The sequence below is a fragment of the Numida meleagris genome, chromosome 2, assembly GCF_002078875.1.
Source record: "Numida meleagris isolate 19003 breed g44 Domestic line chromosome 2, NumMel1.0, whole genome shotgun sequence".
Lineage (NCBI taxonomy): Eukaryota > Metazoa > Chordata > Aves > Galliformes > Numididae > Numida > Numida meleagris.
Window position 1 is genome coordinate 108,413,550 of NC_034410.1, and position 144,179 is coordinate 108,557,728.

The following is a 144,179-nucleotide window of genomic DNA, read 5'->3' on the forward strand; positions in this document are numbered from 1 at the left end:
CAGCTCATAGTTTAACCTTTTACTCCCTACATGAAATGATTTAGGTGTGAAGGTCAAAAAGTGATACAGAATCAAAGAACTTCAAATAGGACCTCCATAAGTAGTTTTTAAGAAGAAACAGATATAATCAGATGTCCTCACTGGTACTTGATATCTCTACATAAAACAAAAAGAAAAGTGGCCTCCATTCAAAGCAAGGAGGTGGCCTCTTAGCAGGAGGTACATATAAAACAGCTTTCTTGGCTGGGAATACAGGTTGTTGTAGTGGAGAAAAGAGAGCTACCAAAAGAATGCCAAAATAATAGCGTGACTTCCTTTGTTTATTAGTCTGCATATAAAACAATACTCTGTAAACACCATGTTTGGTCAAGATGTCAGGGAATGTTTAGTAGATACTAGAAGGATGGATGAGGAGGAAGGGGAAACAGAACTGATCTCATGTCCATCGTCTTTAAGCAAGTCTGTAATTATTTATAGGTGAAACAATCAGCTTGTATCTGTTGTTACCATCCTCCAGGAAAATAAGAGCTCTTGGATCAATTCTGCCTGCTTTTAGAGGAACCTGAAATTCTAACTTTCAAGAAGGAATAAATCTTAGTCCTAATAAGAAGCATTTAAGTACAGGCAGGTATGTACAAGTCACAGTACAGCAACTTAGCATATGTCTTAGCTAAAAATATAAAGAGGAATGCTTTGGAATCTTAAGGAACAGACAAATGGCAATCTTTTGTATTTAAAAAACGATTTATAAAATTACTGCTCTTATTTTCTTCTGAAAATAAACATTAAATGAGCAAGTGATTACAGAATATTTGCAACATATATAAACAGTGGAGCAACCACTTCTTTGTAGTCTTGTTATTCTGACCATAAATGATTTGATTACATCAAGTTTGACTTAAAAATATTACTTTGGTGTGGGCGCAAACTTTTGCTTACACAATCCACTTAGATGCTAAATACACATTTTTAAAAATCAATTCCCATGTAAGCAAGTGCTCAGGAGAACTAATTATTACCATGGTACAGAAAACCCCATGTATAATAATAATAAAAAAAAAGCAGATAGTCTGTTATATTTCTCTCTTCAGAGATACCTTCAACATTAGGCACTCAGCTGAACTGGCCAAAACCTGAAGCAAAACACAGAACGTGCAGCTAAGTGTTCCTGTTTGGTAGTTGGTACCAATAAAACACCCCACTCAACATTATTCAATATCACTCAAAAGGAGAAAAGGATGGAAAAGAAAGGGTAGACAGTGAAAGAGAAGAGAAAAAGAAAACAAGCTGAAATGTCTCTGCCCTCCTGATTTATTATCAATCAGCCAGAAAGCTTTTAAAAATTAGTGTACACATATTGCCCTTTTCACGTATAAATCTGTGTTCAACTTGTCATTAGGTTTGTTTTCAGCTTTGAGTCTGAAGAATCATCCTAGACTCCAGAAGAATAGATCATATGTTTTGGCATGTATTTAACTAGATTTTATTACAGTGTAAAATTTTAACTTGGCTGTGGCCCACACTTCCACAGCTGACTCAGTGCATGACATTCATAAATAATGTGATTTATGACATTATGACACAGAATTTAATACCGCTAAGATGGGAAAGCAGGAAGTTTTCCCAGATCAGAACATCTTTCTTCATGTGAGCCTTGATAGGTGTTAACAATTTCTCTTTGACCTTTTTAGAAAGAAGCTCAGACTTACCACTCCTGAACTGCAGCTACAGAATGCCTTGAGGATTATTTGAGTCTCCAGTAAGTGCCAGAAGAGAGCTTAGTTTAACAAACTTACTGCTGTTTATTTGTGAGTTTTGTTGGTTTCTCATTCACTTCTAAATAAATCCAGTCGTTACTGCTTACCTGAAGTCTGCATGAGTTTTACATTTCAGACACGTGAGTTTCCCACCTGTTACAGAAGCTCTGAAACATTTAAGCTCCTCGTGTAATTGGCCTGAGAGGAATTTTTGTGGTTGCAGTGACTTCTAGGTCACACTGCCAGATTCACTGCTGTCTTTAAACACAAGTATGAGAGGAATAGATGTCATTAAGAGGTTAAAAGTGCACTTGTTAATTCTGAATTCCTAGAAAAACAAGAAAACAGTATTAGATGTTTCATTCCAGACTAAGATCTATAACAAGCACATTCAGTAATGTAAGGGATACATTTGAATCAGTCAGTGCATAATAAATGATAGCAAACAAAGATTATTTGTTATGCTCAGGTGTCAAAAAATACTTTTCTTGATTCAATAAGAGAACCACAGAGAGAGCACAAGATCAGTTCAATAATAACATAATAGACATTTGGATTAGAATTAGTCTCCTAATTTTGTGAGGACCCATGCATAATATACAGACCTTTAGAAGAGCAAATGAGCACTGAATAGTCACTGTTAGAAACGTGCTTCAACCAGTGCTCACCAGCCGGGATCTTTTCCAAGTCCCTCAGAGAAGCTGCAGTAGCTGCTGGCTTTGATAACTGCACGTGGCTTTGCTCCTCTGATAAGATTAAAATACTTTCTCTCTGGTCACTGACACAACTGAAGAAAGGTAGCTGAAGACTTTAGGGCTAGCTATAAAACTACTCATTTCGAAGGTAAGAAGGCTATGTTAAAGTCAAAAATCATATTCCACATGCTATAAAACAGCAAATAGTGTTTAACTTTTCCACCCATAATTTGCAGTTTTTGCACAGGCTCTGTTTTGGAGTAGTTAGTTTAGTGGTAACATAAATGTGTTTAATCGTGACAGAAACATAATACTATCTGGGATTCTGGCTAACTTGCTATGATGCTGGTTAGAAAAATCTCATTTGCAAAACCTAAACATTTCATACTAGCACACAAGTACTAAAATACAACCTGATCTCTCAATAAGTCTGCTGTTGAGCTAATAAACCAGCACTACAAACTCAACTATTTTCTAATCAAACATTGTTCACAGTTCTAACCTACAAAATTTAGAAGAGATATATGCAATAAAATGCAAAAAAAAAAAAAAACAACAACAAACAAGGCAAGATTCTCAGCTGACAAAAATAATTTATTGCCAACTCTAAATAAATTTTGAAATGACTATAGCTAGACTTAACGAAGGCATTAAAATTATGAGTTGCTGCAAAGAGATAAAAGGTGGCCAAAATAGTAATGTTACTTACATAGACCTTAGAGATATACAACTTGATGGTAAAAAAGAAATGTTTACATCGCTCACATACCAGCATTCACTTGGGAATCCAAATGCCCTAAATAGGATGTTGGGAGAAAAAGTAGTTCCCTAGTAGGCAATATGTGTATTCCCTTCGAGACACAACATCTCTGATTCACTTCCTTTTGACGTCTGTCTCGATCAGATCAAGAGGACCATCAAGTCAGATGATCTTTCTTTCAGGGAGGAGATGCTGGGAAAATAATATTCACAACTCTCTCATTCCCTCCGAGTCACTTCTCGTGCCACATTCTTTTCTTTCAGATGGATCTGCAGCAGGTCTTTTCAGCGGCTATTTTATTATATTCTTTGAAGACAAAAATTCAAGAGCAGGAAATGTTTTCCACTCATTTAACTAACATTTGCAATGACTATGAGGCACAGATGTAGCAAAAACAGCTGATAATAATGAAACAAAGGTTTGATCCTTTGTAACGCCCAAGGGAAAAATGGAATTTGTGCCAATCAAACCTTTAATTTCAGGTTGGATTCACAGAGTGAACTTTTTGGTAAACCCCTTATTTTCAATGTCAATACAACTGTAGCTTAAAGGTGACATTAATCCTAATTTACACATCTTTTACTGGATGAAGTCCACAGTTGAAATAAATTACTCTTTCCTTGTATGGAAGAAGGCATTGAAGGACCAATGTATGATACAAGGAGGAATCTGGTTGCAACACACAAAATTAAATTCTCAGTAGAGCATTACTCCACTGTACTTATTAAAGTAAATCACCAATTTTCTTTTATTATATTTTGGTTCCACTACAAGTTTAAATGTGCCTTGAAAGAATCCTATGAGATCAGTATTTTATTTAGTAATGCGATTCATTTTGGACTGTGTAACCCCAATAACAGGACAGCCAACAGGATCCTTGATATGACGTAAGCGGCAAACACATTTCTATAGGGTTGAAAAATGGGCTTGCACAGATCTGCAAGTGAAATGCTAAAAAAGATGTCCAGTTGGTCAAAAGGAGAGGGAAGTTATTTAAACAGCTAGGGAGTCTTCAAAATTCTTCTTTAATCTCTTTAGCTCTGAAGACAAAGCTTCAATTTATCTTTGAAAAGAATACAGGCATCTGTTATGTTTCACTCATTAAGGGAATCAAAATCAGAACAGAATTCATGGACACTTTTTAACCTGCTGTTATGAACAGCAATAGTCTGAATTGACCAACTTATTTTTCTCTTCATATTAAAATCTTTATAACTCCTATGGGTTTGATTACTTCACACCACTGCTGAACTCAGCCCCATGGAGATACTAATTTGTTAAATTGTTCATCCCTTGCTAAGTACAGATCTCAAGTATATATTATATATACATATGTAAATATATACACACTCATATATCTGCCTGCCTTCATCCTCCTTTTCTAGACCAGTCACCTTGGTCAGAGACAAGAAATGCAACTGGTGTGTTGAACAAAAAACACTTGCCATGGACAAATGTAAGCAGAGGAAAACACAGCAATACTGACCAAGGAGGAGTACAAAGATGTCATCAGTCAGTCAGAGGGACTGGAAAGCATCTGTATATGTAGTGTGTGGTAGATTATAGAAAGAAAGAAAATTCAGTCTCATAACTCAGTAGACATTTTCCACTCTCTATGACTGAATGCAGTGTCAGAAACTGCTTGTTTACTACTAACTTGGGATTGCAACCAGAAGTAGTTACTGCTATAATTATCCTTGAAAGAATGTGTCAAGTTTTGCTTAGCTACTTTTGCTCTACCAAAAACTTTTGCTCTCCTGCGAATATGGTGCCTGTCCATTCAACATTAAGGATGACTTCATGCTTCGTTTAGCCAAGAACTACTGAGCAAACTCCTCAAACTGCTCTATCTAAGGTTGACAGGGAGCTCTGAGTACCTGACTGGTTTTGTGTGATCTTGAACTGCCACTCAGCTGCTCTGTGACCCATTTTGTTCATCTGTAAAATAGAGTAGAATCCTGAGATCCTCAGCTGAGAGACATTACATAAGTGCAATTCTTGTATGCTCCAGGAAAGCAGAAACTGCTGAAAGGCCAGAAATAACTGAGCTCTTAGAGTCTGGAGCCTGTAGGAATCACACTGTGTAAGAGGAAATTATGCCAGTGCCTGCTCTGGAGTTAACATACAGCTAGTAAATGCTTCCTTTTCCATTAGCAAAGATGAAAGCAGAGTGAGCACATGCCTTGCAGGAACAGCAGAGAAATGGCTCTGCTTTTGTCATCATCCTTCCATTATTGGTCATAGTGCTGTTCCCCTGCTTGCGTTATGTGGCTTGATTGTCCAGCATTGACACCATGGGATGCACAGTCTACAGTGTCTATTTTTAGAAGAGATCAATATTACTCTTTCTCCATGAAGCTCGTAAGTTCTCTCCTCTCACAGGGATGAAGAGCTGGAAGTGATGATCACAAAACATCTAGTCTCTCACCCTTCTTCAGAACACACCACTGTTATTTCTGATCGATGCTTGTCCTATACTGAAGAGCTTACAGTGGTGGGAGACTCTACCACCTCAGTATGGAGACTACTTCAATGCTGTAAGAAAGTTTTCTTCCAATATACTTCTTTGTCACTTAAATCCATTATTCCTAGTTCTACTTAAAATCGGACAAGTGTATTTATTCTTTCACGTCTATTTTTCATGTAATTGAAGACTATCCTGAAGTAACACAGGTCTCTGGGGAAGTGACTACACTGGTCATTAGTTTTCTGGGGGTCAATAGCAGAAGCAACCTTGAAGAAGCTTTTTGCCTTCTTGCTGTTTCTTCCTGCAAAAGAATTTTTCTAACCATTGCACCAGTCTTCATTCTGGGAATGGCTGGTACAATAACACAGCCTGCAACTCAAATATATTGTTATTTTAAATTTTAAAGGCAAAATTTATTGTCTGAAAATATTAAATCAAATCACTAAGAATTACCTAACCTTTGAACTAGGTTTTAAACTGTGATTCACTGAAGACATCAATCAAAAATAGAAATAAGCATTTTTCCAGGAAGGCAGAAAACTCCTTAATAGAAGACTAAGGCCAGTAAAAAAAAACATCTGCCTCTTAAATCATAGTCCAACTTACAGAAAAGCCAAGAATCTATAACATTGCTGCATTACTGAAATTGCCTGTTAGAGTCCTCAAGACCTTTGAAACATTCAAACTGAGAAAGTAATAGTTCAAAAACCACTCTTGATTTTCATCCTCTGTTATTTAACTTGAAAGTAAAGATAAAGCAAGGCAGTGAGTTCAGCTAGAGGCATTATTTTTGGAGAATGTATTTGCTTGAAATATTCCAACAACAACATTTAGAAGTGGGGGAGGGCACAAAGGAATTATACTACAAAAGTATCAGCATTTTCACAGACCTAAGGCTCTTGGTGTTGTTTTGCCTTACTTCAGCACATCTGACTCTAGTTTCAAGAAGCTAAAATGGTCGATCTGAAAACTAGGTTTCACAAAATCAAGTTCTTTTTCCTTCTTTTCTCAGATTGTATTAGATGTCACTCCCAAGTATGACGCATTCAAGTAAATGCCCATCTACAAACAATACACTTGAGTAGCAAACGAAAAAAAAAAAAGAGAGAGAGAAAGAGTCATTGAGTTAATGGCCAAAAATGCATTATTCTACACGTTGAAAAAAACAGACCAAAACCAAAGGGCTCTCTCTAGAGAGCACAATATAAGACAATTTATCACTGTAAGAGGAAAGGAATTGACATTTTTCAATGGAATTGGCATCTCCCAGTCCACACAAGCCAAAGTTGAAATGAAGGATTACCAACACTGTGTAGATGATGTACTACCCACAGAAGATGGACTTTCTTGCTTTTACTTACTAAATACTCAGAAGTCCACAGAGAAAGGTGATAATAAATTTTACAGTTCTTTTACTCTGATTTGCTGCCTGGGAATTATAACTCACTGTTAAAATAAGCACATAACACAGATGGAAAGGCAGTTCCCCATTGGTACCTCTGTGCAAACTGACAGATTATGAAATAGACTCAAGGAACAAATTTGTGTAATCTGTCTGCGAATGGCAGATTGTTGCATGGTATAAATTTATACCAGATTACCTGTACGGAAGGATAAAACCTCTTCATTCCTCAGCGAAATTCTTAAGCCTACTCAAGGAAAAGAACTGGGCAGGCAGGAAAGAGGTGCAACTTTCCTCCTCCATCACTTGCACTGCTTCTGAAACAGCTTAAACTCTTTAAAAAGAACATATCAATCCACCAATTGTCTTCATCTTTCTTTCTGATACCAAGTGCTGAAGTAGTTGGGTGCCATCGTCTTTCTAAGCCCTGCTGTGAAGCAGAACCAGGCTTTTGCATGCCTTACTTTTTGAGGTGAAACAGTCAGCATAGCAGCATGCTCAGCACACATACCCCTACTGCCTGTAGATACCTGCTACAACAGGCACCTTCAGCTTCAGTATGTTACTCAGTTGCCCTGCCAGCCAAAAGTAGCGCAGAAATGAAAGAGAAAAAATATAAAATGAAAAGATGGAATAAAGTATAACAATATGCCGATTCATTATGGCATTTGTAATTAGATGAATAAATTTACTCTGAAATATTATTTGTGAATTTGTATTGAATCTTAATTTATTAATGAATTATGGATCTATTAATACTGATACTTTGTGAAAAACATTCTGAAACTCCTCTTAATCAGCTAAGAACTGGAAATGTGCTTTCTTACAAGGCTATTTATATCACCATGTACTGTCTGGAAAAAGTCGTAAAGTAGCAACTAGAATCATACAAAAGGATGGTCAAAAACAAGCCAAATTCTCCCTTCTAGTCTAACCTGCCTAAAGCCTGATATTAATATCTAGGGTCAAAGTTTTCACAGGTGGTTTTTGTAAAGGTGGCCAGCAAAATTTACTGTGAGGCACCTGAAATCAAGCCAGATCTGGAAAAGGAAAAAGAACTGAAGTCAGTATTTCAAGTTTTGATAATTATACCTTAAAGTCAATAAAAATATGAATGCACTTACCAAATTTCACCTCAAAATAGTATTTTCAATCACTGATAGTTCTAAAACATTTTCTGATCTTTGGTATGTCATAAATAATATCCAATACATAATGAAAAATGGAGACTAGTTCTGTTTTTTTTCTTTGAATCATTAAGTTAGCAACTCCAACAGAGAGAAATAAGCATAGCAGACATTATGCAGATACTCACAGTATGTAATCCCCCTCCTTAAATAGTTCACATGCTTTATTTACACAGTGAAATATCACTTCTTTCCAAAAAACCAAGCCATTTTCATTCCTGTAAATGAAAAATTGACCAGCGCAAGAAGCAAGATGAAAATAAACTCAAATCTGAAATGCAGGATATATCCTCATAATACCTACTGCTTTTGAAGGCTAAACCTGATATTATCTTCTCAATCATGTGCTTATGAAAACTTTTCTGAAAGGAAACTTCTTTTTAAGTAGCAATGTTCCCCTTCTGTTTCTATTTCCAGATTCTATTTTCTGTGACTAACAAGTTAATTCAATTACAAAGACTCATTCATAAGTACAAAATATTACAACTCAGATCACAGTATGAGCCATGAAAAAAGCACTTAAACGTGACAGCCAGAAGTTTTAAACCCATCATGAAAAAGTCCATCGTGTAACACAGGGACAAGAATTGGTTGCAGGTGTAACACTCTCTCATTGGATGACTCATTTCATTGACTCATTTTAATTATTTTAATGACTCATTGTGATGATTCTAGCAGCATCAATTCAGTTTGTTTTGTCAACAGCACACAGATATCAACTAAATGCTCCAGAGAGGATGAAATAGAATAAACAGTTAAAATTTAATAAAAACCTTATTTTTTCAGGGTGTAAGCATTGATTTCATATGCATAAAAACATCTTTCTTTACAATATTCCTCATTCCCTTGTGGCATTACTCCCAAAAGTGTGGCTGTTGACTTACTGAATGATGTTTCACAGACTATTCTTTTGCATTTCTGTTGGCCCTGATTTATGAAGGCAAAGCTCTGAAAGCTCTAGGCCACCGCTATTTAGCTTCTGCAACTATCAGTATGTAATTTCAAAGCATTTGTTACTGCTGATCTGTTCATGGCAGTACACTTGTACCCTAACTGAATCCTCTAATCATCCTCTCTCTTTGGGAGATACGTAGTAGGACAAAGTGGAAGAAGTAACTGCTACCCATCTCCTCTCTTCTGCAAGCTCTCCATGGAAGCTGCCAGATACACACTCATTTTTCATGAACTGTCTGGATCTGCAGCGTCAAGCCTCCTTAAGATATTGGTAAACCCCTAGACCCAGTTGTATTGCTTCATGGTGGAGCCAAGAACATAAAAGACAAGAAATATTCAGTCACATACCAGTTCACTGCATGTTATTAAGTGGCTCAGCAGGAATATACAAGCCTCGTTCCCTTAGTTGCTGGGGCATGCAAAGGTCCCCCATAACAGAGGTTCCCTAACTGCGAGAGGACAGATGGTTTCCATACTTAAGACACAGAAAAATATGTCCTAAATCGCATAAGAGCTACCAGGCAACTTTGATATCTACACGTCGCTTCAGCCATAGATACCAATAAGCTAAAAATTTACAAAGAAAATTATTAATCATATTAAATCATGAATCATTTAGCTCAGTGAGAAAAAAAACGGCCAAAAGAATAGAATCATAAAATGGTTTGGGTTGGAAGGGACCTTTAAGGTCATGTAGTTCCAAACCCCCTCACAGTAAAGAATTTCTTCCTAATATCTAGTCTAAATCTACCCTCTTCCAGTTTAAAGCCATTTCCCCTCATCCTGTTGATGCATGCCCTTATGAAAATCCCTCCCCAGACTAAACTATAGACCTGTCCTCATTCAAATTTTCAGAACCCAAATTCTCAGTGAAGATCAGTTTCAAATTTGCCCTACAAGTGTAGCCAGTGTATCCTTTGACATGTGCCATGCCAGAGATTAACTGCTATCCACTTTTCTGGAACTTCCTTTCCCTACTTTAATTGTTGTGTATCTGAGACAGCCATCAGATGAGTATCAGTTAACTGCTGTGAGTTCACTAAGAACACTGTTCAGATAAATTTTCCTTCTTTAAATGGTCACAGTCACAGAGCAACTGGAAAGTTACATAGAATTTAGGATGAGTCTACATCTTCCAGGAACCAAATGAATCAGTGTAAAGCATTTAATGACTGACCTTAAACCTCATTACTGCCAGCTACTCTTGGCGAACAATTTTGTGATGCACTCATGGCTCTGGCTTTGTGATTAATTTTCCTCTATAAAATGCAACTATGCATTTTCTGTGCTTGTCTGCCCATTAAAATATAACAGATGACCAAAAGTATTTAAATATAAATTTGTTGATATCATACACTGTAGAATTTTCATAGACTTTTCACAGATAAAAAAAATCAAATATTTGTCATATGCAAGTCAAACTGTCTTACTGTGTTTCAGTTTATATTCTGTTGCCACATCAGGTTAATGACATTACTTGTTTTATCTCACTAAAAAAACAAATAGGCTCATCCCCATTAAAAAAAAAAAAACATCCTGGTGGCTCCTCCTAGCTCCATGAAGAGGGACAAAACAAAGATATACTCCCAGGAGAGCCCTGAAAGCAAGGCACAGTTAATCACCTCAACATCATAGGTCCAAACAGTTTCTTCAGGACTGCTAACCAGTCCTTTTCACATCGTCAGTACAAGGCTCCACATCAGCAGAGGAGTCCCTAAGGGCAGCACAGGGGATAATAGTCTTCTCTAATCCAGTTTTTGCAGCAACAAGGTAAAATAAACCAGGACTTTCTGATACAGTACAATGATGGATCTTACAGACCAAGAGTTCCTAATACCTTTGTTTTGGTTTTTGTTTTATGAATAGTCAAATACAGTCAGGAAGATAATTTTTATGAAGGATTTGTCATTGTCAGAACCTTTTGCTAGCTTTGTATACATCTAACACAGCATGAGATCAGAGCAGAGTTTGTGTGGAGTAACAACATACAAACAATAGCTAAGCTCCAAAAATAAAGCTTTAACTTACCATGAATAAGCTATCTGCATTATAAACCACATTGTCTCTCACCAATTTTAAGTATCATATCCTCTGAAATAAAATAATTGATTCTATTTTTTGTTGTCTTTTGCGGAGGCCAGCACTTTTGTCTGCCACTGCAGCAGGCTGAATAGTGCGCAATGAGAATGCAGATGATTTTCTTTTCATTTCTGGCATTACTCATTGATACTTGCTGCTGGGGACTGTGCTATAGTCCAGAGGAAGGTTTTGTCTGAGTGAGACCAGTCCAGCTGTGTTTGACTTCAGAAGGGAGATAAGTGCTGGCTCACAAAAAAATGAAGCAGGAGCAGCTCAGACCTGCTCTGCAAATTTACAACCATCCATTCGGAGGTAGGAATTGATTCTGGTGAAAAGAAATCAACACAACTGCAATTAAAGAAAATAAAAGAAATATTACAAATGCTGAACTTCTACTACCTCATCAGTCAAATTAAATTCAAACAAATTTATGTGCATTAGTGATGGTAAAATACTGGGGATTTCAAAGCACGAGATGTACTGAAAAGTTGCAGTCCTACTGCCTGCACTGTATGTACTGGTGACCTCTAGCAATCAACAAATTCTTCAGTTGAATGGAAAAAGGCAAGAGTTTAGATTTTAAAATTTCTTTGAGATAAAATTTAATGTAAAAACGCAGTTTTTTGGTATATTTCTGATCTCTTATTCCTTATTCTAGTAATTAGGATAAGGAGGGTCTTCAAAGAAACACAGCTTTAAGGATTTCTTAATGATAAATAATAAAAATCCTCCATATGGAAGGAAACATTTTTTAGATGTCAATTTAATCAGTTCAGCCATTAATCTGAAGCATGTAATTGCTTCAGTTAACAGCCAGAGAACTCAGAAGCTTCTACCAACCAAAGCTTCGGCAGGAAATGACGTGGTTTATTATGACTTATGGGGGAGTTAAAGGAATTGAAATACTAAAGGGTGGCCTGGGAAAGGCTCTCTTTGCAAGCAAGTGAAGGTACACAGAGCTCAGCTGGAGTCAATCCTACTAAACTTCCTTTCATCATCCACACTTTTTCAATTTTTTTCTCAGAATCGTAAGCTCCTGTTTTTTTTTTGTTGATTTGGTTTTTTGGACTTGCACATAAAAACCAGCCACTATTTCTGAAGATTCACTCATGCCCCCAGTGTAGCCATAACAATTCTGGATTGCAGTATCATTAAATATTCCAATTTCCCTAAAAGAACAGCTGAAGGTGGTTGGGAGGGGAGGAGTATGTTTCCAACAGCAACCAACAATCCAATAAAACTGGCAAAGAGATTTTTATTTAATTAGGTATACATAGCTGAATTTTAACCTGATCTATTTGCTACTACTAGAGCTGAAAAACATTTCAGTTAGAATTAATCAGGATTTAATACCGGCCTTTGTATAGAAATAAGGAGTTGTAAATCACTGTCTATTCAAAGGTGAGCGACAAACCCACAAGCTTCTGCTAAACCACAGAAGGTAATAATTAAGTTTGTCTCCTTGCTTTTCTGTTAGTCCATTTGTAAATCATAAGGCTTAAGCATCAGATCTGTACCACATGTACAGGAGAGCCTGAACAGTCCCAAAGAAAATGCTGTGCTTACAGCAAGTAAACGGGCAACCAGCTAAGAAAGGATATTAAACAGCAGTGTAGGCTATACCTTGGGTCTCAAACAATTACACAATTACTTTCATTTGTGCTGCTTTTTCTAAAATGTTGGGCTTAGAATAGTTTGTTCTGTGTTGAAGTATGATGTCAGCTTAAAATAATTTTTTTTATTTCTTTGTTTTCTTTTTTTTTTTTTTTCCAAGCAACCTCATAGCTTTTAGGTCTCTAATATTGGGAATGCAGTATAATAATTTCAGCATTTAATGGATACCTCTAAGCTCTTTAGCCTTTAATAGTCTCTAGTCCATATGGATTTCCCAACTTATTTTATTTGTACAAACTTGCCCAAAATCTAGACAGAATTACACCTATATGGAAAAAAAAAATAGAAGAAAAACATTCAAATGTTTTCCCTTGTGGTCCAAACTACATTTTAGTAGAATCCACAGAGAATCCAGAATACCACTAAAACATACCCACGTCTTACCAGTGCTGGCAGCATCTCAGTAGTAGCTTGTGTCAACAAGAGAAGTCACCTGTAAGTTAGCCAGGAGGAAAGAATACTCAATTGTGCAGAAGTCCAATCCTACACAACAACATTTGGAATTGCATGTTATCTGAACGAACCAGGACCATCTCTCCACAGCAGTTACAGATCAGTTTCTTCCTGCTTGCGCCAGCATGTTTCTTCAGTTCTGTGTAGGTCCAACTTAAAAACAAGGCATGAAGACTTTAACTAAGACAAAGGTAAATTCTGTTCAAATGTAATGAATTTGTCACACTGAATGAAGTAAACAGTGTCACTTGCAAACATCAAAAGATATTTCTCTGTGGTCTGAGTCCTGTATTAGTAGCAGGTCCCATTTGTAAGCGCCACTCGTCAGATTACATCCATCCCAGATGAAAGCTTGCAGGAATGGGGAAATGGATGCATAAAACTTCATGGGATTTGTCATGATGCTGCTCTTCAAAAAGCTCCCCTGAATGTCCTTTCCTGTGAGTAAGTGCTGATGCTTGCCCATTCAACTCTGTTACCTTTACCTGTAATTGAGACTAACCACAAAGCTACCCCTGAGTCCTCACTCACAGCTCATCCCCGGCTTGACTCCCACCACCCCATCAGCCTGAACTGGGCCGCTGGGTGCAAACCAGTGCCTGGTCCCAGTGTTTCAGTGCTCCTTGACCTTTCTTGACTGATGATCTGAGAACCTTTGCCTTACACCACTTTGCGGGGTAGAAGTACACTCAGCCCATCTCACTACTGCCTGGAGCCTTACAGAACCAAACCTGCGTTTGTCTGAAAGAACTGAATGTAACGCTGATGTATTATTGCTCTAGCTGGCCCAAGATTGACTCTGAAGTAAAAACAAGACATTTGATGAACATATGAATGCAGTGATTTTCACTCAGAGTCACTTGAAAATGCCATAAGAACAATAAATCAGAGAAAAAAAAGAAAAAATAACTTTTATTTTAATTTAGCGTTTTAAGCAATTTCTTTCCCCCCACATCTTATTATTATTTTTTTAGAATGCATTGAAAAGAGGAAATAATTTCCTCTGTAAAATGCTTGGTACTGAATAGTTTCCAAAGAGCATGTGGTATATGATTAGATATCTGAGAAAAATTATTTCCACCTCTGTCATTCACAAATGTTTTCACACTTTGAAAATGTTGTTAGACCTGGCACTCTCAGATGAACAGTTTGGTTTTGCGCCCATTTTTTTTTAATACAGGACCACAGGTGCACGGCTGATGGAACACTTGTGGAAATTTGGAATGACCAAGAGTTGCTTAGTTGTTCCAAATTGTTGGTTATTCCAACCCCTTCATGACATATAATTAAACTCCTGCAAACCTCAAGCTAAGAAAGTGCAAACAGCCCCATGGTCCAGATAGAGAACATCATCTCAATGCTCTGCCACACGCGTCCAACCCACTAGCTTTTTGTTGCACTATTTCTATTTTTATTTTTATTTATTCATAAAAATATAAAGAAATAAAAGGATGTAAAAAAGAAGTTTGTTACTTACATACATTAAATATATTATGCATTTTATATGCAGCCCAAGACGATTCTTCTTCGCTCAATATGTCCCAGGCAAGCCAGACGGCTGGACATCCTCTGCTCTGACTAGTCCTTGCAGTGGCCAGAAACAAAAGCAAAGGGAAGGAGTTTAAGCATGAACAGTATCTTTGCCCAGTCTCCCGCACGCCAAAGTTTAATGATTTCCTGATCCAGTTATATATGTAACTTTATGTAAAGGGAGGTCTTATTACAGTAAACTGCAATTTTACTATGGCTTTTTGCAAAGAAAAAAAAATAGTACTCTTTTTTTTTTTAATATTACTTGCCACCTAATAATTCCACTTGGTTGCTCTTTTTATATCAATCAAGAGAAACACCGAATAATTATTCCCTACATATTACTCTATCACATCCTTTGAAATAGGTTGTTCCCAGTGTGCCCAGAGTTGAGCACACTGCAGATTGCAAAGCCAGGCACTGGGGAGTCCTGTACCTGGCTGGTAAGAATGGATTACAAGACAACCAGGTTGCAAAGCAATTACCCTCATTTGATATGCATGATTTAGGCAGAATATGGATGGCTGAGAATAGATTTCTCTTACTGTAAAAAAAAAAAAAAAAAAAAAAAAAAGACTTAAAACAACCTGACATGTTCTAAAGACCCATCCATATCATATTGGCCTGCCAGGTGTCACATCAGACTCAAGCAGCTCTTGCTTCTGCTGTACCTGAGCCCCTGGTCTTACACTGCAGCCTCACTTGAGAAAAGGTTTCATCCACTTCTCCAGCTTTTTCATTCCTTTGTTTCCCAGGTCTGCTTTATTTTTCTTGAGTTCAAAGCTGTGCTTGGCACCATGAATTTTGTCCCTGAACCTCTCTCCCCCAGACCATGTCCTCCCATGGACCTGGCCACCGTGGCAAGTGGTGGAAATTAAGGAACAATTTCCTAGTTAACTCACTGGAACAAAATGATAGCAAAATCATGAATTAATATGCGGCTGCAGTAAGGCTGCAGGGTAGACCAGGAATCTGTAATCACTGTGGATTTTACTTTGGAAAATATGTTTTTTTTTATACTCTCAAATGAAAAAAAATTATATTGTAACCAACTAGCAGCACGGCAAGCCTGTGGCTGTGCAGTGACACAGAAATGGAACTGTCTGCATTGGAGTGAGGCAGAGATGAGTAGTTTACAGACTACCAAGCAACATCTAGTTCTTCAGTGACCAGTGAAGAAAGAGGGAGAAGGAATTGCCAACTGGCATGAGAGGTCTCTCTAATCCCAAACTCCAGGACACATTAAATTGGGCTCCCATATAAAAATAGGCAGATTTGACACAACTAAGATGGATCCCTGGCAATTTATGGCTCTATCTTGCATGGACAGGCTATCAGGGCTTCAGAGCAAATACATCTTTGTATGCCTATACCATCAGCTGAAACAGCACAGAAGCACTGCCAAACCGACAGTGCAAGCACACTGTAGGATACCCAGAACCAAGGATATGATTTCCTACTTCCAAGGCCTGTATCTCCAGCCAGCAGTTCGTAATCTCACAGCAGCTGTAGCAGCCCAAGGCTTCGCCAGCTCACAAGCAACAAAAGGTGGCTCCATTCGGTCTCCCAGGATGTCATGATCTTTTCATAGTTTTATTCAACTGCTGCTTATGTGTTAAAGTAGAAAATAAAAGCTTTTTGATAGAACTTGGTCAACACAGATAAGCTCTGATGCCAAACAATACACAAACTCACCATTGTTTTTCATAAAGAAGTCAGCATTTACCATTTCCTAAGTTGGAGGCCTCAAAATCAACAAAAGGTCATTGCAATGCAACTTCTCAATACCACATTTAAGAACTGTGGAAGGAAAGCTCATGCAACAGTTTTATAACAGGTTTTCCTGTAACTGATGATCTACAGTCATCTAACACTAGGTTGAAAATACATAGCGTCACACTGTAAATAGTGTTTATGGTAAAATGGGGGTAAATCTTCCCTACAAAGTTGAAAACAGGAGGACGAAAGTAAAAATTATGGAATTTTTTTCCTGCATCACTTTTTTTTTTTTTTTTTAAACAACAGTTTCATCTAGAATGGCGCCTGCAAACCTTCTTGCTTGTTCTGTCCCACCTAGTGCCTGGCGTGTCCTTTCTCTGAGATCTTCTTGCTGCTTTTGTCAATGATGAAATAAAAATTTCCTCACAGTCTCCACTCTAATCAATACTTCATTTGCTGCTCATAGTCCCAGTCAAAGACAATGCCCTTACTCTGCTCTGGAATTTTTTCCAAATTTACAGCACATTTCTTAACACATTCCTCCTGCCATAGGCAGTCCTGAATGTCAGTGCCAAAGAGACGTGGCCTTGGAGAAACACTGAGAATAATCAAACTTGAAAATAAAACTTTGTCATATTAAGTGAGATTACAAAAAGGAGTTAAAGAATTAATACTGCAATGAAAGCATACAAAACATTACGGAAATAACCAGTGCTCCAGTGAACACAGACAAGAAATTTCTGTGCTTCTTCCCTCTTAACACAGGAAACAAGGTAGACTCCCAGAGCAGTTTTCAGTCCATGCGCAATTAAAGCATGAAGAACAAATCTATTGCCGCAAAAAGCACTGAGGGCCAGAAAATCTGAAGTTCATGGAAAAAGTGGTCATTTCCGTGGATGACAAGAATATCCACGGGATTGTAATTCATTACAATTGATTCAGTGAATGAGACACGAAGTCACAGTCCTCAGGATCTAAGCCATTTTCAAATGATTGCAACTCAGAATAAGCCTGCAAATATCTGTGGAGGAGCAAAGGCCACGTAATCCCATTTTCTTCTGAAGTAATAGTTACTGATGATGTGATATGGGATTAGGTGTGTTTGGAGCCTAATCCAGGATAGTATTTTCTATATGCCTGCTCAGTGCTACTTTTAGCTTTTCCATTAACTCCCTTAAGATGCCCAGAAGAAAAGCAACTTTTGTACACTGCCTGCATCTGTCTGAGCTTGCAGTCTTAGAGCAAAGTTCTCACAAAGACCCCCATAGATGCAGTACATCATATATGGGTGAGGAAATAAATCCTTCTCTCTGAGAAAGAGCATTCTATTAAAAGGCCTCTCAGTTTCCATAACTTTGAGCAATGCAAAGGGACAAGCTGACGTTCAGGGAAAACACAGAACTGATGTGTCTGCTATGCTGGATAAACTATATTTCCTCTCTGTTTCTCAGCTCCACCTTCATCATGCTGGATTTGGAGGGAGAGGGTGAAGATCTAAACTTTTCAAAAGTTGGCTAGAGAAGCTCAGTCTAAAATACATCAGGATTTAAGAAACCTAGGGAGATCCACAACTGGGTGTTCCAAGCATTACAGTACCATGTGTCAGACCCCAAAGCATCACAAGACAGGCTTAGAAAGATTTTTTTTTTTAAATAATTAACTTTCAAGCAATTCCTCTTCTGAAATTAAAACATTTACTTGAGCTGTTTTCCAAGTTCACACATACTTAAAGCTTTGAATTCCACGGTTCAAAGCTTAAAAAAAAAAAACCACAAAACCAACATAAGATTAAAAAGACTGAGCATTCTCATTTCTAATGCCACTACAAAACAGCCAGCATACCAGTTGTATTTTCCTTTTTTCCCCTCGACTCTGATCAAGCTGTGAAAAAAAATGAAAATACAGGGCAAAGCCTTGATATCAAATAAAAAACTCCTATTTGATCTCCTGGAGCCAGACTTTCATCTCACGAATTGCTGTAACATGGCCAAGAATTATACCCAGCTATAGTCCAACTAATTCAACATCCCCTTGATAGCAAACCCGTGAGACCCAGTGTAAATCAGCATACAGAGCTATGAAAGGATTCCTAGGAAACCCCTAAGTCATCAGCTCTGTTATAAATAAAGAATGTGATTAAAGAGAACAAAAGCATGAATACAATATTGTATTTTTCTTCCCAGAGCTTTTCTTTATTGTTCTAAATTAAACAATTCATGTGATACCGTTTTTTTTTCCCTGTTTTGCACTCCGTTTGCAAGCACCAATTGCATCTGTTGTCTCTTCCAATTTCCTTACTGCCTCTGGAACTGCTGAAGACTCATCTTGGTGTCTTTGATATTTCTTGACTGCTAGTATACTTCACGCTTGATTTTCTGCAGTAACATATATCGTTGCTCCAGGAAGACAACAGTCTGCCTGTTTAGGCTAAGAAATGCAGAAATAGCAGCTAGAGACCTTTTCTGCTTTTTCTCAGTAGATGCTTCAACAACAGTGATTCCCTAAATAAAATATATTTTATTTTGCATGTGTTCAGGGTTCACAAAGGGCATGGAACTGCAGTGAACCTAAGTTGATTTTACTACTCAACAAGGCAAAAGGCAGCATCTTTCTCATATTAAAAAATAAATAAATGAAGGTGATAGTCCTTAAGTTATCAATTAATTTCACTATAATTATTTGATTTTGAACAAAATATTAATATATAATGCATCAATGCATACTAATTGAATTAATGCAATTTTGCTGTGTTCTTTTCTGCTGCAGTTTGAGGTCTTGCTGCTCACTAGCCCACTGCATTATTAGCAACAAAATAACAGAGAAAGGTTTCAACAGACTTAGAGCAATCCCGCCAGAAGCACCATTCTGCTCATAGTTACTATTTCCCTTCATAACTATTAAGTTCTCATATATTAGATGGATGTTTCCTTTCTTGAGATTTTAATATTATAGTAACGTAATTCACATCTTTTTCATCAGCAAAACCACAAGTTTGTCCTACATGTATTGCCAAGTCCTTCTAAAGTGACATGACCATGCTGGAAGCTGGAATAGGCATTTTGGTTCGGTCAGTGAGAGAGGGCCAGTAATCTCCCTCCAACATTTACAAACAAGTACCTGATGCATAACATGTCTACAGACACGTCTGACCTTCTTCAACCAGAGGACTCGAACAAGGGTTTACTGCTACAGCCTCAGAAGTGCCAAGTAAACCAAAACAGGGCTTACTTTACCAGTGATGAGTGGTCACTGCTGACTCAAATTTAGTTTGGTTTCTGCTGTAGCATCTATTCCTTTCGAGCAGAGCTGATCTTCCGTACTTTCTTCTTGTTGTTTCTCCCTTAAAAATCCTAACATCTTTTCCTCCCGCAGCCTTGATCATTCTCACAACATTATGTGGAAGTGGCCTCTAATTCCATGGAAAAGTAGAATAAACTTCTCTTTTTGAAAATAGTTCCTAACTGGTACCTTATATAAAAATTGACGGCAAAATACTGGGAAATTTATTGCTTGGAGAGAGATGCTATTTCTAGTAGCGACCATCAAGTAGCATTTCCTGATATTCAGGCACCATGGATCAGGTCTGCCCATGCAGCAGCACTCCACAGTGCAGTGGTACCAAACCTGGTGCAAAGGATTCACTCTGTGATGTAGCGAAGTGTCTGCCTTCACGAGGGCCCTAAGCACAGAGCACTGAGACGGCACCAAATCCTTGCTCTTCCCAGGTTACTTTCAGCTGTTGGAAGACATTGTTCACTCTCCTGCTCCAAATATGCCATGGCTGTTTCTTGGACTGCTCTACACATTAAAATGAAAATTTTATTACATGACCCACAGACAAAGGCCAGCTGTCTCTTAAGTAGAGATGTTAAAATAATATAAACAATAGAAATGTAGTAAAATGCTTTTTAAGACTTCCTTAGAAGTAAAGGTCTGTAATCCCTGGGCTTAATTATCTTATTTTCTTAGAACTAGTTTGCTACTAGAACTCATGTGCACTTGGAAAAATCTGTTTGACCACTTGGGTTTATTCCACAGCTATAAGAAGAACTTCCTGAATGTCTGTTCTCCTTATGTGGAAAAGGTGTCACAGCACTCAACTGAAAATTATATACATTTTCAGATAGTCGTGGATTTTTTTTTCCCTTTATAGAGACTCACAGATTTTCTAATCTATCACATTTTGCAGGCTCCCCCCACCCATGACTCCTCTAACTCATTCTACTAGCTATGCATTTTTAAGACTATTGTTCCAACTTTACCCTAACCTTGTCCTTCATTTACCATTAAGCTTACTTTCCTCTGTACGTTAATTCCTACAGTTCTGCTGCATCATCAGTCTTTTTTTGTTTGATTGTTGTTGTTGTTTTCCCGTGTTTTGTGTTTTGTTTTGTTTTTTAATTATTACCCACATTTTGGTAATATTTCTTCCAATGTCATTTGCCTATCCCCTCCAACTTCAAAAAGGGATTAAAAGTTTGGGAAAGGTACAAGAGAATGACTAAATTGATGCATAATTCTTCTCTGCAGGAAGTACGTTAGCTCCAAATAAGCAATGCTGCTATTTCAAATCTGTTTAGTTCATAAACTATTTACACAATGTCTCAAAGTCATATTATATCTATTTTATATTCACTTATGAGTACTATCATTATTCTGGGAAATAATTTGTTTTATACAAGGCCAAGGCCAATCATTTTCCATTTGCCATTGTCTGAAAACGCATTCTCACGCCTGCAGCAGTGGAAAAGCTGCATCTTTCTCCTTAAAATGGTAACACAACAGAAACACAATACCGCCCTCCATCTCCAAACTCTCATTGCTCTCAGAGGAACTCAGGTTTGCACTCAGTTACAGTACAGCACAGATTTCTAATGCAAAAAAAGTGTTACATTAGTCATATTTTTGTGAATATAGGTCACGTCTGTGCTATGATGCACTTCACAGTTGTGATGTACTTGCCTCTAATGTGATAAAATTATCAAAGCTGAAAGTTTCTTGCATACAGTTTACATTTTGTGATGACATCCTCTGGAATCTCAAATGCAGCAGTCTTTCTTGTTTGTGGGCTCAGAGCCCTCCTCTGGGAATGGAAACATTAGCTACTGATGAAAATATTCATGAATTCTTTGTCATGCTATTTTTACGGAAGGAAATTCCATCTATATCATGATCATGAACTGGCAAGTAAACTAATCTTTGCTGTTATGTATTAGTCATATTTTCCCTCATGTTCTTTGTAGAACAAGTGGCACATTACTATTTATACAGAATTAAGTTAAATACGCAAGAGGGCCTTTATCGTATCACCTTGATAGCTCCTTTGGGCTAGTTGCTATTTAGTCTTGTAGCTTGAAAAATACATTTTTTTCAATTAACACAGTAGCATGTGAAGCTAGTCAGCACTCACCCTTGCAGAAGTAGATGCTGATTTAAGAATTACTAATCCTAAATTTACATGACTTGTTAAGTAACCAGAATCTCCATATTATTGTTCACTTTCAGTTATAGTATTGATTTCTCTACAGATTCTTGCATTCAAAAATTAGTCAAATTTTAAGACTTTCAAGCTTTGAAGTCTTCATACACAAATATATTGAGTTCTCCAGTTAGCATGGCTGTTAGTTTTCTGTGCACCATTAAACAGTTGATCGGGGGAGACTGTAGACCATGAGCGTCCAACCTTTTGGTTTGTCTGGGCTGTACTGAGTGGAGAGAGCTTGACTTTTATCAATGTGTTGGTCGTTGCTAAGCCATGGGAGCACACCTGGGCTGGGCAACCCAGTGGCAGAGCCACCACCAGGATGGTTCAGGGCAAGGCCAGGACAGGTGTCTGAATGAGGCCAGGGTCGTTCCATACCACGTGGCACTGCATAGAGGGGTATAAAGCTGCAAGGAGTTGGCCGGGTGTCAGTCAGAGGGTGGTGAGACATTGCATTCCTCAGCAGAGCATAGATTGGCAGGCAGTTCCATTGTTAGCTGGGCATCAGGTTGCAAGCAAATGCATTGTGGATATGTATATATTTATCATTGCATTTTGTTTTCATTTTCCTTTTCTGTCTTAGTAAATAGTTTTTATCTTAACCCATGAGTTCTATTTCTTCTCCAATTCTCTCCTTCACACAGTGGGGAGGAGTAACTGAGTGGCTGTGGGGTGCTGGGCTGCCCGACAACTTAAACCACAACAGTGCACTGCTGACACATTTTGTAATATTCAACACCTCAAAAAGCTCACAAAAAGTATAATTTGTAATATGTTTTTAACTAGTTTTACAATATGTATTTGATTAGTGTTTCTGCTATTCTGAACACACGGGGGCAATTTGAGAATAGATATAAAGATTTCTGAATAAGTCATCAATTTGTTTGTATACTTGCAACTCCATTTTCAGTCAGCATAAATACATTACCTGTGAATTTTCAAATGGAATGTATAGAGCTGCAATCAGATATTCAACTCAAAGAAAAATGTGATCATGTCTCTACCAGACTTTTGTAAGACCTATCATACCAGAGAAAGATATCTGTCATTTCACAATCACACTTTATTCATGTCATCGCTTTTTGGCTGTACTTAAACTTTTGAAAAACTCTTTTCAAGGATGAAGCACAGGAAGAGTAAAATTAAATGAAAAAATCTCTGACAAACACCTCAAGATCTCACTAAGTATTGCAACCACTGCCATCAAACCAGACTGATGCATTAGTTTCACAAACATGAGGTCAAATATCCCACTATTTTTATGGTTTTGTTGCCCACTATATTTAATGCTTAAAAAATATATATATATATAAAAGGAAAATAAGCTATATACATAGGTTATACAATATATTTTATATGCATCCCAAGACATTTCCTCTTCACTCAGTGAGGCCCAGGCAAACCAAAAGGTTGGACACTCACGCTTTAAAGCAAACACCTTGCTGCATGTATCCGCAAAGCCTTCTGTGGAAGAGGGGAAGATTCTACCTAGCTTGTCTCTTCTTTACAGGATATCCCAGCTAGTGCTATGGCCCCTCAAAGTGCAGGAGGCTACCAGGGGTGGGACGGGAAGGAGTCGTGACCATGCAGCTGCATTAATTGCATGTGTGATGGGGCACAGAGAAGCGGCCTAGGACCTGTGTATGTGAAGCTGAAATCCCTGACTCTGTTCCTGCTTACCACTGCCAATATTACATCATTCCAGAAGGGCAGCCAACCCAGTTTTCAGACCGCCATTAAACTGGAAGACAACTGGGTTTATCTTTCCCACCTGTAGTTTTTATATTCAAAGTTTTTTAGGAAAAAGTATATAACACACCAGTCTATTTCTGATCATAGCATATGTTGAAAAGCAGCCTACGATCGTGTACAGATAGATGTACAGGGGGTTGTAGGAAGGGAAAAAACTCTTGCATAAGCTTACACTGCAATACGAATTGAATTTGCCCTATGAGCCAGTGCTGGGGGGTTCGGAGTCATCAAAAGTGAGTTCAGCCACAGAATGCACCTGGGCAGCCGATTTTCATGACTCTGCTCCCCGATGCCTTTCTTACGTGAGAAGATGCTCTAGCTGTTTAACTTCATCTCACTGGAATGTGTTTTGCAAATGTTTTAATAAGTTATGACCCTACTTGTCTATGTAATGCAGTTCCTCAGATACGTCAGCTGCACTCCTCTCAGCTGTTTAAGCTGCAAATTCCTTAATGCCTGGAATGTTTTGGAAAAAGGGAAGCTTATACCTTGCTAAATAGGGCTGTTGCTACCTCAATGATAAATTCTCTGACTGGATTAATATCTAAGAAAACGATTAAAAAAATAAAATAAAGTCTGTATGTTTATTATCTCTCATGACTCCTTCAGGCTGTGCTGGACATTTCCCATCTCCCACAGCGAGAGCGTCTCAGGAGAGGAACCTGTCAGCAAATCTCTCTATACATACTGAAGAGTACCTCCCACTCAGCTGCTCCTTCTTGGACTTTGTGTCCTGCTTAGACACAAATCCTCAGGCACAGGAAGCGTTGCTCTTTGCTTGCTATCAAGGTGCCTCGTTCTTCTGCAGTAGCTGTCAGAAAGATGCAATTTGTGAGTGAACTCTGACACTGCCAAACCATCCAGGTGCTTAGGTAATCATTTTGTTTTAACAAGTGCATAGTACAGAGAGATCATACAATTGGCTTCAGACCAAGTTGGGGAAAAACAAAACAACAAAAAAATCAAACATACAAAACAGCAACAAAAAAAAAACACCCTCTACTGAGAACATCTCATTTCAAGAAGGCCAGCCTGAAGACTATTAAATACTGATTTGAAGGAGCCTGGAAATCAAATCAGGTTTTGGTCTGCTGAACCAACAAGTGCTTTTGAAGGCCTACTGTGTCTACTAGAACAGTGCAAGTTAAGAAGAGATACTTTTCATTGATTGTTACTGCCTTGTTTATCCTCCCTAAGGCCATGAGAACCTGCGTGATCTGCTTTCTATATGATTTTTTAAATTAGATTGCCCTCTCTTTCAACAGGAGCAAGCCAGAACTTTATTCTCCTAAAGAAAGCCTACCTTTGTTCCTTCCAGCTTTTGAATAGCAGCAGTCAGTCCATCCCGTTAGTAGAGACCTGATCTTCACAGCATGGGCCATAGAAGAAAGATTTGTCAGAGCTAGATTCTCAGAATGATTTCACTGCACACTAAACATCTGGTAACCTAAAAGGAGATATGGATAAGTTAAAATAAATTCACAGAGGCCAGCCAACTCATGGAGTTGAGTTCCAAACACACCCAGAAGTGGAGGAAAAGCATGAAGAGTCTTGGGGAGCAGGGTTTTCTTTAGGCAACACTACCAGCTGGGCAAACCTGGGAACCCTCCTAAGGACGCACATCAACCAAATAGACCTGTCTCTATGGGGCTCAGGATATCTAAAACAAACAACTGCTCACAAAACAACTGTGAGAGGAAGCTCTACCTTTCCTCCTTGTGTACAGAGGTTTAAATCACAGGCCTAGGCAACAGGAGGCACAAAGTCAACTCCTTTGTGGGCCTGAGGAGACCTGAGCAATACTTTTGATGATAAACTATTTATTTACTGAAAATAACCTAGCATTCTTTTGAGAAGGAAGGTCTTCACAGGCCAGCAGCTGACAGAACATCAAATACTCAAATCTTTGGCCATGAACAAGCCCAGAGAAGAATCACGTTGACCAGTTTTGGCTAGGGGAAATAAAAATTGATATAAAAAAAACTACATCAAAGCCCTGTCTCATAACAATTAAGTCATTAAGCTCCAAAACAAAAAGGATTGTTGCTCCTGCTTGAGGGCACTTGAATCTACCTCTACCACCATTGTTTAGAACGTGTTTTGCTGTCATGTCTAACAGGATGCCAAGGGAATTATTTCCTGGAAGATTTGTTGCGTCTCTATGTGTACTGATGCCTACAGCACTTCACTTGGATGTAAAATATTACCTTTCTCATGGAAAGTGCTGCTGCATTAGGTGACAGATCTTGATGAAATCTTGTCTCTGGTACTAGGTCCATGGGTTTTTTAAAAAAGACAAAGCCTCCTTATTGCCTTTTATAAAGTACAGGTTTTTACACAGAAGAGGAAACAGATGAAATATCTGTTCATGTTGAAACTTGCAGTCCTCAAGGGGATATTTGTTCCACAGAGAAGTAACGAGGCTCAAATCTTGTTAGTTTGCAATTAGCCGTTCGCAGCTGTTTTCATAGCAGCATTTACAGTAACAAAAAGCACTCAGCAGAGATCAGAAGTGCCTGATACAGACATCAGGATTGATTTTTTTTTCCTTGTGTAAGAGATCACAAATGTTGTTTCAGACCAAACAGTCACCACTAAGTAATTTCCTGTACAACTCACACTACCTTGTATTATCAAAGCTGGGAAAAGATTATCTGAATAGGACAGGTATCATCACAGTCATCAGAGCCGTCCTTCAGTCTTCTGAAATCCATCCCCAAGCATTAATCTCAAATAATTATCTTCTTTTTTCCAATCAGAGCAGTAACTCTGAGACAGACACTATCACAGAGGGTGAGAATACCACCCATCACTCATCTAAAACGTCTTAGAAACATCCCTAGCTGCAGTTAACAGCTAATTTTTATTTGTATTTAACGTGCACAACAATCCAGTTTTGGTTGGTGCTTTTATGCGTATTAAGGGCTAATTTTCCAGCACTGTCTCCCCTTGTACTCTGCCAATGCAAAGACATCCTACAGACGATTTAACAATTTGACCTGAGGTTGACAATCTGCTCTATGATTTCTAGTCACAGAGCTGGAGGCTGGACGAACACCAAGCAGCACACGTACAGATACACAGAGCAGATGAAGAAACAGGACCACATGCTCTCTTGTTAACACTGTGGGGTCTTTGCCCTTGGAGGTGAACACGATTAGGGCAGTCAGCGTGGATGTGGGTGGCAGGCATTCATGAAGGTACCTCTGATCCTCCTGCTGCTCTCCCAATAGAAGAAGGACCTCTCTTGATTGATCAAGGGATCAATCTATGAAGTCAATCAAAAAGAAGAATAAGATGCAAGTATCTTCAGGAAAGGAGCATGCTTTCCTGCTTCCCCCATAGCCCGGTAGACACAGAGTTGCTAAAGAATTTGTACAAGCTACAACTCCCACTGGATCCTGTCTAACATGCCCAGGGTCACAGACTACTAGAATGAGACCAGGAGCCATATGCATTAGATTTAGAAGTCAAGCCCATTTTTATTGTTTTTATATTTAGAAAGCAATTTTAATCGCTGTAACAAATTGCTAGGTGCTGCTGAGAGTCTTGACACCAAGATCCAGTATCATTGTGGAAAACAGGCTCATGCCTGTTATTTTTATTTAGGCAGGTTAGTGTGTTCAATTCAGTTCTAATGGAGAAAAATATGACGATCCTTAGAATGCCAAACTGAGGTCAAATTAAGTGACCTAATCAGTTTTCTGACTTAAAGTCTACACAATTATAAAAAATAATAAAAAATATTTAAAAATATATTTAAAATAGTAAAATATGAAAACACTCAACAGAACAACAGCACAACCATCACCAGCATTCCTGACAGACGGAAGAAATGATTATACTGGCTGAATGTACAGTCATTTTAAAGCATATAAAAATAGATCAGTCTAAACAAAAAATTACTTTTTTTAAAAAAATCATCTATTTAATTATATAAAATAAATCCATATTTACCCATAAATGAGATACTTTATCTCCATGCAAATTACTCATAATGGAACTTCAAGCTAATTAGTTTGGAATGGAAGACCACTCTAAAGGAGTAACTCCGAGAATACTTACCCAGATGATGAAGCTTGTTACTAACAAACATTTGCTTAGTCTCATGATGAAATGCAAAGAGATTTTTAATCTGGCCATTTTATCATTGCAAAGATAATAAAAGCTACTTCTAATTTTTTCCTCCTTTCTTCAAAAATAGCTACATCTTCTGTAATCATTAGAGGTGCAGAGTAAACATTTGACATAAACCTGTGAAAATCTGTTTTAGATGAAATTCTTTTTTAATTGGAAAAAAATTGTTGGAAATAACTCCCAAAGACTAAATTAGAACAGATATTGAGAGCTCTAACTCATACATAGTTAAAAAAAAATATACCTTTAAGCTGATTTACCTCTAATAAAATACCAGAAGGCAGCCTTTCACCTGAAATGTTATTTTATTTTAGCACGTTCTTCCTTGCACATGGTTGTTGGCTCCTCTTATTATTTTAAAGAAATATGCTGGTGAGAGGCTACAACAATATTTTTCTGCCACTGGATGGTCATGCAACATCTCCCATGGTGTGTTTAATATCTAGAGCTGATTGAATTCTTACAGAAGACTCCGTATCAGTTAACAGAATACCCTGTCCACGGCATTGCATGTGTTAAGAGGAGTCAAAGGCTCATCTCAGCAAGAAACTAATAAAAAACATTCCTACTAAAGATAAGACTTCTAATGAATAGTGAAAAAAAAATAAATCAAAGGATATTTCATCAGTTGCCTTTTGGTTCATATTGGTCACAGATGACTTTTTATTAATCGAGGAAAAAATATTCAAAGCAACAGTAGGTTTTTGATTAGTTTGATAACTTCATAGGAATTTACCACCCTTATGGCTGTGATATTCAAGGATTTGCAGTACTGGAAAAGATCTGCTTTCTTCGCTGATATTCACCCAGTTACCACTGCTTCCACTAGCAGAAAAAAACACCTCTACTTGCTTCTCCCGCCAACGAAGAAAATCAGCTACTAACTCCATCACAGCCTTCTACTACGGGAGAGAAAGAAAAAAAACCTTGCCTCCCAAAAACTGACAAAACCAGTTCCAAATTCCAAATCATTAAAGCCAGACAACTAAATTAAGTTTATAGGTGATGCGTTGTTGCCTGGACTTGCGGGGATCTTCCCATAAATAGCAGAGCTCTGGTACTGGGAGACATCACATTCCCTTCATCTGGCAACACAAGGCTTCAGAAAGGGAAGTTGTTTTCTTCCACCAGGACATAAGATCTGGCATTTTTAATTCACTGCTCTGAGTGTCTTGAAGTCACACAGTCCTCTACTTGTCTATCTTCAAAGATAACTTCATTTTCTTAAAAGATTATCTTGCTTGTAAACAACTTCTCAGAAACTACCACCTTTCCCTCTGCTCATACAGCATCATGCTTCTGACGCTGTGTCAGCTGCTGGCACCTGAAATAACCATGGATTTTTTTAACCAGTCTGTTTTGATACTTCTACCTGTCTGCAGTTCCTTTAACGTTGCTCTCTAATGTGACTTTTCTGGGTTTTCTGTTAAATGCGTCAGAAAATGGCACAGTTACTTGAGAGAACAGATCCTGGTTTCACTTTTAGTGACCGCTTATTGACTTTGGACATCATATTTCCCCCAGTGCTTTGGAGAGAGGGAAGTGAGCACTTGGAATTGTGTCCCTAAGCCCAAACTTCTCTGCAGGCACTGCATTTCTCACTGAAATTGTGGCTCATTACAAACATCAGACTATCAGATATTTTCAGCTGAAGCCACTGAGCTGTTTCTCTGTAGCATGTTACAGTAAAGCCTCAGCAAGGAGAACATCACAAGAACTTAAGGGTAAAGGTGTAAGGCAAGTGCTTATTTTTCCCCAGTGCAACACAAACCAGCCAGGCTAACTTTGGTCTGTCCTTAGCTACCACCTTTGCTTGTCTTTGTTTTCAGCATACACTGCAAATCCCTGAAAATTTCTTGACTAGAGTTCATCTATTCAAGGCAGCATTGAAAAGGCCTTCTCAAATGTCTGAACTGGTCAAAGACCCATGCTAGAAAACTAGAGATGAAGCATACAGCAGCCTTCAGAATATCCACTAATTTCAGCAGAGGTCAAGAAGCACAATGGAACATGAAACAGAAGGCTGCCTCTGAATGGCAGGCAGCACTTCTGTGCTGTGCAGGTGATGGAGCACTGGCACAGGCTGCCCAGAGGCTGTGTGTGGGGTCTGCTCCTTGGAGATAGTCAGCAGCTGCCTGGACGTGGGCCTGGGCCCCCTGCTCTTGTGTCCCTGTTGCAGCGGAGGTTTGGCCTGGTGGACTCAGAGAGGCCTTTCTACCTTTAATAGTTATCCAATGAACTTATGCTGAGCCACAATATGGCTGTGTATGTGGCTGACAGTACCGACACAATTCTTGCACGAGTCTCAAAGGCACATTAGCAGATACCCCTCTGATGATGTCACCCCAGCAAGACTTGTTCCCCAGGAACTCACTGGCTTTCCTGTGTCACATTCACTACTCCACTGGCAGGCTTGTTCCTTCAGTGGTTTGCAGCCAGCAGTCCTCCAGCTGCTCATCCTGTTGGCAATAGCTAGAATTTTCCTTCCCTCCTTCAGAGCTGACAGCTATTTCTATTATGAGACTGCGAACTTTCAGTATTATTCTAGAAAGTATGTCACATCGCTATTTTCCACCTCAGAACTGAACTACATAATTTCCACTCAGATATTACTTACACGCACTGAAGCTTTTTCTAGTAGCTAATAAAAAGTAATCAGTTTTCATTCTTACTCTCAGGACAGCAAAATTTTTCTTGCCTCTTCATAGTTTTAATATCTTCCTGAAATGGAAGCAGCCATTTCCTCCTTAAAATTGCCCTCAAAGAGGCACTCAGGAGGTGTGAAGTCTGCAGGTTAGATGCAAACTATTGAAAGCTCAATTGAGAGCTCCCTTCTGGTCTTCCATAGTTCAGTACTTTGAGAAGCAGATGATAAAATTTTCTCAAGGAAAAAAAAAAACAAAACTATATATTCTCCCACAGTAATCTCCCGATTTCTCATTTTCACTATCAACAAGGAAAGTAAAGAGGGCTAAACACACAAAGGGAAGCGGAAAACTCACAAATGGGAGGAAAGAAACAAGATGCAGAACAGCCACAGGCTGTAAGGCTTAGCCCATGTGAAACACAGACCTAGAGAAACATCTTGGCCAAGATCCTTCTTCCCATCAATCAAGATGTTATACAGAGAAGCAAGTAGAATTACAGGTAACCACTAATGCTAAAAATTTGTTACTACACCATAGTGAAGTGTGTTACTTATTCTTCAGAAAGTACCCCGAGTTATTTTCTAGCCCAATAGCCCCAACAGGGAGTTATTTAATCCATTAGCTGTAGTTCTTCTTTCCTTTATTAGTTGTTCTAGAACTACATTTTTTTTTTCTAAAACTTTTTCTCTTCTTCTAAAGCATACACATGGTCTGCATCGTCCCGTACTTCCCTTATCCATATATAAAACAGGAGATATATTCATTCACAAGTCAAAAGTAGAACTTAATGGAAAGATAGGAAATACAGACTTAAGTACTGCCTTGCACAAAATTAGGTAGGTTTTTTTTGATGTCTTACTTCAAAACATGCAACTTCTAAGAAGCAGTACTAGAGGATGTCCACCTAATGAAAAGTCTAATCTCAAATCTGACAGAAACAGGCAGCAGGAATTACCAGCTTAACATCACAGCCATCCAGAAACATCACACACGGAGCTACCCACACAGCAACACCACATTGCTGTTTTCATGCCATGTAACCTCTATAGAAACACAGGTTAGTAGCAGGGCATGAACACAACTTGGGCTTACTGCCTCACACGCAGTCATTTTCTAAAGGTTGAAACACAGCAGGAAGAAAGCAATTAATTTCAATCAATCAAATAAACATACACAAAAAGGGTCTAAGAGACAGAAAAGGAATTGTTAACTATCCTGCATACATAATAGTACGCAGTTTAATAAGAGATAACCTTATTTTTTCTTTTTAACTCTGGTTTAAAAATAACAAAGCATTAATTCTTTCTTTAAAAATAGATTCAAACTTTACTTATGTCAGAAAATTATACGAGACTAATACCATGCTTTGTCTCTTTCCATTGAAATAACCCACGGATTTTATGTTATAAAAAGACTCCTGGATTGCCAGGACACACTTGAAATAGTAACTTATTGAGAGCCACTTTATGCTTTGAAAAACTTAATAATAGTCCTCCTTTGCACTTGAATTTCAGCACATTATTATTATTTTCCATTTTCAATCCATTCTGGATATGAACATACCTACCTAACCAACTACTTTGGCTTTCATATTATAATCATATGCTTGTGTCAAAAAGAACAACTCTGCACACAGAAGTAAGTGCTACTATTACTCTTTCATTTACCTCAGAACTGTGTTCTTAACAAAAATACTCCCTCAGAAAGAACCCAAAGAAGGTAATGCAACAGAGACAGACATTGTCATGTGGGAACTATTAATTCATTGTAAGAAGGTAAAAGTGTGAATGCTAATTTCTGGAGGTGTACTGAAGATAGACGAATGCCACAAATGCAAGTGGTTGGCAGCTGGAAGAATAACAACATGTTTTTTCCTCCAGGTTCATGTATTGTTACTCTCTTGCCACATCATGCTTTGTAAGAAAGGACATAAGCTTCAAACACCGACCTGAACTTTTTTTTTTTTTTTTTGAGAACAGCATGAGCAAGAACATCTTCACCACCTATCCTACAGACTACCACCCTGAACCACCTGGTGCACTCTCAGTTAAAGGATTAAACTTGAAGAAAAGTTTAAGAAATTACTTTTCATTATTGGCCAATGAGCTAAAACATTTAGTACAACGGGCTGAAGCAAAATGGCATCATCGCAAAGGCCCCACCTGTTGATCCTGCATCACAAGCATGGTCAGGGGCAACAACAGAACTCTGCTCCCAGGACAGCCTGCTGTTTGCAGCTGGCACTCAAATACTGCTCCCTGTGTTCCTTTAAATTGCCCCAGTCATTTCAAAGAGCTTACGATGACAGCGTTGGGGTTGGCAGCACAGAAACCAAATTCCAGAAGAAACGAAGCAAGATTTTGTAAGCTTCTCAGAGGTTTGAAGAAAGATGTAAAATGGAACATTTTGACAGAGACAAATATTTAATTCAACACAGTACTACTGGAAGCAACAGGATAATTTCAGAATGAAGCAGGCAGCTTCAGCATCAGACTAATAACCTGCTCTGAAGACCTATCAAACAAATTACTTGTACATTTCCTTCTTATCCCTCAGTTTGATCAGCAGGTCCTTGTTCAGTCATGCTTCTTTCCTGCTACCTCTGCTTGATTTCATGCACTGGGGGGATGGAGAGCTCTTGTGTTTTAAGGCATCCTTAAAGAGCTCCCAGCTCTGCTCTGTTCCTTAGTCCTTAAGGACAGTTTTCCAGGGGATCTCATCTAATAATTCCTAAGCCAGAAGTTCACTCTTCTGAAGTTCCACACCCTGACTCTGCTCTTTGCTAGACTGCTTCCAAACTTTTCCAAACTTAGCCTCTTTAATGATCTCCTCTACATCAGTGAGCACTGGGTACAGTAGCGCTTCACCTCTTGTTGGTTTGTCTAATACCTGGACTAGGAAGTTACAACACACTCCAGGTGTCTCTTGGAGAACAGTTTCTGCTTAAATGTCCAGGATCTCTATATCATCTTTGTTCTTCCTTGATATTTTTTTTCTCTGGTGATTATTGAATGGATAAGCTCCTAAGAGCTAAACTCCAATAGAACATAAATTCTCTGGTAATGGAAACACATAGGTTCTACCTCTGTACCCAATCATAGTACAAAAATCTTGTACTTGTTTTTTGCAATTTTCCTGACTTTTAATACTTCCCACACAGGTAAACGGGACCAAAATATTGCAGCTTTGCCAAGCATTTGTGAAACATGTGTTTAGGTTAGACAGATCACAAGCAGAACTGAGGGGGCAGGAACAGAATTTCTTACTCTATGTGAATGCCTTGACAAAGCTTCTCCACTAACAGCCCTTGGTGAACTTCACAAGTCCAACACAAGAATTTCAGTACAAGAGACAATTAAAATGGTCCACTGAGAAAAGTCTCAAAATAAATATGTAAAAGACAAAATTAAATCCAATAGGAAAAAAGTTGAGGAAAGAAAAGCAAGGCTACCACCTGTGATCAATTTCACAGAATTAAGATAAAACCATGGAATAACTATTCAGCAGTGCAGCAAAAAGCCATGAATTCAAGCTTGAAGTGTTCTATTACAACTGTGAAAATGAATTAATATATAAAACAAAAATATAGTGTATTTGCTGGGGGCAGTCATAGAAATAACAGTAATTTAGTTGTAATCTCCAATCCTTTTTCACTAAAGTCCTTGCAGTTCTGCCTGAGCAGGCACCTGGACAAGCTGACCTTGAGAGATCGCTTCCAACTACAACTGTTCTGCGATCCTGAGACCACTTGAGCATGTTAACACTGAACTGAATTCTTCACCGGTAGCTACTTGGAACACAGGACCAGAATTTCCAGTAATCCTCAGTATTATATATGGATGTTGTTAATACAAGTGATTTAATTACTGTGAGTGCTAAAGGAAGTAACTGTTTAACATTTATAATTTATCATCATTGGTTCAGGACTGCAGAATGGCTTGTAAAGTGATATTAAGACATCGTGACCTTAAAATGCAGCACTGAGGCAGCTTACTGAAGTCTAATAGTCAAATGTAGCTTGAAAAGGCAACAATCGCTGAGCGACGAATGCTCAATTTCTAGCATTAATCATTTTAGTCCGAGGAAAAATAATTTTATCAACTACAACTTATTGATGAAAAATTGACAGGAATGAGTAAGAACTATGAACTACTTTTCAGTTTTTACTGTTTACAGCCAGTGGGATTTCCAGCTAAAACCCCACAAAATGAGAAAGGGTGGAATACTGCGTCACGGAGAAAATCTCATACTGCAAAACAGCACCAAATAGTTTTGCAGAGCAGAGGACTGACTTCCCAGTCTTGCTATGCAACATATGTAATGGTAGCTGTATTTAGGGAAACACAAACACATACACTTCAGCATATACTTAACCAGCCTTACTTGTAGACCATAACAAGATTCAAAAGAACCACAACTGAATTCTTAACAGCACAAGCACCAGACTGAGACCTGCTGCAGCAGAGCTGTACAAAAGGCCACATACTTCTCAGGGTACTTTCAAGAACAGTAAAAAGAGCCCTTTTAAATCATCGCACCCTTTCATCCTTTTTGTTTAGGTCCAAAGGATAAGGTTTGCTTTCAATCAGCTCTCTCCACCACTCATGTTATTCTGCACTTCAAAATATCATTGCTGCTGCTGAAACACACACACACAAAAAAAGTCACTCATTTTCTTTTTAAACCAATACATTTCCAACAAAAAAGAATTAGAGAAATCTCTGATGATCTAACTTATTCTCAGCATTCCCCCAACCTTGTGAATACGCTGTTCCTCCAAGTTATATAGCTATATACAAAGTTTTATTACGGAGCAAGACGAAACACATAGGTGGTGCATAACAAGCATACTTTCAAGAACCAGTAAGACTGTGACATACAAAAAATATGTAAACTAAATTTTTTTCAATGACTGTTCAGAATCATTACTGAATATGTTAGGAGTTTGTTTGACAGAATTTCCATTTTGAATATACATAAAGATTATAAGATGAAACACATGACAAATATTCCTTAAAACCAAAGCCATTGCTTTGGTTTTTTGGTTATTTATAATTTACAAGTATGATGTCATGAAAGAATAACAGATATATCCTGGTATTCTCTTAAGTGGCGCATATCAGCAGGGAAGGACTTTTTCTTCCGTCATGGTTTGCATTAGAGCACTTTATTTTAATCAAGGTATTTAGCTGCCTCACAAGTTCACGTTCATAAACTGCTTGTGTGTTTCTGTTATATAAACGTCAGTCATGTTTTTGTCTATGTTAAGACAGAAATCAGAAGGGGAACAAGCCAAGTTTCAAAGCATCATATATCACTACTGCTACTGTCCATATAAAAGTTTAAGTATGTACATATATTTTAATCCAGGCAACAAACAACTTTTTATTTCATATGAAAGCTCAGTCCTCTCACTTTTTTTTGTTTTCAAATTCTCAACATGGAGTTCTGCACTCACCTCACTTCTACACTCACAATGATCCCAGAACCCACAATGACCTTGCTCATGACACAGAATAGCAAGGCACAAACGCTTTTTGAGACAAGAGTACCAGAAACACGATTTAACTTTTGTATGCCCTAAAAGGAGTTCTCTGCTCGTAGGTGCATAGTTCTGTAGGGCCGTAATCAAACTAGCAGTTTTTCCCAACCTAGAACTTCACCAACACATCCTCTTCTCCATGAAGAAAGAACTTAGGGAGTTAACTTTGAAGTATCATATTCAATGATTGCAGCGTGGGGTTTTAGGTTGTAGTGCAGGACTGCATACAGCTGTGCAGATCCACTGCTGTTACTCAAGGAGCAACTGCTCTCCCAGAAATGGATGGACCTGTGGTCTTGGTGGCTTCAGGGTCCTTGGAAAACAAGTAATACTCAAAGCAGTAGGGGGATTGCCTCAGGTGGAAGAAGCTTTGTCAGTGGAGTAAAAGATATTCATGCAAATGAACATGCAGCATATGAGAAAAAATGAATAGATCTACGTGTGACTTTCTTACACTCAGTAGCTAAAGGAATGAGGCTGCAATGAAATTCCAGACAGAACTGAATTCCTATGAATTTGAAGGTAAAACATTCAGTGAAAATAATGCATCGTGCTTTTTTTTTTTTTGCATCGTTTCATAGATAGATGATATTTACACAGCTGACACTGGATAATATTCAACAATAGCAATATTGTTCCTGAAATACAAAACACTTCCTGCTAAGCAACTTTGAAAAGTCAATACAGCAACTGGCAAATTTAAGAATCAGATAAGAATGCGACTTGACAAAATGACATCCTATTTTCCAGAGATCAACTGTCTTAGTTTTATTTTAATCAGAGATGAGATACAATTCCAAGTCTACGCATTTCACAACTTAAAACATCTGAAATTATAACTTTTTTTTTTTTAAGTAAAGTATATACATGAATTTCTGGGTATTCAAGTTACTGGTTAGTCTAGAGGAACATTATTTGCAACGTATGGGCAAAAGCATCAACACTTATTTTGATAATTTCTTTACCTTTATCTTCCTCCTCTCTACATCTCCTGAAAATAAATCATAGTTACATGATTTTATCCATTAAGTCCTAGACATAAGCTTATTACTTAATCTAGAATTTCACTTTCAGCTAGTTACACATTCATGGTATAACTTTTCGTAGTGTTATTAAAAAATAAAATGGAATAAATAAATAACCACATTTTTAAAAATGTCACCTATCAGCTGAGAAAATTAATTTCTACTTAAGTTCTTTTTATTATTACAAGGTAATTCTTGTAATTACTGGATGTTACTGAACATGAACTCTCCCTGGAGAAAACAGTTATTTCTATATAATGAAACTTTGCTCAAGTAAACAGAGAAAAGCTACAACAGATTAATATAAAATAAACATTATAGAAAGTTAATATTTAAAAGGCACACAAATGCTTCAACCATACAGTTTCAAATCTTTATTGTTTTAAAATTCTACATGTCTTTTACAATTACAATAATTTGTTACTTAAATGACTCTTGTATGGTTAATGTACAATGAGTTTTTTCCTGAAACTCAACCATGAAATACAATTTCATCAATATGATTTTTCTAAATAGATTAATACAAGATTTCTGGTTTGTCAGGAAGAACAAGTGCTTCACTTTGAACAAAGAGCACAGCTGTCTTCCCTTCAGAATCTGTGTGATCAATCCATTGAAAGTGCTTTTGAAGATTGCAGATCTAACTGTGACTGATTTCCAAAATCAGTCCAACAAATTACAAGGGTTTTTGTTTTTTTTTTCTTTTTTTTTTTAATAACATTAAAGAGCATTTTCATGTAATGAAACAAGTTGCAGTAGTTATTTTTATTCATCTACTGAGGCAAACTCATGTTGAAGAAAAATTATATGATTATCTGCATGCAATGAACACTCCTCTTTAAATAGTTGATGAATTTTACACATACAAAGAATCTGTTAAAGAGTGCAAGTACTTTGATAATGATTTCACAAAAGGACATATGCTGGTAATAATGGTAACTAACACTTAACACCTAAATACAAGCTAATGTATATTTAACAGGCAATTAACATGGCTGACAAACCATGTTGCATGTGGATGCCCTTTGAGAAAATGAACGCATTTGGTCCACACTCCTAAAGTTATCAGGGTAAAAAACTGGAACGGTTAGGGCCAGAGATTTTGATGCAACTCTTGTTTCTAAAATGTGACCTGTTAAAAAGTAAAAGCAGTACATCAGTGAAGTATCTTGTCACATGAACTCAGTATAAAAACATGGCCTGGTATTCGGAGCGATGAATGAGCACTGAAGGACAAGTCAAAAAAGAATGGAGACAGAATGGACTGAAATTCTGTTGTGTTATACTTTCTTGTTCCATGGTACTGCTTTCACTCTATAGAATTTTGTACCCAAAGGAACTTTAAATCTGTTTTGTGCCTATAAAAACAAAAAAAAAGAAAAACAAAACAAATCACATTAGAAATGTAATCGGAAGACTATTCCTCTGATTAATACATTTTTAAGCAAAAATAGACTCCCATCCCTCCTCTTTCGAGTCTGGCAAAGTTCCTCCATACTTCCTCATACTGAATTATTTCTATATCTGGGCCTTCAGTGATGCCGCATTATTTCCCCTGATGCTTAAAGGTACCACAATTTTTCTAGGAATCAAAGGGAACTTTATAATTGCAGCCTACAAGTCACTGAAATGTGATTGCACAGGATTATCAGAAATGTTCAGAAGGATCCAGAGAAAGCAAAGTTTTCTCACACAGGCAGGTTTTCCAGAGGCAATTCCACCCAAGTCACTTGCTCACTTTCTCTTTTTTCTAGTTCCCCTTCTTGTGCTATTCAATGACTTGAAGAGTAGAGCAGGAATGGCAGAACCTTGTACAATTTTCTTCCTGAAGTACTCTCATTCATTACTCTAAAATTTTTACAAAGACAATCTGATTTTCTTCTCTATTAATTTAATCAGATTATGTTTCTTCTCCCATTTCCTTACCTTTTTTGCCTGGCAATATTCCTTCTCCATCACTTTTCCCAGCACCCAAGGTCTCCTAGATGCACCTGAAGCTAAAGAGACAATATATTTATTATTATGGGTATATCAACTGCAGGTAACAGAAAAGATGTAAGAACAAGGTCACTGGAAATTTCAAATCTAAAAAATTGCTTTTTCAGTTTAGATTTAATTTGTAAAATTAAAATTAGAGAAAACAAAAGCAAATCAAAACTCTCACTTCACTTAAGGGCTGAAAATTAGTTAACCCAGCCTGATCTTTGGGTTGGACTGAAGATAATAATTTCTTGAAGTATTTCAAAAGATTGAAAGTCTTTGTACAAAACTTCCAGCTTGTATAAAGTAAGGAAACGTTTATTTCTCTTCTATTCTACAAAACAGTATCTATTTTACTTGCTTTCCTCTTCTCAAAGCATCAATGATCACGGCATGAAAAAAGCATCAAAAACAGACTGAAGGAACAGCTCAAATACGCTGTGCATTAGCAGCGCTCTTCTAAGCCTGACTATGAAAAAACTATCTAGTGATAAGAACATGAATCACTCGAATCAGTGTCTGAAATTTTATTCTTACTGTCAAAAATTAATTTGCTTATTAATAATTGTCTCAGTTTCAGCAGGGACAGAACTGTTTTCTTCAGAATGCCCGTTATGATGCTATGTTTTGGTTCTAGGAGAAAAACAATGCTGATAACACATCAATGTTTATAGTTACTGCTAAGCAGTGTTGTACAGAGCCAAGGCTGTTTCAGTTTCTCAGCTCATGCTAAGGGCTGGGAGGAGACAGAATCAGCACAGCTCACTTAAACTGGCCAAAGGGATATCCCATACCATGTGACATCATGCCGTAGGAGAGACCTGAAGGCGGTGTGAGTTCATCACGCTCTTCAGCTACTTCGAGGGCTAGCTGGGCACTGGGTGGGGGCTGGTGAGCAATTGCTTGTGCATCACTTGTCATACACACACACTTATAATTATTATCCTTTTCTCTATGTTAGTAAATAGTTTTTATCTCAACCCATGAGTTCTACTTTTTTTTTCTGCTTAATTGGAAGCAGTGGGGAAAGTGAGTGAACAACTGTGTGGTGCTTAGCCACCTGCCAGGTTAAACCACAATAATGAAGCAGATTCCATTCTGCTTCAAACTTCTACAGACCTGTATGAAGCATGTGAAGCATTCATACCCGACCCAAATCCACTTAAACTAACATTTAAATCAGAAAATACAGTTTTTCTGAATTTGCTTATTTCACAAAAATGAGAAAGATGCCATTTATCCCTGAAATTTGCAAATGAAAGCTTCTATATCCAGATGATGTGTAACATCACAGAAAACATGCAGTCTACGGTCAATTTCAGTGTCATTCAAAGCAGAGAAAATCTATGACAACTTAAACCTCTAACATTTAATACTATAGTTAGATCTGTATAGAATTATTAACATGATATATCCATGTTGGTACAACAGGTCAGATTCAGATTTTTTCTGGCAGTCCTTAAAATAATAATCTGCAGTGCCTAGGCCTACACCAATTATAACTTATCACAAGTTATAGTGAAGTAATAACCTTTTTTTCATTTTTCCCACTTTACTGGTGTGAGGATAGAACCAAGACACTGCTTCCTAAAGTACCAAACTCAAAATAAATGTGTTCCAAAAGCAAATTTTAAATCTTCATCGTTGTTCTACTCACAGTTTTCTCAAATTTGAACACTACCTCTAGTTAACAAGTGGTGAAGAATGGAAGAAACTAAGTCGATTAGAAGAGTTCAGTGAATCACAACTTCAGAATAATATACAAACTGACACAGAGGTTACCTTATGTATGAAAAACAATAAAATCAATCATATTTCATAGATATATGCAATACCAATGCCATTGTTAGATTATATCTGTCTGTAAGTATTGTAGGAATGCTTCCCCTATGTGTCACAGAAAACACAGCATAGATTCATCAGCAGCCTTGAAATCAGTTAGAGCTTGGTGGCTTTATCTTTCACTGTGATTGAAATCTACAATAAGGTCAGCTGATTGAGAGGAAGTTGACAGCGTCTCACAACACCATATAGAAATTTTCACTGAAAAGTCAGAATTAGTATGAAAGTTCCTTTTGATGTATGCTCTTACACATTTTTGCAATGAAAATATGGAGCATGGTGGGCTGGGAAGGTTTGCAATGCGTACATTAGGTATGTTAGTTTAAAAACATTTATATGAATCTATTTCTTTTAGTGTGTAGTTTAGTGCAATACACTAAACATTCTGCTACTTTTCCTAATTTCAACGAGATTAATGCTTCAACTTCGCAAAGTTTACATAGCTGCCAAAAATAGCTGACATATAATGTAAATATTAAAGGGTGGGGGTAAGCAAATGCACCACCAACTTCGGTGGCAACATAAGCAAAACATACAGAAACTATTCTCTGAGGAATAATGAGTCCTGATAAACATAACTAGATATGATGGAAAAACTTTATCAGCAAAAATATTGTTTGCAAATCTCCCTACACTGGAGTTAAATATATGTCTGAAATTAAATTCTAAGCTCCTAAATTCCATATAGAGAACAAATTTTATCCAAAGACAATCTTCAAAGAATATCATAAAGACAGGTATTAAAAATAAGAACTAAGCATGCGTAGTTTGGAAAGAAACGTTACAATGAGTTTTGAGTTTGGTTTTTGTCATCAAAGAAGTCATTAAAAATATAAATCTACATAAAAATAGGCCTGTACATTATTACTGCTGATTCTGAAAAGTTAAACGCCTATTCAGAATAGGAAGGTTTTCCCTAGATAACCAAAAAGTTGGAGAACCTGCTCTATGAAAAAAGGCTAAAGCAGTCAGGTCTTTTCATCCTGGAGAACAGAAGGCTTGGAAGGATCTCATCACAGTATTCCAGTGCTAAAGGGACAGTTGCGAAGAGGATGGAGGATCTCTTCACAAGCAACTACATAGGGAAGACAATGTACAACAGGTACAAACTGCACTTAGAGAGGCTTTGAAGCTTTTGGAATTTTTTATTTTATTTTATTATTTTTTTTTTTTTACAGTGCGAAGGGTCAGTTACTCAGGGATGTGGTATAATTCCCCATCATTGGAGGTTTTCAAGATGCAACTGGCCAGGATGCAAGATAACCTTACCCAGGCTCTCTTTTCCTGAGAAAGGTTAGATCTGATCATCATCTGTGCTGTTCTACAATTTTACATTTACATATACTGGCTATGTATAAGATTGACACTTATTACAACTTACTTTGAAGACGTAGATATTTTCTCCTATTTTTCACAGCTAGCTCTAAAATGTTCTGCACTGAATATCATTTAATATCAAATAGCAAAAGCTGGAAAGATAATAGCTACCTATATTACATGCTTTTTATACTTACCACAGATGTTTTTATAATACCATTTACTATCAGAATATCATTTAAAAGTGTTACTTGGAAGAAGACATAATAATTGAAAGTAATTTGACACTTACCACACTCACCTGGTTTGAGGTCCAGTGCAGCAAGAGATTCTGAGTGCAAGAAATACAAGGTTGGACTAACAGTAAATAATACGTAGTTGTCATGTCTTTCATCCAAAATTATGAGAACCAAATCGCCAACCTGAAAACTAAAGAAATTAAGGAATTTAGCAAAAACAGCATGAAAGTTTAAGACAACATAAATTACGCAAAATGTATTTCCACATATTGCCCAGGATGAGACTTCTGTACAGCAGCACAGAATTTTCTATTTGTCATTCACATTTCGTATTTTGTGGAATCAACAAAAAAAAAATGTAACTAAGTATGTTTTTAAAATGTTTTTCTATATCCATACTCTATTTTTTTTCCCCAGAAGAACTGACAACTTTCCAACCAACAAGCTTCAAAATATGAACAGGAATATCTAACAGAATACTAAAGTCTCTTTATACTGATTTTTATTCACCAATACTAATGATGATCACTGCACCACAGTATTATAACTGTAGATCTACCACTGTAGCTGATTTGATCACAAAAATACAACAAAGTATTTATGTAGATATCTAATCTTAAAATTTTAAGCGCAAGGGAGGGATGGAATATTCATCAGACTTTGATCAAAGAGTTAAAAATGAAAGAAACAGTCTGGTGACAGACTTTTTATGTAAAGTTTTTAAAATCTGTTTCTTCTAACACCAGGATAACACAGGAAGCTACAAAATTCTTATGCCAAGTTTCAGTAACATAATTCAGATAACTTCTTCTGCCTCCAATTTCTGTTTCACAGTGCAAATGTGCTGGAAGCAATTTAATTATCCATGAATGAAATGAAGTCTAAAATAGCTATAAATTAAGCATTAAACCACAAGAGCAATCCAGTAAGAAATACTAATACTATTCTTGGAGTGGGGGAGGAATTAGCAAAGAAAGGGGAAATCTCTTCTTCATAAACAGAGAGTGGAGGTATCTACTCAGGGATAAATAGGTAAATCCAGAGCAAAATCCAGCTCATATTCCAGAATGTGCACTTTCAGATTAAATAAGCAATACTACAAGCTTTTCTCCTGTACTATGACAGACTATAAAGATTCAGACAAAGACATCTCTCTTGCACAGGTGTATTCTTTGGTATTATTTTCCTCCCCAGCTACTAACAAGAGAGCTGCTAAAATGCCGACATGCTCAAAGGAAAGGCTGATTCTGCACATACTACCATTATTATAAAAATACAATTTTGTGCAAATCAGAAAACATTAAAGGAATCATCATTATAGCATGTTATAGCTATATAGCATCATAATAAGCATTTTTATAGCATCATTAAACATTTGTGATGTTACTCAGACCGAAAAATTACTAAACAGCTGTCTATGGCTTTCATATTTTGCAACAATTAACACTTCTCCCCTCACTCCCCAGTATCAACTCTTAAATCTACGTTATTAGTTCAATCATATCTAATGAAATAATTGTGATCATTTCATTATCTCAGGCCAAATTTTTTTTAAGATTTTGGCAAAGTAGGATGTCAGCAAACACAAGGTAACACTACACATCCAGGGTAAACGTACTACCACTTTTTCTTCATGAAATAATAGCTGAAAAAAACAAAAAAGGAACCTAAGAGAAAACATTGCATGCATTCTAGGAGTCCCATGAGGTATATGAATAACATAAGGAAAGGCGGGGGGAAGAATAAAAAAAACAAGAAAGTCAAGTTCACCAAACTGAAAAGGCTCTTTTTTTTAAAACAGGAAAAATAAATGTTTAAAATTTTATTTATACTGAACTAAGATTGTTCAATAACTGACGTGTAAACTATTGAGATGATCTATGAATCTTTTCATCACAAAGAAAGAACTGAAGAACTGAATTCTTTAATTACATAGTTATTACTGAAAGCACAGTAATCTGTTTATAGGGAAATAAACAAGTACTTACTCTCTAATTGCTATTTTTTCAGAATGTCTTGAGGATACTGATGACATGCTCTGGGACATCTATATAAAAAAAAACAAAAAAGAAAAGCTATAAAGAATTGGCAAGCTATGATGAAGTGTAAATTTAAGGTAACTATACAGTTAACAGAAATTATTCTTTATAGATTTTAAACCCTGTCCTTGCAGATCAGTTCACTCAAGAAAACTACATACAATTCTGTCATTTTGTTCTGCAGCAGGCTTTTTTTTTTAGTAATTACCTTTGATTATGAACACCTGATATCTCCATTATTCAACAGTGAGAAGTGCTTTCCAGATCAGCGTTACTGAAGATTTGTTCTGAGTACACAGAAGAGTAGCTATGCATTCTAACACAGATGCCTTTGGCATTCTAAGGAATCGGATGGTGATATACTGGAAGTTACACAACTTTACCGCAGATAAACTCTAGATGTTGAACTCAATATGGGGTCTTTTTTTTTTGTGGACTGTCACATAATCTGAAGCTTACTGTGCTACATACCATTGAGACTCCCTGGACAAAAATTTTAGTCAACTGTACTAAGACAAAGCAAAAGCTTAATTCTGCAACTTTCTGCACATAATTCTCAAGCCTGTCTTGATACCATCTTGAAGCCTACTCACAGATCATTTTCTTCACTACAAAATACACCTTTTAACTGTAAGAAAATTAGTTCAGACTGAAGACAGCCCAGCACAAAAAGCTCTTGACTTTTGATGACCCTTTCAGAAGTTTCCTTTACGCAGTCCAACTTCAGATTCTTTTTTCTTCTTTTAGACACAACATTTTACTCATTCATATTGGACTTTTTTTTTTAGTAAGAAATGTTGCAGCTAACATGGAAGTCGTCAACTCCATGTAACTTGCTCAGATATTTCTCTAAAGTGCTTTAGACTTCATAGAATGGCTCAAGCAGAAAGGGTCCTTATAGTCCATCCAGTCCCAAGCCCTTGCTGTGGCCTCACCAGCTCAGGCTGCCCAGGGCCCCCATTCAAGCTGGCCTTGAGCACCTCCAGGGACAGGACACCCACAGCTTCTCTGGCCAGCCTGTCCCAGGGCCTCATTGCCCCCTAAAGATTTTTTTCCTAACATGTAACCTATATTTCCCCCCTTTTATTATAGCCATTCCTCCCTGTTCTATTGCTATTAGTGTAAGAAGTTGTTTCCCCTCCTGTTTTTAAGTACTGGAAGGCCACAATGTGGTCTCCCAGGAGCCTCCTCTTCTCCGGACTGCGGAAGCCCAACTCCCTCAACCTTTCTTCATCGGAGAGATGATCCAGCCTCTCATCATCTCCGTGGCCCTCCTCCGGGCCTGCTCCAACAGCTCAACATCTCTCCTGTACTGGCGGCCTCAGGTCTAGACAGAGTGAATCATAGTATTCCAGTTGTGCAATTTGTCCTATTGTGCTTCTGTGAGAGCAATCAGGCCATAATGTTTTAACTGCACCACAGTTTCCATCTTGTCCTGCTTATTTCCCATGCTATATGCATTAGTGTAGAGGTGCAAAGTTCTTTTTTGTGTTAATACTTTTTTTTTTTCAAACAAAAAAACTGGACTAAGCTTTAAATTTAATTTAAAACGCAATCTAGCCTGATTTCTGTATTTTTCATTTATTTCTAACTAAGAAAAAGCACAGAACATTATCTCCATTACAACTTGTTACAACTTGAGAATATTCTATGCCTAGTGTACTAACAGCCTAATAGGCATAAAGTTCCTTTCAGATCCAGAAATCCTTTAACATCATTCCTGTCATTAAAAGGAGCTCCATTTTCTTTTTTATTGCTTACAAAGGTAACCCACAATTCTTTTTCTGCAAAATCTAATGGGCTGAAAAGCTTTTTTCTGTGTAGAAAATGTTCTGGGTTCCTTATTTGAAGTAGCTAAATATAAATATTTGTTTGTTAATGCATATCTAAGTTTGAAGACTGTATGGTAAAGTGGGTGGGAGAAAAGAGGAGGAGGAGACAAAATATTTTATTTACAAAACAGTTGACTTAGATGCAAGGAATTGAAAGTATATGTTCTTATGTACATTTGATTTTGAAAATGATTCTGAGTTGGTTTACACATCAATAAGTTGCTAATTTCCCGGTCATCGTTTTATAACTCTGTGACACTCCCCCACACAGCTTGTTATTAATTATGTTAACAGTAACACCAGAACTCCTTCAATTTATTTTTATTCTGAGATGAGAAGAGCTCCAGAATTTAATTCAGAAAGATCTACACAAAGGTTTGGCAGACTATTCAGTGTGAAAGACTTTAAAAAAATGCAATTTCATACCTGAATACATAACAGAAATAAGTTATAAAGCAAATTTCAATCTTATCTCAGACAGAAGACTGTCAAGGTCTCCTATTTAACTGGAGAAAAACATTCCTACTATGAAACACAACTTCATCCAAGTACTAAGATACCAGTTCCTAGTAAATTACTAGCTACCATCTGTCCCTTTAAGGAAATGGGAGATATCCACGGCCAGTCCAACCAACACTGCTAAGAGAAACATCTGTTTCCCATACACACAGTAATTTATTTTTTTAAGCTTAAGGTTGAGACCTGTTAGCAAGGCTAAGTTGTGGGTAAATAAACAGAGAAGGATTCATAGCTCATGAATTAAAGTAACTGTCAGCATATTCACCGTTCTTCCTTAGGCATTGACTAATACTTCAGTGTTAAAAACAATGACTTAAGTATTTTCAGTAGCTAAGCAGAACTGAAGTTTCACACTTGACAAAAATACAAGTGCAGGTTAAAGGGCCTCAGAATATTCTAATTAGGATAATTAGATTTTTGGCTTTTAACTTAAAAATACTTTCTATTAGAAGTGTGACATAGACAATAGCACTGATTTTAATATACTGCATCCATATTCTGAAAATTGAAGAAATCTCCAAAATGCTAACTTCCAGAAACAATTTCCCCAAAATAATATCTAAGTTAGCTAGCACTCCTTGTTACACTTGATATGCAGAGATATAGACAATCTTGAAAACTGACTTTCAATCTACTCTTCTTGAATAAGCTGAGCCATGGTGCCACTGAAATTTATTCCTCCCACATCAAGTCTGGATGGTCTGTCCTCTTTGGGAGGAGGTTTCTCCAGTCTTATTCATGGTTTACATAAGAAAAACTGTTAAGTTGAGGTAACTCTGAAAGATTATCAAATCCCTAATTTGCCACTTGCATTAAAAACATTTGTATATTTTAACAAGTTTAATATTCGTAATATTTTTTTCTTTTTAAGGCACTTAAAACGTGTTAAACACTCACCAATCTTTGATTTAATCTCTTATTCTCCTCTTCTTTCAACTGCAAAGTCTGAGAGAAAATCTTACCTGATTAGTTAATTAATACAACTTGAACTGTATAAACATCTTAAATAGTGTTAATATGACCAGACTACTTGCGCAATACACATGTTTACTACAGTTTTAAAATAGAATTAAAACATAATTTGAACAAAGACTTATACAAAGTCTGAAGGACAGTAGTTACCGCGGCTACACCAAGTACTAAATTATGTTCATCTCCACACTTTTTCTCCTTAACTTGAAAACATTTCACTGATGAAACAGCAAAATAAAATTAATTTATTAGTACTTGTAGCTGCTAGATACAAACCATGACAAATCCTTTGCAAACAGATAAGAATCAAACACACAAGCGCTATTAGTTAGAAACATCCAGTCACTTGCATTATATGGTTCAATATTCAATTTCTCCTGCTAATCTCAGACTTCAGTCTAAGAGAACCTAAAAATCTGAAAGCTAAGGACTGAAACTCAAGTTTCAACTTTGAATAGGCATGAAGAAGGCAACCAGAATGGAGTTAAATATGACTGGATTGTTCAAATGTATAGAGTCTTGGAGATTTCAGTGTAACTACTGAGGATTCATATAACTTTTCACTAATAAGAAAAAACTTATTTTGCCAAACGTGTTCCATTATTCAGCATACACTGAAAGCTACACAAAAAATAGAAATTGTAACAGAAGTGAAAATTAAATTATAATTTTTGGGGGGAAGGGTGGAGAATGAGGTGGAAGCAGGGGCATCTAGGTATAAACTTAAAATCCCAGCCTGCACATTAAATAAATATTTAATGTAAGAGCACAACAGTAACTTCAGAATATTGATAACGTAAGAACACTCAAAATAGGTGTTATTTTGCTTTTTACAGAAAGCAATATCATCAAGACTATAATGCATCTCAGACAGAATTAAAATGATCAAGTAGAAGTTACCTGTTTCCCAAAGAAACAAGTAAATCAATCATAAAGACTGACCAATTGGTTCAGATGCTTTGATCAGAAAACGCAAGCTTTTTTTTCCTGGTAAAGAATTCCCTAGATGAATGACCTGTCACTTCTAAAATGAACTATTATGCCTGATACATTTATACTGAAGTTCACATGAATAAGGTGAATTAAGCTAGTCCTAGTATAAATATAGTGCATTAATGCTTATTTTGAATGGCTTCAGTTATAGTGAAATTAGTTCAACCAAAAACCAAAGACGCTATATTGCACCAGAGTACATAACTTATATTTACAATAATTAGCTGAAATATTTAATCTTACAGTCTACTCACTCTTTCTAACAACATGATCCTCTGTTTTTCTTCAGACATGTGGATGTTTTCACTGAAATAGAAAGAAGACAGGTACATTAAAAGTAATAGCTCCCCCCCACACACAAAAATGTTCTTTTGTTTGTTTGTTGTTTTTTTTTTTTTCCTTTCCCCTTCTCGCTCACTCACAGATGAATGCCTTCATTGCACTAGTATGATAGGGAGCTTACCATGGAATTCACGGAATACTTTGGATCCTAGCATTCTATCATATATTGGCAAGGCATACATTCAGGAAAGGAAAGGATCAGGAAAGTAGGAAGTAAGAGGGTGGAGAAAAACAAAAATACAGCACAGAAAGGTAACTTAAAAATCAGCAATGATAGAATCTTTTTTATTTATTTTTCTGAAATAGCTTCCTTTTTCAACCCAGTGAATTTTCAGCCACTGATAAATAACTAACAAAGTTACATATAGCCATTTCTGCATATTTTGCATTATTTTCAAAACATTAGTGTGAAAGCTACAGATCTAAGGCCTTTGGTAGCTAACCTTTGATACTGCAGTTCAGCTTCACAATGCTGTATTTCCCTAATCTTGGCAGTTTAAATGCTCTGTGCTTTGGGACTTCCTGGTAGAGAAAGATTAATGTGAATACTGTGTTGCTAACTGTGCTTATCTCTGTGCATCTGCGAGATAAAAAGCAGATGGACACAACAAGATAACGCTAACAACTTAATGAGAAGTTTCCAAGGAACACAGAGTAATTCCTATTACATTTAAATTATATTTTGAAAGGGAGGTTACTAGGGAAGAGCCAATATACTGTGTAGCCCATTTTGATTTGGTAGGGAAAAGAAAATGGACATATTTTTGAACTTATAGTGTATTCATCTAGTCTGACAAGATATGCTATAAAATCAAGCAAAACACCAGGTTGAACTAAAAGATTACAATTAAGACATTATTATTATTATTTTGTATTGTGCTTTTAAATTGTTTATTTTCCTGTCTTGAAAAAAAGTCCTAACAGACTTTTCCAGTCCAGAGCAACTGAAATGGACCTTCATGCTGAACTTCAGCCCTTCTTCCCATTCACACCAAAGTTTTCTAATTCTTCAAAGAAATTGTTGCCTCGGTAGCTTCTCTGACACAGTTTGGAGGCCACAGGGAGCTCAGGGCTGTCCAAACAGCAGCCCAGAAGACATCAGTCCCAGTCCTGCCCTCCTCCTCAGGGCTTGCCTGGAGGCTGCTGGGAGCTGAAGGTCATCCACTGGACTGCTGTCATCCCAGTGCAGCAGCTCATAGAATGCCAGTCCCAGTCCTGCCGCCTTCCTCAGTGCTCATCTAGAGGCCACAGGGAGCTCAGGACTATCTGCTGGACTCCTCCTGTTGTTCAAGCAAAGCAGCTCAGAGGACACCAGTCCCAGTCCTTCCTGTTTCCTCAGAGCTTGGGAAAGAAGAAGTGAGAGGCCCTGGGGAAGTATGAGGATGGCATACAGGGAAAGAAGGGTGAAAAGGCACAGCTGCTAGCACAAGGTCTCTCTGGCAGATGGTGACATTTCAGTGCAGAGATGGAAACTGAGAACCCCTGGTGCACCACCAACAGACTTGGTGACGTCTCTGGGCAAGCATCTGGCCTGATGGAGGTGGATCCACTTCCACTGGTTCTTTCTCTGGAGGTAGATCCACTTCCATGGGCTCCATATCACCCTCACGTGGATCAACATTCATCGGCTCAGGTCCCCTGAAGCCTACGCTTCTTCAGTGGAGAAGGATCCATCGTCCTCCACAAAAGCTCTCACCCTGAGTGAAAAGGCTCTATCTCAATTGCTTCTTCTGTCTGGAAAAGGCCACCAGGACACAAGTCAGTTAGCAACTGGTGTTCTGCTGTCAGAACCATATTTATACTGGTTGTCAGGAAGGTGGCTCGTGACATCATAAAGTGGTGGTAGTGTGACCCTAAGAATGTTCCATGACAACAAAAACACGGAAGGGGAAGCCTGAGAGTTGCCCTGATTGTCACTAGTGGGATTCTCCAGGACTCCATTTTTGAACTAGCTCTCTTTAATGTTTTCCATCAATGACTCCAGTTAAGATCTGGAAGTTAAATTAAGCAAAATTTGCGGATGATGATAAATTTGGAAGAGTGTTGACTCCCTTGAGGGTAGAGAGGCCTTACACCAAGATCTTGACAAATTTGAAGGTGGTCACCATTTGCATGAAGAAGATCAAGTGCTGGGTTCTGCACCTGGGATGGAGCAGCCCTGGCTCTATATACAGACTGGGGGACAAGGTTCTGGACAGCAGCCTCAGAAAAGCGATCTGGGGGTTCTCGATGGTGGCAAGCTGAATCCAAGTCAGCAGTGTTCCCTAGCAGCCAAGAGGGCCAACTGTACCCTGGGGTGCACCAGGCACAGCATTGCCAGCCAGGTGAAGAGAGAGGTTGTTAGCTCTGCTCTGTGTAGTCTCACCTCAAGCACTGTGCACAGTTTGGGTTCCACAGTATAAGAAGGACATAAAACTACTACAGAGCATCTGAAGGAGGGCTACAAAGATGGGGAATGGTCTGGAGGGCAAGGTGTGTAAGGAGCAGCTGAAGTCCATGATTATCTTTTTGTTGTTGACGTTTTTGTTTTCTTTTTGTAAACCTCCCTTGGGAGTTCAGGACTAAAACGATTACAGTAAAATTAGTTCTCTTCCTAATGATGATGTTTTGTTGCTTAGTCATGCCACTGTCTATTAGCTTTACATATAGACTCTTAACTTATGAGGTAAGGCATTACACCTACCAATACAAATGCACGCTGCCTTAGGAGGACATCAAAAATACAAAATATAGTGAAGCTGATCACTGCAATAGAACTTCATGGAGTTCCCTTTGGTCTCTTAAATCACTTCAGTATTTCAAACATAGCCGTGGTTAGCCATCTATTGACTAGCCTCTGCAAATTGTGATAAACAGTGAAATGTGAGCAATATTTACTAAAGAGCTATTTCAACTTGTCGTAATGCCAGTGTACAACAGAACCAGACACTAAAGAATCAATTTTATGTACTTAAAAGTAAACCTTTCATGCAAGTTGCTTGCCCTTGGTATTTCCCCTCAAGTAAGGATTTAAAACATTGCAGAGTTGTTCTTTCCTAGTCCTATAACTACCTTCTAATAAGTGTTCTAATACTGATGATTCAGAGGTTATACAAATAAAGAGATCCTGAATATCTGTCCTCTCCAATAAAACATAAATCCACCAAGGCTACTCAGTCTCACGCTTATTTTTTTCTTTAAATTCAGAAGATTTGGCCTAATTTTTATAAAGTACTTCCCACTCACTAAGATACATCATTATGCTATCTACAGCAGTCACATGAACAAGCAACCACAAAGTTTTATGTTTGTGTTTTCTATGAGAATCACCCACACTTCAAAAGATATGCTAGTAACACACAACCACCTAGATCACCCTAAGACCCTGTTAAAATTGCTCTTCTCCCACTTTACTTATTTTTTACATACCTAGACCTATGTCTTCACCTTTTAATCAAGCTTCACCTTGAAGCTGTCTACTTCTATAGTCATGAAAACCAAGCATTTCTAATAATTGTGATGCCACAACTGTGTGTGTACTATTGAAAGAATAATTTTAGCAAGAGTGTCAAAGGTAGAGGGAATGTTAAATTAGCTCATTTGTACTTCAGAACGTCCAACAGCACACATCTAGAAGAGTGAGTATGCTCTATTTCTACTACAATGCCCCATACTTACTGCACAGCCATCATACTGGTTTCCATGGTGGAGTCCATCCTCCCTTCAGGTGCAATGTCAGAAACCAATCTCTCTGTCTCAATGGGGACATCAGCTGCGCAGGCTCCACAGGCTTCTGAAGTTGCTGCTAAGTAGGTTGATGGAGAAAGATTACTACTTCTCAGCTTACTGACTTCTTCTTCAAGCTTCTTCTTTTCTTCAAGTAAACGAGCTCGATCTTCAGAAAGTGTTTCAATCAAATCTATGACACAAGTAAAAAAAAATTCCTTTAATAACAACAGTACAAAGGAGTAAAACCAAACAAGCAAACAGAATTATCCTATTAGAAAAGACACAAGCTTCTGCAGAAGTTAGCTTACCTTTATCTTTTTCTTGCTGCTCTGTTAGCATTTTTAATTTGTCACTAAGATCATTAATTATATTTTCTTTCTTCATTTTTTCTCTTGCTAGAACAGTGTTAAAGTTGGTCTGAAAACAGAAAGAAATACTACTGAAATACGAAATGTACATTATAAATGCAATGCAAACGACATCACTAAAACAAGGGAAGTACAAAAGATATTACACATTGTGGTTTTCTAGATTAAAATTAAACAAGGAAGTAAGTGTTTTCACATACTCTTTCGGACATATTGTTGGATATTTTGTTTTGAGGATTCTCTGAAACAGCCTCTTTCTTCCCTCTCAAATTTTCTCTCTCGCATCCCACCACTCCCAAGTCCAACATTACACATGCAGTACAATTCTAAAGAAGCCATCATTAAAAGAATACTGACTTTTTAACACATTTTAAATTCCAATTCATGTACTACAGTTGCAGGTTTTTTATTAAAAAGCTATTTTGGGGATTAAATAGGCTATTAAGACAAAGCTACACTGCATACATAATATGAAAGAAAAATATAATTATCAGTATACTAGAACAACAGACTAGAATCTGCATTAAAATAGATTTCAAGTCGTGCAGTAATTCTTCACTGAAGAGTTAATTAATGCAGAAGTTATACAGGAATCCTGGTGAATTACCTTGAATTACTTAACATAAAGACCAGTATATGCTTCTGTATCAGTCTGACAGATCTTTCTATTTCTTGAATCCTTCTGCTAACAACAACACACTCACCATTACAACTTTTGAGGTTATGGTGACAAGACAGGCAAAATCTATGAACAACCACATATTAAGAGGATATTTTAAGCAACAATTTCACTTCTTCAGGGAATTTAAGAACCAAACATGATCTTGACTAGCTTTAGATTCTCTATGCCTATAAACATGCCTATTCATCTCTGCCTTAAACCACAAGCTACTTGTGCAGTTATAAATCTTACACAGTGCATAGCAGACTTTGGTAAATGTCTGCATACAAAAACCAACACAATACTCCAAAAGCATAAGTAACATCTCAAAGATAACATTACAGAGACAAAAATGGCCAAAATGTGAAGTTCAATACCCAGAATATTCAGTGATCAGCAACAACAGTTTTGTAAATCTTTAGCACTGACTGATTTGGGTATGTTTTTTTTCTTTTTTTCTTTTTTTAAATAGATTCTGTACTTCATCAGAATCTGCTGTCAATGCTTCTGAACCTTTCCTACTCTGCTGCATGAATGAAGATTACTGCATGAGGAAAATGGCATAACAATTCTGATAGAAATATTACAATTGTCTATGTAATCTGTAAAATATTCCTAATACACTGACTACAGAAGGCTCACTTCACTATTAACGTTTGCAAGCCAAAACTTTCAGAAATAATTCTGTCTTTATAACTGCCTGTGGTATTATGCTGCCTGCACCAAGGGATTTAAAGCATTCATTTCACCAAGCCGGCTGATTACTAAACTGTCTCTGTCCTTATTTGACCCCACTATAGCTGAAGTAAGTAGAGGTGCTTAGAACAGAAAATCCTTTCTTAGTATTCAAATGCAACAAAGCTGTAGATAATAGCTGTTACTTAGAGACTTAAATTCAGAAGTGAATGTTCACCTACAAAATTTGAGAGATTCAATGCTTTAAGAAAAAATGCACCAGAAAAGATACTGCAACAAGTAATTTAGTGCAGTAATAATTAAACCAGTGTAGGGTGAGTTTGTATCGAGGTAAGCAGTACACAGAGATGATTAAGCTAAATAAGAATGAATTAAAACATCACATTTGTATTGAACCTCAAGCACCATCTGCCCAGGCAAATAAAGTCTAAGAGCCACTAAGAAGCATGCCAAATCAATTAGTATTTCTAAGCATTAAATGTGTGTTGTCCAAAAATAATACCATTAACTTAAACTATACTTAAGCGACATCTTTCTGGACTTCAGAAGATTAAGGGGTAAGACTTACAGCACTAGCAAAACACCACAAGCAAAACTGTCAAGATAAAAAAATGAATCTGGATCGATCACAAACAACTAAGCAAAAAGAAAAATAATAAGCATGTTGAATTCCATTGGAACGCCATATCCTGACTCTAGACAATATCATAACGCAAATTCAGAATGCACAAGTGTTACAGAGCAAAAAAAAAAAGTCCATAACTTCCAAACAGCAAAGAACACATCCGTCTCATAGGAGGAACAGTAATGAAGAATCAGCTTTACCTGCTGTTCTGCAGTTAGAGATGTTCTAATGTTCTGCATTTCTTCATTCTTTCTTCTTTCTTGTTCTTCAAGTTGCTCCAAGAATTTCATTTTTTCTTCCTGAAGCTTTTCTTGAAGTTCAGCAACCAAGCTTGATTCAGCAGATGATTCAGTGGGAGGACTTAAAAGAAAATGTTTAGGCTTTAAATTCATAGCACATGTAAGTCCCAAAATATATGAAATAAGTAAACACACAAGTCAGAAGTTAGTTTCGAGACATTTCTCAAAAATATTTAGTGAACACCGTATTTAAATTAAGTCTTTCCTCCTCTTCAATTTTATTTTTAAACACATGCATCTGACCAAATTCTTATTCTTGGGCACTATGCTTTCTAGTGTCCATCAGCGTCTCTACTGTTAAAATCTGCTTGAGAAGGAAGACATATTTTTACTATAGATGAGTAATGTAGATCAATAGATGGTATGCAAAGCAGTAAAACAAGAAACAATGACATGTCAACTCCCTGAAGAATTTTACTGTGTCAAAATGCAATGCCTCCAGAACTCTTACAAAAAGTAAGCAATTCAGCAATAAGAAATCCAGTTGTAAACAAATGCTCTGGGTTGCAGAATCTAGAGAACAGCAGTAATAATCATAAAGAAAAGCATTAATTGTCACTCAAGCAAGAAGAATAAGAACCTTAAATGGCTCTTGAAGCAGATCATCTTAAACGGATAAAATATTTTCTAATCATTGATTTCAAAGCACTAACTACCCTCTTCTTTGGTTTGGTTTGAGTTATCATGAAGCATAACTGTGAAGTAGTAGGACAGACACATCCCTTCATTGAGCAACTTTTGTTAAAATGTGCACTATTTTAAATTTCCATTCTTTTGTGCTGGATTGAACTTCAATTTATTTACAAATAAAGTCTAGCTGTGAGAGTGTGTGTGTGATGTGCATTATGACCTAATGTCATAAAGTTTCTCTTTATGAAGAAGCTTCACCACTAATTGTGGTCTTAGGAACTGGTTGCAAAATACCAAGACTGGAAGATACCAACATGTAATTTAGTTTTCAAAGTAGTCAGTAGTCCTATCATACTTTTAACTTTTTTCAAATATTATAAATGGAGTTAACCAAACTGCTCAATGACAGTCATTACAAAAATTGCATTGTTCAACTAATCTTCACTAATCCCAGTTGAGCACAGTACACACTGTGTACATAAGATTAAATAGGAAAGTTGCAAATGGCTTGTAGTTCAATTGCCTCTCCTAATCATGATGACTTCCAGGCACGTCATAACCAAAACACACAAATTTTCATATACTGGTAATGAACAGGTCACAAACATTTCTCTCTATCTTCTGAATACTTCTGTTAGTTTTCATGTAAGTTCAAAAATTAAACTCCTGACAGCAGTGAAACATTCAGGTCAAATTTAACAACTTAAGTCACCATCAGTGGCTTCTGGAATGTTAATGTAACAGTGATCCTGCAGAAAAGGACATTTACGTGACAAGCAAAAGTTTCTTCCTAACATTACAAATTAACTTCTAAACAACAATTTAGTGAGGATAACAACTCGAGTTACTGACATAGCTTAGGGTTTTAAGGACTCAGAAACAAACAGCTAGACAGTGACTTTGAAATATTAAGACGTATCCACATAACATATATGCCCTCCAGAGATGAAACACATCCTAGAAAAAAAACATAACAGCAGATAAAAGGCATAAAAAGAAGCCTTAGAAGGCAATACATATTTTAACATCACACTTCAAAAATAAAAATTACTTGACAGAATTCATAACTACTAATGCTTCTTCAGACTGAAGCAGATAACATTTCTTTGAAATACATTTTATCCAGTTTGTATAGAAATACACACAGCTCTGCTCAGTTGTTCAAATTTAAATGCAGATGGTATTTTTTTTTTAAAGTCTGATGACATAGCTACATCTCTTTCCTACTGTGTCACATTTTTAAAACTTCTACATGCATTAATACAAAGAAAAGGTCTGAATACAGCATTTGATGTTTTCCCCCTCCTCATTCCACCATATTTTATTAAATTTAGAGAATATTTTAAGAAAGACAGAGGTCTTAATTGTAACCCAATCACTGAATCTTAATTCAAGAGGTATATCATTATTTTGACCTTTTTTTGTACAGAGACACACAAAATGCCAACACTGATATGACATCAATGACAGATATGTTAGCATTTCAAAATCCTGAGGTAACAGGGATGAAGTGGATATTTTAAGTGACGTGGATGTTTATATCTTTCTTTGCACTACAGAAGTGAATTGCATGTACACTGGATCACTGGATTCTCTTCATAACTCTTCCCTCCATTCAACTTAGAAACATTACATTGACATTTAAATGTTAAATGCTAACTTAAATTTGTGCTCATGTCCTGCATTGTTCTTTTTATGTCCATTTTATCACGCTATTTCTATTTCAAATACTTGATTATTGTAATACCTAGAACGAAAAACTTAGATATTGTACTAACAAGATCTAATCTTGGAATCTTGCAGTTCTGAGACAATCCAAGAACATTAATGACAAATTCTAGCATTTCAAACTAGATTATTATTTCTAAGCCATAGTAACAGAGAGAAATTCTAGTATTTCCATTACACAATATCACAATCCACTCTGCTGACAGCATTATGAACTAGCAGGTAGATTAGAAACAGGAAGTCAGGAGGCGTAACTTGGCTTTTATGGCAAGGAATTTTCTTTCCTCAATTGGAAAAACACTGCAGAAACTAACAATGAAAAACCATCATGCTACGATGCTCTTTAAAATGATGTTGCCCAAGCGTGTTTCATTATAAAGCTCAAACTGAAGACCTTTAAATATATAACTATGGCAGTTAAAGACAGTTGAAGTCCAGGTGGCTGTGGGACTGCTCTCAGATGTTCATATATTCTCATGCATTTTTTCATGGCAACATCAGTGCCTCCGTAAGCAGATAGTTAATCAGTATAAGAAAGTTGGCCACCCAAAAGTTAGCCACCACATGGTCTCACAGTACTAGAGCCAGAGCAAAGGATGGAACTGAAGAGACAGGATAAGACCATCAAAAACTGAATTTTAGGCTATTGTAATAATATTCCTTCAGCACAGCATTACAAAACTGAAACATAAAACCTGTCTGAAAATAATATTGTATAAGACATTGACAATCTTTGTGCCTAACTGCAGGCACAGGAATATCACTACCTATAAAATGAAAGCAACTTGAATAAAAAAACAGATAAATACTATTACAAATATGTAGAAGTTTTACTTAATCCAGTATATTTATGCTGCAATGTGCAGTAGTTACTTTAGAATACTAAGATAACACAGCAACTTAATCCTTACAGTACCTCTGATTTACTTGCATCTCAAGTTGTTGTATTTTTTCCAAAAGCCCTTTTTCAGCAGCTTCCTTTTGTAATTCAAACTCTTTACAAGCAGTTTGTACTGCATCTTCTTTTTCAGAATTGAGCTTCTGAATGAGCAACTGCCTGTCTTGTTCTTGGTTAGATACTAACAGATCTTTCTCTTCCTTAAGCCTATGGATAATAGCTTCATATTTTTCCTGCTGCTCACAGAGTGCCATTTTTTCTGTTTTTTCCTTTTCTAGGGCATTCTTTTCCAACTCTAACTTACATTGCAGTTCTGTTATTTGATCTGAAAGTCTTTTTTCTGCTTCAGAAGTTTTTTGATGCAGAATTGTTACTTTGTTTAGTTCAGTTCTAAGCAAATTTGATTCTTCTTCATATCTGTCTACTAGCTCGGAAATGCACTGATCTTTCTCAATTGTCATTAAAGTTCTTAGTTCTGATAAGCCAACTTGATATTCATCACTGCTAACTTGTATCTTACTGTTTAATTTATCTATCTCTTTTCTTAAGCTTTCAGTTTCCTTATCGATCTGAGATTTTAAGGTCTCTTGTTGCTGGTTTCGGCTTTCTTCCAAGAGAAGTTTCATTTCATCAGTTTCTGCTTCTTTAAGGGCAAGTTCAACTTCTAATTTGCATCGTAAATCAGACAGATCTGAAACTTTGAGTTTTAACTCTTCTAGCTGTTGTTGTTTCTCTTGCACAATTGCTGCATGAGATTCCTGCATTTGTTCAAGTCTGTGCTGGTTCTCTTTTTTTAATTTATCTAAACTGTCCTTGTGCTCAGCTAGCACCTTCTCAAATTCCTGTAAATGCCTGGCCTGTAGGTTGTTTTCCAGTTCTTTTAAATGGCTTTGTTCTAAACTCTGGAGTTCTGCCCTCAGGAGTTGTAGTTTTTCATCATTCTCAACATGAAGTTTTTTCAAGTCTTCGAGTACTATCTCACGTGACTGTCTCAGTTTCTTAATTTCAGAATTTTGTGTCTCCATTTGGCATTCCAATTCATGTAGTTTCTGATCTTTTTCATTCTGAAGAGAAACTACAGCTTCCTTTTCATTTTTCACCATTGCAAATTCATCGTTCTTATTCTGAAGTACTTCCTCAAGGCCTAACAAGTCACCTTTTAACTTTATAATCTTTTTTTTGCTTTCCTCATCATCCTCCAGTAATTTATTAATTTTGGTTTCATATTCACTTTTCAAAGACTGCAGTTCTTTTTGATGTTTATCTTTTAGTGTTTTTTCAAGTGAAAGTTTTACCTTTTCAATAGTATTTACTATTTCTAACGAAGTGCATTTTAAAGAATTAGAAAAGTCACACTGTTCTCTTTGTACAAGTGTTCTAAAGTGGCAAAGATCTTCTTTTATACCTCTTAAATGTACTTTTGAATCTTGAGCAATAACCTTACACTTCTCCATGCAAACACTGCGAGAAGTGTTTTCTACTGAAACGTCCTTTACACAAGAATTTGTGTCTTGCATACGTCTACTGTCTATTGCATTGATAACTGAAGAATAAAGAGATTCCACCATCATTTCAGGACTTTGTGGGTCACTTATAACATTAGGAGAAACTGGATTTTCTTCTATTACAAATTCATTTACTGCTGACATAAAGTCAGATTCTGGACTTTCTGCTAACGAATCCAAGTCCAATGATCCTTGCTTGAGAGCATGCTCCAGGTTTGGATGGGCAATAGTTTCAAAATCAAATGTATGAGCATCAATGCTGTCTGGTGACAATTCCTCTAATGGAGCAGGGGGACACACAGGAGGACACAGGGGACCCTGAAGACTGAGTGACGGAGGAGTTCTTGAAGAGGTAGCAATTGTGGTTCCTGTTGTACTTTCCATCCTTGGTGTAGTAGCAGATTGTGGTGATGCTTGACTATTGGAGGCCTGCAAGTTAAAGAAAAAAATATAAAACAAATATTTAAGGTGATAGGCAAAAGTGTTGGGAAAGTAAAAGGAAGAAGACAGTTTTATCTGTAACGATGCAAAATAAATAACATTAAAATTCAACTAAAAATAGCAGAAATTGCAAATGGTACTTTTTTGAAAATTACTGGAAAATTGCTCACATACCTAACTGTCAAAATATTTATTTTTGCTAATACAGCTTTATAAATCACAGTAACTCAGCCACAGATAATGAATATTCAAGTTTAGAAGGTTTACCAAAAATTTTAGTATAACAAAATTGTTACCCTCATACACTGTTTTCAAAAATATTTAATGAGAATATGTCTGCTTCTGAGATCAATAAGTGAAAAGAATGTAAAAGAAGGTTAACACAATAAAAGGCACACTGTAATTAAAAGTCACATTCTCACTTTCCAGAACTCAGGACATCACACTTTGTGTGGATTTATTTTCCCATGTTGCTTCCAACACTACCAACTTCTGTCATTTTGCCTACAGACACTGGAATATCACCAAACCTGACTCTGGAGCTCCAGATCACTCAGTCTTGAAACGAATGACTATGGTTTAGAATAACTATCCATAATCATCCCTGAGCAACAGCAGTTTGTAATCGAGCAAAATGGTTATATGTATATATATGGCTTTTTTTTTTTTTTTTTTTAACCTTCATGGAGCTGTTCCCAAGTAAATCTGATCAATCCCAGTGGTTTTGGTATTTAAAAGGCTAAAAACTTACCTCATGCCTGTTTTCCAATTCATTGATATTAGATAACATGTTCAAATCATCATCAATAACTCTTGTTCAATACTAAAAGAATTATAAAGCAAGATTTCAAGCTCTGCATACACTACTGAGAAGTGTAAGTTCATGTACAGTGTTAGACAACCAATCTTAGCAATTTCAAAGACATGTTACAAGTGCTTCTGATCATTTCAGAACTGTAAATGCTTTTCTATACTGCTATGGAAGTGAATTCAGTTGAAAGTTTGGTTTATAGCTACAACAGCTGTAGGCTATACAATCATCATGAAAGCCAAAAAGCAACAGCAGATGGCTATTATCATAATAACTGCATAATAACTACATATTCCTATGTATCTGAAATTCAGTAAAGAATCAGACTGAAGTCATTTTAAAATCATCCTCAGTGAGGCCTTGCAAACTGCATAAGCAGCCTGTGCTCTGTCATTTTCAAGCTTTCTACACGGGACAAACTCAGTTTACCTTACAGTATGATATAACTACAACATTCCGCTTCAGTTACAAGTTTTCATATCTTCGCTATCTATTTCATAGGTTTAACATAATACATTTTCTGCTTTCAGCTTCATTTGATAGAAGTGAACTGGGTATTTAAAGTCCTCCTCTTTTACTATCCTTGTATCTACCAGAACTAGGAACAAGTTGCCAACCTGCAGTATCTTAATGCTATTAACTACCATGTACACCAATAAGTATCATAGCCCAAATGCCAGTCTTAAAATAATCTACAGATTCAAAAAAAAATAAGCCTTAAACTACAGCAGGTGTGGACCAATCACTACGGAAGCCAAAAAGTAATATCCAGCCTCTGTATCCACCAAGGATGTACTCCTCATATAGTAGTATGGATGGCAAAGCAGTTTTCCTCAAGAAAGTTACAGTGAAATACACACAGTTAAAATACTTCAGGAGAATATATGTGAAGTGCATAGATAGAAAGACAAGAGCAGGACCATCAGGATTGCAAATCGAAGGAGATGTTAAGATTTTGGAGTGGATCAGTTTTCTAAAAGACCTCAGGTGCACCATCTGTAATGGTATAGCCCAACTGTGCTCTTCCATTCTTCAGTCTTCAAGGACTTATTTGATCTTATTTGTCTGAGAAATGAGACCATGATAAAAACAAAAATTTTCTCAAAGATTCATGAGAAAATTTACAGTAAATGATTCACATGAAGTGTTCAGTCTCAAAGTACTGGACATCTTTCAGAATGGTGCCGTGTTCCAAAAAGCCAACACTTCCTCTAGCTGTAGTAATAATAATCTTGCTCGTGTCTCTTTTCCAAAGAACACATGCTGTCTCTCATGCTGTCTTTAGTCATCACAAATAAATATGAGACATAAGAGACAAAAAAACGTAAACAACAATGTTGCCTTTGTTAAAGGTATTATTAGTCCATCTTTCAACACTTGCCTTGGGATCAGCTTGTTTTTTTATCTATGGAAATTTAGGGAAGAACATGCTGAAAGATAGGTTATATGATGATAAATGCCTGGATTCAAATCATATGCGTTCACCAACAAGCATTTAATATTGATAAACCAGAGTTTCAACAGTAATAAAAGCTAGCATCACATATGTCAGTAAACACGAAGAAACACTTCAGGGAGTGAATATTATAAGGTTCCACAGGAAAAGCAAAGATGGTATCAATTCTTGGTACTCCTGCAGGATCATACTAGAAGGTAGAGAGTAAGAACGTAGCATGAAAAGTAAAATAAATCACAACTCTTCACTGTATGGAGCAATACTCTGTAGGGAGCTTGTTTTTCTCAAAATTAGTGCTTGTAAAAAATTCCATGCTCTGCAATGGCTGCTGTGAGCTGAGTCTCTAGTTGAATTGCTAGATTACAGCCTCAGTGAAGAGTAAAACCTCACAGTTTGAGGAACAGAAACTAGATGGAAGACTAGTTGACTTGTTACCTACTTCTCTGAGAACCTGGTGTCTGTCACATGGTCTATTTATAGCCTATAGGCAGCGATGAATGTATGTGTCATATGCAGTTACTCCTGTGATAACAAAGGAAAAGGAGTTTACAGCAAGTAAAGAAAACTAGAAAGCAGAGAGAAGAGCAGAGCTAATTTTTAAGTTCTGCAGTGTTGCTGGGTTACATACATTGCCCTGGTTATGTTACTAGATAAACTCATGGACAAGGAATGGGGCAGTACTTTGAAGGATTGCAAACAGCGCTGAAATTTGAACTCAACTAGAAAAAGCTGTAGATTCATAATCTCATTTGAAAGGCCAGCTTTTCTTACGAGAGCAACTTTTAATACCATAGGATTGCACATGTTAATTACCTGCTAACCATGAAGACGACACCTTAATCATCTTACCTCACTCTTACAGGCACCTTAACTTTCTCCTAGATATCTTTAACCTAATCGCTGATCCGATTAAACTCTGTATCACAAAAATGAAAGGGCACAGCAATCTCTTTGGTGTGAGGCCATTAAATAGAACAAGCAGAAAGCACTGAAAACATTTCAAAACAGTAACAAATTATTTAAAGAACAATGTTCTTCATTTTTGTTTACTCTGATGTAATACTAAAAGAAACTCACCAGACAAAGATGCATTTTATCATTAGTGTTCCACGAACTTGAAAGCTATCATAATAAGATATAAGGGGACACAAAACATACATTACTAGCATCCCCCAAAAAGGTACTGGAATGCCTCGCTGACTTGCTCTTTGTTCACCCGGCTGCAGTCACAGCTTTTCTCTCCTGCCTAAAGCAAATGCAGGAAGACCATCCTCCTGCATCAGCAAGGAGAGCTAAATACCTGTCCGAATCAGACAGAGCTCAACCGCTCCATTACCAACAAGCATGGGAAACTTCTGTCATCCAAAGTGACGAACCAGACTCCTATTGCCACCTGTTTTGAATACAAGGCTGGGTTAATAGAATCATAGAATGACTTGGGTTGGAAGTCACCTTTAAAAAAAGTCAACTAGATCCTACCCCCAGTCGTCTAATGGGCCTCCCTGGGCAAACACCATGTGGGCTACACAGGCAAAATTTAGTGCCCACAGAGTCATCAGCATGCTGGGAAGATCTCACAGCTCACAAACAACCAGCAGGAGTGTGAAGATGAAGTCATTTTCAGGGGTATTATTAAATGTTTACTCATCTTGCTAGTTAAGTAGCGTAAATTCCCAGCAACACTAAGGATAAGAAAAGGATGCTTCATATTCTTTCAGTAATTCTAAGCAAAAGCACAAGGATACGCAAAAGTAGTATGTACATATATAAATAAAATTTAAAAAGGCACTTCTAGACTGTTTGCAACCAAAGAACACAGAGACCTAACATCTTCCATAAGATGAAAGCAACACAAAGAAAGTCTTTCCAGCAGACCTATTTGCTTCAGTACAAAAAAAAAGTGTTCAAATGAATCACTGAAATGACAGACAGAGACAGGAATTTTCAAGATGACATCATGAGTGTCCCAGCTCTGATTGTGCAATGTAATTTACTCTAAGGAAAGAGACAATTACCCAAATCTGTCTAGGCATTTGATATTTCTGAGTCAGCCAAGAATCCAAAGTGGTCAAAGCACAGCAAAAGAAGAGCGTGGAAAGAATAGATTCCCCTGATTTAGCAAACATCTTTTTTTGTGCAGCCACATACTGATAAAAATGTCTCAGATAAATAAGTCTGAATCAATTTCTAGACAGATTTTCAGAATATTGGAAATGATCAAGGTTGAACTAGTAAGGCAACTTTCCCGTTTCTCATTCCAATGTTATGTACATTTTGAATTAAAGTTATTGTCTTGCCTGATTTCACATTTTCCTTACACTGTAAGCTTTAGTGAAATTAATTCCTTAGAAAATGTGTCACTGAGAAATTTCAGGATGCTTTCAGTTGGGACATCTATATATCATAGTGTGATCTGTTGGATGAATATGTTCAGAAAACACAACTTCCACCATTCTTAGCCATTTCATTGTCTAATACAGTGAAAAGGCTCTAAAATACTTGCTCAGAACAGCTGCTAAAAAAGAAATCAATCTTCATTAAGAAAGAGCTGACATAAATGACACTAAACTGCAGATCAAAAAAGCTCAAATCTCATATTCTACATGAATCAAAGACTTCCAGTAAATCTCACATTCAAGTTTCAGAGGGGTAAAATGATAGAGGACTTCACATATCCGGTTTAACCAGGAATTTTCTAACTTAAAATTTAACATGCGCACAACTTTGAGTAAAAAACAAAAACAATAACAGCTCATTCAAAGTATATACATTGTATAATGTATATACTTTTTACTGGGACATTGTGAACACAGTTGCATGAGGTTAGTTCTAGACACCATCAAAATCCATCTGAATACTTATACTGTAGACTATAACACGGAATCCTGCAAAAAAATTCAACTGCTAGAGAAGCCCCAGACTGAAGCAGTAAATTTCACTTAAAATTTTAAATACTGCTTAAGTCCTCAGGATAGGTTACCATCAGGAACCAAAAGGATCCCATTTGGTGTATAATGAAAGTTAGAGGCAGAACATGAAGAACCAACCAAAAGTAACTGACAGGGTACTCTTTCTAGGGGAAAGAATCTGCTTGACAGGCAGAATAAAATAAGGAAGAGGGTTTTTTTTTTTTTTTTTTTTTTTTTTTTTTTTTTTGTTTTGTTTGTTTTTTGTTTTTTTTAAGCTATCTGTTCCCTTTACACTCAAAGAAGGACTGCACATAACACTTCCCTTTCCCAAAAAGCAGGACTGCAACCATAGGAGTAGATGACATTAATTTTCAGATTAATGGGGACAACCAGTCACGGGGTCCTGAATTCTCCTTCATCTTCTTGGGCCAGAAAGACTTAAGAAGCAATGAAAACAGCTGAAGAAATAACAAGCTTATTTAAATACAGACAACACAGGCAAGATACATACATTCAGCACAGAGGCTCACAAAAATGGCAGAAAATTATGAACAGAATAATTTCACTAGACTATAATTCTATGAATTTTACAAATTCTGTAGAATACAAGCATCTGATGCGTTGAAGGCATTTAATATCTATAGACTATTTTCTAAATAGGCTTACTTTACTCATTAGGAAGTAAATTACTACTACAAAGTTGTGCGATCAACTAATCTGCATATCTGAATACATATACGAAAATACACAGCTCTTTTTCAGTAGAATATTCTATTTGCTTGGTTAGGAAAAATAAAAAAAAATACCTTTTGTTCATTCAGCAGGTCTGTAATGGTTTGTGACATTTCATCCAAACTCTGTGCTGCTTTTACCAGGTTATGCAGAGCACGTACATGCTGGTGAAGAGGTTCAAAGTCACAAAGTATTGGAACCCTTAAAAACAATACAGGATTAAATCTTTTTTTCACATTGTTATATCTAATATTCAAATAGATTAAGTTTCTATGTAGACATTCCAATGAGACGAAGCTGCCCCCTGAATTAAGTTTATACTTTCTTCATTTTATCTATGTAGTGTGGAAAAATCCACAAAAATACCTTTTATTTGTGCTTTAAATTAAGAACTTGAGAGCTTTTAAGGACCACATAATAATAAAACAATAATGGGGAAGTACTGCATCAAGGTCTTTCCTTTCAAGACATAACAGAAGAGAACTGATGGTGATTAGACCTGTAACTGAAGCACTTATGACTGAAAATGATTACTCTCTTCAGTTGGATTCTCTTCAGTCCAGCTCCCCCTTTGAAGCAGCAATTAATTCTATGTTATTCTATTTAATTTAGGTTACTTATCAGCGGAAAGAACGAATAACACGTTGTGATCACATTGCAAGTGTTGAAAGGTACGACTTCAGCTACAAATTTCCTAAACCTCTGGAAAAGTAATGTTTATTTCATTTTTCTTGAGAGCTTGTACTTCTAGAATACTTAATTTGTCTGGAATTACACCACTGAAGTCATGAAACAGGAGTTCAGTTACACTAACGATAAAATAAAAGCAGATAATGTTTCACTGTATTTTGCATTCTCTATTCAAAACATATGGCATGCAGTACGTAGTGTTATTTTTATGGAATTAAGATTTTGGTAATTACTTAAACTTAGAAGCTGAGAAGACTGAAGCACTGTAAGAAAATAGGGGCATAATTTTAATCATGCAGCTCAGGGGATCAGTGGTGATAGAGAAGAATCCCATTGCTCAACCTCATCTTGCTAGTTTGCCAATTGTTTTCTTCGAGATGTTCAGTAGAAACACTGAAGAGATCACTGCTCCAAAGTTTGTTCCGAAGCTCAGTGTCTATAAAGGTGTGTGAAAGCTAGGCTCATTCAAGTTACAAGTCCTCCACTGTCATCAACACTGCCATCAAATGTAGTCTGAACCCAGAAGCCAAGGTGAACACAGCATAATCCCACCTCTGTTGCCATCACATGGAAAGCTATGTCACTACATCAGCCGTGAACAACAGATTTGTTACTGAATATTTTCTAATAGCAAGACAAAATTCTTACTGAACTCAGAGACCTTCCTAGGAAGGTTATAAAATTCTCATAAACCCCAAAATCACGCTAATATCAGCAAAACATAAAATGATAGTTTACATTTTATCTTTAGAATCCCTCAGAAGCAAGTCTAACAGGGTAACAAGAGAAATTAAGGTTTATCAGCAGCATCATGACCTAAGGCAAATTCACTGTCAAGCAGGCTGAGCTCACTATGCTTATTGTTAATGCCAGCAGACATAGCACCAGGAGGATAAGCAGGACTTCTGAATCAAAAAGAATACCAGTATAACATAAAGAAGAAAAACGCAGTGAATTTCAACACTGTGCACGGGTTTCAGGTTGATACTGTTGGTGAACCTAACAAATGACAACAGAGTATCTCCTTTGGGATTTACCTTATCCTTTGAAGGATTTCAGCCTTAAAGCTGGAAAATGGAACTACAGCTCTGTTCTAACAGAAGGATAATCAATACATACAGCATCTCAATGTAGTGATATGGAGAAAGATCTCTTCCGAGACAGGTCCTTACACCAGACTTGTTCCTGCCTATTTCTTGCATGCTAACTTTCTTAACATTTCTATATCCTGTTTCTACAGGTTTAAAACACATGAATTTGAAAGCTTATTAACTATCATAGCAATGCCCAACATTCATTACATCTCAGTACAGAATACATAGGCTGTAGGTGTTCCAGTCATTTGAACTTGAGTACCTGAAGCATATAAGGAACACATCTGCAGTACGTCAGCTAAAAGCATTGCTTAAAAATGAAACCAGTTTATTAGATATCCTTGTCTGTTCCGTATATAAAAGATATTAGGGAGGAAGAGAGGGTTGGAATGAGGGGTGAGCAGGACAGAAAGGGGAGCTGCTTCCATATCACAGGGAGGTCAAAAACACGATTTACCTGAGTAACGGCTGTACTTCTGAAGGACAAAAAGATTGCAAAAACTGCAAGTCACTTAATGAGATATCTGGAAGCTCACTGTCAAATCTGCGAGGTTTTCTCGTCTGTATTAAGAAGAAATTAATTTACACATTAAAGATGATAACAAGATAACAAAAGAAGGATTCAAAAGGAATCTAATTCCTAACAGGTAAGTTAAACTGCGATCTCTCTTATCAAAGATTTAATTCTCCTTTTAAACAATCAACAACTGGCCATACCCTCACAACCCCAAAGAATAAATATATAAATTTGAATTTATAGTTATTATCCACAGTGCCTCTGGCAGCAGCATTTCCTCCCTATCACCAAACTTACTGAACTTATTAAAAAAAACCATGAACGTTAAGAGATAAGAGATGACTCTGAAACTTAATAGACAGTTAAATATTAACACAGTCCACTATTTAAAATACTAAAAAAAAAGCCAGCAATATTAGAATCAGAATATCTTTAATTAACCAATCTGTGAAAATTTAAATAGGCAATGCTTGATTACAGATAAAAAAAATCTATTCCACTCATCCAGTAATTACAGGAAAAATGTAAAACACTTGCTTTTACCACATGATTAATTTTATGTCTGTATTACTCAGAATATTGGATTAAATAAACAATTATGCCTCTTGGCCTCTGTTATCTGAGCATAATTTTTTTTTTTTAATCAATTCCACAGACTCCTCCTTACCAAGCTGATACATACTTTCCCACCACAATACAAGTAAGTAAACAGTGTTAATATAGGTCACTTTAAATAGCAGGAAGTACTACTGTCTTGCTGTCTTATTCATCAGAGCAATGTGACAAGTATACAGCATGAATTAAGCCTCACTTAATTTACGAAAGTACTGTTCACAAAAATGAAAGAAACAACAAAAAGATATTAAGTACATACACAAAACGATGGAGGCCAGGAATCAAGTCCTCTGAACAAGCGATTCCTTAGAAAAGACTTCCCTGGGCAAAGAAAAAATGGTTATTTAAAAGGCATAAATGCAACATACAAACAATGCCTCAACAGAAAACAATTGAGCTATTATTAATGTAGTTTAACAGCTGGACTAAATTGGAAACTGTTACCAAACATGTCATTTCTTAACAAAAAGTGCTGACAGAACCTCATGCAAAATCCACCAAGAATAGAGGCTTGAATGGTGTGAGAAGTTCTATTTGCTTACTGCTCACCTTTTCAAAAGCCTCATTTTTCAAAGCTTTTTCTTTGTAATCTTGCTAATCTCCTTTCCAAAATTTTGATAACCTCTTACTCGTTTTCTTTAAATAAGAAAATTAACTCTGGTCAAATGTTTTAAGTGTGCAACTTCAGCTTTTGTTTTTATGAATTACAGAGGATGCTGTACCAATGCCCAAATACTCAGTAATGATTTCAAAAGCGTTTAAAGGAATCGTAAAGCTTGAAGAAGATGTTCAAGCAGAAACTGCATTCAAGTGTAATAACTTCTTTTTTTTTTCTTTCAGGAGCATTAAACTAACAAGAATGTTCACAGTATTTTTGATAAAACTATATGGAAAAACATTATCACACACATACTGAAACTAAAATGTAATGGAAGTATTGTAACTACTTCTGAAGACAAATGGCATACTAAGCCACAGATCACAGAACATAAAGTACTTACTGAACAGTTTACCAAAAGACTCTCTTTTTGCCCTTTCAGCTTCATATAGGTGTTTCCCGTCGTTTATTAAAGCACCTGCCCACTGTGGAAGGGAAAATATATAGTTAGTTGTTAATTTATACACTGCCACAAAGGTTTGGGCCTGACATCTTGTTTACTTACCTCTCTGTAGTGTTTTATGAACATTTTTCTCCTCACAACCTCAACGACAGCTAGACAGTACATCTGAGGAACAGTACTGAGAGCCTCCACAACCTTGACCCTTTCTAGGAGTTCTGTCACAAGACGAAGCAATGCTTGCAGTTTCTCTCCATCTTGGTCAGCATGAAGCATTACAAAACAACACCACCTACAAAAGTAGGTTATACTTTAGAAGATAACAACTTAGTCATCTCTTCTGCATTTTAATTTCACTGAAATTAGCAGCATCTTTGGATCAACTGAACAATTACATCATTTTACATGGGACAACAACAGGCTATCTGGAAGTACCAAGTAATTCACAATTTACTAATTGCCTTCTCCATTAATATCTCACATAAGACAGCCCCATAAGCGCTCAATAATCAACACTTAGTAGCATTTGAGTTAAGGTACTGTTTCTGATAAGTAATAGCCTGAGCATACATAACTTTAAAATAAATGACCATTAAGATTTCTCCAGAAGAATTTAAAAAGAAGCTGCTATGGCCAGAACAAGGAAGAGACTGGTCTTTGTTTATAAGTCTTAAACGTATTTACAGAAAAACATTAGTAAGAAATATTGAATGTGTGGATACTGTCCAACAGATAAGATTGAAAGACTGCCATCTACTCATTACAAATAACAGCCACTCTAACATATTAATTCCTATTTTGTGCAACCACACATCCAATTATTTTATTGAAAATATGGACATTTATTCCTTGGTCAATTTTCAAACAGTCACCAAAATAATTAAATCACATTTTAACTGCTGAAATGGTGATAAAACGGAGCATCTGAAGGGAAACATTACAGTAACTTTTCCACTTCAGTCACTTTTAACTGTTAGCTTTCTCACAGCAATGAGTAACAAGAAAGAAAGAAGGCATTACATGAAGCCAAGAAGCATCCAGGTCAAGTACAAAAAGGAAGTACTTTTTTCCATGCAACAGTTATGATGCTGACCTTGCAAAAGCCATCAGTTTGTGAATTCAAAAGTGAATTAATGGAAAAAACCTCCACCAGCAGTTACATACAAAAGAACTATTTTTGTAAGTAAATATTCTTAGACAAAAAGATCCCCTCTCACTAGATTTCCATTATGGTCATTTGCTACCTGCTGTTACTGAAGACAAGCTAGAAGAATATTTGGTTTGACCCAGAATACAGAATTTTGCTTTTCTTTTTGAAAATCTTTATTATTCCCTCCAAGTCTATTTTTCTTTCATTCACTCTCCTTGCCTCATTAGCTTTTTCCTTCCAAGGGGATGCAAGCCTTTTCCTCTAATAACTCATGAGTTTAGTGCATACCTACATAAATACTTTAACATATAGGAAATTAAAATATTTATGGCAAGCTAGCTTTTAGGTACTAACCCTCATTACTTGTGAAAAATGGTGCCAAAAGAAAAAAGCCACCTTTTCAGTACGTTACAGGCAGTTGTATAGACAAACTCCTATTCTGATTTACCAGTAAGTAATTCTCAGTAACACAGAGATAACAGGTTCTTTGTCACTAGTGCACTACTAATTCTGTTTTACTTTTCCCTGTATCTTGAAACTACCTCTTCTATACAAACTGTAATCTTGTCAAGAAGAAAAAGTCCTCCTTGATGGATATCTAATCCAGCGTGCATGTCTATGGTTTTGTGAATACTGCTATCCTGTCAGAACATCTTGCATTGGAAGCGATCCAGAAGGATGAGAGTCCAACTCTTACCTCCACAGAGAACCATCCAAAACCCAAACTCTATGTGTGAGAGCATTGTCCCAAACAATCCTTGAATTCTGGCAGCTCGGGGCCATGACCAACAGCCCTGGGGAGCATGTTCTGTGTCCACAGCTCTCTGGAGAAGAACCTTTCCCTAACCTCCAGCTGCCTCTCCCCTGACACAGCTCCGTGCTGCTCTCTCAGGCCCTGTTGCTGTTGCAGAGAGCAAAGCTCAGCGCTGCCCCTCTGCTCCCTGTGAGGAGCTGCAGCCGCCATGAGGCCTCCCCTCAGCTCCCCTGCTCTGGGCTGAGCAAACCAAGGGATCTCAGCCTCTTCTCATGCATTTTGCCATCCAGACCTTTCACTAATATTGCTTAATTATTAATTGCTAACACAAATAAAACTATTTCTTCAAACAAAGTTATTAAACTCTGTATATTTTCCCTACACATCTGACATAACAGATTAAAATTTGAGTTATGTTTAGTAGTGTGAAAAACTTTACCACTGAGCAATACATAATACTGGCTATGTCATACAGCAATGATGCTCACATGAAAAAATACTATTTTTTCTTTCAGTTAATTTTTTTCATCGACCGCTAGTAAATCACAAACTAATGGGATGCCTTCATGCTTTTATATGATCACAAGCTACTGAAGAGCATTTTTCATATACTCACTACTGCCTTTTGAAAACATAGATATAATTGTCAGTCAAGTTTTAAATAAGACACCAATGGCTTCTGAGGTTGATGATGGGAGATGAGATTGTAGGTTTGAGGTCAGTTTTACTGATATGAAGGTCATATAAACTCTTAAGAAAATTTTCTCTTAATATTTTATTTCATACTTAGAAGTGATTTGATATGCAAATGCAAGTTATCCAACTTATGTTTCTCTTCCATTTAGAAAAACTTCTACCCATTACCAAAGATTTCTTTACAAAATACTTTTAAAAGTCTCATTGCGAATTCTACTTGCATTATCAAGTTGAAAAGTTGTAACTTACTTTAGTCTGACTTGTAGATTATTCGCAAGCTCCTGTTTGGCAGTGGTACATTTCTGTTTAATATCTAACAGCTTTCTGTGATTAGTTAACATAATCATCAGCTGATTTGCATGACTCAAACACAAGTCAGGCAGCACAGAAGGATCTTTCAAGTTCTCAGCTCTCTTCTGATTAGCCAAAAATCCCTGGAGAAGAAAAGACATTTGTTACATAAGCTTTGTGTCAACAAAAAGGCACTGAAGTGATCATCTTCTCTGTAACGATGCAAGAGTTTATTAGAACTTCCTGTAAATATTCAGGAACTAACAGAATCATACACTGCAAAGTCACTGTCCAACTTGCATTCCTTTCATCCTATAATCCAATCCAAATAAATCTCATCTGAAATTTTCTTCTCCAAACATTACCATCACAACCTTCTAAGACCTTAACACAACAAAATGACATCACTGAAAGACTATAAATTTAATGCAGCAGAAAGAAATAGATACTAGTACTGAGGCAATCAACCATCAGCCTGATTTCAACAGCCAGCTTGGTAAATTCTAGCATACTGAAGACTTAAACAGTATAGCACGTTCAGTATTACTGCGGGCTAAATAATCTACCTTTTGAATATCAAAATTCTTACATGAAACCTGTTTCCCTCTCTCCTCCCTATGAACAGACGTACAAACTCAAACATTACCTTCAGTTATTACCTGCTGGATTAGCAGTACATCATAATTGTCACTACATTTTCAGCAAGTCCCACTTAAGACAAATAATTTAACTTCTTTATGCATCATGGAATGTGTAACCATAAAAACATACATACTTGCAATGACAATTAAGGATGCCAAATACTGAAACATTAGAAGAACCAATTTAAACTTGCTCTTAATCTTTTCAAAAAGCAACTGTCTGGCATTAGCTCCCCCATATTCTATAAGATATACATTTCAGAGAAAATTTGAGTATAATAACTGAAACATTAAGTGCTTTTTCAAGATGTTAAATTTCTCATAATAGTTTTTACTCAGAAGTATGAACTTTTATTTTATGTTATGTGAATGAGAAATTCACCCTGGCATCTATGATATAAGAAAAGGCAAAAGATCATTATGACCATCATTTTCTTTGGAATCTAGACAGCAATACAGACTCCCCAAAACAGTCGTCCAGTTTACCAGTTGTCCAGCTGACTACAAAAAAATTTACAATGTTGCAAACTCTGTAAGTAATATGAGAACTGCTCCAAAAGTAATGTCTTTTATTTTATTATGTTGGCCTACAACATCAGAGGCAGATGTTGTTGATATAGCAGTAGTGATTGAACCTTCCCACCAATATCCCATTACAGTTTGTTGCTGTGTGACAGATGGCAGCAGAGGGGCAGTCTGACAGAACGGCATCTGACATGGAAGAGCATATGAAGCAAAGGTATGGAACTGAATTCCTTCATGCAGAAAAAAATGGAACCCATTTATATTCACTGACACTTGCTGAACGTTTATGGAGATCAAGCAGTGAATGTGAGCTAAAAAGCTAAAGGAGAAACATCAAACAGCCAAGCCTAGGAAACACCTGTAATAAGGCAACAGGGTTTTCTAGAAAGTCCTATTCATAGTGACAATGGCTGACAAGTCTCTCAGATCTTCAACACTTGCTCCAAACTTTCCCTGTTTCTGGTGAGCTAGTGGAACAACATGAAAATGTAGGAGGGTGAGGAATAAATTTCAGCAAGTCAATAAGAAGTGCAGCCAGACATTTACTTGCACGTAGGTGCTGGGCAGGGTGAGGAGTTACCTGCTGTTTGCTGCAGATAACAGACAATCCATAAAAGGGGAAAGGGGGTGGGGGGGGCAGAATAGGGAAGATGGACCACCTGAACACATTTAGATATGTTTTAGAACACTGATTACAGAACGTAACATATATACACATGCACAGAAGAGGCAGTAAAGGCAGGTACAGCTTTACTCTCAGTTCCAAAAGACTATTCATAAATTTGAATACCTTTTGCAGTTCCTGTACCCATGGATCCATGTTTAAAATACATTTTAAATTAAAATTCCTATTGCATGCTAATAGTTAAGAAAAACTACAGTAAAATGAAAAAAAATAGGAAAAATGGGAAAAGCAAATATGGAAGAAAACTAAGATGCAAGTAATCAATTGTTCTCACAAGTTCTCGCCTTTCTAGCCCTGAGAAGATGAAAGGGTTCATGACATGACTGTCACAGGTAAACTAAGAAGGGTGCTGAAAAACAGGTATGATAATGCTTTTATTGATTTACTCAGTTATTACTTCAAAATCAAAGAAGCAACAAGAATATTTAACATTTTAGACTTAAAGTGAAATAGAACTAACCCAGAATCAAGAAAGTCATCTGCAAGCCAGCGTGTTGACTATGGTTAACAGGTCAAATAGGATAACACTTCTATGAACCGTGTTCATGGAAGTGAATTTTGATGTAGTAATGTTTTAAAAAGCTAAACTATCAACAGGGAAAAATTGGAAAAAATACAATACAAGAAAATGTTGAAAAGGACAAACTACTGAGTAGAATCAGACTGAAAGATTAAAGGGGCTCCGCATTCCCTAGAAGAGTAGTCTTACTAAGTAACGCCACCTACTGACCATAATTAAATACGCTTATGACACAAATTTCAGATTCCATAGAAAATGAGTTTTGAATTGAACAAAACAGAGTTCTCTATTAAATGTTAGGGGCTCTGAACATTTAACCACCAATTAATTTTTCATATGAAAAGGTGTTTAATGGGCAGTTCATTAAAAATCAGGTGCAAAAAAAAAGTTTGTTTTGAATTTCAATAATAAACTTGAAGCAGGAGTAGAAAGTCAACTCAATTTCCAGATGAAACACCAGCTTTTTCCAGCCTGGAAAAACATGCCTGCAGCTTCCAATACACATACTGCTACTAGGATTACCATTTAGATGTTTCTTATCTTTGTTCCATAAAGTATATCAACTTGCTGTTTCTTTATGAACAGAAATGGTTCACTGTTGAAAGGTATGATGTAAAGGAAATTTTTTTTCCAGTAACACAAATATTAACAGCCATTAGAAAAATTGTTAACATTACCTTTAAGAATACTCAAGTCATCATCTATACTTTTGAAGAAAAGTAAACCCTTGCATTTAGCCATTCTTTTTAGTTTTCTATGCAAACTATCACTTGAATGAGTAACATGATACTACCTCTGGTATCTTAAATGTGCCTAAGGTTTTTTTTTTTTTTTTTTTTCCAAACAGTATCTAAACAACTGCATTAAATATGGTAGATCAAATCATAAGAGCATAAGAAATTAAAATCAGTGACCTGCTAGAACTGGTATGAAAATGCCTCCTGAGCCTTTTCCAACATATATGTACAGCATATATGAAAATGTTTCCATGTAGTATACCTCATCATTGGTTTAACCACAAGTATTCAACTCACTGAAGCTTCAGAAAAACAAATGACCCCCCACTCTATCTCACCATTCTGAGAATAAAAAACCAACACATGTCATTGAAAAAGGGAATATGCAATTTACAAAAGATAAGGCAAATATGATATTCGAAAGTCACAAGTCTGATAATGTTTCAGAAGTTACAAAATCAAAAAACATAGAAGTATTTATAAAAGGTGACAAGTATTTTTCCAACCGACTTTTAGACATCTCACTCAAGACAAATTGGTAAACTTGAGGCAGACCTCTCATTCAAGTGAAAACTGAAATCCTGCTAAGATGACAATCCATAGCACTGGACAACCAAGTAGAGAGATGGAATATTATCCTTTTCCATTATGCTAAATTTCCCTTAGATTTAGATGCTGGCTACAACATAAGCACTTATGCAAGGCTGAGATTTAACACAAACGTACTCCTGGACTCAGTCATTGAAATTACTAGAAAACAGGCTCCACTTTTAAACAATGCTGCCAGAAGTACGTTTTTACATACTAGCCAGAGGATGCAGCTGGAAACCTGAGTCCTAAATGACTGTCAGCCCACTTCTCTCCAGCACCTTGAAAGGAGGCTCTAACTATTTGGCTGACAGCAAGACAGGGAGGAATACAGCTCAATCCAACTAACAGTACACCACTATGCAAGTAGAAGCGAGAAGCACGCATTTCTTCATGGTCCCGGCTTTGATGTAATGGTGAAAATCTGATCACATAATAATCTGCTACAGATTTCAATATACCTTCCACTGCAAATGAGGAAATAAAGAACAAGCAGGTATAAAATTAACTAGAGCTCTTCGCAGAAACCATACTTAATGAAGAAGTTTACTAGGGCACTGTACAATTATACAATTACTGTATTTATTTTTTTAACATTTAGAAAAAGCCTTAAATCAAATTTTCTATCACTTCAAATGGCTTTGTATATACAGTACACACAGCACTCTCTACTCACTATAAGGTTGGTGATCAACCATTAAGCATGTAACCACTTAGGCCCTATCATAGACAGATCAGTTATCAAGGTCTCAGTGTTTCATTCAAAAGGGAAAGGGAATCTGCCCATCTCTCAGGTTCTGATTTTCTAGTTGTTTTTCTAGTTCTAGGCCACAAGGGTAACAATAAATTCCTCCACAAGTGAAAACTGAAGGTCACCAGTCCATCACTATTGGTGTATAAGTGGTGTCTCAACTCTTTTCAGTTCAAAAAAAACCAAAACAATATTTTGAATTATTTAAAATGAGAATCATTTATATTGAAAAGATAAGATTAAAAATTACCAATATCTAAATCTCTATTATGAACAATATGTTGAAAATTATCCTGCATTAAGATTGCAGTTGTTTCCTTATAACAGCATGCACATACCAAAAGTCTAACATCTTCCAGTGTCTCACACACACACACACACACACACACACACACACACACACAACTATACACATATGTATTACCTGAGCAAGTTCTTTTTGTTCATTTACCAGTCTGCTGCAACTTGCTATCATCTGATCCAAGGCATAGAGCCTATCCTCAAGGCCTTTAATAGCCTTCATGTTCTGATTATCTAGTTTGGCAATAGTTTGTCGACATTCTGCCAAAAAGGGCTGGATGATCCTTGGATCAAGCTGGGAAAAGTCAATAAATAAATAAATGCACTTGTTGTATTGAAAGATAATGTTAAATAACTACATAAATTTTTATAACTTTATTGTTTTACCTTCACTATTACCTAGTTTTTAATACTGGGGTGGTGGGAGGTGGAACTAAACGACCACTACGGAAAATACTAAAACCTAGTAATGCCAGAATTTTTCAGAAGAAATAATTTTAATTGACAAAATATTCAAAGTTTTGAGAAAACTTCTGAAGTTTCTTTTTATCATATTATGAATCTTGCTCTTTCCCAAATACCCATTGCAGCAACCTGAGCAGTTTCTTACCAGAGAAAAAAAATACTGAAGAGCATGCAGTTTCTTTTTTTCCTTCCCTTTAAATCACAATAAACCATATTTTATCGCATTTTTTCCTTTACAAAGAAATTAGATTCTTTTTATTCCAATTTATTTCTCCTCCATTCTTTTTGTTCCATCTTTGACCTAATTGCACCTGTAGCATTCTGCTCTACTTTCACTACTAGATAGATAATATTGCTCTCCTCATCTTTAAGTCTTGTCTCTTTCTACTGTAAATAGTTATGACAGCACTTAACAGAAACATCTGGTTAGTTCCTACTTACCCTCTGTTTTTATTGCAGCCTTGTTTTCTGCAATTAGAAACATCACTGTAGAAATGCCTAGAGGCTAGAAGAATCACATACCTAACAGTGCTCTGCAATACACCAATTCTATCAAGACTACCACTATCAAAGACATAAGTTTCACACTGATGCCTTACACTTTAATAAGAATATTACTTGAAACTGAATTCAGGTCATCAGTTGTAATCATATGCCATATGTACAGTTCATTTTTAAAAGAAGGGCAGGTAGAGAACGAGGGAAAAGAATAACAAAAAATTATTGGCTTGATAGTCTCATTTCCTATGTTGAAGTGTAATTTCAAGTAAATGCTAAGAAAACAATTGTATTGCAGATATTTATTTTGTAAATTTTTCTTTTCAGCTTAATAGGTCAATTCTGTTTTCTAACGAATTCTAAATCAGTGGCAGATAAAGACTGCATCCTTTGTGCTGCCATCAAAAAAGGATTTAAATATTTTCCTAAGGAAAACTAGGAACTGTCATACAACTTTGAACCTTCTGGGTTCTTGTGAACCAAAACAGTTTAAGACTGACCAATCACCATTAGTTGTTCCACTGGAGTCAGGATAGCCTGAACATCATTTCCACCTTCCAATTCTGATTATGAAGAATTGATGAAGAATTATGAAGAAAACAAAGGAGCAGGAGCAATCCTCTTCCCATCACCTCCCCCTCCCGCCCCCCCCCCGAGAAAGCAACTTATATTACAGAACAATTGTAATAACTGAAACAAAGAGTTTCTACGTAGTCCTGGATAAGAAAAGAAAGGACAGAAAAGCACACAGCTGCAAGATAATATCTTCTTAACACATGGCACATGACAGATAAGACTAGAAGGTGATCCAAATAAGGTACAATAATGATTTAACTTTTTTTTCATTTCTGTTACTTTAGTATCGCTATAATTTATTTTGAAGGACTGTTTAATGTCTCTCTTAAAACAATGATTTTTAAGAGATAAACCATTTCTTTTAAAGTAGAACTCATAAAAATCAATGTGTAAAGCCAATTACATGATAATGATCCTTATAACAGATGGGGCTTAGACATAACTGAGACAGTCTTCCAGACTTACCTTAAAAACAAAATAAAGCGTCCAAGACATTAAAATTTATTTTCTTTGTCATAAGTATATTGAGTTGCAATAATATTATACCTACGCAAACAAAGTTAAACTATTTAAGAAATATAAACCATAGTGAAAGGAACAAGCACAGAAGAAAGGAGGGAATCTCAAAGTAAAAGGTTACAATGGTTGAAAGACATTTGGAAAGAAAATGAGTAATTTTTTCTTCTTTTATCAACAGAAATACAAAATAATATATTGTGTTCTTGTGAATACATCTGTATCGATTGATGAGTAATACATATGCATATATATATATGGTATTCAAACAAAAACATGATTAAGCACATGAATTTGACCTATATTTTAATAAATATTTCAGTATTTATAAGTACAGAATAATACTGAGTTTGGTCCATGGGTATTTTACTATAAGCGTAAAAACACAATCAACTAAGATCTGAAGTTGCTTTGTTTAAAAGCTCCAAGAAGCCACTGGCTTACCATAAAGAATGGTCAAAAGCAAACAAAAATTCCACTAAGATAATGAGCATTCACTGCAAAACTAAAAATTTTCTTAAAGGTTACATTCCTGAAACTCAAGAATTCACTCGAAGTATTCCACCCTCCCTCACTCTTTTTTTGGTTACCATTAGAAAGTTATTTGAGAAACAATAAGCTACAGACAGCTGAATCACTTCAGAAGAACCAGCACCTGGAAGATGAACAAAAACATCCCATAGCAAATGCCCAATAAAATTTGAGTGTAAAGAAAAATAATTAACTTACCCTGCTCATAGAATCAAAGCATTTTCTGACCAGTGATTCAACATCATTAGGTCTATCTTGAACATTTATCCAGTCTAATAAAGACACATTGAAGGAAGGCTGATCATCATCTTTCAGTTCTACTGATGTTTCATTGTCCCGGGTAGTAGTATTTTGACCAGACTCCTTATCATCTTTTACGTTTTCAGGATTTGTGCCTTCTAAAGCTGAATGTTCAACTGACTTGCAAAATGATGCTAACATTGATTTATTGTCCACTTTAGATACATCAGAATAAAGCACCAGTTGAGAAGATTTCCCATTCTCAGTTTCTTCACTTTCCACCCCTCCATGCTCTGCTGATGAATCCAGTCGTCCTAAACACTCCCTGTAACTATGTCTTGTTAGGCACTCCAGCAGTGGTATCTTGGCCATGACAGAGACAGCAGAACCCAAGCTTTTTTAAAAAAGGGTGAAAACAAGAAGTTGTCAGTATCCAATTACAAAAGCTGACATAAAGCACCCATAATTAAAGTGTTATTTATATTCAAAATGAATTTGCTGACTACCCTTTCAAAGTACTGTCTTCAGTATCAATTTCATAAGTAGTTACAACTTTCGCTCTCTTTCACTGCAGAATATGAACTTCAGAGTAAACTTACAATGCAATGACCAAAACAAGAAAAAACACAACAGTTTGATAAAATGAGGCATGCCCACATTTCAAACACACACCTGGGACTTATTTTTGCATTCTGCATGGGTACACACCAATGCTTACCAGCAAAGACTGATTGCCCTGAGTGAATATATCTGCAGAGTTTGAATAATTTCTATATATTTGTTAAAAGCTATAGAGTTCAATTTCTTTTTTTTTCTTAAAAAAGAAATGAAACATAAATACAGTTTACCTCAAGTAGTTGACATTCTATCAGGTACATCACTCATAGAAATACCATAATACTATAATGTCCAGAAAGATGCCAAATATTTTCCTTCAAGTAACATCCATAATTTGCATTAAAAATAGCTTCAAATTTGCAACATAGATCATTATTCTTAATATATGTTTAAGTTTATTCAGAATTAATTCAGAAGTATGTGGTTAAAATATTGTTTAATATCTGAATTTATTATCTAGACGTTTCCAGTGCACATTTGGAAGGACTCCAGCTCTTAAACAGCTGTTCATTAGTGAGCATAGTCTTTGCAATAACTCAGTAGTGGTTTCTGAGTACTGATGAAAGCAATGAAAAAATGTCCATTAAAAATCACTAGTATACAACAGAAAGAATATTTTTAGAGACATTATCAAATACATGCCTGATTAATTAGAACAAGCAAGAGATATACAACACAAAAAATATAGTAGCTTTGGAGACACAGACTGAAGTTTAATGGCAAACCTACTGTGTAAGTTTCAACTTAATATCTTCTATGGACTGCAAATAGCTTGAATATACATTTTCGAACTTGAAAAGCAGCTTTTGATAAGAGTATGTACAATCTTCCAAGTTGGCCATTATGGCAGCCCAGCCTTGATGTTGAAGATGTTCATCATGTACAAGACCTTCACAAAACGAGCAAAGCTTCTTGGCAACTTCATACATTTCCTGCCAAAAAAAATCCAACAAAAAAATGCAAGTCACTCTAGATAGATTTGTGATGTTTTATATTGTTATCATTGAAAAGTAAGAGACTGAGAAAATATTAAAGATAAAAAAAGATAAAAAGTGTTAACTGGAACCTGTAAATTTCAACCAAGACCAACAAAACTTCCCTTACTCTTAAAAAAGAAAAAAGAAGATAGAAAAATTATGGATCATTTACTGAGAATTATTTTTCTTATGAACAGGCAGGTTAAAAGTTGCAGGTCCAAACAGAAAAAAAAACAATATAATATCAAACCTCATGGAATTAATTAAATGCTGCCAATATAAATTATTCAGTGCACGCATAATTACATTTGTAGTAATCCAATAGAGTCAGTAAACAAGGTCAATTAAGGAGAAAACTACTGATGAGCCAAACAAACTCAGAACAAGACAAAGAATTGCAGCATCAGCCAGTAGAAGCACAGTGCATCAGATGCAGGGAGAGATGCATAAGGAAAATGGGAGGGCATTTCCATTTTCCTTGAGTGATTCCTCACTCAAATATTTCCAGTGATTAATAAACCAGATGTAACACAATAAGAAGCAATGCACAGTGTCCACAAAACTCTAAATTACATCCTGAAACTTGGTGCACGCAAACCAACGTGGAAGCTTTTCTGTTAAACAACTGGATGACAAAGAAGCATTGAAACACCATAAGAAGGTGAGAATTTTATCTCTGATAAGTTAGGTAGTAATTAAACGGAGACCTAGATATGGCAAGTATTACATCCTCTTAAAAGCGCACAAATAGCAACGTCTTATTGTGTTCAACTCCAAAGTTCTAACTATTAGTAGAAAATCTATTTAAAGTTTATTAAGAAAATAGAGTGCCACCCTCATCCCCTAGAGCGACTTCCCAAACGCCAAATGAGAAAACAAAACAGATGTCACAATAAATCCTTCAGCTCAACATTTTATCAACAACATACACTGGAAATTTTCTCCTCAGCCTACCCTCCAAGAAAGAAAATTATACAACTTTTTGTAGGTTGTCCACATTGTTGAACTAAACTGAATGCATATCTTTCCTTTTTTATAGTATACGTAAGAAACTACACATGGAGAAACAAGTTAATTGTGGTGAAAAAGCAGTACTAAAACCCAACCCTATGACTCTTATTACAGATTACGTTTGCTTCTGAACACATGGTTAACAGTACATATGCATAACACACAACAGTTTCAAACCCAACAATAACACTTGCCTTCTCAAAACAAATCACAAAACAGCAGAGTTCTTATCTGAATATTTCAGAATATGGACAATAGCTAAGTTATGAAGCCTCTAAAAAAAAATTTGAAAATTCAAGCCTTTTTCTCCAGCAGCATCACAAGATTCCATTGTCCTTCAAATTACTGGTATCAGTAATCAGCAGGTGAACAACACATATACAACCATTTATACGTAAAACCCCAAGGAAATCAAAAGCTATTACAAATTTTTACTACTTCAACAAGACACTATGTCTTGTTTTCTGAACTCTGTTCACCTTCTGTACACGTGACAGGAAGGATTTCAAGCTTGAGAAGAACATCTACTTTATTTGCAGCACAGCTCTCACCTCCCAAGTCAAAAAAAAAAGTAGTACCACAACTTGAACAGCATCCAGATAGCCTCTAGATAATGACTTGCAGATGTCAATGCTGTATCTAGTCCCTCTATACAATTTAAACACACACACGTAAACTACTGTAATACTGACAACTTGAAAAATTAAGAAAAAATTCTTGAACACAAATTTCTCAAATGCAATTTCTGCAGCAGATGAAAAAAGAGTATCTTCTTTCTTAATTATCATATTGAGAACCAGAAGAATAGATTATTTTGCCATAAGGTATACTTAAACGTATACCAAAAATATGAAGCTGAAGAGACAACTAAATTTATTCATTGTGTTCTAACGTGTGCCTTGTGAATGTAAATAAGCATCCTACTTTCAACCCACAAACACTATTCCCTTCCCAAATTCAACCAAACTCTTGGCAAGAATCCCAAAGGCAAGAGCACGTGCAGAACCACCCATTAGTTTGAAGACTAAAACCATCTACAAAATCTAAACTGACCCCAAAGTCTTCTTAAGCAGCAGTATCTTCAAGTGGTTATCACTGCATGACGGGGAAAATAAAGACTGGACTTACCTCATCACCAAACAAAAATATTTATTTAAAAGCCCTGGGTAGAAACTATTGTCAGTTCTATTTTCCCTTGGACAAATTGACTTGGCACTGCACAAATCAACTGTATAATGAGGAGATGCACACACTAGGCTTAGTAAGATCAGATACTCTGCCTCAAGATATACTCTCAACTCAGGCTTTATTTATTTATTTTTAAGCTGAATATGTTTTTATTATTCAAAATTGGAGTAAGAAGTTGTAAAGTTAGCTTTGTCCTATTTTCTACGTCATTCTTGATGCTCCCTTGAGAACCTAAGTTCATTACAACTGAGAGTGTTTGTTATGCTACAGATGACCAGAGACAACCAGCACTGACAATTGTTATCTAGCAGCCTGACCTGTGATGATTTACCCAAGTTTATCCAAGCCAAAGAGCTGAGTCCCAGAAGCTGGACTCCCAGAAAAGTGAAAGACTAAACAACAGTATTTCCCCCAGAGACAAATTAATAATTTTTAGAAAACATGTAACACAGGGGCATTCCATTAACTGTCAAGATCTGTCACATAACAGAAACAGGCCTAGAAACTGCTATGTAAAAATACTCCAATACCATCTAACTATTTAACCAGGTTAATTCTGAGTGAGAACAAAGAGCTGCAGCTTATCTACACACAAGACACAAATATTAAAACAAAAAAATTCCATTATGAAAGTAATCATAAGTATGATTCTGAGACAATAAATGTTTCCTCAGTAGCTCAGAAGTAGTTAACAAAATAAAATCTGCGTAGATGTATCTTTGTTATCATTTCATCTCTACTGAATGCAGCTACAAGTGATTGGGCTTATTTTCCCTGCCTTTTCCACGCACTATTTTTAAGGGGAGACATCCTCAAGCTACGTCAGGAGAAGAACAATCTATTTCACAATCAGTATACCTGCATGCACAAAAGAATTTAACAGTTCCCTGCTAAATTAATAACGTCTAAAAACTGAATTACGTCAGGCATATAAACATAGGCCTGCAAGTCACCATATGTTTTAACACTTCTCAATAAAGTTGCCAGCTCCAGCACAGAAAATTAAGCCTGCCTAACAACTGGTATGCCTTTGTCAATGATTTTTCACGGATCAATTAATGAGTAATTTAGAGACACCCAGTGATTCAGAGAATAAAAAAACAACAACTAGTTGCCTTGCACAGCTATGCCCATCTTACTCAGATACACCTGCACACCTACAGTACTGACAGTTTCACCATATGGCTGGAATGTAAATCTCAAGAAGCTCCACTACTGAGACAAGACTAGACAAACCCAACTTGTCCATTTATGTTGAATAATAAATAAAGGCATCTTCATTTTCATATATGCCAAGAAACTCACAAGCCCACTAGAAAGATTTTTTTTTTTTTTAATTTTGTCTGGATGTTTTAACAGAAATTTTACTTTATTTCCTCCCATGACTTAAGCTAAAACAATAACTGGTAAAGTTAATTTCTCATTAATTTCAAGACTTTGTCCTTGCATCCTGTCATCCTAATTTTGCTCAACTGAATGGAAAAAATAAATCTTGGGAAGGTCCAGTTGTCTTAAGTGCTCTTTGGACTTACCTCTACAGAACAAAAGTTCTCAGGAAATGCAGGGCTCTTTCCATTCTCTACAACCCTGTGGTAAAAGGAAACAAGTCATCAAAGTCCTCTATTGCCATATGTCTGGAATTCTGTAAAAAGGACTCCTTAGAGGTTTAAGTCATCAGCAACAACAACAACAAAAAAAAATCAACCTCAGGCCACCACAAAGGATCCCTGAAAGTGAAGTTACACACATTCACACAGTACAATAGAGGATAAGTGCTTCCACAAAAGGTAATCAAAGGTAACCAACATCCTGATTGCCAATATCCCTCTTCATACACCTCATCCGAAAACAACAGTAACGCTACTAGACTAACCACTTCCCAATTTTAGAACTTGTAACTGCAACAGTTAATTTGTGAGGGAGACTAGAGATTTCATGGTGATTTCTCTTCTTTCATTAGGCAGCTGATATTCCATTCTTTTTTAAAACCTGTCCATTTTAGCGACTGTGTCCTTTGGACATTTGTCCATACAGTTCATGACTAATTACACATTCATAAGGTATTTTTTCAGCAGCACAATACAGAACCAAGCTATTTGTAGCGTAATGACTTAGTCCCTGTTTTCACCAGCTCTTGGCAGTGATCCTAAAAGCAGGCTGCAAGAAGTCAAGTGACAATTTAGCACTGAAAAGGATATGAGAAACTGATGTAAAACACACAGCCAACGAATCAAAGGCGTACAATGCAAGCAGTAACTTCTGCTAGCTTGATTACAAGTCACTCAAGTCTTTTTTTTCTCCTCCGTACTACTGAGTTATCAGACAGCTTGGTCACAAAGGCCAAACAAAACACATCTAATCATAAAAGCTATTCTATTTTAACCCCACCCAGCTCAATTATATTAAAAGATTATTAGATCGATCACTAATCTAAGTTACAATAGGTCTGGACTTCCATGAAGGAGCTAGAAGTGTTTGTGGCTATTAGACCTTTTAGCCAAAAAGAATAAGAACAATTTAGTCACGCAGTTGTTAGAATCATTACAACTCCTTAAAGAACAAAATTTCAAAGTAATTCTTTTGCAGTGGATGTCACAGTAGCTTCCTAATCAAGGTGAGAGAGTACTTGTTTAAACAGCAGCTACACAGCTTTCAAGAAGCATGCCTCTATTTCTTCACTAAGAGTTACAAAGCATTTGGAACTAAATCAAGAATGATGTGCTATGACTACAGTCACGGTTTTAGGTAACCAAATGAAACAACCACACAGTTTCTCACTCTTATCTCTAAGATAAAAACTGACTGGAATTGACAGTTTGATGATGACAGCAACGATGTCAAATGAAACGTGAAAGATAACTCCTAACAAAAAGTCCAAGTTTCCAATAACCTTCTTCTTGGACAAACAGTGTGGAAATTTCAGTTAAATTACTTAAGAAGAACTGAACTAAATATTCTAAAAGCTGAGCTACAAAAAGTTTTTAGCAGCGGTGCTAAAAGACCAAAAGATTAGAAAACATTTGTAGAACAGTTTACTGCACAACGCACTGTGTAGAGAATAGCTTGTAATCCCCTGTGCTTGAGAGTTTGTAACTTTTGAAAGCACTCTGTGCGTCTCATCGTTCACATACTACAGAGCTCAAGGCCAACACTGCTGAACTGGAAGTGGGAAACTAGACTAGCTGCAAAAAGACATGCTGTCCAGCAAATTTTTAGCCAAAGAGAAACCAAGATGCTTAGATAGGAAACGGAAATATCTGCTTTAACTGTGATGTAAAAGCCAGACAGTAGATATAAAAAACACTGAATAAAGACTATCTGACAAAAACAATTTGAAAAGGTTAATAAGCCAACACGTTGCTACGTTTGACAAAAGAATGGCAGTTTAATCAGTAAAGGAACAAAGTGCGGCAACTGATGTAGTTTCTTTAAAGCTACAAAATCTTTACACTGTGAACTCTACATAGTGAGATCACCATGGAAAAAAAAGCAACACAAGAACTTATGGACATCTGTATAGATATTAAATTAATGAAAGCAAAGAAAAATAATTTATCTTGGTATGATAATCATAGAAAACAGTGGAAGAAGAAAGAGGTGTTAATAAGCTTGACACAAGCATGATGAGAGGTTGGGAGGTATTGGCTGGGAGATATTAAGATCTAAACTAGGCTACGTAGAAGTTAAAAATTGTATATTATTAAACAAAGAAAATTAAAAAAAAATAACAGCTGCCTTAACCTATCTCTACACAATAAGGAAAAAAAGTTATGAGAGTGCAAACATTTTAAAGACATTTTAGGTTCCTTGTTCATGAAAAAACTGTACTTGTAAGTGGAATTAACTTGGTTCATTCAATCCATAAAAGCAATCAAGCTATTTAGGTGACAATGGCTTGCTCATGTAGGACAAAGAACGAAAAACGCAGACAAAAAAAATCTTCCATGGATATTACTGAAAAATGGTACACTTCTGCTGTTTTTTTTTTTTAATCCCCATGTTTCTGAATTAATGAACTGGAAGAAAAAGCCATGAAGTAGCAAAATTAGTTCAGATATCTTAAAAGACTCTTTTTTCAACAATAATTCCAGTTATAACAATGTTGTTGTACCTATATTCCTAAAGTAATCCACAGAGTATGACTAATCACCTAACTCAAAAGATTTAACTATCTTTAAGACACGAAAAGAACTGTGCCTCCACTGTGAGCTAGAAGACAACTTTTGTTTAAGCTGAAACATTAAGGATATCAGAAACTTATGACAAAAATAGACAGAAAAAGCAAAATTTAAATCATTGGTGGTCAGGTATGGCTGTCCATCTAACAAAGGAAAGATATAAAATAAGACCTTAGGCAACTAACGATGTGAAGAAAACAAAGAAAAAAATTATAAAAAATACTTGTTAAAGGAGAATGTGGAACTGCTTGGTTTTGCAAATAAAAACTGTAAAAGACTATTTACCAGTATATACAAAGTATAGCTCAGAAAGTATATCAGAAATATCTGTCTACTTTCTCTACAGTACAAATAAAGCTCCAAGTAAGAATCAAAAAACTCTCTGACACAGTTCTACAGCACAGTACAACTCACATACTGAAAAACTGATTAAATTCAATAGTTTTCAAATAGACTTCAAATGAGGCAGAATCAATATGAAAACAAAAGCCATCACTCCAAAACACATGTAACCTTCCATACAAGAAACCAAGTTTGCCTATTACTAAATAAGAAGTAGGCCACGAGCTACAAGAGGTCCTGCAAAGTAAGTTGGAAGCTAACTTCTAAGCAGTTTTTACTACTTCTTTTATATTTCTTATCAAGTCTGATTTTAAAATTTCACAGCTTGTCTTCTGGGCAGAACAGATTCCAAATAAAAATTAAACTGGCAGCTATAAAATATTATCCACTACTTTTAAATAGTTGTACATTAATGTTTCAATCTTGACAGAAGACAACTTTGTATTACAAGGAACAATTTAGATTACAACTTCTATTTTCCTAACGCAAAACATCTTTCAGTGTAATTAATGCCTATTATTAATGAACTATAATTAGTTACATTCCCTGAGTAATTAGAACAGGCAAAAACACTATTTACTACTGGAACTCTGCTTTTCTAGTAACACAGGAAATCTCCTCTATCTCTACAACAAGGCAAGCCTCGGATCTTTAGTATAAAGATTTTTCATTTTACTTTAAGTCTGGCATCCAAAACCACATTAAGTATACTGTACACATCGTTCTCACAGCTTTGACAGTTCAGAGGCTCTCTTCCACTCCCCATATCTTAATCATTTGTGAGAAGGATTCCCATGTTTCCTCTTCCTCCCAAATCACATACTTACAAAGAACTTTAAAGAAGATCAATTTTCTCAACACATTAATAGCCTTCCCTCAGTTTCTTCTGAACTGCTGCTCAATATGTTTCAAGCAGGCAGCAAGACAGACTGCTTTAGTACAACACTGCAGTACTCCTTTGTGGCATTTTCACACCTTGGTACATCTTAAGTTAGATCAGCCTATTTTCTCAACTTCCATCATGTAGGATGGTTTTCTTATTCCCCTGAACTCCCAGAAAAGTACCCAATGCATTTTCACAGCCAAATACAGAGCCTGTGATTCTGAAATATTTAAAATACTGGATAAAATTAACTGACAGTTATATTCTTAAATCTGTTGTGTCTTTATACTATCTATTCAGTCTTTATTACTTTTTTTTTCCTCAAAAGAATAGGACAAAGGACAATTTTTTAGAAATTAACGTGTTTGCCAGAATAACTCAATTCTACTAAAGTAGAATTAAAGACCTTCCAAATATTATGACTATCCCCCGCACTATCAAAAATATTAACAGATGCCACCAAGCATGAAAAGATTCCTTTACTTCATGGAAATTAGCTTAAGATCAATCTCCAGGTAAACTTCATAGTTTTAAGTTAAATGCTATAGTTCCGGTTGGCCAATAAAATCCATACTTCACACAGACTTGGAGATTATTTCTGAAATATGCACTTCCCTTACAGAAGACACGTCACTAGAACAAGTTAAGATATAATCAACTACTTCAACATAGAAACACTGCAATAAAGTTGCTTGTTCTGCATATTAATACATCCTTCATAATTGAAGGGGAAGAGAAAGTAGCACTAACAATTATTTTCAGCTTTAAGTAGAAGCATTCTTATTACAGAAACAAAAGCAAAAACTAACAATCAACTACTGGAATACAAAAAGCTTGATCCAGAATAATTAAATCAATTTATTTACCAGTATACACTAATTTCACTGGGCCAAAATTAAAATTGGAAATCTTCAAGATCACATAATTGCCACTTTAATTTTTCCCCTTCAGAGATGGGGTAAAAGAAGTAGAGAAAATATCAACAATAAGAAACAAAAGACTTGGTAACACCACCTTTCACTTTCATTACAAGTAAAAAACATACATGAAGAATGTAACACCCTTTTCTATCAAATCCATTAATATGTTAAACATTTAACAGATACCAGTCTTAATGACTTTCATAAAATCTTCTTAACACCTCACAGAAAAACAATTTTAAAACATTTTCAGTCTCAGCTGCTGGAAAAAAAGGCACACAATTCTCACACTCGTGAAGTAAGTAGTTCAGATGAAAACCTCCTACTCTTCCCATCACTACTGTTCTCAGTATGAGAGTCATACGATTCACAGATTCCCAATTACTCAAGGTCCTATTTACTAAGTCAGTAATAACTGTCAGCAGGTGATGGAGAGAAGAGTGCTAGAGAAGACTGTTTATGGGATTCAATCCTTGCCTTAAATCAGACAATAAGTCAGTGCTAGATTATTCAGGCTAACTTTCCCAATCCTGACAGGCCAAGGGAAAAAAACAAAAAAAACCACAAAATTTTTATACTATGAGCATGACTCGACACTTTTCTCTGAATTCAGCTGTACGGTATTAGAAAAAAAGAACAGTCACTTCAAGTGCTAAATATTTGTCTGGACTGCACTGAAGTTGCTACTGAAACACACATCAGAAACTATTACCAAGACAACATGCTAAAAACATACACCACTATTCAATCTGTGCTAACATAACCATTCCTTCAATCCCAGCAGCTGGAAGTTTAAATAATCCTTAGAGTTAGCAAAAACAGTTAATACATTTGGAATGTTAAATTTGAAAAAGTGAGGATACTAACAGCAAAAATCAATCAGTTCAGCTACTGAAAACGTTGCATCACATTCTTAAACACGCAGCTGTTCACAGAGCATACACACAGTATCTTACTGCCCTTGTTGCAGTGCACTAGTCCCTCCTTATCAGAGTAATATGGAAATAATCAAACTGGAATTCTCATAAGTTTGCTTTCTATACAGGTAGGAGTGAGTACTCAGTAAGAAAAGACCTGAACACATTTTGGGAAAAGGAAGTTTAGTTTTATAAATTCCTCACCAGTTATTTAGATGTATAAAATGAAACAGAAGGTTAGAAAGGCAGTTTGAAAAATTACACAGGAAATTTTCTACCTGGGTTAACAGCATTTCCAAACTAACTTTTCTTTTTTCAGGTTGAGGCAGACTAAAGACATGGAAAATGCGGCAAAGCATTAGGGCACAAGCCCAAAGAAACCAGATTGCTTTTATGTTGCAAATGCTGAAAACATATGCATCCATTAAGCTGTATTACATTTGCTTTTGAAAGAAGCTTTGAAGATGCTGAAGAAGCAAGCATGTTTTAGTACCTACCTTGAATCTTAGAAACAAAGGCTTTGAAGAATATATCATCACCAACATGCTATTTTCACTGCCTTTTGAACAAACTATTTCAAGGTTTGTATCAAGCTACCAATCTGATATACAAAAAGGTTATTGCTCTTTGTTGTTCAAGTACACTAAGAATTTACTTACCACAGCAAGCTGTGTTCGTGATGCCACTGTATGAAAAACTGCAGGCATCATGAGAGATTCTTCTACTTTCAATTCCATCTCATTCTCTGCTGAAAATGTGGTTTTGGGGATGGCTGGTGGACGCTCACACAAGATCATTTCTTTGTTGAATAAGAAAATTGGGTTGGTGTCCTACACTCAGAAAGAAAATGAAACAAAACATTAAGTAAAGGCAATACACTGTTCAATCACCAATTATTCCATCCTATGAGTAATGTGTCTGCAGAACATTCTACATTTGTAAGCTGAACTCAAAAAAAAGCTTCTCAAAGTAAAGAAATCCAGCAAACTCACTACACTGAAGAAAAAATACCTAAAAATCCCTTAGTAAAATACTTTTTTTCTTCCTCTGTAAAGGATAGTTCAGATTATGAATGCATCGTGCACTTACTGTTCCAGCACTGTAACTACACACTCTTCTGTCCGGTGCCATACACTCTCCTCCATTGACAACCAACACCTGGTGCTGAATGGCAATCTTATACTTTGCTTGTATTGCATGTTTCAGATCAGCCACACTAGAAAAAACAGGGGTGAGAAAGTCACATCAACATTTGTCTCTTAATTTCACAGATTCCTGTAATGTAGATAAGGCAACTTCTCTGTTTCAAGGCAGGACTTTTCAAATAATTGGTACATTTTTATTCTGCACAATGAAATATCCAAGTCTTATAAGGGCTGTAATGCGTTGCATTCTAGATGTCCATCTAATAAGCCATCAGCTAAAGCAATAAAGCCTGTAGAGTACTGATATATCATCAGCAATCTTCTTCCAATAAGACCTTATAGCATGCTGAAATTCTGAATTAAATCAAGCGTTTAGAATAATACCCGTAAAAACCATATTATGTTCTCTGAATGTTTACCTTATGAACACATAGCTGACTTTCTGAAACTCTAGAAGATTACAACAAGAGTCCTTAATACTTTGTTATGCATTGCGTAAGCAAAATTTCATCTCATCAACTCTGATTTAGTGTGTATGAAGTGCAGTATAATGCTCAACTGACAGGGAGTTCAACAATCTGTGTGTATGCAACAAACGCACATAAACATTAAAGATATTTTTCATGTGCAAACAGTAGATCAATAAACCATCATCGCTGCCTCGTTCACTCCCCCAGCAGCTTTAATTCCAGGTAATGACATCTTCACAACACTGCTACTTTAGACAATTCTAGATTTTGTCTTTACACACGCAAACAGAAAAGCAACACAGAAATCATTCATACGATACACTAACTGACCAAGACTGTAACACGCTGTGGTCACCACTGTGTAAAGGTATTGAGAAACTTAACAGTAAGTATGAAGTGAATAACCAACAGGGATTTTGACGTAACTGGCAGGTAGCATAAAAACGTTACAGGCTATACTGTATTTGAAAAATTAAGATCAGTTATCCAAAATAATTATGATTTAATGTGACAAAATTAATTCACTACAAACACTTCACGAGCACAAGCTTGTACCCACTAGCTTTGTCAAAACAAGCACCTGCATATCATTACCATGTTCTTTAGGAAAATGGCTTAACCTATCCATGTACAGAGATAGTCAAAGAATCCAAGAAAAAGGCAGCCTTGCTAGAAAGAGCAATTCTCTATAGACATAGAGAACAAGAATTTAAACTGCTCAACTGAATAGTCTTGTATTTTGTCTCGGCCATCCATTTTTCCTCAAAAAACTATTAGAGCAAAAAGTCAGCTCATGTCTGGCCATTAGATACCCTGTCTGGCAGTTCAGATGCTGTACTTCACTGTAATTTAGGACAGAATGTCTCTATGTACCAGAGAGCATACAGAGGTATTGACATATCAGCAAATCATAGAATCAACTGGAAAAATCACACATCTCTTAAACATCTCCAGGGATGGCAACTCTACCACCACTACCCTGGGCAGCCCATTCCAAAGCCTACCCACCCTCTCCTGGGTCCAATTTAAACCTCCCATGGCACAACCTGAGGTCATTTCCTTGTGTCCTGCTACTTGGAACATGAGAAAATAGACTGACATCTTCCTCCCTGCAATCCCCTTCAAGGCAGTTGTACAGAGCGATCATGTCTCCCCTCAGTTTCCTTTTCTGCAGGCTAAGCAACCCCAGAATATGCATACTTTCTTTTATGATGTCAATAAGAAAAAAAATAAAAATGCTACTCAGCAAAAGATCACAGAAGACCAGATGTAATTATAACAGATTTTCCAAAAAAGTAATTGCTTTACTTCCTTACTTTTGTACAGCAAGCTCTGTGTCAAAGGTAAGGGTAGTTCCAGTGTTGACCAGAAATACATATAGCTTCATGATGATTTCTTTAGGATTCTGAAGTTTATCACGTCCACTGCTAAAACCATTTAGAAACTGTAAAAAAAAAAAAAAAAAAGCGTCAGTTTCACATAGGAGTTATGAGAAGCATGTACTATACAGATTTTAGCTACATAGAGAGTGAATACGTTGGCTTTCATATTCCAGTTCTTTGTTACTAAACACGCAGATGCTTCTCTTACAAGAACCATGGGCACGGGAAGCCTTCTGATTTGTGAATGGGCTAGAGGAACACATGAAAAGGTACAATGGGGATGGACAAGGAGGGGAAGGGAAGGTAACTTTCAGTTGAAGATGGGCACCATCCCAGACCACAACCTGTTTTTTTCTAGTTATAAAATGCATTTTTAAATCCCCGATACAGTTATTTCCAGTTACCCTTTCTGCTCTTTACAAACAGCAGAATGGTCTACGCTCCAAGAATTCACTCCCCAACCTACAGCAAAGTCTTGCTACAGGTTACTACCCTCAGGCATTGTTCTTCCACTCACATAAAAGGAAACATCAAAACCCAAAAATTATTTTTTAAAAACTATTAGTTAAGTACAGATACAATCAAGAAATCTACAGATTTTTCTGTTTTTAGCACCAGCTAACTCTATGGTCTTAATTACTACTAGCCACTATGCAGTGATCAAAAATTGCATTTCAAAATATTTTCAGTCCTTGCCCTAAAAATTTCTAGATGAACGACTCTAAGTAAGCACGTTTTTTTTCAGTGTACACAGCAGAAGAAAACATGTAATTGCTATGTAAGACATTCTTAGATTTGTTATTTTATCTTTGAAAGGCTCCATACTTCTGCACCTTTTTCTCTTCTGCTCCTCAGAAGCTCTTAAATTTGTGAATAATTTCTTCTGTGCTAATGGAGTGGCTGCAAAAGTACAGTACCACTGCAGTCACTAATGCACTGTAATTTTTCTTTTATGTGAAAGAGTTATGAGAAGTTAAGATGTAGGAGTTTCAGCCTCAGCTATATTTCTATACCATTACAGAAGTGACTTTCTGTATTAAATTACTTCACAGGAAGTGTAAGACCTCCCTCTTTCCCTGAAATAAGAAAAGAACACACACAAGATCTACACAGCTAATTGTATTATTCTAAAATGAGCTTGAATTTGCATTTATCTTTGTCTACAGAATAAAAAGCCTCATAAACTATAAAGGAAGATAACAAAACCATCATTAAAGCATGCAGGGCTAGGAAGGCAGTTCAATCAGATGAACAATTCCAGAAAGTCATTAGTTTTCTTCCATGAACGCGCAGACTTTCTGCACACTTTTCAAGCATTAATTGTAGCACATTATCAAGAAAGAAAATCATATTAGAAAGAGAACCATGTCAAAAAAATAGAAGTAGAGAATACACACCACAAAGAAACTTAGTAAACAAACAAGAACTCCCAAACCTCAAGAACAAACTAGCAGTAATTTATTATTCAATTTTCCACTCTAAGCTATATAGTAAACGAGACTCAGAAATATAGAGAAACTTATTTTCACAAAGGGCATTATTTGTGACTATGGTCCCCGTAAAATCAGAAACAAACACATTAAATACAAGGATAAAACAAGCAGCAGGGAGCACTTCTTTCCCACCTAGTTACAGTAAAATAATTGCACTGTATCTAGTCTCCATATAAAAATTACTTCGCAAACACCAGTGGTATTTAAGAGATATTCTGTCTGGAAACCTCATTCAGGTCATTTACAAAAAGTGAAACTGTAATCAATCCTCCCCATTCTTAACACTACAGCTAACCATTTAAAGCACTGAAAGAAAAAATAATAACAAGATGAAAAATATTTTTGGCAGCATCTGTCATGCACACATCAGCACTCTCAGACTTTCCAACTTAAAGCAAAGAAAGAATTACCTTCAGGTGCTACACGAAGCTATCACCTTCTTCAAATACAAGAGAATAAATGTACATTTGCTTTACTTGATTTTGGCAACAGAGTAGCATGGCTGTTCAAAACCAGAGAAGATCTGCAAAGAAAACATATAGAACGTAATTACAGGTATCATTAAAATATCAAGATTTTATGGCTACCACTGCAACTAACGCTGAAATCAATGACAATGCTATAAAGAAAAATAATGAGAAAAGAGAATACTGCATAATTTTATTTTATTAACAATGCCCTCTAGTTACAAGTCCACTCAGATCTGCTACACACCTAAGTCTTTTTCCGCATAAATTGTATTTAAAATAGTGGTCTGTAACATTTTTCAGTATACACAAGAAAGTTAGTTCACTAAAAAGAACTACCTGAATTTCCATTAGCTGAAATTGTTTTTTCAGAATCAGCGCAGAATTATTTCTGTTTTGCTGTTAGCATCAGGAAAGTCACAACACAATTGATCTAAGGGAATAGAGAGTAAAATGGCATGTATGCTACTACTGTGTAATCAACAGCTTTATCTTGCAGTGCATCCAACGGGCTCCTTCAGGAATAAACACTCCTTTCCTTTAGGTAACCTTGTTAAGCCAGTCACCTATTTGCAAAACATTCATTATCTTTTCTTTCTGTTGTTGTTCTTATAAATTGAAGATGTTACCAGAAGCAGTTTCTTGTCAGCGGCATCCCCACCACAGGCTTCCTCTCCCAGAACTGCTGTTACAACTACAACCAAAGTGAGCCAGATCAGCAGTCTTTTAAAGCTAACTTAGCTCATTTTAACTGTTATCAGTCAGATAGCAGTGCTGAAGGAGAATGAGCCCTTGGCAGGGAAGGCAGTGACAAGCAATTGGGCTCAGTAACCCACTGAGTTCAACTGCCACAACAACAGTCAGCAAACTGCACGCTCAAACTCTGAATTGCAACAAATACTATTTCTACTCCATTAATGCCCTAGCAAGCTTTCTGAGAAGATGATCAGGCACTATAAAGGGTGATAATCCATCACTAAAAATAGGATTGCTGAAGCCCAAAAACCATTAGAACACGTAACTCATTTTACACAACTTGTGACTAACGGTAAATCAAAAACAAACCCTCTTCATCCCAAATTTGCAAACATTATGATCAAGGAGAAAATTACACAACTGTATTTTACATGCATGGAACAGATGGCACTTTGTCAGCAGCTAGTTATCTGAGCTTTTAAGTTATCTTCCTCCCTCCTGTGCCACCTTCTTTCCACCTATTGAAAAGGCACATATATCACCTGCTCAGAAGCAAAGGTGCAACAAAATGAAAACAGCAATGTGTTTAAGTATCACTATTAGAAAACTACTAACAGAAGTGTCCCTCTTTTGGCCACTGGCAGTAAGTGTATCCAGACAAAAATCAATCTAAAGCAAATATTGCTAGATATAAGTAATGGACATTACCACAAATCGTAAGAAACTACTACCACAAAGGTGTCCCCAGTACTATAACCTCTACCCTTTTAATTCCTTTGAGACCATTAAAAAGTCAGAAATCAAGCACTGCTTCTTCCACTCAACAAACAAGCTAACAATCAGTCCTGATGGAACCAGGCTACACTCAGACAAGTAGGACAAATTTGTACATACAAATAATCACAGAATGGCATGGGTTGGAAGGGGCCTTAAAGATCATCTATTTCCAATCCCCTGACGTGGGCAGGCTGCTCCCCACTAGCTCAGGCTGCCCAGAGCCCCATCCAACCTGGCCTTGAGCACCTCCAGAGATGGGGCACCCACAGATTCTCTGAGCAGCCTGTGCCAGTGCCTCACTACCACTTGAGTAAAGGATTTCCACCTAGCATCTAACCTAAATCTCCCCACGTTGTCACCATTAGGTTACTATTTAGAAAAGAAAAAATAAAAGTTAAAAAAAAAAAGTAGAGTTTATCCAGTCTAAAGGTTGCCATGAGTTTCACTAAGTACTTCCACAAACAGAGGAGTCAGGTGAAGCAAGGTTTCAAAGAACATACGCTTTGAATTCCGAGTTCATAGAATCATAGAATGGCCTGGGTTGAAAAGGACCTCAAAGACCATCGAGTCTCAGCCCCCCTGCTAAGTGCAGGGTCGCCAACCACTACACCAGGCTGCCCAGAGCCACGTGCAGTCTGGCCTTGAATGCCTCCAGGGACAGGGCGTCCACAACCTCCTTGGGCAACCTGTTCCAGTGTGTCACCACCCTCTGTGTGAAAAACTTCCTCCTAATATCTAACCTAAATCTCCCCTGTCTCAGCTTAAAACCATTCCCCCTTGTCCTATCGCTATCTACCCTCACAAACAATCGATCCCCCTCCCATCTATATGCTCCCTTCAAGTATTGGAAGGCCACAATGAGGTCTCCCCAGAGCCTTCTCTTCTCCAAACTAAACAAGCCCAGTTCCCTCAACCTTTCCTCATAGGAGAGGTGCTCCAGCCCTCTGATCATCTTGGTTGCCCTCCTCTGCACTCTTTCTAAGAGCTCCACGTCCTTCTTGTGCTGGGGGCCCCAGGCCTGGACACAATACTCCAGATGGGGCCTCACAAGAGCCGAGTAGAGGGGGACCACCACCTCCCTCTCCCTGCTGACCACTCCTCTTAAGTTCCCCTGCACATTCCCTGTTGCCTACTGAGGGCAGGCTGTAGTCCTCCCTGCAGCAGGAGCCGTCCTGCTGAGGACACTACTGAGCTCAGCTGCCTGTTTTCACAGCTCTTTAAGAAAACTAACATTGAGAGCTCTTGCTACTCTTCTTTTCTCTGGACAAGGCCTGGCTGAACCTGTCCAACAAAGCCCAAGATTAGTTAATGGGGGAGATGCATGAAATTCATTCGCAGTTGCCTAAGCCTCTTCTCTTCAAGAAGTCAGGTTAAAGTAGACTAATTCAAGCCAAGTCTGCTACATATCCCTCAAACTGTTTTTTGAGTTTGCTCCTTGAATTCAAGAATATAATTCAGCAGTAACAAAAGTTCTTAACTTAAGCTTAGGGTGAAAGTCAGAAACAATCAAGTTTCAACAGAATATATACACAAACATTTTATTACTCTCCTGTTTGCATTATTTCAACAGGCTGTTAAGAGAATTTCACAATCTTTTCTTTAATGCTATGAAACAATATAACAAGGTTCAAGCTTTTTAGTGCTACACTGCTGGAATTACTTACATCTATTTTAATAGACATTGAAAAATTACAACATTTGACAACTACCAAAGAGGCTAACTATATAATGGGAGACTGTCCTGCAGCATTATCTCCACAGTATACATGATCTTTCAAATTATAGAAGGTTACATGATCAACAGCCAAGAATTATTAGCAACATCATAAAAAAAAAAAAGCTGAAAATTTAGAAACAGGAATTGCTGTAGCAACTCCCAGAACTGACAAAAGATGGTAGAAATGAATATAAGAAAAAGAATGAGGTGACAAAAGCAAAGGTAAGAATAGCATGAAGTAGAAAAACCTTCAAGAACTAATTCAGACACATATTTTGTTGTATTACCTAACACCTAAAGCAGCCATGAGTACGTTATGCTGACAATGTAACATTAATTTCATTGCTCTATATTGTGTTTACATTGCAATAGAATTACATCTGCTTCACCTCACAAGACTTCCCTATCCAATATAAACTCTGAAACAACTAAGTACTTTTGAAGTCTGTGTCGATCAGTACTTTCAGTGCACGTTGTTTAGAAATGTTGAAATGTAGCTTATTTATTGCAGGACACATTCATTGTTTCTACATCTGTAAAAGGAAACGAATGTCTGTTTACAGACCTTTCCTTTTTGTAAAAACACCACAGACGTCATGGGTTGCACAGCACCCCACAAATAGTCCTATAGCTACATTCGCCATCCATTTCTGCCATTAAGTGCAGAATCCATACTCCATTATCCAATTCCGACTGTTGCATTGCTTCATAGTACAATTCTTCCCAACTTCACAAACTCAAAACACTAAAATACAGCACTCAGGGCAGGACACAGACAAAAATCAATGTTTATCTACACTGCTTGTGCTTAAAGGGGCATTACGAACCAAATTTTAACAATCTGGTTTACCAACACGTTTTTATCTAACTACCTAGAATTTAAACTAAGCTATGCCAAAGTCATTGCTTCTCTTTAATCCCAGGGGTTTTACATTCCTTTCACAGAAAACACATCAGCAGTAAAAGATACCTTGCTTTTAGTGCATTACTTCATATCTGCAAAGTACTCCTCAGTGCATCATCTCCCAGATCAGAGAGGACCAGGAAGTCCAAACTCCTGCCCTCCACCCCCCCCGCCGCATATCTCCAGGTTGGAAGAAATACAATTCTAAATACAGACAGAACTAGCTTAAGTACTCAAGCAAGGCAGTACACCACTATCCATTCAGAAGCCTGCAATTCCACATTGCTAATTGTCAGGCATTCACAGAGCTGTTTAGGAACATCACCTGCACACTATGCTAATAAAGGAAAGTTCTCTCACTGAGGACCCACTGAGGCTACACTGCAGGTAATAATACATACGGCCTCCAATAAGAATCATAAATATTACCTGTGATTACACGGGTCCAGTTTCTCACAGTATATCAGTGTAGACAGAACTACTACCTGTCAAAAGGGTAATTCATCCAAAGCAAACTCTGACAAGTCCATCACTTGCTAAAACAAACAAACAAAAAAAACAACCTACAAACCAAAAACCTCAAGTGCTACTCCTCACCCACTCACTCATGGAGTTATCTTATTTGGAATGCACCCCCCTTCAAGGACAATAGGCCTTTATTACCTCTGGGGATGGAGAACTAACTTTGGGACACCTTATCATTTCATTAAGCTGCCTCTCATTTCCATGCAGCAAAACTTCAGTTTTGCCTTTGAGCTGCTGCAATTCCTTTGATTTCACTTTCCTCTAAGCAGGATTTCCAATTTCACTTCAACTTAGGCAACTCTATAATAGACCTAAGAACTTGACTAGCCCATAATGTTCCTTCCAGTTCAATGTACTTTCTTCTACAAATCTGTATTCCACCTCTAATTCCTTTGCTTTTTCAGATGTTCTTCTAAAAATGATCTCTCCGTCTAACTGCCACACCTCACTTCACAAGCAAAGGATTTTACAGCACACTTCCTAATACCAAAGCAAAAGGAACACAGAGACTTAGGCTGAACTTAAGGAAATAAACAACTTTCTTTGTGTAAAGCGATGTTTAAAAGCAGACTTCAAGGAGCTTTATTCAATACTGCTACCAATGCTTCTAATCGGAAGATCTTCATTTTGCAGAAGACCACCATGATATGGTGGTCTCACTATGATAGCACACATTCTTTAACAATGCCTTTAGTAACACAAGCAGCTTAGTTTCTAAAAAAAATAAAAATAGAAAAAATAAATTAAAAAGAAAAACAATGAAAATGCATACCCTTATCTGGACAACTGACTGTTCAAACAAAATATGCTTTTAAATGCACTTAAATAAATAAATCACAGAATCATAGAATAGTTTGGGTTGGAAGGGACCTTAAAAACCATTCAGTTTTAACTCCCCTTTCATGAGCAGGGCTGCTGCCCACTACATCAAGATTCCATCCAACCTGGCCTGGAACACCTTCAGGTACTGGGCATCCACAGCTTCTCTGGGCAGCCTGTGCCAGTGCCTCACCAACCTCACAACGAAGAATTTATTTCTAATGTCTAATCTAAATCTACCCTATTTCAGTTTAAAGCCAAGACCCCTTGTTCTGTCACTACATTCCCTGACAAAGAGTCCCTCTCCAGCTTTCTTTCAGGCCCCTTTTGGGTACTGAAAGATCACAATGAGGTCTCCCCGGAGCCTAGTCCTCTCCAGGCTGAAGAAGCCCAGCCTCCTCAGCATTTCTTTAAAGAGGTGCTCCAGACCTCTGATCATCCTTGTGGCCTCCTCTGGACCCACTCCAACAGCTTCATGTCCCTCCTGAGCAGGGGGCCCCAGAGTTGAGCATAGTACAGCAGGTGGGGCCTTACAAGAGCTGAGTAGAAGAGGACAACCACCTTCCCCAACCTGTTAGTTACATTATTTTGATGTAGCCCAGGATATGGTTGGGTGTTCACCATGTTGCACAGCCAACAGAGCCTGTCCTGAACCAGATACAGGAAAAAACTTCATCCTTCATCCCTCCAAAAACTTTTAACCAGGCCATATCTAATGGACAAGATACACTTTACTCTAGGTGGAGATCCTATCTCCCATTACCACCTTACAAGTATTAAAATCCTGTTCAGTGTCATCTTCATGTAAGGCTGTCAAACCCCAACATTTGCAAGGTGCCATCTGTAGCTTTGTTTATACTGTGCTGAGATGTGCACAGGCACAGAAGCAGTTAATTAAAACATCTCCAGCAGTCACTGCATTGTTAGCAGTTCTCAAACTCATCAACTGGTCAGTCAAGCAAGTCTCTTCCACTCCTAAAACAGGAAAGACGCTGCAATTCTGCACAGCAATCAGGAAACATGCCGAAGTCCTTACTTCCCAATTCACTAGAGAGGAATTTCAAAACTCAAAGAGTATGAGACATTTTTCCTCCTTTGTCTTCTTGTCTCTTTGTGGTTTTTTTTTTTTGTATTAGGCATTTTGCGAAACACCAACTTTGTCCATAGCTTTTCAGAAAATAAGATTTACACCACATGAATTCAGGAGCAACTCTGAATTACATGGAAGCTACCTCTGTTCTCCCTGTTCGGCAGGGTAGGTGGAGCGATACCTTCACAGATCCTCAGCATCAGTGGTGGAAAAGCAAGAGATCAAAAGCAACGACATCTGGACAGGTAAGAAAACACTGCCTTAAAAAGTAGCTTGAAAATTGATGTCACCCAAAACAATGCAGCTTCTTGCAAGTTCAGACAGAACTTTTATCATGAATGCTGGAAATAAATAGTTTCAAACACATTTATGAGGCAACAAGCATATTATTAGACATTATGTCATCACTCCATATGTATATAATTATAAAACTTCAGTTCTGAGGGTTAGCATCTATTTATATTATTCTGTTCACAGTATTTGAGGAACTGCCAAACTGCAATCCACATATGAATCAGACATTTTTTTCCCCTCCAACAATTAAAAAAAAGGAAAAAAGTTTACTAGTTTTTGCAAAACCCCAAACCACACATCTCTTATCTGTCAGAAAGTGAAGTTTCTGCGTCTTGGTTAAGAAGTACAAGTCAGAAAACAAGCCAAGGTTTTCTGACAGTTTGTACAGTTCCTAAATGTACTCTTCCTTTGTAGCAGTTTGTTAATTGGTGGAAACAGTCTTCCCACAGCTGTTTGCAACTGTGTCTTTGACAAAATTAACTGACGGTTTAGTCAGTTGTTTTTGTTTTTTTTAAATGTATAATTTTGCCATTTCAATAGCAAATGCAGATTACATACCTCCCTCACATTTCAGTGATTAATACATTCCAAAAAATGGTGCTCTTCAGTATGTAGAGCTTCAGGTGCTTTTATTCAAGTTACTGACCAACACCGTATGAGTGGGAAAGTTTCCCCTGCAGAAATGAACTCTTTAAAAATAATTAGCATGTAAAATCTTACAGTGTTTGCAAACAATTCTGCAAGAAACAGCCAACAAGCATTCCTTTCTTGCTCAGATCAAGTTCAGACAAGTCAGCACCAATGCTTCTCCTTCACTAACCCTCTCTTTGGCTAACCAAGACCACGACCAAAAACCCTGATTACAGCCCGAGCACCAGCCTTATGAATTCCTTTCCTCAGCCACTTGTCCTGATCCTCTCCCTGCACCAACTTTCAGCTGTGCAACTTTCCACAGTTATATGCAGTAAACTGGATTACTTTGCTGGAACAAGGTAGAAACAGCACTCTTTCCAGGACTGCTCTTTGCCACACAGCCCTTCGAACTGTTACTCCACAGCTAAGGGAGGGCAAAAAGCTGATGGATGCAGGGGGATAACCAAGTCAGCGCTGTCACCCAAGAAGAGAAGTGAGAATTTTCAAAAGGCATCACTCAAATTCCTAACTACACATGCCATCAACAAGTATTAATAAAGTCCTTAAAAATGTTAAATGTTTAGAATAACATTAAAGTTTTCCAGCAGTACAGGAATCATCCACAATCTTGGTAAACTGTTCAAATGATTAGAAACTACCAAGCTTGTTTGAAAATTCTTCTTCATAGTGTTTCACCTATGAACCTTCTCCTATTTATCAAATTCTTTCTAAAGTTGCAATACATGAAACAGACAAACAAAGAACCAGTAGCATGCAGAATTGACATAAACCCCACCTTCCTTACAAACACGTTCCAAAAAATCACAACTAGATTTTTGGCACATCAGCTTACTGCTCTATTTGCATTTTACACAATTAAAAATAAACTCTGGGTCTCTACTGACATAAATCTGAAAGATAAGAGCAACATATTGAGAAATGAGGAAAAAGTGTATGATGAGCATCAAGAACATAAAATTTTACCGTATCTCAAGAAAGCATTTAGTAGCTTTCAACAGGCCTTCTTTGCTTTTCATGGAAAAATCTTTGGCACTTTAAAGAAGCTAACAAAGCGCATTAATAAATCCCTCTGTGGAATATTATCAACTGAAGAAATAGACAACCTCAGAGGTTAAAAAAAAAAAAAAAAAAAAGAAACACCACCACAAAAAGCACCAAAAAAAAAACCAACCCCACACCCACATCAGTTTATACATTACAATTGCACCTCTACCTTATTCAACCCCAATTATGGTGTTTGCACTCAGAACATTCATGTGAAATTGCTTTGTTGTATTACACATGTCTTGTTCAGCTTACTGGTATTTTGCCTCCGAGTCTTTCACATGACATAAGTACAGGCAAATTTACACACTCCACCCCCTCTTTTTGCTCTGATTGGGATGTGAGAATTTTTAAATGATATTTCCATTTTTTGTTTAAAGAAGTGCTTACTGTAAGGAACTTCATGCAAACCCAATCAGTAGGCAATACAAGTATCTGTACAGAGTATTTTAAATTAGAATAGACAAATAAGTCATCTTGAGTTTACTAGCAGAATGTCTGCAATCTAGCATAAGCATAATATATTTGAAAAGAGCTGCTAGTCCAGTTACACAATATATTCTTACATAAGAACCTCCATTTCATCTGAATTTAATAGAAATATACACTCTGGAGGATGGAACGAAAACTATCACTAAAAGCACCATTTTGTCAGTATAAACTGCCTAGCCTACACACAACTACACCAAACAAGGATCAAATACCTACACGCTTGACATATCAGCACTAATAGTAAGCATAAATGAACCCCAAACAGAATTTGAGATAAAACACTGACATTTATAATCCCTGAAGTATCAGGAGATGTTAAAAGAATGGAAATTGCTGCAGCCATATCTGCAACATACATAATAGACAAGAGAACGTATTTGACAGAACGTAGCACAAACATACTCAATCATACAAAAAAGTGGCAGGTAAGTTCCATCATTTACAAAAGAGAACATGAACACAATCAAAATTTGAGCAGCTACCTTAAATGTTCATATACATCAGATCTCATAAGTGCCATTCAGAACTGACTGTTTTGCTGAGAGGTATGATTTTTGAATTTGCAATGGAAGTAAAACTTGTCCTTCAATTGCTTCTCCAACGCCACTTTCTACCTCAAAAATATACATTGCCTTCAATCTGTTCAAACTGAAAGCACAACGCTGGCCTTTCAAGCACATCATCAAGCATAGTAATGAAGATCGCTGTACTGTGACTATCATAGATACTCTGTACAAATAAAAAAAACAAACAATTCTAATACTGAACACAATATTCCCCACACACTACCAAAACTTTCCTTATCTCCTGAAAATGTAAAAATACCATTGAAAAAAATAATGCATGGGAGGTTAAGAAGATATAAGCTATTTCATAGGAAGGAAAAAAAAAGAGCTCTGTAGTCAGAACACGGCATAACACAGCAAAACAGATCAGGGACATTTGAAACCTGAGTCAGCAAAGTAGTTTGGTATTTTATTTCCAATCAACAGGTAACCAATGTAGACTGGAGATAAATGCCTATCACAGAGCAACAAGTCATTTCACGCAGAAAACAGGCTACCACTTTCTTCAACGCTGCTGACTTTCTACATACACCAACTACTAGAGATTATATATAGCACACGGTAATCATTTCACCTTGATGTGATAAAGGCAGCAGGCCTAGCAAAATCAGTTCCCAGAAGAAAATGTCAACATCTTGGATGTACATAAAAAGCTGCACTAGCAACTGCCGCTGCCTGAGCACACAGTTTGAGCTCAGAAGCCTACTGGAAAATACACACCTGTAGACAGAAGACCAGCAAGAACTTTCCTGATAGCAGGAGGTTCTCCTGGTCAGCCAACAGCAATCAGCTCCATCTGAATCTGAGTGAAAATTTTATATCAACAAACCTGTTTTGATATTTCTATCAACAACTGCCAACAATTCAGACTTACATATTATTTATTATTAATGACTTAGATACACTAAAATACCACTGGCTTTAGAAAGCATTACTGAAGTACATCCACTTCCAATTCTTCTCACAGAGGGAAACAGCTGATGTCTTCCAACTTCCAACTGAGCTCCAAACTAAATTAAAAGTGTATCTGAAATACAAGTTAACTCATAAACAAGTGACTTTCACAATAGCCACAGAATCCTTAACTAGTTCATAAAATAAGTTATGTCAGTGATTCCTCAATCATCAATCATTTTTATGACTAAGAGACCACATGAGAGTCTTTCAACATGTTCACCCAAATCATTACTCTGACAAATCAGCTACAAAACACACACTAACTCTAGCAGCTAGGTTAGTAATTTCCATATTAGTGATAATTTTTTTTTTTGCCTGCTTGGTATCAGTGCATTCAATCAGGTGGTATAACACAATATTATTATAAGCACGCTTCTTATACCCAAGTGTTTGCAACTTCACTGATCACTACTGTTGAGAATATCAACAGTTTATGGTCTGGTGCCATGCTGGTGATTTATTTAAGAATTCCACCTTTTTTCCATTTCACTTTCCTCTTCAGAAATTCCTAATGTAATATCACGTAGCTGTGAACCAATATCGGGAGCATAACTGCTCTTGGGCAATACGCATGTAGAAGGAGAGGCATGACAGCTGGGACAGTGTCCAAACAACTCTGGAGTAGCTCAAATGACAGCCAGGTATGCATGCTATGGCTCAGAGAGCACCCACCTTAGACAACAGTTTTTCATTTTGACTTGTTTCACTTGACTGCAATATATGAGCGAATCCAACCTGTGCAATAAAAAACTCTAAATCCTCACACCACTCTAAACCAGCCCTCTACTGAAACTAGCTGCTAGATCAAAAACAGAGACTAAGGAGCACACTGACAACCACCAATCCAACAGGTTAAGATAGAGTGGGATCATTTGAAAGATGCTTTCCCTAACTGTCACCATCCTATCTAAAGGAGCAGAAGGACAGACGCTATTCCTCTCCTTCCACATATGCTTACCCGTTTAATCACAATAACTGAAATTCTAAGTTTACACGTGGTTTAGAAACTATATTTTTCGCCTTAACTCTCCCAGAACTATACATAACCTTAGCTGCATTCAGCTCTCATGCAGGGACAAGCAATGCCTTAACCAGACACCACAAAAGATCTCAAAATAACCGATGTCCTCTCCTCCAGTAAATGCAAATCTGTTTCGTATGCTTCTAATTATAAATACGGTAACATGACATGGGGAGAGAGCCAGACCCTTGAGTAGGATCCCAGAGACTACTAACCCAAATCTGTGTCAAGCAGAAGGCTGGGTCAACAGATTACAGCACAACATAGTTTGGGTTCAAAAAGTTCGAAAAAAAAGGAAGAAAAGAAAAAACGTACAAAGGGCATAATGGCAATATACTTGCAAAGTGCAGTTCAGTCTACTTACACTAATGCATTATCCCAGAAGTTCCTGCTTGTATTTCTGGATCCATAACTGGCACAGCTGAAGGCCCTTACTCCACATTCGTAAGTTAATTTTTTCTTCACAACTTCCAGTGTAATAATCTAAAACCATGTTGAGCTTCAGACGGCATTTAAAATAAGTACCATTAGATGCTCTGCAAAGTTTCATTTAAACTAAACTTAATGAATTACATGTCTCATTTCTTTCTTATATGTTCTCTTTGGTACTAAAGCTTATGTGAAAGCAGATAACACAGTTCTTTGTTCATTTGCTTTATCTTCTAAAGACATCCAAGGTACTCAGTTGTTTTAGGTTTGTTGTTGTTGTTGTTTTTTAAGTTTACAACTTAAATATAACATAAGAGTAAGCATTTCCTTTATTAAAGTATTTCTGGTGCCTATTACCCTTTGAATACTGCCCAACGACACAAACTTCAACTGGGAGCTGCACCTGCGTTATTTTTCCAACTCTTCCATAAAGGCTGCCATCCCAACTACTTCACACATTTACGCAGGGGCAAAAAAGACACACGACCTCCTCATTCCCTCCCGTAATGACACAAACATGAAACTTTCAATGTGAACTCATCGACTGGCTCATTGACAGAACATCCCTCTTCATTACTTCAGACAAAAAGAGTTTTTCCTCAAAAAAAAAAAAAAAGGCTGAGACAACTATGGCTAAAGGAGAGGAAAAGCTAACATTTTGAGGTTGTTCCTGAGTATCTTGGTTCCAGGCACAATCTATTTTTTTCATCTCTAGATAAAGTTGAGGCGTCACAAGGACCCGTTCCTGCAGTTCTCCCACTCGCCCTTTTAACCTCAGCCAGCAGCCACTCAGAACTCCGGGGGCCCTGAGGACGAGCAGCAGCTCAGCTCCGCAGAGCCGCCTGACAGCACGCTCACAAGCAGCAATGAGAAAACAATGGGAAAGCTCGGCACGCGCTTCCTCGGGAGCAGCGATAAGTAAACACTGGAGACAGCGGCAGCGCACCGGCAAACACGGCGCTGCTGCACGCTGCGCCCGGCCGAAGGCGCGGGCTGAGTCATTCCCCGGAGTAACTTCGCCGCGCAGCCCTCCCCTGGCAGCGCAGCGCGGGCAGGGAGCGCCCCGGCCCGCCCGCAGCCTGCCGGGCGCCGCCGCCCCGCGGGTTCCCCCGCCGCCCCGGGGCCGCAGCCAGCGCCGGGCCGCGCTCCGCCCCCGGCCCCCTGCGCTCCACCGCCCACCCCGCGGCCAACCCCTGAACCACCGCCCCTCGCGACAGCCCCGATAAAGGAGCCCCACCGGCAGCCCCCCCCCGGACTCCCCGCTGCCGCGGCGGGCGGGGAAGAGCCGGAGCGGGGCCGCGGAGGGGCCCGCGCCTCCCCCGGCGCCACTCACCCGAGGGTCCGGCGGCGGCGGCCCCGCGCATCCTGCGGCGGCGGAGCCCCCTCCCGGCGCGGCCAGGCCCCGCGGCGGGAGCGCGGGCCGCCTCGGCAGGCGCTGCGCTCGGGTGGACGGCGAGGGCAGGGAGCGGCGGCGGAGGGGCGGGCGACGTGGGGCCGGCCGGGGGGAGCGGGACCGGGGAGCCCAGGCGCAGCCGCCGCCGATGTTTGTTATTGTCGTCAGCCGCTTCCGGCGCCGGCGCATGCCGGGAGAGGGCGGCCCGGAGGAGGAACCGTGGGGCGGAAGCGGCGCGTCGAGGAGCCGGCGAAAGCCGCTTGCCGGGTGCCGCTGACGGAGTGTGGGAGGTGGGGGTTGAGGGGTGCCCGAGGCCTGTCCGGACATAGCGCTCTGCCTTGTGGGTCGTTGTGTTCCACCGGAGCCAGCGTTCGGGTTCAACTCTTCCCTGGCTGAAGGGTGCACTCACCTCGCTGCCTTGGCGCTGCCTCCCCGCGGGGGCCGTAGGGAAGGGCTGAGGCCCCTGGCGGCTCAGGGGGGCTCTGGCACACAGCCGGCCGTGAGCCTGCTTCTGTATGCCGGCCTCTTGTGCCTGTCCTGAGAAAGCGAAAATGGACTTTGCCCACGTTGCTTTCGGGTTTCTCTTTTACTATAGGCTTCCGTATAGAGTTTTAGCCACGTGAGAGCAGATTAGAGAGGTGTGAGGAAGGTTCGCTCTGGACTACAGTTGTGTTTAGGGGTGTTCTGCACAATATTCCCTTAAGCACAACACGTGGCTGGGTCATGCATTCTCCTGCAGCACCACGACCTCTGCTTTACCATACACCTGGCACCTGCCCTTCTGCAACAAACGAGGCATAGGAAGGGCGTGGTGCAGTGCCCCTTTTTGATAAAAGAATTAGAGAACAAGTTTCAAGACTGCCAAAAATTATCTTTTTTTTTTTTGTATATTTGCAACTTCAGTTGACATAAATACATTACATGGGAATTTTCTAAAATTTTCTAATGGAGCGTATAGAGTTGCAATCAGACGTTCAACTCAAAAATCTGACCGTGTCTCTTTACTTTTATAAGCCCTCTCTTACCAGAGAAAAACAGTCCTCACTTCACAATCATGCGTTATCCATGTCATCACCTTTTGGGAGTATGTACATTTGTGAGCAACTATTTTCAAGGATGAAGTACAGCAGGATTAAAATTTCATCCAAAATCTCTGACAAGCCCCTTGAGAGCTCACTAAGAATTGCAGGCATTGCCATTGAACCAGACTGATGTGGTAGTTTCACAAAAACAGGGCCACATATGCCACTAGTTCCATGTTTTTGGTACTCTTTGTTTTAATAAAAATTAACAATTAGAATAAGTTTTGTTGGTGGTATGGCAGTACAGGTTGAACCTTCCCACCAGCAGTCCATTTCATGTTGTTGCTGTGTGACAGGCGGCAGCACAGGGGCACTCTGACAAAATGGTGTCTGACATGGAAGTACTTGCAGGTGAAGCAAAGGTGTGGAGCTTAATTCCTCCATGTGGAAAAAATGTTCATCAACACTTGTGAACATTTGTGGAGACCAAACAGTGGGTGTGAGCACAGTGAGGCGGTGGGTGGTGTGTTTCAGCAGAGGTGACAGCAACAGTAGATCACCTCCACTGGTGCAGATTTTTATGAGCGTGGCATGCAGGCTTTTGTTCATTGCTGGTGAAAATGCATAACTAATGGTGGTGACTATGTTGAAGAATAGTGTTTTGTAGCTAAGAATTTGCTCTATCAAATAGTGTTATTGTGCTCCTTGAATCATTTGCAGTTCCGTGGAAACATAGGAGGCACTACTTTTGGAGCAACTTTTGTGTCCCAAGACTAATTCCGTTCATTCAGTTGGCCCAGACAAGCCAAAAGGTTGGACACCCCTGCTGTACACCATGGGCAGCAGGTCATGGTGCAGCAGAATTCAAAGAGCAATCCTGCGGCCAGACTACAAGGAAAGAACATAAAGAAGAGGAATGCAGAGGAGACCACAGGCACCCCACTTTCAGCCTGCGGGACAAATGCATTTAGTACAATAACTAGATTAGCTATATCTGACATTCAACCTCTAGATTTTCTCTTAGGCCTGTTCAAACCTCACATGCACACCCTTTCACTTAACTTTATTTTTTGCTTCTAGTTCATCAGCTTGTAAATTCTCCCTTCTCACAAGCTGGGACAGGTTTCTGGCTCTCTCAGTAAGCCCTTGGTAGTTCCTGCTGCTGAGTTGAAGAGCTGCCTGCCTGCCTGTCCTGTTACAGACAGCTCTGAGCACCCACAGCCCATGCAGACATGTGTTTGTACTTGGAATACATTGCTGCTGCAGGATGTTGAAAGCAACAAGGCCTCACTGTCACTAGGTGTTGCCTTGTGGCACCAGTTAGATGAGCACTCTCCGGCTCCTGCATCCTGTTGGGAAGCGTGGCCTAGTTACCCACATCCTGAAAGATGCTGTTGGCACCTCAGAGTACAGCAGTGAATGGAGCTGAGAAGCAGTGGTACTGAGAGGAGCAGACAGAGTTTAATGGGAAATACCATACAAGTTTCTAACAGCAATTCAAGACAGATTTAATTTAATTTTAGTCCCAGTGGTCAAGCTCCAGTTGTTAAGCTACAGATGTTAACTTCTACTTTCTGTATCTCCTAAAATATTCTTCCCCTTCATAAATTAAAGCTTTGAGTACGATGACGGAGTGATCTGTAGCATTAAGAGAATGACATCCGTCTAGAACTTCACAAAACAAGCACTGTCCATGCTCTTAAGTGGAGGTGAACCAAAGGTAAAAAACAACTTTGAAATGTATAGAATCATAGAATCATTAAAGTTGGAAAAGACCTCTAAGATCGTCTAGCCCAACCATCAACCCACCACCACCATGCTCACTAAACCACATCCCTCAGTGCCACATCTCCACTTTTCTTGAACACCTCCAGGGACAGTGATTCCACCAATTCCCTGGGCAGCCTGTTCCAGTGTCTCACCACTCTTTCTGAGGAGAATTTTTTCTTAGTATCCAACCTGGCACAACTTGAGGCTGTTCCCTCTCATCCTATCGCTGTTACCTGCGAGAAGAGTCCGACCCTCACCTCACCACAACTTCATTTTATGCAGTTGAAGCAAGAGGGAGCCTCTGGCCAAGGAGATACTACTGAGGTGAGCTGTTGCACATCAGCAAGAGAAGCTGATAGTAGGTATTCCAACACAGGCTGGAGTGCCACTAGGCCTGGTAGTTTTCTGACAGCACTTCCGCCATTCAGGCTTTCAGCAATTGCATAAAGGGAGTCTCAGGGCACTGAGGCAGTGTTTGGTCTTTGGCAGCACGTGCAGGACAGCTTGATTTCAGTGCAGCTCAGGAAGGACTGAAGCAGGAACAGGAGTAAGCAAAGCACTGCCAGCAGAGCAGGTTGGTCTGGCTTGTTCTTGTAACATTTCATTATGTTGCTTCCTCTCAAAGTGATCCAGAGAGACTTTGTGCCAAGCAACTAATTACAGGCCTTTTTCATGAACCTGCCTGAACAAAAACAAACAAAAGTTCAACATTATATCTAGTACATCTGCCCTGAAAATAAATATTTTATGAATATTATTTTGCTCCAGGATATATCAAAAGAAAGTGGATAATTCTTCACATTTCAAAGTGCTGTGCCATGTTTAGGCTATTGTTCTTTCAACCTGTCCAATCACCTATGCATTTTTTCACATTATGTAGAATAGACCAGAAGTTTGAAGGAGGTTTTCACTATGTGCTTTTAATTTTGGGTGTTACATTGGGTATATCAAGGAATGCATTTTCTCAACTTTGTGTTTGTGTAGCTGTAGTTGGGGAGCAAAATGAATGGGCTGCTCTGCAAGGGCAGGTGGGCTGGGAGCTCCGTCATTGCGGACAAGGGGCACAGTCCCACAGCACCAGAGAGAGGTCTGGTGACAAAACCCAGATTGGCCACCAGCTTTTTTCCAGAGCTCTGACTGGTCCATAAGCTCTCAGTAATTTGTTTTTGAATGGTCAGTGACTCAGGAGCAGCTGATGCCATTTTTGAAAGCATGCCACTCCCTCTGGCCCTTTTATGGATCACTCCTAACCAGTGATTTGAACATCATGTGACTCTTCCCAATATGTTTCTGTAATTCTTGCTACACACATTTTGAATTCATAAGTGAGTAACTTGATTTTTTGAGTTTATTACCCAAGCTTTGTGCAGGAAGGGGATAGTTAGCTTCAATTTAACATCTAGGTCACAAGATCAGGTTTTGAACCTGAGCAGAAATGTGCAAATGACATTTAAGCCTCAGATAGAATAGTCAGAATGAATACATCTTCAGAAGTGGTCAAGAAGAGGAGCTCTGAAAGAGACACAGGCTGCCTGAATAATGGCATGAAAATCCTCTGTAGCTCATTTTGTGTGTAATGTAACAACTGAACTTTCCCACCACCTCTCCACAACACACAAAGGATGTCTGTGACACCTCTTTTTCATTTTACAGCTATGGCACAGGATATGCTGTCCACATTTGCAGAACAGTGTTCAAAATACCTAATGGTCTTTCTGTTCACATCCTCAGATGATTTGTATCAGTCACTGTCCTGAATCAGTAACCATGTAGAAATAATTTGTAAGCGAAGGAGTGTGGGCTTATCCGTGAGGCTGCAGCTTCTCTCAGCCCTTGCAGTGAGCTTTGCCTCTCACTGTATCTCCTGGAATAGCACAGGAAGGGAGGTTCAAGGAGCAGAATTGCCCTGGAACAGGATTTTGGGGCATACCAATCTGAAAACCCAGGCCACAAGTCAGCCAAGATCCCAGCACCCTCTCTGCAGCAAGATCCCTCATCAGGGACTGCCCTGGGACAGCCTTGTACACTTCTGGACTATGTCCACTCCTTCTGTATTTAGATTTTAATGTGTACTCTATCTTTTTAAAAGCTAGAAAAGGTATAATTACGTATAATCTAAGTCAGCAATGTAGGCACTTGTTTTTTTTCCTTTTCTTCTTGTTAAAAAAAAAAAAAAACATCCCCTTTTATGTTAGCCTGTAACCTCCCTTCACCCACAAGCTTTCTATTAACACAAACTGGAAATTTAAGATGCAGAAACTCTTCCTTTAAGGCATTTTATTAATTATATTTAAATTAATAGAAGCCTTAAACTAAGTATATAAAACTCACTTTGTGCCTATATGAAGATGGATTGTGAAAATAAAATAATATCTATTAACATATTGAATTAATTTTTTTTTCCTTTGCTCTGGCAAGTTATAGCATTCAGTGCTTTTTGTTTCATTTTTGTTCCTGAATGAAGTGGAAACAAAACCATCATTTTCTTCTAGCTCTCAGAGTCTCAATTCAATGAATTAGTCATTGACCTCAGTTAATGGGATAAACTGAAAAGATTATTCTTTGCATCTCCAAAAGAGGCTGTACCTATCAAACATTCTTAATTACCCATTTAAATTATTTTAAAATATTCTGTAGGAGTACACTAATTTAAGCTAAGTTTTAAATGATTTTTTAAAAAAATCTGACTATTCTGAGTGCACTTGCATTCATTACTCATTCTTAGGAGGTTTTTTATATTCATTGATGAGATCAGGCGTGGGTGCTGGCAGAATCCTCTCTCAGAGCTTTGCAGCTTTGCAATTTGCTCTGTAGGAGAATAAGAAAAATATGTTAAAATTGTAATCTAACCACCATCAAAATTGTGAATACGATTCTTTTCTTGAAGACTGGTTTGGGTTTTTTCTTTTTTTGTGTGTACACACAAAATCAGATTTGTGCATAGTGTTTTGCATGTTTGTGATTTCACTGTGAAGGTACAGGTTTCTGCAAGTTGTCTGTCTGTTGTTTCATCAAATACATAACCTGAGTCAATGAAGTGTTACTGGTTTGGCTCCATTTTCATGGAACCATTCAGAGAAGGATCAGTGGTGTTATTTGATTCAGATGTCTTAACTGAATCGAGCTGTTGGCATTGTGATGAAAACTGTGATGTAGGTGTCACATCAAACTATAGATTAACTAGTTTTATCCATTTGCCATTTTCAAACATTGCCTTAATGTTAGAACTCTACATTTTAGTCTTCTGAAGTTTTCCTGCTTTTCACATAGTGTATGACTCCAGGTTACCTGGATTTATTCACTCAAATTATTAATCCACAGCAAGGGTCTAGTAACTTCCGTAATTATCAGTAGAGAACTTTTATGTCATTAACATATTCAGCAGCTTGTTATAGTCTCAGTGTTAGCTGTAGATTTTGGGGAACAAAAGAGCAACTGACCTCTGCCTTGACTGGCTATGCATTTCAGCTTTCCACTTTTTCATGTTTTGTAACTTCCAGGTCACTTTGCTGTTATCTATTTCCCTTTCCTTTTGATCTGACACGTGACACTGGTTATCTTTGTTGTTGCAGCTGTTTAATTTCTAACTCTATTTTTTTAATATAAGTAGTGAATCTGGATAGGCTCTTAGTGCTAGTTTTTTCCATGTATGGAGTTGGGGATTTTGTTCTGCTTTTTAAATCCATTGAAAGAATGCGCTGTTTCATCCATGTTTAACTCTGAACGTATCTTTTCAGGTCAGTTCTACTCATTACTTTTACCTTTGGAAGTTTAGGTGAAAAGAAGCACTAGGTTTACATACATCCTCTTATCTGACCAAAGTGCACCCATTCTGAATGTGAGACAAAAACTGCTGGTGGTCACTAAACAGCCATAGATTCAACTTCATGAATTAGTTGATCTAGATTTGTCTGCAGGAGAAATTGTTTTTTCCAGCCTGCTTATAAGAGATTATTTTTGAAAGACAGAGGTGGAGAACCTTTAACCATAAGTTTTATGGTCACTTCTTCTCTAATGATAGGATTACAATAAAAATAATCTCAAATTGCAGATATAGAGTGGCTAAAGCATTGTTCAGGCATACTCTGAAAAAAAAAGCACATCTGTGTATTAAATGGAGGCAATTAAAGGAAATCTCTTACAGATGTAAGGAGTAAGCTCAGCAGTGTGCTTAACATTATCATTAGAAAGAAAGAAAGGAGAAGAAGAAAAGCGAGAAATGAGTGAGAGCAAGCCAGATCTGAAAGTGGAATTAGTGTGAGAAACATTGCATTCCTCAGTGCCTGGAGACCATATTAAACCCTGGAAGAACCTGGTGAGATTGTTTTGTGATTTCTCTTTAGCTGTATTTATGAAGTCCTCTGGAGTCCTCTCATAAGATGTGTTGGGGTGTCACAGAGGATTTTTTTCATATGTTTAGCTATCTTGCTGTGTCAATTTGTCTATGCATTTTTTTCTTATCTCTCTGAAGTAATAGGTGTTTTCAATACTTAGTAGACATAAATTGATCCCACTTCTCAAATAGGTGAACTGGAGATCTGAAAGCAAGGTCTGAACTACAGGGCTTAGGCCAAAGATTCTTGGCATGCCTGTGGTGTTACCAAAGAAAAATGTTGTGTTCTTCTCAGTCCCAAATGAGCAATTGATTTACATCTTTTTCTAACAATTTCTGTGTATCTAAATTTGTTCTGTTCAGGCTCATGGCTGTTGAAGCCAATACACAACAGGGGTATTTGTGGAGGCACAGTAACAGCCTTATCCTTGCACGAAGCTCGTCTTAGAAAGCACGGCTGCTCAGTCCTTTCCCCACAGAAGGTCTGTAGGATGCACAGCCACAAATAATATGAAGTACATTAGCCTCTCACTTGAATAATACAGTCTAGATTTACCTATTTCATGGATGCTGTGGTTTATCGGTGGCAACACTATACTGTAGTTCTGAAAAAGCAACACTAGGGGACATCATTAGTCTTTTCATTTTTATTCTATCTGAAATCAAGGTTTCAATCTCTGAGAGCTGGAGGGCTTTAAACATACAAATTGTGGAGTATAATTGGGAACCACATCCTCTCTCTATGCATGGTTTCATAAGTTTTCACACTTCCTTTTTTGGATTTTTTTTAATTTTATATATATATATTTAGGAAATAGAGTAGGACAGCAATCCCAGAACAAACAAGGGAATGTACACGTTAAAACCAACAAAGTGGTCTAGCAACCCACATGGTAGTCCTACATGATTTATTTATTTCTAATCTGTTCTTAATCATTTTTCCAATATCTAATTTAGCAAGGATTAATTTTCTGTTTTAATAGTTTTCATTAAAGATAGATATTAGGAATTACTACTGAGTTGTGTCTAGCGTGAAGAATGCTTGCTGCTCAGGCAGAGTTTCTGGAAGGACATTTACCTTTTGTTTCTTTTACAGTTCAGTGAGTACAAAGTTGTCTGAAAGTCATTTACTTTATTCAAAAGGGCATATCCTTGAATATTTCTAATATTCTAACAAAAAAAAAGTAGAAATTTAGAGGCATGATATCACATGTTTTAGTACCAATACACAGATAATTTACCAGCTAGATATGCAGAGACTTAATTTCACAAAGGACTGAAGTTGTATGACACTGTTCCAAGGCTATGTTCCACTTGAAGGTTACTATATTCAAAGATCAAAAACAACAATTTCATAAAGAAAAAAATCTTGGAACAATTTCTTTTTTTAAAGGCAGTATTTTAGATGGGACAGACATCTCTGATGTAGTATTGAAGAGCAAAGAAACTGTCATTCAGATTTACAGAATAACTTATTTCTTTATAGAAAATTCATTAAAACACTTTCAGAACCCCAAGCTATTTAAATTTCATTAGTTACTCAGTAAGGCAATAGACAGGGTAATAAATAATGCGCACACTGATTTTGTTGGGTTCCAAATGTTGTTTGCATTTGCCATATGGACCTCTCAGAAGGGCATGCTGAGACTTAAACATAGTCTTTTATATTCATCTTATTCATTAGCCAGAAATCTGTAATTGAGACATTATCATTCATTACTGTAAGCCACGTATTGAAAGAGGTTGACAGTAAGTTCTTTCTTTTGCTGACTAAAAACTGGAAAACGCTGCTGGTTATTTACATCTGGGTAAATTCAGGAAGAGTACTTAAAGGTTGAGAAAAGTGTTATTAAGCAGGTTGAAACTTTTATTTCCCTTACCTACTGAAAATCTGTATCTACCTTATCCAAGAACAGCAAATTTATTTTTGCTTGCATCAGCTTCCAAATAAGAACTTTAAAATAAGTTCTTAAGAAGCTTTTTTTTTTTTTCACTTTTTAAATTTTATGGACACCAAGATTGCTTCAACTGAGAATACTGCTGCCATGTTGTGAGGATGAGCAGATGAACATGGATCTGTTCACCTTAAACATTTAAGTCATTGCAACATTTATTCACTCTTTAGTTACTATAATTCAAATAATAATTGTAAGATGCTGATTAATTTTTTGCAGTCTAAAGTGACACGAATCTGATCTGTAAAGATTTAAAGTTTATTTTAACAACTTCATATCCTTACAAGGTTGTAAAATGGCATAATTAAGGTTGATTCTATATTTGAATTACTTATTCACATACATAAATGGTATTTATTTTTTTACAAAGGCAAAGTTTCAGTTTTTTTCATCTGGCTTTTATTAATATGCTTTATGTTAATTAATTACCCTTAAGCCCCTAGGGGTTATTTAACTTCACTATACTTCACTATATTTATGAAGTAAATAGGCAGTATACGTTTGTTAGCAACCTTACATTCAAGAAGAGATACCATGTTTTTTAATGCCATAAGTTTGTCATTTTTCAGTCTGGTACCTTGACTGGAGGCTAATTCCAAAAGAGCTAAATACATTAACAACATCTCAGAGTACTGAAGCTTATTTTAATCCTATTTCCTCATGGATATGTGAACACAACCCCCACTTTTCTCAGAATATCTTGTGTGCTATGTGAGTGGTGTGAAATGAAACTTGAATTTGATCATGTGGCTGTGGCAAGTACACATTTAAGTACAAACAAGAGTTTTATATGATCTTTCACCTTGCAAATTAACACATATTTCTGTGAAACAGTGGTCAAATACTCTTAATGCAGTATTTTTACAAGTTCTATTGAAGTACTAATCAAAGTGATAAAGAAGTGTGGTTATGAAGAGTAAGGCTTAAATGTAAATGCTTTGACTGTGGCCCAGTTTTTCACCATAAAGGCAGTGTGCTCACTGAAATACCACACAAGTGCACTAAAGACCATGATTGAAATCAGCTGCGTCTACTTTCTTGTTACTTCATGTTGGAGAGATTTTGTGGCAAGCATGGAATGGATTTAATGCATGTTCTTGTCTTGCTAAGGTTTCAGTTGTTTGTTGTTAAATTTTTGTTTGATTTTTAGCAATGTCTTAATTTTTTCCCTACTAGATTTACTTATTTCTCCTGCTTGATTGTATTGAGATATTTTGATAGTGCCTTTTTCTAGCCCCCGTTCTTCCAGTTCCTTTCAAACACAGACACAAAGGGGACCTGCAGTATCTGTTCCTTCAGCTGTCATTTGCAATACTATCGTTTTTCTAAGCTATGTGTTTCTTCTCTATTTTGTATTTCCTCACTGGCCATACATGTTTAGCTGCATAGGTTTCACATCTGATTAACTATAGAGACAGAAGAAAATATTCAAATTTTAGATATAACTTTAGGAATTAATCTGGAGGTTAATGTTTTTATTATTATTATTTGTTGCTTGTGTTTGGGAAAAATTAAGCTGGGAAAAAGTAGCATTTCATTCTTCTTTGTAAACATTGAACACTTGCAGAAAGTTTCTTTGGACACTAGATGACAGTGGAAGATTGCAACAGAACTTTTTTCAGAATAGAAAATCACTGGAAACATACTCAGTAACATTATGTGCTATCACTGTTGATAAGCCACTGATAACATGAGTTAGATATTTTGCATTTTAGAAATTTCTGTTACAGAAGCTTAGCCTTCAGCTGTCACAAACAGTGAAATGTTATCTTGAGTCTGAATTTTATGCTGAGACAGGAGAGTTTTTGCTTAAAAAACTCTGAGTATTTATGAAGATCCTAGCTTTTGAGTGAGCCTATGCTTTTTACTATGCTAGTAAAAGATCTGCTTTTAAATTCTTGTCCTGTAGTTTTTCAGGTCTAAAGGAAAAATGTTCCATTGTGTATGTAAGGAAAGAAAACTTAATATTTGGGATTACTGACAGTCTCATCATAAAAGACTTTGAAATCTATATTAAAATACATACTTTATGAATTCATACACAGCAAGTCTCTATAGTCTGAATTATTCTTGCCTTAAGGTATTTCTGTTGGCAAATTCCTGTTACCAGTAATAAAGCAAGTGTAATAATAGGTGAGTAAAAGTAGATTTCTGTGAGCTGCCGTGGAGAAGCAAAATAAAAACAGTCAATAGTTAAAAATATAGCACAGCCAACGTGGCAAAGTATTTGTGTGTCAAAGGAAAAAAGAAATAGGATAGATAGAAACTGTTCACAATAAAAATTGTGAAGTTATACAAGTCCATAGGAATGGATTCTGGGACACTATTTTTGATGGATGGAATAGCATACCAGTGCTCTAATATAGAAATCTTGATGCCTTCTGTCAACTGGAGACAATATGTTTCAGGAAGCACATGCTTCATTAACAATCTCTGTTACAAATACATAGTTGACACTGAAAAAGAGAATGTACTCCAAAAGTTTAATCACAGAATTCTCCAGGTCCAGTATCAGAACACTTGCTCTGAAAGGCAGATGATGAATTTAGCCTTCAAATGAGAAACTGGAAGTATGATTTCTGGTCTTATTCAAAAAGTGATAGACTTACATCCAAAATATACTACAGCAATAATGAAATTTTATTAGAAAATGCTGCAAATTAACATGGGTTGATTAAAATTTGTTTGATTATTTTTAAAAGCTTCTTGTTTTGGCAATGTCTTGTTTACTTTTCATTAAAAGAACAAGTCATCAATTATAACTTCCCATAGTTAGAAAAATGGATGTGGTAGGTGCTCTTCATTCATTTTCAGCAGATACAGAAATCTAACAGGAGAGGAAGTACCCTTGAAGCATGCACAGCTCACAGATGCTGAGAAGTCAGAAAAGACCAAAGCATTACTGAGTGTTCACAGAACAAAAACAATCTTTTGTAGTGCAAAAGAGAAGCCGAAAACACATACTATATTGGGGGGGGGAAAAAAACAAGTTTCTGTAGACTTCTTGAGTCCTTCATTAGACAGAAAAGGGACAAAGTTCGTCAAAACCTAGAAGTGGATTTCCTGTTTATTATTTGAATGCTAGAACAGAATTCTGCCTTTACTATAAGGAAATGAGTAAAAAGGTTATCTTGGTATCTTCAGATTCTCAGAAATAGAATTTGTATATCACTTTTTAGCATGAGGTAGATAGAGTAAAAAAGCCTATTTTAGTAGATACAATAAAAGTATTCACAACCAAAAATGATATTAAGTATTCAGGAAATATGATGGGCTATTTTACAAAAATACAAGTAGTTCTTGAGAACTCGTTGGAAGCATGAAAATCCTTTATTTTCAGCCTGTTCATTCTCTTAGACATTCTACTTCAGTGAATGAACATATGGCTTTTTTTCATTAGCAGTTAGTCTTTTTAAATATTTTCCTCTAAACCTTTATACCAAGGAAAAAACTCTGAAAACATTAACCATTACATGGAATGTCAAACTGAAATTCAGTGGTATCACAATATAAATAAATGAGGAAGTAAAAATAATTTTAAACTGATGTTAATCCTCAAAATAAAGATTCATTCCTAAATCCCAGAATCATCAGCAGGTAGTAATTCAGATCACTGAAGGCAGGAGTATTCTGGCTCCTGCATAGGTTTTGGAAAAGAAACCTATGCAGCTATGAAAGTTACCATGAAGAGCGATCAAATTTATCCAGAAAAAGTGGCAAGGGGATGTGATGAGCACCAGCCCCACAGTCAGAACTGGGCTGTGCTTAGTGTAACACCTAGGCTCACAGACCCCACTTTTACTGTTTGATATCAGGCACCATCATGTGCAAGGCTTGGGGCATCCTAAAAGAGACACACACCAGAAATCAGCACAACAAAATATGACACCTGCTTTGTCCGCCAGCATTGCTTTTCTGAAGGGTTACTTCACTTTCCGTACATTCCACTTTCATAATATCAAGGGTAATTCTTGGAGACTCTAAAGAAGATAAAGGGCTCTCGTGAAATGATTAAAACTTTCACTGAACACCAAAGGCTTCAAAGAAATCCTTCAGGGATTTCCACGAATACTTCACTGAAAAGGGGGAAGAAAAAGAAGAGATCTCTAACTGCTGTCATTTTCTGCTGCTTGTTCTTAAATCCCTTCCATTCTCGTTAGAGTTTTTTTTTTTTTCCCTGATGGGCAGCCCAGACACAATCCAGCAAATTGAATATTGTCAGCATCTCTGTGGTGGTCATTACCTCAACCAGCTAATGCCCAGAAACTACAAAACACAAGTTTCTTGCAGCTTGGATTCGACACTGAACTTTTGGCAAATAAATACAATCGAAATGCCCAGCAATTTTCTTTCTTGGCCAACAAATATTGTTTTTAAGAAATAAGTGGAGGACATTCAGAAGAACAATTCACACATCTAAGTGCAGAAGGAATGCAGTGCTGTGAATTTGATCTGAGGAATGCAGATAAAGGTTAAGATCAAGAATAAGATCAGATTTCTGCTTGGCATCTCTTTTTTTGGCTTGCTTAGCCATCCCTTCAGCTCAATATGTTGCCCTTTGGGGACCTTCTTGTTTATTGGTCTCTTCCCAGTACACTGCCTGGAGAATTTAGATCCTCTTTTTAGTTTGGCAAATTCTCCTGTAAATGTTGGCTTCCACAACTTCAGTAATTTCTAGAGAAAAATACTGGTGTTTGTTTGTGGGCTTAAGTTCTAAACATCGTTCCCATCCCCATTTCCTTGATGTTATGATTCTGCAACTGGAAGAGGAAAAAGGAAATTTCTTAGCTATAGGTTCACCTCAACAAACATTTGTTCTGCTGATAACAGTGGAATTAACGTAGATCTTATTAATGCAATGATCAGTTTGCATTCAGTATGATTTCATGTAGTGGCAAGGGGCAGAATGTGTTGAAAGCACCCTTAATATGCTTGTTTTTCCACAGCAGTGGTAAACTACTTTGTCCCTCAAACCATCATGCCTTGTGGTCTTCATATGAGCACAGGAGCAATGAAGTTTGCTTTGCCAGAACTCCTGTTATGCTTGCATTTTGCTCTATATGAAATGCCAACTCAGAATACTGAGTAAGATTAATTCAAATTAGTTTCACATGTTTGAAGTTGCTTAGAGTGACCCCATCTGCCATGATTGGTCTTTTATTTTCTCTACCATGTGTAATGGGCAAATCTTTGTAAGGTAAATAAGAAGAGTATCAGCAGAGACTTGATTTCTGTCCTTGTCCCGGGATATTAGCCACTACCCCAATCAGCAGTAACTCTTCATACTATTCTGATGTAGCATAATCAAATTTAAGAACCAATAACTACTAGAAATCCAACTGTGGTTATCTGTCTATTCATTGCTCAGAGATTTTCTTAATACCAGGCAAAAAGATTCTTCTATATCATGCTTAAAGATAACACTTCTTTTATTTGAAGCATGGACTACAGCCAATGAAAATCAATAACTACCTTAAATTTCTTCAGTGAGTCTAAATAAATTGCATGTGAATGAGTGGAGTAATGTACTGAATACAAAATAGCAGTATCAGGTGTCTTTATAGTACAAAGGGCTCTTCGTGTCTGACAACATGTTCCTAACATAGTACAACAAATAACAAAAGCTGATTCCTTTCAGTCAAATAAACTGAGGATCAATTCTGAGATACCATTCCCACTCTCCTCTCTTTTGTGTCTTATTAAAATTTGCAGAAGATGAAAGAATCACAAGATATGGAAACGTACAAGCAGCCCATTTTGAACATTTTGTGCATGCAACCCATGCACAAAACTTCTTAAGTCTGAGACAGACTAACTGTAAGCATAGTATATGGATTAGTAGTAAGGAATGCCTAAGGGATGATACAGATGCTCAGGCAAGTATCACTCAAACTGAACAAGTATCGCTCCTGTGACTGATATATTTATCTGAAGAAATCACCATTGCCAAAACATGTCACTGGTCAATGATTGGCAACAAGTAGTCAAGTTTTGCCTTAGCTGAAGGCAGTATTGAATCCATTTTCAGCAGTTCTAAGAAGGCTTTATTGCTTTCATTGACCTTATCAGTTTGACTGTATATAGCCATTTATTACTTTCCTGGGATAAAACAGAAATCCTCTCTGCTTAACATGATTGTGGAATTACAGAATAATGTCAGTTAGAAGGGACTTTAGGAGACAAAACAGTTCCCATTTCCCCAGCCTGAATCTTACAAGGTCCATTTTAGCGTTATACAAGGCTGCTCAAGGCCTTGTCTAGTCAACTTTTGAAGTCTTCAAGGACAGATTACAAAACATCTTTGATCAGTACATCTCAGAGCTTAACTACTCCAATTTTGATATTTAATTTAAACAGTCAAAATTCCCCCTGCTGCAGCTGGTTCCTTTTGCCTTTCATTGTATAGACCTTGCAGAGAAGCTTGAGTAAGAGTTGTTCATAGCCTACTTTTACATAGGAGAGAAGACTACAGAGCCTTTTTTCCCTTCATCATTAGTCTACTCTTCTCCAGGCTGAACTAAGCCACCTTCTTTAGTTCCTCCTCGTATTTTATACTACAGCCCCCTAACCACCTCAGAGCCTTTCTGCTGGATGTCCTCCAGTTTCTTGATCTTTCTTTCATGCTGAAGAGGAAGAGGGCCCAGAAGTGGACATGATAGGCTCATTCTCAGAGATGCTTACTAGAAAGGAATCATCGCTTCTCTTGACCTTTCAATAGACTCTTGCTGATACACTTATATAATTAATGCCGCGGTACCATAACCTCAGTTAACTTGTTCTCTACTAGCACCCCAGCCTTTACTGTCACATGTGATTATTTTATCCCACATACTGGAATTCCCCTTTATCATTGCAGACCTTCCCAAGGCTTCTTCCAGCCTGTTCCTCAAGACTGTCAAAGCTCCTCTGATTGTCAGATGGTTCTGCCAGCATATTGCCTGCTCCCTCCAATTTGGTATCACCTGCAAGCTCACTGAGAGTGTGTTGTGTACATCCCATCATTCAGGTCATAAATGGAGATCTGTTTTGTCTATTCCAGAATTCCCAGGGAAGGAATTTGCCACCAGCCACATTTGGGCTGCAAGCCGTAAACTACGCTTTGAGCCTTCTAGCCCAGTTAGTTTTCTATCAGTCTTAACATACACCTGTCCAAACACTCTTCCTCTAGCTTGTCTATAAGGATACTGTACCACAGGGTTTTTGAAAGCCCTGCCAAAGTCAATGTAAGGCAAATGAACTGTTTTTCCTTATTCACAGAGCCAGCCACCTCCCCATAGAAGAGAAGTTTGGCCAGTGGTGCTTTGCTCTGATAAAGCTATGCTGGTCGGTTCTGTTGCTCAAAAACACTCTCAGAACTTGAGTATTACCAGCTAGTCTGCTTATGAAGAAGCAAAACTTAATTCTGATGGGTTCTTGGTGATACCAGATAAAGTATTTGCAAATAGGCCAATAGTCATATACAGAAAGAAGAATCAAACTCACCCACCTGGTGAAGAGACTCTCTAGCCAGGGAGCAGCCTAGGTTCAAGAGATGCTCTCCCTTCAGTGGCTGGTCCTTATATGAACCCAGTGTGGCTCCACCCTGGGCCCACCCGTTCTGGTCACCTAGGGAGCACAGGTGCAAACAATTTGCCTGTGCTCCTTGGGCCAGCCACGGCCTTTCACCAGATGCTCATTCTCCAGTTCAAGTCATGACTGAACAGCTCCCCTACACCAGTGTACCCCTGCTAGCTTGCCCACTTTGAAGGTTAGAATAATACTGATCTTCCTGCTTCCTCAAAATTCAATGTCCAACTTCCTTTCAAAACCGCATGACTACTTTGCTCCTTCTGTAGGATTTGCAGTCTGAAATTGAATATTCTTTCAGTACTGTATAACCTTACTTCTCGATAAGAAATGGAAAAAATATGAAAAAGTCTTTTGCAGCCCCCCAGTGTTCTCAGATGAAGGTTTTAATCATTATGATTGTATTGGTGATGACAGAATTTAGAGAACTACTGATCTGAATGATCTAAAAAAAATGCTAGGTACAAAAATATGTAAGCATATACAAAATGAATCTCATTGAAGAATAGTATTTGTATTGGTCATTGCACATCCTTTATTACATAGCAGTAGAAAAAGCCAAATCATTTATTAAGGAATTAAATAGCAGAAAATGTGTGCATTTTTTTTAAAATACATTTGCTCAGAGAATAGGAAATACTATCTCATTCTCAAATAGTATTTTGGATGGTGGAAGAGAATTTCACAAAAAAAACAAATCAGGCTTCTCTCCAAATTGTGTATAAAAATCAGAGGTTCTGGGCAGGTCATGAAGATCAGTGGAAGTGGGAAGTCTTGTCACAAAACACTGCCATTCCTTTAGTTAGTTTTCATAAATACAGATTATTGGAAATTACATCATTAAAATGAAAAACTTTTTCTAGAGTTAGAGATAAACTACATCCACTGTTCTAACCATTTGCACTGTAGTTCAGCAAATGTGGTTATGCAAATTTCAGGATACGTGAATTATCACGTAAAACTTCTATTCAAACCAAGACAGCTGCTTGTGGTCTAGCCTGTAAAACCTCTGTTCCAAGCCAGGTGCTCAGCAGTGAGGCTACACCACAAGCTGGGTTGGTAATAGCAACAAGCGGTTGTTAACCCAAACAACCCTACAACCAAACGACAGCACCTTAGAACAGCATAGGCTACTAAAAGTGGCAGTCCTGCAGGGGATGAGTCCTCAGTAATGGAAAAACAAAAAAAATGTCATGTGGGTATATGAAGGAAAGACAGGTTCTCTGATTAGAGCCAAAGTCTTGACATAGAAAGCTAATGGAATACGGATAAAAGTTGAAAAAATTGCTTGAGTTAGTGAAATACCTAAAATTATGGGGAATTAACAGCATTAGTGTTGGTGCTGGAGTAACTAGCTCATTAAATCCCTCCTGTAAAAGTGGTACTGGGCAAATAAGCCCATTAAAGCCCATAAGTAACTTTTCTGCAGATTGCTGCCTGCATGCAGAGAAGCGTCTGAATCTAACCCACAAGTTCAAAAGCAGCCACATCATGAGAAATGAAAATGTTGAACTGGAATTGTGACACGTGGCCAACTTCATTTTTCATACCCCCTACAAAATCCTTTTAGAAGGATGTTTTATCTCCACTCCAGATATTCATTCCACCATTGCTAAATGTAGACAAGGCTCAGATCAGTGGAGAATAACTTCTTAGTGCTGAAAGCCATACTCAAATTGGCTTAGAGATATCAAAACAAGGAACAGTGAAAACTAGTTGCCTAAAAAGATTTTGATTAGATACAGATGAAGAAAAATATTTAAAGAGGAAAATTATTTAAAATAAAATGTTTCTTTCTCTGTAGCTTTTAACTCAAGAGTAAAAATAATTCAGATAGCTTCTTATTCCAACATCCTGACTGGATCTTTTGAAACTCATAAATATTAAACAAATCCTTCAAATTGCAACATTAAAGAAATGCTTGGGAAAAGTATTTTCAAATCTATTCTTTAAAAAGAAAATACATGGGAGAGAATTTTTGAGAGATAAGGGAAATATAGTAACATAGAGCATGCAGAAAGAAGCACAGGTAGAATAAAATTTTGGAAGAAGCACAGGAGTGTTAGTCTGAACAGCTATGCGTGGAGTGTAAATTGAATACATAATATTTTTGCAAAAGGTCACTAAATACAGTTTTATAGTTACCTCCATTTCGCATGAGCCATGAGCCAAGCAGGCTGCTTTCCCTTGAAAATAATAGCTCAATCAAGAACAATTTAAATACTCTGCTCCTACTCCTGCATGTACTTGATTTAATAGTTATAAAACTGACCATTCACCATAATATTCTAAATTTAACTCGTAGGCAGAAAGACAGTTGAAAGACTTTTTGGAATTGCATAATATTGCTGAAGAGAGAACCACATCTTATGCATTTCTAATCAGAAATAATTTCTACAGCAGAAAAAATTAAGCACTTCTTTGTGTAAGAGCTTCTACATTTTTTAATAAGAAATCTATCATCATAACAATGAGCTAACTAGTGAGGCATTCATACGTTTTCTGGGTGTCTGCTGAATATGTCTGGTGACTGTTTTATGCAGGCTTGAGAGCTGCAAGTACAGCTGCAAGTTAGTAGAAGAAGAAAGAAACTAGCTTAGCTTCTTTTTCCATCTTGTACTTGGTGCCAGGATCTTGCTGGTAGTTTGAAATATGTAATCTTCAAGACATTTCAATAATTGTATCAAACAGTAGGAAAAACAAAACTTACAGACAAGCTGCCAAAACTAAACAAATGAAAATTATTGTATTAAGCAGCGGAAAATTAAGGCATTAAAAACAACTCATAGAGTTATTTCTGTAAATTCAGGGTGAAACAATATCAATTCAACCATAATATTTGTGCAAAAACACTCTTAGGAGAGAAACCATCATAAACCAGTGTTATGTTTAGTAGAGAAAACAATGTCAATCAATATTAATATCTGTTTTACTAAAGATATGGAAACTATTGAGATGTCTTTTTTTTTTTTTTTTTTTTTCAGAAAAAGTTGTGCATGTGAAGTGTGGGTAGAAGTAGAGTAATGGAACAGGTATCTGGGATTTTTTTGTATAATTATGTGGAACATTGTATGTGATTTCCAAATGCTTAAAATGGAAATGCAAGATCAGGGGATCCTGTGTGCTGGCTGCCTCTGCTGAGATAAGAAATGATTAAGCAATTTGCACTTGTAACTTTCATGCTAACATCTTATTAAATAGCTCACAGCTCTCAAGGATTGTTTCAGAAAGGTTAAGCAGACTCACAAGCACTTGCACCCAGCTCATCATGACAGAGGAAAAAAAAAATCATATATTTAGACTTACATTGCTTTGAAAACCTATATCAGCTACTGCTCCAGTATCACTGCTTCAGCTTCACAACTACAATGGATTGTGGAATGGTGTGTTAAACAAGGAAAAGAGACAGGTTAAAAATAGCCCTTTTTTCATGAGTGGTTTAATTTTCAGCCATTAATTTTCCATTCCAGTTCATCATATATAAATAAGAGAGTAGGACAGGAGCAAGGATCATGTTGGGAAGCAGCTTACTCTAGTCTTGTAATTGGAAGAAACAAGCAAATAGCTGTACTTAGAAGTCAGAGCACAATTTGGCATCTGAAGTGTGCAAGGCATGGGAAATCCTGGATGGAAGAACAGACTCCATTCTGGTGCCTGATTTGTCAATCTGCTGATTTTCACCTCCTTGTTTTTTTCACCACTTGAGATCCAGCTATGTAACTTGATCAACTTATTCACTCTCTCAGAATGTGACCAGAAGGAAATGCATGGGTGACTGAAAAAATGGAAATTCAATTTCACAGAAAATTCCAAAATTAATTACTTCTATTTTCATTCCACATCATATCCTCCTGTAGCTCAACCAGAGGGAAAGGCTACGGCACTGAGGAGCCAGTTGTGTTGGATACTTGGCTAGCTGAATCAAATTGACCTTGTGGGAGACAGAAAGTGTGAATGAACTACAGAAGCTGACTTAGTCAATATTGATTAATACTGATACAACCTTAATTTGAAGCACATTTTGAGTCAATACATTGCAACATCTATGTAATTTTTTCAGAGAAATTCCACTGAAATGCTTCTTTTTCCCATGAAAATCCACTCCTATATTTTAAGAGAATAATCTATTAGAGATCTTAGGGTAGAGAGGAGAAATTGTCTCTCTTCTTGTTAGAAAAACACGATCAAGCAATACACTAGATTTTTCTCAATGCCTTTCCAAATGTATTTTAAAAATCTTCATGCATAGTTTCCCCCATTTGCTTTAGTTATCTAAAGTATCTACAAGGTGTTTTTGTTTTTAAACTACATAGCTTACAAATTCTAGAAGAAAGAAACATAGCATTGCATTAGATCCAAAGTCATTCAACATTTTCAGCTTTTTTCCTCTTAGCAACTGGCAAAGAGCAAAGCAAAGACCCAAGATCACTGGGAACAAAACATACTTTCTGCTTTGGCATGTAACAATCCCATCCAAGCCAACTGGGCTCCCAGACAGACTAACAGCTGTTATTATTTGCCTGGGAAGCCAAAACTGGTGTTTGGAGAATGATGTTAGAAAAGGAAAAATTAATCAGCAGTCATTAATTTTCTGTGTAGCTCTGTTACTAGAAACTGTGTGATATCATATCACAAACACCTACACTACATATCTTGTTTTGCATATGTTCTCTTAAGTAACATTTCTAGTAAACATTGATTTAATTCTCAGCTCTTATCACAGAATAGTAGTGAAAAAGGAAAGGACTAAAACTATTAGGCACATTTGCCTCTCCAACTCCCATGCATTAGCCAGTAGAATATTTAATATCTAATATTTCTACAGACCCAAGTGCAAGTCCTGAAACTGTGCCCAAGTACAAAGGCAGAGGTGAGTGTGTATCTCACAGAGAATATCTCACAGCGCTTAAGGTAGGTGCCTCAAAATCACACTGTAGCAAGCACATATCTTTTGTTGTTTGCAGGATCATCCTGTCTTCTGGCATTGTCTGTATCAGGCACGAAGTATTTCTTGTAAGAAAAAAATATTACATTCTCTTTTGCACTGTAGAAAGAAAGAAAACATATATGGTATACTGTGCATTATTTTAGAGAAGTTGAGATCAAAGAAATTCACCTTGTAGTGGAAAAGTGAGCGGTTTGATCTGTGATAGTAACCAGCTCTGACTAGTTTTCTTTCAGAATATTTTTTAAAAATTAATCAAAATGTAACCTAAACTTGCCATGGTTAGCAGCTACTTTCCCTCCCCCCCACAGAGGGACAGAGGAGAGAGAGAATGGGAAGAACAAGTGCCAAAACTCATGTGTCAAGATAAAGACGATTTAATAAATGAAAGAGAGGGCAAAAAAAAACAAATGATGCAAAGACAACCACTCAGAAGCTCCCAGATCAGTGCTCAGCCAGTGAGCAAGTCACCTTAGATATCCCAAGTCAACACCCTCTTTTTCTTCTAACCCAGTTTTTATTGCTGAGCATGCTATGTGGCACGGAAACTGACCCATTGGTCTGTTTTGTTTATCTGGCTGTGTCTGCTCCCAGCCCCTCGCCCACCCCAAGCCCACTCACTTAGGAGGCAGAAGGGGAGAAAGAGGGCCTGGATACTGTGCAAGCACCACTCAACAGCAGCCAAAGTGTTAGTGTGTTTTCAGCTCTGTTTTAGCCACAGATCCACAGAACAGCATGTGGACTGCAGTGAGGAACATTAGCTCCAGCCCAGTCAGACCCAGCAGTATTCAGTGTGTGCGTAATGACAACAGTCTTTGACAACTCCATTTTGACAGCATTGATGAAGACAAGAAGCAGCTGTTCCAAACAGCACCACACTGAGGAATCCTATACTCTTGAAGCTAAGGACTGCACACCCTGTTCACCTACACTGTGAAGTTTGCTGTCATTAGCTCTGCAGCATACAAGTCTGCTACAAGGTCAGGGGAGACTTCTGCTCTTGCAGTGTCCAATTCATCTGCTCTGAAGGAGTTTTTTTTTGTTTTTTTTTTCCTTTTAGGGATTATTTGCCACCCGTAACAATGAGTAGTCACTACCATGGATAAGGTTGGGGCTGAGCACTCAGAACCACACAAGGAACAAATAGAGGGCTTCTGGCCCTCAATGCCTCTGTAGAAATATGTGTATGTAGAAATCAAAAGACAGGTCAAGGAAAGAGTGATACACTATTGACAGTCTCTGAGCAGAATAAATCTTGTTGGTTTTTGCTCATAGAACCTAGTCTCACCCCATTGAAATACATCCTTACAGAGAAGATGTTACTGAAAATATAACAAACAATCCTTATAACATTTAATAAAGACAGTAGTGAATGTGAAATGTGGTGAAAAGCATATCAAAATAAAAACATTTTAAGCTAGTGTTTTATTCTCATCTTTTGCAAACCTTTTTAATGAAAGTGTGCAGTACGGAATATAGAATCTCATTTTACCTGAGAACTTTTTTAACATTTTGTAAAGCAGGAGAAATATAATTAAGTGTAAAAAGTAAGGTTTTGAGGATAAATAATAATAAAATCAGACTAGCTCTCAATTAGGAAAGAGTTGCAATAGGAAACATTCTCGAAGAGTTTTCGAGGAAGATCTGAGACAACACAAAAGACTTCAGCAACTTTTATCTCTCCTGATTTTATATTTAAGGCCAATTGTATAGATTCTTATTCCACTAAGTGGAGTTGAAGAGGACATGCATTATGAAACCCTCATAAGTCACTGACAAAGTCATCATGGGAGAAAAGGTTTTCCTTACATCCAGTTGGGACCTCGCCTGTTTCAAGTCGTGCCAATGGTCTCTCAGAGCCTGGCTCTGTCTTCTTCGTAATGGTATCTGAAGTATTATGCATGAGCATCAAAACCTGTTTTCTGCCTGGGGACTGTGTAAAAATAAGCCTATTTCATACTGTTAATGCAATCAGTTTTCCAATTGGCTGCAATGTTTATGAAGATGACAAAAATAGCAAAAAAGTAATTCTGACATTTCCAGAGGACCAAAACATCATAGTGCTATTTGGTTAATTTATTAGAACCTTAACCAAAGCTCCCTTAAGCCAATTTTATTTTCAGTAAGGAATGCTATTGTATCTTTTCTTCATTGTTGAGAAGTGATGTTGGAAAAAATAATAGGTCTGACAAAAAACCCATACTGAGTATTAAAATGAGATATTTTACTGAGGGAACCTATTACTATGCATTGCCAAAAAGTTTCATAATATACAAGCAGGCCAATACATTGAGACCTAAATTATGTTTCTCTGGTTGAGGACCTACAGTGAGGCAAGAAGCTGCCATGATTTCAAGCTTTGTTTTACCTGTGCTCACTCTATAATTCTCCAAATGCCAGTCATCTTCATGGTTTTGCAAATATTCAAGTTGCGATTCCATTCTGCAAGCTGCAAAAAGCAATAAAGTTAATGCTGAGATACTAATATAAGCTTCTTACAGCTATGATCAAATAATATGGTTCAACCAGTCCGTCTATGTTCATGCAATGAGCTGACCATTATGTCTGTGCCTAAATGTGTTTAAGCAAACACACCCTCTGCGTGCACCAAGCTGTAATACCCCCCAGACTGGCAGGGGATGATCCAAGGCAAGCTTTGATTAAAATGTTCCTGCTAATTTAGCATAGCTGGAATAGCTTTGCAAAATAAAATAAAAACCATTAATTTCAGTGGTGGGTGTCTGTGTTTTGGAACAAGGAAATTAGACAAGCCTCAAAGTATGCTGTTTAATTGAGTGTGGGTAAAGAGATAAAATATATGTACTAAACCAAATTTGGACTGTTGTAGGCTTTGCCTCACTGTAATTTTTTTTTCTATCACTGAAAATGATTACAACCAGCCCTAGATTTTGTTTTCTGAACAGGCATCAGGTTGGCAATTTTATTAACATTTGTAGACAAGCGGGTTGAACCTTTAATTCTCCCTCTGCATTTTGCATTTTTAACAATTTATTCCTATTGCATTTTCCTGCATATGTTTGTGACAAAAAAATAACAATTAGTTGTTGTTAAATAATTACTCCAGTGCTCATATGTTTACATGTGGAATCTAGGGGCTGAAAACTAGCTTCTAACGTAGACAGTAGAAAATAAAGAAGATGGTTGGTCTTAAGTTTAGAAAGATGAGAAGCAACTCAAGGTGATTAAAGTAAAAAAGGATGAAAGACTTTACCATAAAAGAGTACACTGAAAGGCTATAGAGGAGGAAAATCATAGAATGGTTTGGGTTGAAAGGCATCTTAAAGATCTTCTAGCCCAAAAAATACAGATATATAAATGTGAATGATGAAGGGGAATTATCTGAAAACATTTTACATATGCAAGAGAAAGAATACCATTTTAAGTTCACAATGAGTGTAAGTGAGCACTGTAAGAAAACAAATCCTTCTTACCAATACATAACAAATGGGAAATACAATACATGACAGCAATGAAATGCAAATAAAGGTGAGAGTGATAAAGAATATATGAAACATATGGAGTATAAAAAATTATGCCCAGGAAGGTTAGGAATTTTGAAGTATTAGAAGCAGAACAGTCTAACTGTAACACAGTAGTGCCCAGCTTTGTAACTACAGTGCAAGAAGGAGCTCTAAGAGCTGGAGAGGATTCAGAGGGAAGTTGCAAGGTCAGAAAAATATCCCTTAAAATTGGTTCATAAAAGATTGAATTATTAATTTATTCCCAAGCAGGTTAAAAAAGATTTCATAACAGCCAAACAGTACGTAGGGGACCAGATTCTGATACTCAAGTACTGAATCTGCAGTAAATCAAGGAAACATAAAAAATAACAAAAAATCTAAGAGTCATTAATTTTAATATGCTTTTAAACAAAGGTCTCGGTGAGGCCAAGGGACTGAAGTCTTTCAATGCAGTAGAGCAGATGCATTCTAGTTTTCAGTAAAATGCAGTTTTAATTGGGTAAATGTTCTTTTCTAAAGAGCGTTCGTTTGTATCTGATGCTCATCTGTAGTATCCACCTTTCAAATCCCCTCATTAAGCCAGATTGGAGGTCTTCTGATTTTCTCCAAATGGGGAAAAAATAAATAAATACATAAATATGACAAAAAAATCCCAAACAATTAAGTTATCTTTTTATTCTTATTGTCAAAAAAATGAACACATTTCTTCTCCAAACAAAGCAAGGACTGAGAAAGGTCTGTTTCATTTCATACCCCTCTAGACAGGGCCCTTCCAAAAACTCTTTGCTGTCACCTGTCACGGCATCTTTCTGGCTACAAACACTTTCTTCATTTTCTTTTGCAGAACTTTGCTAAAACAAACAAACAAATAACAACAGCAACAAAACCAACACATTTGCATCTATCTTTAGACTCTACTAAAATCTTTTGCTTACACTGTTGTTTCTTTAAGCAGATCCGGCAGTGGCTCGTCCCTGCTCAGTTATCTTGCTCTGCACCAAGCTGCTTTTTCTCCTAGGGCCTGTAGAAGAGGCAGCCTCTGGCAGTGTGGCAATGCCCAGCGTTCTGCAGCTTCAACCCAGGCTTCCCCATACAAAACTCTTCTACTGGCTGGAGCATAAAATCAGTCACACCTGTTTCTACTTGGAATATGATGCTTCCAGTGAAAAAAAAAAAAAAAAGCTGAGATTTTTGAAAATGTACCTTGGCTTTTCACTAGTGCCCTTGGACAAAGAAGTTGTTGGTTTTACTTGTTCTTCTCTCCATGGAGTACAACGAGCATCTTGGGAGCTTTTCATAGCCATGTGCCTGAATTTACAGGCAACAAAAGTATGAGGTGTTACACAGCTTTCTACAACCAACCTTGTTAACAGCATTTTTAAGTGGAATAAATATATGTGTCAAGTTTTGAAATGTGCTGGCAATACTAGAATATGAAATAAAGTGTTTCTTAAAAAATACTAGTTTTGCATTTCAACTGTTTTCTATTGTTCAGTGGAAAAAAAAAATCCATCCTGTATTGATTTACAAATTTTCCAAGTCAACTTCTATTTCAAATGTTCAGAATCATAATTTTTCAGGTGCAAATTACTAATTACTGCTAAATAAATACTTTATGAAAGATTTTGATTTTTTTTCCCCATACAAAAGTACGAGCAATTCCCTACATGCAAGAAAATGATCCTTATTTAGAGACTAACAGGGGGGGAAAGAAAGAGAGAAAGCTCATCCATCTTCTTTAATCCATCTGATTCATTACCTGTGAGCAAAGTGTGATGGCAGCACCGTGCGTATGGGGAGAAAGCCAACACTGTGAAACTGGGAACGGCAAAATGAGTTTTCACATCTACAAAAGAGAAAAAGGAAAATGAATGGAACTTCATCTGAATTTTCATGAACTGAAATGAAAATGTAATTTCAAAATGAAAATTACATTTCTGCATAACTGAAATTGTTACAGAATTACCTTTATGCAGCCATAGAAACGCAACAGAAAAGCATTGTGACGATTACTTTTGCATGGCTATGGTCAGACTATTGGCATGTTTGATGATCTTTACTGCCCATTAGTATTGTCCAAGCCAACGTATGCTCATTATTTTATTTAGGCATAGACCCAGTGCAGTTTATCTCTTGCTGTGTTTCAGTATTTGGCTCTTTCTTGCAAAGACTATATAAAACTAAACCCTTCTGCAGGGAACAGATTAAAGATGTGCATCAAGTTGTTTGTCAAAGACAGTGGACATAAGCAACTGAAACACTGAAATCTTGGTCTGTACTTCGGATAATTATAGCAGCACTTCACGGAGTGTTAGAATATACCCAAGGAAAGCTGGGTGTCAACGGTTTACGGGCGTTCGGCCCGGTTCCGTGACGAAGGGGACGGGGGATCCCCGGGTCCACACCCCATGAAAAGGGAAAAGGGAAAAAGGGTAAGGAGATGGCCCTGAGAGCAAAGAACAGTGGCAACAATCTGAGGAGAAACAAACTAATTTACTAAATAAGATATCAGAATGCAAAACAACACACTATAGTACAACATACAAAAATTACAATTTAAGCTGATAAATCCAATACAGAGAGAGAGAATGTCCCAAAATCAAGGTAGGCCTTACTCTACTACTGACGATAAGACGGCTGGAGAGCGAGGTGCTGGCAAGACGAGAGATGGCGGAAAAAGGAACGAGGTCTCGTGATCTGCAAGTTTTTATACTGTGAGCTTTTATCTTTTCCCTCCGGCTGGAAAATGGTAACAGAGGAGCAAAGTGCCGTGGGGAATGTAGTAGTCCTTCTCTTCTGAGAACCAGGTACATTCACTACATGATGTTATGATGTGGAGTACCAATAACCGAAAATCATAAAACCATGACACTGGGTTAGCCTAAAAACCAAGAGGAGAGTCCATAGCCAGTGTGTGGAAATGAAAGCATCAAGTTTGCATGGCACAACTGAAGTAGTAGTTCTCAAAGAGTGCGCGAATGCCCAGCATGTTGGACTTCACTGTCACAGTGACATGGCAGCAGCCCTAAGCCACAGCAGAGGCGTGTCTGCATCCAGCACCCTTTACACAAGAAGTCTCATCTCACAAGGCAGCAAGCCCCTGGCTTAGCACAGAACCACGTCCATGGTCCATGCTTCTCATGCCACAAGCTGTTGGTAATCACGCACTCACCTTACATTGGGTTAAATGCAATCAATACTATATTTTCTCCCTCTGTATAATACCTGACTACAGGAATTCTCTGGCAGTAGATAAGAGTAGGCATAGGTGGCCACTTCTGGAGACTTCATTTCCAAAGGGAAAAAAGTGTGTTTTCTTGCAAAAGTACAGGCAGTACAGTATTTAAGAGGCTCTGATTATAACCTCCCCAGTAGGCTGGCAATTATAGTTAATTTCTTTCTAGTTTTCAGAAGTTCAGTGCTTCCTGGTGAGGTTTTTGATGCTTTGTTTACATGATTTCGTCCTTTCTCAAGAAAGCCTGCTGTTTCATTCCGGTGTTTCTGTAAGAGACAACAGCACATAATGCATAACCAAATTAATTTCATTTTCACTAATGATAGCCTTCAATATTAGCCTGTACTCAGCCGTTGTATTTTATGCAGTCCTGCTGTGCTCAGAAATATGGCATGTACATATGAAAGGATAAGCCCAATAAAACAGACAATGAACTTTCCATATGTGTCCGGCATACTTAGGATTTCAAATAAAGCATATGCTATGTTTTAATGACACTTATTTGACAAACGAATACATGAAGACTTAAAAAAAAAATAAAATTTCTAAAAAGACTTACTGTGAAAGTCTATCATTAAAATAATAACAGCAGTGAAAGTGGAAATTTTCTGAAGTATAGAATGCAAGATCTGAGAGCTAGAGAGGCTAGGGATTGGAACGTGCATCCAAATAACAGGCTTTAGTCTATTTTTGAATAATGTTTATTCTAGCTTTTTCCATTTTGAAAATTCATTTTCATTTTAATGTAACTCTGGAAGAAAATTTATGAGTCAGAACAACATTTTTTTTTTCATTCAACCACAATTCCTGTTTTCTGTATTGGCTACTCAAAACTATTTGGGGAAGCTCTTATTCAAACTGGAAAGTTTTTCCTAAGTTTTTGTCAAATTATCAAGTTAAATACATAGAAGGTCCAATTAAACATACCTCAACCAAAACAAAAAACTTAATTCTGTGTAAAATATATTCAAAATTAATGTTTTTCTTTTCCCTCCTTTGTCTTCCAATCTCATTTAAATTTGTTTAACTTTATGTTCAGCCTGAACCAAAATATTTCACTATTTTTCATTTGATTAGTGCTCAATAATTTCTATTCCCATCACCCTATAACAATGGCAAAATGGAAAAAAAATAAAGAAACATTCAATTTCAATTACATATTCAAAGAAGAATATATGATAAGAGAAATTTCTTATGCATTTCTTTATATGAAGACTAGGATTTCCAGACAATCACATCAGTCAGCTCTTAATCTTACTTCACTTGCAGGCCTCTGTCTAATTCAATAATGCATGAAATAAGGCACCACTCATTCTCATTGAGCTTTCATAGAATCAAAGAATCACGTGAGTTGTAAGGGACCCTTACAGGTCATCTAGCCCAACTCCCCTGCAATGAATAGGGACACCTACAGCTACATCAGGTTGCTCAGAGCTGCTTCAGCCCAACCTGGAATGTCTCCAAGGACAGAGCATCCACCACATCTTTGGGCAACCTGTTCCAGTGTCTCACCATGTTTATCATAAAAAAAACAGCCTAGATCTCCCCTCTTTTCATTTGAAACCATTTCCCCTTGCTCTGTCACAACAAATCCTGCTGGAGAGTCTGTCCCCTTCTTTCTTATAGCTCCCCTTTAGAAACTTCAATTTCAGGCCGCATTCAGGTCTCCTCAGAGCCTTCTCTTCTCCAGGCTGAACAGCCCCAGCTCTCTCAGCCTGTCCTCAAAGGGGAGGTGTTCTACCCCTTGCATCATTTTTGTGGCCCTCCACTGGCAGTGAACGCAGGGGGTGGTTAAATGGCACGATGAGACGTGGGCTCACGGGGCACTCAGACAACGTGCAGCTGGTACAGTGCAGTGGGGAGGCCAGCTGGGTGCTCAGCTGCTGCCACCAGTCATGTCAGATATCTGGGGCCCTTAGAACTGTCAGTGGCTTATTGCTGATACTGTCAGCACATCCGCTGGAGTGGCAACCTGCGCTGAGGCAATTAAGAATCCATTGTAATTACTTACAAACTAAATCGGTTTGCTATTTTCAGTTTAATTTAAAAGGGCAAAAGGAACAATTACAGCTGATTATATTGCCATCTACATAACCTCATTCAAGCAGACAGCTCAAATAAAAACTGCACTTAAACTGAGATTGAATGACTTAACTTTCTCCCTCAATAGAAAGTCAACTCAGAAACCTCCTTCTTACTCCTATCTTACTCCAGGGATCTCTGCTTCCATAGAAATTAGCATTAAGAGTTTTCTGACTCTGAAGTTCCCCAGATACTTATCTGGGATATGTGCAGAAGTACCCAGCCATAACATCACAGGACAAATATCTGAAATTTAGGCAAGCTGGAGATACAAGGAGAGTGTTCCTAGAAGGGATCAGCCTTGTAGGCTCTCTCTCACAGCAAAGAATTTCTTCCTTATATCTAATCTAAATCTGCCTTCTTTTAGTTTAAAACCTTGTTATGTCACTGCACACCCTGGTACAAGGTCCCCACCTATCTATCCTGCAGGCTCCTTTAGGTGCTGATGGGCTGCATGGGGTCTCCCTGGAGCCTTCTCTTCCCCAGGCTGAACAACTCCAGCTCCCTTATCTGAGGTTCTTGATCTTTAGCATTAAGAGAATGTCACTTTTATGGATTCAGCATTGTGAATGGAATGGAAATAAAAAGAGAGATAGCTGAAAAAAACATCCTACATTAAAATATCAAGGTTAAGAATGCAACAGCAACAAGATCTCCAATTATTTTTCAGTCCAAACACGATGTATCCAAGAACAAAAAGAAATTAGCTACAGCACTTAATATTCATAACTGAAAAAAATTCCTCTGCAAAGAAAATCATAAAGAATGATTTGTGTAGATTGGACAGAACTTTTAGAAACTGTAATGAACATCTTCGTAAATGAAAGTAAAATGCTGACTTGTCTTTTAGAAAAATAGACTTTAAATGGTGATAGGAAATCATAGGCAGGTTTCTTCATAAATGTACCCACACACCAATAAAATTAGCAATTTTTTTTATTTCATTTTGTTTTTTTAAGATCAACACTAAAGTGAAACAAAGGTTGTCTTCTGTTTCATAGCAATCTATCACACCTATCTTTAACTGTTGTCACACTGGTTGCATGAGAATGAGAACCTTTCATCTAACCATTCATCTTTAACTGTCTAAATTCATTGTTATTTAATCTGCAATCAATTTATTACATGAATTTTATTTCAGGCACATATGTTTGTCTAAGATGAAGACTGATTAGTTCAAGATTAATTTGCAACAGTAAGCAGATGCTAAATTAAAATTTCTTAGGAGACACTAGGCTGTATGTCGTCACTCACCCTCCGCCAAGTCTGGGTCCCAGTGTGAATGGAAGATTTGCTCCTGCAGAGCCCTGTAAAAGCACACAGTAAAAATTAGTTTCTGTTCGTATAAACATTAACTCTCATTCAGGAGTAATCCAACTGATTTAGACTTTCCCCTTCCTGGATTTTATGTCTGATAGGACTTTTCCAGGCATTTCATACACAAGCATACTATTCAGAATGTGCTGATCTTCCTAACATATTGTTAGGAAACACGGAAGAACGTTCCAGAGAAATCAAAGAGAACTGCACCAAGTCCACTTGTGAGGGAGGAAAGGGAGAGAAGAGAAAAAACAGAGACCATTTGCTAATCCTTTTTCAGAAGATCAGAAGGAAACAAGGCTTTAAGTCTGTTACCTCCTTAAGAGATACTCTTCTATTCCAGCAGCTATGATTATGCAATGAAATACAGCAGTCAGTTATTTCCTTACTAGGTCCGATAGCCATGGCATCCTATCTTTTTGTTCTTTTTCTTCTTTATTGCCATTTTCATTCTCTTTTCTCCTTTAATCCTTGCTACTCTATTCCCAAATATCATACCTTCTATCTCTGCAGTTTTCCTTGATAGATAGCACAGGTACCACAGAAATCCCAGAGGTCAGCAATTCAGTTTCTCCCAGAGCTTATTCCTCTGTACTGATGAAAATTGAAGATTTAAAGTAGATTTGATTGAGATGCCTATTTTTATGGATACCAATATTTAGTTAAATGTATTTTATCTGGTATGTATTTTATGCGTTTTTATGTATTTTAACAGGTCAAACTCCTTAAAATGGCACTGTATTTTGCTAAGGCAATACCAATTATATAGTTTTTAACAAAGATTACTATATCATTATGATAAATAGCTCTAATCATGGGCTGATACCTGCCTTATTCTCATTTTAGTATTCACCTGGATTTTATATTTGAAAAGTCTTTTTGTGCATTTTATTTGTTCTTTTCACATCCGTAAGCATTAAGTACACAAAGAAACTTTATCTGTAAGAGTTATCCATTGCTTGTAATAGATAAGCTATACGCCAATACTCAGAAAGTTATAAAAAGGTATACCTGGAGTATCTATAAAATAAAACATTCTTTTTAAAATATGGGAATCAGCAATGGTGCAGAACAAAATTTGATTTTACTATGTGGTCTTCACTTGCCTTTCTTGCAAATCCTTCTCTCATTCATGCCATGAGGAAAATATAACAGAAATGCAAATAACTAATAATAATAAAAAGAAGTGCTACCACAGCAACATTTTGTCCTTTCACTAAATAAATATATGCAAAAGAAATGCTGCAAGTATCTATCCATAGTCAGAAAATGTCTTGTTCATCTGATACTTTTCCTATGTTTAATGATTTTTCAGTGGTATTGCATTTCATTTTCCAGAATCACAGGAAGCGTGTATTATCTCAAAAGGCCTATATCAGCATGTTCACAGTGTTTCCAAGTACTCCTACGCTTGCTTTTTAATGAGATATAACACCTCCTGTTTATTCAGACTGTCAGCATTGTCTTCCTTCTTAATTCAGGATAAGTAAATATTATGAATTCATTTCATACTCTGCATGTAGGCAATACAGTTAGAAGGTTTTATGGATAGGTCCACAGATATTAAAAAAAAAAAGCTGCAAACTTTTTTCAGCCATAATATAATATCTCTTCATCTCTGTCAGAGAATCATGGAATCATAGGGGTTGGAAGGGACCTCTGGATAACACCTAGTCCAACCTCTTTGCTAAACCAGGTTCCCTACTGTATGTTACACAGGAAAGTGTCCAAGAGGGCTTTGAATATCTCCAGAGAAGAGACTCCACAACATTTCTGGGCAGCCTGCTCCAGTGCTCTGTCACCTGCACAAAGAATTTCTTTCTTGTGTTCAGATGAAACTTCCTGTGTTCCAGTTTG

The 144,179-nt window shown here is 37.2% G+C and overlaps 1 protein-coding gene and 1 long non-coding RNA gene across 9 annotated transcripts in view; one reads left to right on the top strand and one right to left on the bottom strand.

Annotated features, from left to right (window-relative positions):
* Positions 1 to 1,854, top strand: part of LOC110395088 — a 17,775-nt gene extending 15,921 nt beyond the window's left edge. For all 5 annotated transcript variants that reach the window (XR_002436148.1, XR_002436150.1, XR_002436149.1 and 2 more), the window contains 2 exons: positions 518 to 628; positions 1,692 to 1,854. This is a non-coding gene — a long non-coding RNA (uncharacterized LOC110395088). The remainder of the gene's footprint in view (positions 1 to 517; positions 629 to 1,691) is intronic.
* Positions 36,994 to 110,676, bottom strand: RB1CC1 (RB1 inducible coiled-coil 1). 4 transcript variants are annotated; one of them, XM_021386530.1, is made up of 24 exons: positions 109,155 to 109,268; positions 97,178 to 97,290; positions 95,209 to 95,336; positions 93,367 to 93,493; positions 92,937 to 93,107; positions 82,591 to 82,793; positions 81,202 to 81,637; positions 78,542 to 78,712; positions 73,629 to 73,813; positions 70,885 to 71,071; positions 70,723 to 70,804; positions 69,981 to 70,042; positions 69,047 to 69,150; positions 66,880 to 67,006; positions 58,970 to 60,885; positions 55,597 to 55,756; positions 53,355 to 53,463; positions 52,996 to 53,236; positions 49,251 to 49,302; positions 47,929 to 47,976; positions 44,630 to 44,688; positions 42,695 to 42,831; positions 39,190 to 39,260; positions 36,994 to 38,621 (listed from the first exon to the last, which is right to left on the bottom strand). In XM_021386530.1, exons 3-24 carry the CDS (start codon positions 95,277 to 95,279, stop codon positions 38,544 to 38,546), a joined length of 4,797 nt encoding a protein of 1,598 aa, XP_021242205.1. In that variant the 5' UTR covers positions 95,280 to 95,336; positions 97,178 to 97,290; positions 109,155 to 109,268; the 3' UTR covers positions 36,994 to 38,543. The 4 variants fall into 4 exon arrangements, with proteins under 4 accessions (XP_021242205.1, XP_021242207.1, XP_021242206.1 ...); XM_021386531.1 differs by lacking the exon at positions 109,155 to 109,268 and adding an exon at positions 110,553 to 110,676 and having other exon boundaries at positions 37,615 to 38,621; positions 42,704 to 42,831; XM_021386529.1 differs by lacking the exon at positions 109,155 to 109,268 and adding an exon at positions 110,553 to 110,676 and having other exon boundaries at positions 37,615 to 38,621.

Bases quoted from the DNA above. Each gene is read 5' to 3' on its own strand.
- RB1CC1 (XM_021386530.1), bottom strand. From the start codon at position 95,279: ATGAAGCTATATGTATTTCTGGTCAACACTGGAACTACCCTTACCTTT. The intron at 60,886-66,879 runs GTATTTTTTTTT...TTTAACTTGCAG, and splicing joins ACCTGCTGAATGAACAAAAG to GCCTCCAATAGTCAAGCATC. The intron at 39,261-42,694 runs GTAAGTGTCAAA...TTGTCTCTTTAG, and splicing joins CCTCAAACCAGGTGAGTGTG to CTTCAGGTGCATCTAGGAGA.